This window comes from Schistocerca piceifrons, chromosome 4, assembly GCF_021461385.2.
Source record: "Schistocerca piceifrons isolate TAMUIC-IGC-003096 chromosome 4, iqSchPice1.1, whole genome shotgun sequence".
NCBI classification, from domain to species: Eukaryota; Metazoa; Arthropoda; class Insecta; order Orthoptera; family Acrididae; genus Schistocerca; species Schistocerca piceifrons.
In genome coordinates this window covers 123032990-123165160 of record NC_060141.1, presented here as the reverse complement: position 1 = coordinate 123165160, position 132171 = coordinate 123032990, and the positions used below count along the sequence as shown (strand labels likewise).

The following is a 132171-nucleotide window of genomic DNA, read 5'->3' as shown; positions in this document are numbered from 1 at the left end:
AGTGACAGTGCAAGGTTTGTTCGTTCGCATCTGCACGGTCGTACATTTCACATCGTTTGGCCTGAACTCAAGTCGACACCGATCGCTCGGCATAACATGTTGCACTTCCTGACGTTTCATGAGGCTTTCGCGGGATTTTGGTTGGTTGATTTAAGGAGGGGACCAAACAGCGATGCCATCGGTCCCATCGGGTTAGGGAAGTATAGGGAAGAGTGTCAGCCGTGTTCTTTCAAATGAACCATACCAGCATTTGCCTGAAGCGTTTTAGGGCAATCACGGAAAACCTAAATCCCGATGGCCGGACGCGAGTTTGAACCGTCGTCATCCCGAATGCGAGTCCATTGTGCTAACCACTGCGCCACTTCGCTCTATCACGTCTTTTTAATCGGGGAGTTTCCTCTTTCCTGCCTGATATTAATGCCGTTGGTCATCTAGTGGCTCCTCCGCCTTTAGGGGCAGTTTCCCACCCTAGGGGCATGATGATGCCCTATGCCTGTATCCGGTCACCCGCCCTTCGAAAAGGCCACTGACAGTTGTAGCGGACGGGTTACTCTACCGGTGGTCAATAATAAAATAACAAATCTCTTCCATATTTATACTGATATATTTTGTTATATTAATACTGACATACACTCCTGGAAATGGAAAAAAGAACACATTGACACCGGTGTGTCAGACCCACCATACTTGCTCCGGACACTGCGAGAGGGCTGTACAAGCAATGATCACACGCACGGCACAGCGGACACACCAGGAACCGCGGTGTTGGCCGTCGAATGGCGCTAGCTGCGCAGCATTTGTGCACCGCCGCCGTCAGTGTCAGCCAGTTTGCCGTGGCATACGGAGCTCCATCGCAGTCTTTAACACTGGTAGCATGCCGCGACAGCGTGGACGTGAACCGTATGTGCAGTTGACGGACTTTGAGCGAGGGCGTATAGTGGGCATGCGGGAGGCCGGGTGGACGTACCGCCGAATTACTCAACACGTGGGGCGTGAGGTCTCCACAGTACATCGATGTTGTCGCCAGTGGTCGGCGGAAGGTGCACGTGCCCGTCGACCTGGGACCGGACCGCAGCGACGCACGGATGCACGCCAAGACCGTAGGATCCTACGCAGTGCCGTAGGGGACCGCACCGCCACTTCCCAGCAAATTAGGGACACTGTTGCTCCTGGGGTATCGGCGAGGACCATTCGCAACCATCTCCATGAAGCTGGGCTACGGTCCCGCACACCATTAGGCCGTCTTCCGCTCACGCCCCAACATCGTGCAGCCCGCCTCCAATGGTGTCGCGACAGGCGTGAATGGAGGGACGAATGGAGACGTGTCGTCTTCAGCGATGAGAGTCGCTTCTGCCTTGGTGCCAATGATGGTCGTATGCGTGTTTGGAGCCGTGCAGGTGAGCGTCACAATCAGGACTGCATACGACCGAGGCACACAGGGCCAACACCCGGCATCATGGTGTGGGGAGCGATCTCCTTCACTGGCCGTACACCACTGGTGATCGTCGAGGGGACACTGAATAGTGCACGGTACATCCAAACCGTCATCGAACCCATCGTTCTACCATTCCTAGACCGGCAAGGGAACTTGCTGTTCCAACAGGACAATGCACGTCCGCATGTATCTCGTGCCACCCAACGTGCTCTAGAAGGTGTAAGTCAACTACCCTGGCCAGCAAGATCTCCGGATCTCTCCCCCATTGAGCATGTTTGGGACTGGATGAAGCGTCGTCTCACGCGGTCTGCACGTCCAGCACGAACGCTGGTCCACCTGAGGCGCCAGGTGGAAATGGCATGTCAAGCCGTTCCACAGGACTACATCCAGCATCTCTACGATCGTCTCCATGGGAGAATAGCAGCCTGCATTGCTGCGAAAGGTGGATATACACTGTACTAGTGCCGACATTGTGCATGCTCTGTTGCCTGTGTCTATGTGCCTGTGGGTCTGTCAGTGTGATCATGTGATGTATCTGACCCCAGGAATGTGTCAATAAAGTTTCCCCTTCCTGAGACAATGAATTCACGGTGTTCTTATATCAATTTCCAGGAGTGTATTTCTGCACACCTTGAATTAACAGCAAAAGTTACATTGGAATGTAATCAGGTGGAGAAGAACACAAAAAAGATCGAACGGTTTATATGATACACAACCCATAAATATTAAGATAACGGAACGGAAAATGTAGCTTGAAACATGTCGTTGATACCCTCACCCACCTCATACAGGAAAAATACGATGTGGAACTTCACGTAAAAATCGGTCATTTATAGAACAGTAATTATAACAGCAGCTTATGGTATAACAATATCAACTTTGTAAGGTTTACCAAAACTCTAGAGCCCAGCCAACACCAAAATTTTTCTAATATTTGAGATCTGCATTAGGTTTCTCTGTCCTCCCACCACCGACATTAGGAACAGTATGAAAGCAAAGTCTTTGGTTGATTACTCATCTCGATTACTGATACCACTCCACACAACGTATTCGGCAGTTGTCTGGGCAACCACATATTCACGATTCACTAAAAAAGTGTGATTTCCAATTGACTATGAGGATTAGTGCTTACTATAGGTGAATATCCTTTTCTTTACGTCCAGTCTCTAAGTAACGTTATGGTGTGAGCCTTTGTTTAATGCACGGAGTGTAGCCAGTGACTTTCAATAGATTGTCTGTATGCCAATTTTTTATGGTAATCACAACATGTGCTTTCCACTTTTCAGGTCCACGTATCTCGAGTCATCACCTCTCCTAAATACTACTAGAGACTCACTCAATGTACAAGTTCTCTTCCTTCGTCTTATTTGTGGGCTAGGACTATCTAGGGGCCACGTTTCAATCGCCTTTCGTTTTTCTTTAGTTTCTTCCAATATTCCTTCAGTGTATCTAGGAATTTCTTTTCCCTTTCTGTAGATAACTTCGTTCTTGTTTCCTTTGACTTTCTCAAACTGAAATTCCTCGACATTAAAAATATTGTGCTAAACATAGCTCTTCCAACTACTTGTTCTTCTCTTATGCCTATTTCTTTTTAAGTCTTTCTATAGCTATTGAATCCTCGTAGTTGTTGAAGAAGCTTTCGATTAGTCTGTTGCAGCTACTGAGTGAATACTCGTATGTCCCAAAAATAACCATCTCCACCTCCTCACTATTTATATGTTTCTAATGTTCTAATGAACTTAATTGTTACTTCTTCATGGCCTAAATACTGAATTTTTAGAGGATCTAATATTTTACTTACAATTTATCTTTCAAAAAACTTATGCTTTCCGAGCTTATGCTCTAAGCACTTGCAAGGATGTTGGCGTTCCACTGTCACTAATATGTTTTAGTGCTTTGTTTTAAGACTTCTAGATACGCATACTTTCTTGCATGTTTTCTTAGCTGAATCTTAATATCTTTCCATATCATGTATCCACTCCTCTATAGAAAATTCTACTACACGTCTTTCTTAAATTATTTTCCACAAATACACACATCAAAAAAGTTTTGCATCACCTCGGTTCGAGAGTTCCGGAACCTGTACAGAAAATTGGAATAGAGATCAACATAAACACCAATTCGCCCTTTTTATTGCTCATGAAAGCCACACAGAGAATGTTGTACCACCATACAGCGAGATCTTCAGAGGTACGTCCTCTTGAATTGATGCATGCATGATTGTGTCACTCCTAAACGGCGATTCGGCGTAGATCCCTCAGAGTGGTTGATGGGTCACGTCGTGCATAAACAGCCCTTTTCAATCTATCCCAGGCATGTCCGATAGGGTTCATGTCTGGATAACATGCTGGCCACTCTAGTCGAGCGATGTCGTTATCATAAAGGAAGTCATTCACAAGATCTGCACGATGGGGGTGCGAATTGCCGTCCATGAAGACGGATGCCTCGCCAATACGCTGCCGACTGGTTGCACTATCAGTCGGAGGATGGCATTCACGTATCGTACAGCCGTTACGGCGCCTTCCATGACCACCAGCGGCGTACGTCGGCCCCACCTTGCTGCACTCGCTGGACAGTATGTCTAAGGCGTTCAGTCTGACCGTGTTGCCTCCAAACACTTCTCCAACGATTGTCTGGTGGAAGGCATAAGCGACACTCGTCGGTGAAGAGAACGTGATGCCAATCCACAGCGGTCCATTCGGCACGTTGTTGGGCCCATATGTACCGCGCTGCATGGTGTCGTGATTGCGAAGATGGAAGTCGCCATGGACGTTTCGAGTGAAGTTGCGCATCATGCAGCATATTACGCACAGCTTGAGTCGCAACACGACGTCCTCTGGCTGCACGAAAAGCATTATTCAACATGGTGGCGTTGCTGCTGCGAGCCATAATCCGTAGGTAGCGGTCATCCACTGCAGTATCAGGCCTTGGGCTGCCTGAGCGAAGCATGTCATCGACAGTTCCTGTCTCCCTGTATCTCCTCCACGTTCGAACAACATCTCTTTGGTTCACTCCGAGACGCCTGAGGACTTCCCTTGTTGAGAGCCCTTCCTGGCATAAAGTAATAATGTGGGCGGCATCGAACCGTGGTATTGACCGTCTAGGCATGGTTGAACTACAGACAACACGAGCCGTGTACCTCCTTCCTGGTGGAATGATTGGAACTGATCGGCTGTCGGATCCCCTCCGTCTAATAGGCGCTGCTCGTGCATGGTTTGAGCGGGTTTAGTGACATCCCTGAACAGTCAAAGGGTCTGTGTTTGTGATACAACATCCAAGGTCAACGTCTGTCTTCAGGAGTTCTGGCAACTGGGGTGATGCAAAACTTTTTTTTTTATTTGTATATTTGGTTTACTTTGCTTTATTTGCTGGCCAGCTTTGATTGTTACAAAATTTCTAGCAGTTTTTACATTAATCATAAATTCTACGTTCTCTGAAGATATTAATGAGCCTAATCTATCGTTTATCTCTTCCAAGAGATAGTCTTACATTGCTAAACTTCACAGGAATTTATAAAACATTGAAAAATGACTTGTAAACCCTAGACACTGTACTGCAACACCTTTATTACTTCCTCTTAGCATGAGAGCTAACATTGCGTTTTCTTTTTATTCTGAAAGGCCAAAATGCATTTCTCATAAATTTTACTTTTTTTGTGTTTAAGAATTAGGTATGTCAGTGTAGATTTAACTCCCAATTAAAGAATAACTTTTCCCTCTTAAAAGAATTTATTACTTCTTTAAAATTTATAAATATTGTGACTATATGCGTAAAAAATTTATAAATATTATGACTATACGCGTAAAGTTCATTAAACGGTAACGAACCATCTCTTTGAGGTCGAAATCTGCTCAGGACAAGAGCTTCCTCTTTCGAACGCACCTTGACATTCAGCCCGTTGATTGTCAGACGTAGATTTCACCTTTTCCCGTAATACTGTTTACAATATTTTACTCTGTCCAGTCATATTAAAGTGACCACCTGTAAAAAGCCATCAACTGCAGCGCGGACCACTGTGTGACGTACAGCGAGAGAGCCAGTGAATTTCTGGAAGGTACCACCAGGGATGTGGAGCCGTGCCGGCTCCAGTGGCCGTGGCCAGCTGCGCTTTGTTCCTCGGTTGATGATCCGTGGCGTGTACAGCCCGATCGAGGTGATCCCACAGATTCGCGACTGGGTTTTAAAACCGGAAGTTTGGTAGCCAGGGGCGAACGATAACCTCATCCTGGTGTTCTTCTTACCAGGTTCGTACACTGCGAGCTGTGTAATACATTGCTTTGCCGTGACGAGAAAAAAATAAGCTGCATGTACGGGTGGACATGGTCACCAACAACAGATGCATACTTACGTCGGTCCCGTGTACCGTTTATAGTGACCAAATCACCCAGAAAATGCTACGAAATACATTCTTCACACCATAATACTCTCTGCTCCGGCCTGAACCGTTTCAACGACTGTTGCATGGTGTTTGCTTTCAGACATTTAACGCCGTACACGCCAACTGCCACCTATCCTATGGAGCATAAAACGTGATCCATCTGGAAAGGCCGCCTGTCGTCACTCACTCCAGTTACGCTAATAATACGCAAAGTCCAGCCTTCGTCGCCAATGAACAGCAGTCAGCATGGGTGAATGAACCAGGCGTCTACTGCGAAGGCCCGCGCGCAGCAACGTCCGCTGAATGGCCGTTGTGGAGACACTGCTGGTAGATCCTCGATTCATCTGGGCGGTTCAGTTCTTCCACTCTCGTTCCGAAAGGAAATGATAATGCCATTTTGGACGTCAGATAATCTCTCCGTTTCTGCATTATGGTAACGACTGCACCGTTTTCTGCATCCCTCCCAAACCGCTTTGTATACCCTCCACTGCTAGTGCTGCCATCAGCTGTCTTTCAATGGTTATAGCACGTTAATGTCGAACATAGGCGGTGGTCACATTAACATGACTGGACCGTGCACAAAAGTCAAAAACCTGCCTGCTACCCTTTTTGTGCGGTGGCTGTATTAGAGCTACGTACCATCCCCGGCACATCTTTCCTGTTTCCTGAATTATTTCAAGGATTATGTATAGATCTTAAATGAGTTTTGGTGCTGTTCCAAAAGCTCAACTGTTGGGGAGTCTTTCCCAATGACAGTGATATTTTTAGAGATTTTAATATTTCTCTTATTTCTTTAACAGTAAATGGTGAATCAACTTCTGGGTTTTACGTGTATTTCTAGGAATTCCAATCTATAGTTTGATTCAGGTCTGTTCGTAGGTCTTCGGAGAATGTTACAATTATTTCACAATTTTCGATGTTGTTAAGGCCACTTTTACCATTTACATATGCGAAACAAATAATCGAGGCCTGATAGCTCTTTTAGTTGTTCCTGAGGCTCTGGTAGAAATGATTTTACGAAATTATCCTTAATGTCTACTAGTTGAGATTTTTTCTACGTTACATTTTAACACTCATTATTCTTGTTGATCCTTATTGTCTTAGCGTAAATAATTCATAGTCTTCACTCCTTATTGACTGTTCACCATAACTTAAGTGTATTTTTAGATCAACAAAATATTTTTTTTACTAATTTTCGATGTGGAAACCAGGTCTGATAATTTTAAAGAATTACTTCATTTCTATCAAACCGACAGTTTAAATGAGTACTTAGTGTTGAGCAGTTCACTCATATGTGGCTGAAACGCAAACTTTCGTGTACGTGTGGTTTGTTGATACCCATTCCGAAATTGTGTTCATTGGTAACTATGTCATTCATAAATCTCCTACCATATGATTTATGTTATACACTATTTACTTGGATAATGTGCCCACATATCAGCAGTTGTCAGTGAGCACACACTCGATACTAGCTACTCATGCTTAATGAAGCATTCATTTAGATTCATTTTATTTGCTGCATTGCTAGTTAGTCTGATACTTCTTGCTACTTACCAACTTGACCTATTTTCATTTCTTCCTGGAGCTCCTCTATTGTATCTCGAATGATGTTGGACCCGTTTATGTTACACTTCATTACTGCCCTGTTTCTTTTGGGTTTTATTATGTAGAAGTCCAATTTAATTCACTAATTTAGAAACTGGCTTTGCTTTTTCTTGTGAGTTATCTGAATAAGCTGGTATTAATTTCAGATCAAATTATTTAGATATATTAGTCAGTCATATGTTTTTCTGTGTGTGAGAGAGATATTAACCGAAAATTTTTCTGGAAACTTCCTCTCAGAGTATACCCACATTAAAATCATCCAGTAGAAAGATGACATTTGTTCTTCAGACTCTTGAAATTTAATCGCCCTGGAGATCGCAGTGTTCTTCGGTTTTATTATCAGTCTTTTCATCTTCATTTGTTGGTGCATTACAATTATAAAATGTGTACTTTCGTGCTCACATTTGCTTGTTAGAAGTGATAGTCTTTTTGAAGTACATGTGAATTCTGTTACACTATCAACTATTGATTTATAGAAGACTGTACCTAGTAATGGCACTCATTTCACTGTTTACTGACTTGGCTCTTACGATGCGGTAGTCTCTTGTTTGTAACATTTTCGTCCATAACATTTTTGTCCTGAACTACTAAGATTTTGATTACGTATCTTCCTTACCAATTTGTCAGCTTTTACCAAGAATTTTACATTCTGAGGCCATGCAGAGCATTAGTTCTGGATTTTAAGCAGTGAAGATTTCTAAGGCTGTTACGGTCCCATTTTTACTATAGACGTAAGGCTTCTTAAAACCTTAGACCTGACGCACTTTTCTGTATTTATTTATTCCACCCATGGTAGAAGCACTTGGTTTCAGTAATGACCCATGTACAGTCAGTGATTGTTGAGCCATACACGAAGCTAGCTGGTAGTGCGGCAAAGGCAGTCCCAGTTGGACTATTTGAAACGATCTTTCCAATTTTGGCATTTTCCTTACAACCAATGAAAGTTATAGAAAACCTTGTCAAAAGTCGGAGATGACAACCATGTATGACATAATTTAGGACAGTCTGTCACAAAAAAAGTTGAGGCCTGTTCCATGTTAAAATCACTCCGGTAAATGACAATCAACGCCTCTCTTGGTGTAAGGTGGGTAAACGTTGGATGATTGAACAGTGGAAAAACTTTGTGTGGAATGACGAATCACGGCACACAATGTGGCGATCCTATGGCAGGGAGTGGGTAAGACGAATGCCCGATGAACGTCATCTGCCAGCGTGTGTAGTGCCAACAGTAAAATTCGGAGGCGTTGGTGTTATGGTATGGCCGGTTTTTCATGGAGGGGACTTGCACCCCTTGTTGTTTTGCATGGCACTATCACATCATAGGCCTATATTGATGTTTTAAGCACCTTCTTGCTTCCCTCTGTTGAAGAGCAACTCTGGGATGGCGACTGAGTCTTTCAACACGATCGACCACCTGTTCATAATGCACGGCCTCTGGCGGAGTGCTTACACGACAATAACATCCCTGAAATGGACTGGCCTGCACAGAGTCCTGACCTGAATCCTATAGAACACCTTTGGGATGTTTTGCAACGCCGACTTCGTGCCAGGCCTCACCGGCTGACATCGATACCTCTCCCCAGCGCAGCACTCCGTGAAGAATGGGCTGCCATTCCCCAAGAAACCTTCCAGCACCTCATTGAAGGTATCCCTGCGAGAGTGGAAGCTGTCAACAAGGTTAAGGGTGGGCCAATACCATATTAAGTTCCAGCATTACTGAGGAAGGGCGCCACGAACTTGTAAGTCATTTTAAGCCAGGTGTCCGGATGCTTTTGATCACATAGTGTGTATTGCAGTCGCTCATTTTCTGACTCAATGCGTATATCAAATTCACTATATTCAAACACAGAGTTATTTGGCCACGCACCATTAGTTTCTTTCGGCCATCAATACAGGAAATCGCAGTAAGCGTTATCATGACTATTCATATGTCTAGTTACACAATGTAAATTTTCTTTAATGAGTTCTCAGTTGTTAATTTTCTGATAAACGTCCTAGAAATCATAATGACTTCGTTCGTCAACTGTAGTCGATTCAGATCGACTATGCAAGTCAGCCGGCCGAAGTGGCCGTGCGGTTAAAGGCGCTGCAGTCTGGAACCGCAAGACCGCTACGGTCGCAGGTTCGAATCCTGCCTCGGGCATAGATGTTTGTGATGTCCTTATGTTAGTTAGGTTTAACTAGTTCTAAGTTCTAGGGGACTAATAACCTCAGCAGTTGAGTCCCATAGTGCTCAGAGCCATTTGAACCATTGGACTATGCAAGTCAGTTCATTTTATGAAGTTGTGAAAAGCATAGGCACTATTAAGCTTTTCTCTGGAAGCGCTAAAAATTGCGTTTCTCCTCTCCTATTGCTACACATTGGAATGTCTTCTGTGTTACGGAATACCTCAAGGATCCAGATATGTTTAACATTATGACTGTATCGGTAACGGTATGATGTAGTCAGCAGAAATAGATATTTCTTTTGTGTCGCAATGGGCACGACACCATTTAATTTGTGACACGAACGTTCAACTTCAATTTCACGGCGGTGTTGTTGAACGGGACCGCTGGGCGACATGGACGGCGCTGTTGCCCCCACCTTGGCCAAGGCTTACGGATACGCGCCGCCCTGGATAACAACCAGTAGGCCAGCGTAGAACACCGGACGTGACAGATTTTGTTGAGGGAAGGACCAACGTGATACATGAGCCCTGTGGCATACGTCACCCCATATGATACTACAGGTTTTACAAGTTGCTGCTACCGTCTCCAGCGGGGAGAGAGTTGCTACGTGGGAGCACTTTAATACTTCGCAGCCACCCTTTTAAATAGAGTCACACGCCTGATAACGTATTACAAAGCTAAATACTTTATTGTATTCATCGGACAGTGCAACCAGTGTGGCGTCACAGGTTCGTTGCTGGGTCTGTGTTTCCCATTATCCACATGCGAAGATCACTGATTTCACGATGTGGACTTCTGTGTACCATCGACGCTGCCATAGGATGTTCCCTGCGTTCATTACATGTATCGTAACTCGGTTGTTGTTCAGCGCAATCCAATTAAGTTATTTGTGTTGTGTCACCACAGTCACCAATTACACAGCACCTTTAACCATCGGTACCTTGTCTTAATATTATGTTGGTTAAATCTTGTCCATGTTTTTCCTTGAGACTTGTTATAATATCTTTAACGAAGTGTTGCCCTAGCTGATCTTATGCATAAGGATATTTTGCTGTCGTGGGACATTATTAATTAGAACCGCTAGTTAGTGGGGCATGATGTCTTCTTTAAGACAGTGGTATAATCTATGTTTCTAACCTTACAATATAACATTCCTAAATTTCAGAACGGTTTTAGTGTCATGGTTCATTATTTTTGAATTATTTGTGATCCTCTCATGCCTACATTGAACTTCCAATTTTGAGGAAACAAGGCCAACTGCGATAAATATTTTAATTACCTGTTATAATAGAACTTTCTGAATTACCGTAAGACGTATAGAGTCTGTATGAAAAGTATCGGGAACAACTTCTTCATGACGTCACTGTAGGCGGTTCATGCTTGATGGTGGCAGGGTGTAAAGTTGAAACCGCGCCAGTCACCTGCGGAAGTTCGTTCAGGCGAGATCGTGTTTTTAGTGGAACTCTGTCGAGCGCCTTGGTGCAAATGTAAAATGCAGCGAACAAGTGAACAGTAGTGCTCCATCAAATTTTGTTTTGGACTGAGAAAATCAGGTACATAGATTCGCTAAGTGTTCAGTGATGAAAGCATGTCACAAACAGCAGTTTTTTAAAGTGGTTCAAGCGCTTCAAAGATGACCAAGAGAGTGTGGGAGACGAGCCCAGCGCTGGAGCGGCACTGACGTCAAGAACCGACGACGATGTGCAATGTGTGCGTGAAGTGTTGAATTCATGCCATCGGTTAGGTGTGCCCATGGTCGCAGATGGAATTGGCGTTGATCAGATGACAGTGCACACCGTTATCACTGAAGATTCGGTGATGCGAAAGATCTGCGCTGAGCTCGTCCCGAAGGTCTTGAGTGACGACCAAAAGCAGACGCGACTGACTGTGAAGACCTTGTGCAATGCGTTGAAGAAGACCCGGTTTTTGAACAATGAAACCGCGCGAGAAGAAACTTGGATACACGAATACGACTAGGAAAGAAAGCGACAGAATTATAGCCGGCCGGAGTGGCCGAGCGGTTCTAGGCGCTTCAGTCTGGACCGTGCGACCGCTACTGTCGGAGGTTCGAATCCTACCTCGGGCATGGATGTGTGTGATGTCCTTCGGTTAGTTAAGTTTAAGTAGTTCTAAGTTCTAGGGGACTGATGACCTCCGCTGTTAAGTCCCATTGTGCTCAGAGCCATTTTTTTGACAAAGTTATGAATGGCACGCTGCAGAATCACCTAGTCCAAAAAGGCTCGAATGTGCAAATCTACCATGAACGTCATGCTCATCGTTTTCACGACACCAAGGCTGTGGTGCACTAAGAATTTGTACCTGAAGGGCAGACGTTAAATGATGTTAAAAAGACTGAAGAGAAGGACCAACCATGTTAGGCCATCCATCGCCGGAAATTATAAACTGCATCATGAAAATTCACACCACTACAATTGTTCCAAGGTCACCGACTATCTGACTGTAAACGGCATCGTGACGATTCTCCAATTCCTTAACAGTCCAAACTTGGCACTGGCAGACTGTTTGCTATTCATAAAAGTGAAATTTTCCTTCAACGGACATCATCACGGGACCCTCAGTGCCATCAAGAAACCTTCCACGCGTACTCTTAAAGACACGCCGGAATCTGTCTACCAGGGAACCTTCGAGTCTGAGAAAAGGGGCTGGTAAAAGTGTACCGACGCTCATGGGCTGTATTTTTAATTTTGCGGCACTGCAGCAATAACTCAGAGAAATCGGTTTTTCCCAAACTTTACTGATACTTCTGCAAGCCGAGTACTTCATGCAGTCACTCCAGTTCCACAACTTTCAACAGCATGAGTAGGTTATTTTGGTGTTGTGTTGCACTGATTGATACGATTTTCTTCGTCAAAGATCGAGTTTACTTAGTACCTCGTTTACTTAGGTTATATTCTGGAACGCAACTATTCCGTGTGTTTATATGACATCATTATGTATTTGTATAATATACAAACACTTCCAATTCATTGGACAGTAGGTATACTTATTTATCAAATGGCCTGTGAGAGCAGTAGTAAATAAGTATTCCTCATGGAGGTGAAATCATAGATTTGAGAACAGAACGTGACTGTATAGATACCTCCCAATTCATATCCTGAAAAGAATCAGGATTCAATCAATCGCAGCAGCAACAAGTACACAGTTCTGTCAAACCCAAGCGTCAGGCAGTGCCACAACCACGGCCAGCCCTGTGCGCCATGTCCATCGCCACAAGCTACGCGAAACCGACTGTGATATGTGGGCTGCGGTGCTACATAACGTCCATCATCTCTATCGATTAATAGACATCAGTATCTTCAGACCCTTTGAGTCTTAAACAGGTGCATGGATCCCAAAGAGCTCCAGATTTTGTCTGCTTTGGGGTTACAGTTTTAGCTAAACGAGACTGCTGGCCCCCATTGGGTAACGTCGGAAAGGCACCCATATTTGGTTTTATGCCTGTGTTTTAAAGTACGGCATTGCCTTGCCAACATATTCGGGCTTGAAATGGGGTTTTCCAGAGAGCCCATTGCCCGGCTTTGCTTGATCGCTGTCGGCTGTTTTGACATCTGTGATTTGTTCTCCAGTGTCGGCAAGTTTCGAACGAGTTTCGCTGTGCTTAATGATGCGCGCTTCTCAGGTGTTCTTCACGGATGTGATGGCGGAGGTGGTGTCATTTATTTTCCAGGCCACCACGGACGTAGCTAGCTGAAGTGTTTTCAAAAAGTGCTGTATTTAGGTGACCATTGTATATACAAGGTGTCCCAAAATTGTGTATACACTGTTTAAATCTAAATGTATCTTTAATTAAAGCAGTAACAAAGAAAAGTTTTTGATGTTGTATACATCATGGTGCAACGTGAAATACTGTATGTTCTAACTGAACATCTTCCACCACAATGCATCGTCGTCAACGACACTGAACAAAGTAACATACTAGTTGTATTCTTTATAATGGAATAGCATTCGCAGCCTTGTTCCATTTGCTCTCTTAAATCATCCAGTATGTGTGTTTTTGCGACGTACACAGTATTCTTGGCAGTATCCCAAAGACAGAAGTCTAAAGGATTAAATCCGGTGATGGAGCTGTGTACTTCAAACACTTCTCCTTCGTCCGGTTGGTCTCGAAGGGATTATGTGTCTGAACAACAGTGATGAGGCCCCTCATCGTGTTGAAAGTAATAACCTTCCATTCCAAAAATGTCGTGAAAACCGGGAGTTCCATACTCGTAACATTTATGAGTAGAAGTCGCCTCTGACAGACTTCAAAGAAATACCACCCCATGAAGTTTCCAGACGACTGGCCACACCAAACTGATAATCGTGGAAGATGCGTATGGCTTTTCGTTGGCACAGGACACGCATTTATGGTGGTTAATTATTCTGTTAAGCCTAAAAATCGCTTTATAACGACCATGGATCAGATCCTTCTTCTTCTTCCCAAATGTTGATAAACCACTCATAAAATGTAATCCGTCTACAGAGCATGGAAAAGTGTCGGAATAAAAGGCTTCTGTCCGCGAGTCCACAAAATTCTATGAACACTGGTTTTGCTGATCCCAGTCTCACGAGAGCCTTCTCTGACAGACTTCTCTTAAAGATTTCCTCGGGAACTGTGTGTACGCCTGAACCACTGCATCAATATTTATGTTGCATCCGTGTTCACATCATACACATTTACAAACTCTTCAAACTCATCTTATAACTGTTGACCGTAAAGGTTGCGGTGTTCCAAATTCAGCTCTCTAACGTCGTCGAACTTCACTCATATTCTCTGCTTACCAGTAACGTGATAACACCCACTTCCGTTCAACGAGCCACAAAGACATGTTTATTACCAGTACTGCTACAAACAGAAGTTTTCCGCTGATTTATGAATTATTACCAAAAAATGTTAGTTCTATATGATTTAATTGCAGAGAAATACAGTTTCGAAAAGTGTTAAGATCATTTTTGGATACCCTGTATTGTAGACTCCTGGCACAAAGCAGATCTGGAGACAGAAGAAACAGTTTCATCAGATAAAAATGCTGCAGACACCCTTCAGAGAGGTCTTGGAGGTATGAGGGACCACACCAACGATAATGTGCAATGCAACAACTAGTGTATGCACTGAAGAAGATTGACGATAAAAATTTTGAAATTAATATCACCGTCTTCTGCAGTCCTGTCGCCCTCAGGTGCTTGTAATATTTCCGTATGTTGATAATGTTTACTTCTGAACCATCTAATTACAACTGAATGAAACACAGTTTTCGTGCCATACGCGTTTCGCCTCTATTCTTTGAAATACGTCTTCAGTGGCAGGTTTCTTGCACGTTGTTCTACATGTTCTGTTTTTGTTCCGTTTTTGACACTGTTCTTCTTCTTATAATTGCCATTTTAAATCATTTGAAGTTTTATTTTCCAGACTTCACAGCACTAGGAACTGAACTCTTGTTTCGATGCTACCGAAAGTAGGTATCACACCGGCATGCTTTCAACGAAAAAATTAAAACAGAAAAAACGTATTTGGCAGATGTGTGTGTGGTTGGTTGGTTGGTTGGTTCGGGGAAGGAGACCAGACAGCGAGGTCATCGGTCTCATCAGATTAGGGAAGGACGGGGAAGGAAGTCGGCCATGCCCTTTGAAAGGAACCATCCCGGCATTTGCCTGGAGCGATTTAGGGAAATCACGGAAAACCTAAATCAGGATGGCCGGACGCGGGATTGAACCGTCGTCCTCCCGAACGCGAGTCCAGTGTCTAACCACTGCGCCACCTCGCTCGGTATGGGTGTGTGAAACGCCTGGTTAAATCCGCAGGACAGAACAGGTAGTTGGAATTGTGGAAAGGGCCCGAAAAGGAACATCTGTTAGTTACACTCGAACACATATAACTTTATTTAGTTGCCCAAACATTACAGCGCAAATTTCCGAGCTTAACTATCGACCGAATATGTCACACAATTTTATGGCTTAAGAGCACAACCTCTTTAATTTCTTAAAACGGCTGAAGGCCCATGATTTAAAACCCAACTAAAAGCATACAAATTCAAACCATCAGCTATGAGCCCCTAAAATACTCAATTAAACACCAATAATAAAAGGCAGTACAGCCAGCTGTGCTCAGAAGTTTCCGGGGATCGGTCTGCACTTGAAATATTAACATTCGCTTAGGGGACACAGGTAGTCGGCCCAACTATATCCGACCCGCCGGCAACCTAACCAAGAGACAGTCACGTACCCACAGACAAAACGACTTGCTTTCCACCCGACCAGTACACAAGGAACTCCAATGCCAAAACACAAAACGCGTAGCCGCCCATAACCAAGTATGCATAAGCTGTCAAAACTACACACTCGTGTTGGACAGCGACAACACGGTGAGGAAAGGACACTGCCTGAATTTTACGTCAGCAGCCAGGGCAGTTAACGAGACCGCTAACGGCCACAAGGCAGAAAATTCCGCTGGTGCACTTGGATTTTAAATAACCAAAATACAGTTAAACTCCACTAGATGGTGGCCGAACTTTCGCCAACTCGAACACTTGCTGTTGCTCACGGGAATACCCCGAACAGCCAAGCATGAAAACCAATGGCACAATATGAACAGACTGGCTTCAGTAATTAAATCACCACTCAGCTCTGATGTCCTGGGTCGGTGATCCACGAACCTCGTAGCAATCGGAACAGCTCCCACACACTCCGACACTGCGTAGAGACCGCCAGAGGACACGGCCCACTGCGCCGCGCGGAGATTTCCTGGCTGATCCACACAAACCGACCGATTCCTCGCAGCCAGTACCCCGACAACAATTAAAATAACATGTCAGTCAAAATCACACAAACTACACACTGTTTCACGAACCCTTGCACGAAGAACTAGACAATGCTAACGACAGTGACCGTTCAATAACAGTGACGAATCACGAGTCGGCACACACAGCCAACCCATTAGCGATTGCTGGATCGCCGGCCAAATACACGTCATCCGGCAAGACGACCGATCGACGACCAACCAAATCGTCCCCGCTCCAGTCACGTGTGTCGGCAACAGTCGGGCGAGACATGGCTGTCCGGACCTCACTGCTGTCACGCCACGACTGAACTTGTGCCGTGTGCCAACTCAAACACTGCCAGGTCCGAACTAACTGCTGACGCGTTCCAACTCACTGGTCGACACGCAAGGACTGGGAAGTCATAGCAGTCCAGCAAAGATGGTACAGCAGGGATTATATCGATAAACATTGCTGCTGCCGCTCACGGGCAGGCAAAGCAGCAACTCAGTGACACAAGTAATTGAAACGAACATAGCGAGGTGGCAGTACTGCAAAATAAATAAATAAATAAATAAAAATAAAAAAATAAAATAAAATAAAAAACCGGATGTTAAATAAGAGATGGCACGAACACGAGCCACGCACGGCTCAGGGTGCCTTTCAGATAAGTAAATGTATGTAAGAAAATTTAAATAAGAATATGACCACATCAAAGTTTACAAAGTAATGGGTAGAGATCTCCTATTGTGGGACAGTTTAACGCTAGAACTGAAGTCAAACGTGGTTCGCTCATGCTTTTGGCCTCTACGAAAGCGACGCCCTTTACCAAAACGTACGTGGGCCATTTGAACGTACTTGGCCACTTTAGCTTCATAGAGCTCTTATTACTCCAAGGCCTAACATGGAGAGCACACATTAGGTGACTCCACATTCAGACTGATCGCTGAGAAGTAATGGCATTCATTAAAGCTCCACAATAAAATGCACGTTTTCCAGTTATGTTGTCTTTCACTAACAACTGACGCACAAGAAAGTTGCCTTGAGATAGTAATTAATGGTACACTATTGGTGTCTTTTTAATTTTATGTGTGACGGACTAAATACTGTAAAATGTAGCCGCATTCTAGGCGCTACAGTCTGGAACCGCGCGACCGCAACGGTCGCAGGTTCGAATCCTGCCTCGGGCATGGATGTATGTGATGTTCTTTGGTTAGTTAGGTTTAAGTAGTTCTAAGTTCTATGGGACTGATAACCCCAGAAGTTGAGTCCCATAGTGCTCAGAGCCATTTGAACAATTCTTTTATAAAATGCAACCACAATAAATCTAGTGATCCAAGATAGATAATTTTCTGCAAACAGAAACAACAGCAAAGTATTTTATTTGCATTCCTACAGATGGTGAAAGTAATCCTTTTATTTGGTGCTAATGGTAAATTTCAAACTCAAGTGCATTTATTATGATTAATTAGCTTTTCTAGCTGCAGAGCATAATAAATCTATCACTGCTCACATTAGATACGCTACATATTGCTTAATAATAAAAGCACCTCTACTAAATGGCACCGCTACTTCTCCTGCTTTCATCCCTGTCATCAACCGAAATGCTACATGCTGATTACTCCAGAAAAACTGCTTAATAAAAGGCGTTTACAAATTGATAAATCTAAGTGTAATTAGTTCTGCATGTCTTCTAAAAATGCAACAATTGAAAGGCGGATGTTTACTGTTTACTGAACTAATGAATGATGATTTCGATTTTTATGATCTGATCATATTCTTCCAACTTAAATAAATTCGGTCGAGGAAATTCTTCAGTTACCATCTAAATTGGGTTTATCGCAATCTGCTTCCATTCCTTAATAATTCAGTGGGCTGGACAGTGCCTATTTAAAAACTTCTATTCCTTTTATACTCAACAATATTCATCAGTGGAATATATATATTTTTGTAGGTGGTTTCTAGAATGTACAGTATGATCCTAATTAACTGTTAATGAACGGCAATGTTTATAATTGTATACCCTTCTTAACTCAACAATTATTTTTCCATGTAAATTTCAATGCTCTTCATGTGCCACCACATTTACCAGTTTGTTAAAAACTTTTTAATTATTTATAGTCCTCTCTTTACCCTTCTCTAAATCCAGATAACATTGTTACACTATGCAGTTTTCGCAACGCTGAATTCTGAATTTACTCGTTGAAGTGGGATGGGCCCTTTCACAATAAGTGGTTTATGGCGAGGCTGTGTGATATAAATAGACTCAGGAAACGCATTGTTTATTCATTGAGGTTAAAATACGCATTATTCTTCTCAAACAGAGAATTGTACTTGTTTACCTTTACTGTGTCGCATTCTTCACATTCTATAAATCATGTAATATTCGTAAGGATATTGTACGATACTACAGTTCACCAAGGTGAGAAGAAGGCTTCGCAAAACCTATGTATATTAAAAATCTGAGGAATGTTAATCGTTTCTAACACTAGATTAAAACATAAATACATTTATTTGTAACAGACAACTATTTATACCATCTCAGCAACAAAATCTGATAGTGGTAATGACATATAATTCACTTTACAGTATTATGTATGCAGAACCTCTAAATATCTAAATTACATATTCAGTAAGTCTACTGAGCATCATTTTTGGTCCCTGGACGAGGTAGGAAGTAGTGGAGTCGAAGAGTTACTTGTCCACTTAAATTGTAATGAACCTGGGATTTGTATACTAATCTGCAGATTTTATTAGCTTAATATGCCATATTTAGACTTGTTTTACTGTTAATCGGCTTTTTTCTGTGTGAAGGTTTCTGTTCTAGTATTAATTATAAGAATATTCGTTTGGCTTATATATCTTTGGTTTCGTTAGCATGTTTTCTTTGGAGGTGCCGTCGAAAGTATCTGTATCGATATACTCAGTTCCTATGTTAAATGATGTATCATCATCACGACGAGCGTCTAACAGAGTCTCTTGCCTGTAATTTGTTCTCTTACTAAGGCACGTTCATTTTGTTGGTACTCAGCTTTAAGCACAGCGTCAAATATGAACGGAAGCAGTGCTACAAAGTAGACGATGATACAGATAGACGTATTCACCCGTTTCTTTCTAGTTAAATGAGTGACTTACACACAAAAACATGATATGAGTCCCAGACAGGGCAAATTTTGCTACAGCAGGAGAGTCTCTTTCGGTAAATTGCCCCTATAAATACTGTAACTACTTATCAGTTGTTTAAATTCTACATAATTTGATGCAGAGGAAACGTCTATCCGCTGAAACGAAAAGCTAGGTCCTGGAAATGTCAGCTTACATGTCCTGTATAAGTAACTCTATATTGTAATAGATCTCAAAATTTCATCAGTTATTTGTTCTTGAGGATATTGAGCTAGGTAAGAGGAATAGGGATAATATTTTTGAACACATGTACAGTAATATTTTTGAACACATGTAAAGTTCTAAATATATTTACTGTTATAGATTTACTAATGACCGTTAACATTTCACGAGAATTGGTTTTGGTACTCAATCTTAGCTGAATGCTCCAGGACGTTGACTAATTTGAATTCAGCTGATTCAGCAGTGCGAAGTAGGAGTATGACGCATTTATCAACTGTAACAGAAATGAAGAAGATCTATTTTAATTAAGCCCAAAGAGGAAAATATATCACGCATGAGCTACATTTATCCCCACAAAAATCCTTTGTTACAAACACCCACGCGTGCACACAAACACACACACACAAACACACACACGCACGCTCACTCACACAAGCACACACACATGTAAACAAACTTTCTCGCTAACGCTAACATAAATATACAGAAACACACTTGCACATGCACCTTTTCATGTAAATATGCGCAAACACAAGCAAGCGCACAAGTAAAAAGAAACAATATGAATATGAGGAATTAGATCAGCATATTAAGCTCTACAGGTGAAGACTATTGCCTGACTTCTAGGTGTTTTACCATCAAATTCTGTCAGCAGGATGCAGACAGTGGTTAATAAGGTATCAGTGGTATAATTTAAATGTAATAATTTGAACTACTGATAACCAGCGTGAATATAACAGTAACTGACTAATAAATTGAAAATAAGAATCTCTCCTTTTCTGGTCGAACTTTTCCCTTAAAATCTTTCAAAGTATACATTGTCTGGAGTTATAAAACAGCTTTTTATGACTCGTTGAGAACAACAGTCTTGGAAGTCTTGGTTTAGCTCATAAAGACTGCGTACCAAAACAGGAAAGAATTAGCTAAATGTGTTAAAAAGTGAAATATGTTTACGATTAATGATTCAGTGAAAAACAATATAAATTCCGAGCGCTAAATCATTTTTTGTCCACAGTAGGCTGTCATAAACTTTATTACGCAGATAAACCTTATTATATCACATATCGCATTACAGTACTGGCAAATTTCGGCTTTTGGTCATTTTCAGATGCAGTTGTGTTCGTGAAATGAGTGTCCTCGTATTTAATAAGTAATATGAATTTTATTCCAGCAAGAATAGCTATATGTGTGCCTGACGTGGTGGTATTTCCTGCTATACATTGAAGGACTATAAATGTCAAACCAGCCTGTTGTAGTAAAATCTCGGATGTGAGAGGGAGGTCAAATAACAATAGCATATTTTGAAAACGTTGCAGACCTTCCAGACAAATGTAAAGGATATTCAGAATATAGATTTACGTCACGTGATTTTGTACGTAGACAGCCCGAGTGGAAGGCGAGAGATCCTGATTTCAGATTACACACGCGACCGCAAGCGCCTTGGCGGGGTTTATGATTGAGGTCCGCGTGATTTGACACCTAAGATCGGTTTCACAGGAGTCAGTGGGGGCCAGTTCACACTTCTCTCCACAGATGGCAGTGTCTTTGACACGGGAAAAGCCCAGGCGGTGAAGGCGAATAATGGAGACCTTCTCATGGCTGCATTGCGCAACTACATGAAAAATAAACTTATTCAAAATTAATAACTATGGATTAATATGTGTCATTAAGGAGCTACTAGGCTTACCCTAGGAAGAAAAAAAGGCTATTACGGGAGTGAAGACACGCTCTCGATACCTGCATTAGTTTGAAAGTTTTTGCAAATTAAATATTTTGTGTAGTTTCTGAATCACAAAGGGAAATATCTCGGTAACACATTGTGCAATTGTAGAACGGAATACGTCTATGGATACGTCTCGTCGAGTTGTATCTGACAGTTTTAGAAGACTCATTGAAATTGTACACATTTTTAAATAACGAGGCCGAAATGTGTATTTCGCGCAATAAAAACAGTTTTTGCTAAATAACTATAAAAATTCTAAAACAGTGCCAGTGCTACAAACTTGAAATAAGTAGGAAATTATTGGAATGTATAATCTAAATTATTTATTAATATTTACTCTTAAAAACCTGAAAAACTAATGATAGCCACAGAAAAATGTTATTTATAAAGAACCTATGCCAAGTACAAGAAAACGAATGCACTATGTGATTTCTCGGAAAACTACCTTGTAAATTGCTATACTGATGTATAATATATATGTTAAATGTTTAAATTATGAATTTCAGCAATTGTCTTACTAAGTTGTTTGTTTGAATTCGGCTGTTGTAGATCGGGGGTTTATAAGGGCGGCAGCCATCTTTGAACGAGGAGTTCAGTATAGACGTGTCTTGTTGGCAGTTTCTGTAAGTCGTTGTGTTTGAAGAGTGGCAACACGGCCACTGTTTGTGAGCGCTGAATTATTCTAAGTCCCCAATTTTGGACCTAAAGAATTTCATGCTGGGTCGTTCCTAGGAGCTTGTGAGTTTCTTTTCTGTTTGCGTGATTGGCATTATTCTAGGTTCCCAGTCTGGACTTAAAGAATTTCGTGGTGCGTTGACTGCGAGCAGAACAAGCTGTTTCAGTGAGAAGCTAGAATGGGACATGTAGTTTGAACTAGTGCTTTGGGACTTTTTCTTTTCTTGGGGAAATCTCATGTCATTTATCGTAAATTAGGTGAGAGCATCCATTGCTACATAATCCCTCGATCGGACTGTGATTTTTTAAGGATAAACTGTGAATTACATTCTTTAATTTTGTTATTTTTCGTGTAAATAGGAAAAGCAATGAATTTCAGTTACAAAACACTTAATCAAACGTGAAACTGTACATAATTTCTAGTGTAGCAATTCCTGCCTGCATTTATTTAAAAAAATATTTCGGGTACATTGCCATAGGTGTGATATGGCTCCCTTGGCTACAAACCGCAGTTACATTATGAAGTCCAAAAATTTCCTACAGAGCCCGAGCCCCATTACTGCATTGTGTTGGGTTGTCTGTGGGTGATATTTTCGTGCACTACCGTGTGAGGGTTCCGAGCTGATTTTTAGAGGAAAGGTGAGCCGACTGACATTAATTTTGGCACCACCACAGCGCTAACAGAAGTCCATGTACGGTCGTAATGTGTACATCACAATGGGCTAAGATATTAGGAATAGTATACTAGAAACTGTAGTCATTAGCAAAGCTAAATATTTGCAAGACAGACAACAATCTGAATGCACAACACACTCAGTTGAAATAATAAACAGGAAGGTCAGGGTTTAAGGCCCCCCCCCCCCCCCCAGCAAGGAGGTCAAAAGTGAGTTCGGATTGAGGAAGGATGGGGAATAAAACGTGCAATGTCCTATTGAAGGAAATCATCACAGAGGCCGCCTAAGGCGATGTAAGGGGATCACAGAAAAATTAAGCCAAGATGGTCGGAGGGAGACACGAACCCTGCTCCTCCTGAAAGCAAATCCAGTTTCTTATCACTGCGCCATCTCATTCATTCTGATTTCTTATAATGTTGAGTGAAGAATACATATGAAGATAGCGAGTTTAATATAAGAAGCTGGAACACAGAAGTAAACGACTCATCAAACTCGTGACGGAAAAAAAGACGTTAAGATTTCCCTTGAAGACAGTCAGTGCATTGAAGTATTAGAAAGTAATAAAGTTCTTAAACTTAATACTGTTTATAATAAGATGATTCATTTCTGATATTACATTCAAATTTACAAGAAATATACTAGTGAAAGAGATTTATAAAGTAAATAAGTGGTGACAGTTTTCTTTTCTAGTCACAGGCAATTCAGACGATGAGCACAAGCATCGTCTCTCAGGTTGATAATCTGTTACGACGGGTTTGTGAGGTGTTCCCAGTAATTCCATAAGTATGCCCTGAAAATTTCAATGAATGTTATTTAAATTACGTCTGAGGGACCTAAACGTGATAAACCTCATCTTGACTTTGTGCTTCATAGCTTCAAAAAATTATATGAAAAACATTCTTATATCATCCAAACGTTTATATTAAATGTTATCGTATTCTATAACTAGTTTGTACACAGCAGTTTAATATTTTTAAGTATGTCACATGATTTGGGTTATAATTTAAAAACAACATTTCGATAAAGTAAGACCAACTTCCATATAAAAACATATATGGCATTCGTCTTTCACTTTTATGCGAGGCAGAACTATGTCAGTCGATATATTCGATACTTCATGAAACAGTAAGTAATCTTACAATTTGTAGATGACGCGACTAAATTTCGTAAATATAGTTACACTAATATCGACAGTCGTATTAACAAATATGCTCCAGTGTTGGTACTCTATTTGTAATGCAAACAAATGGACTTGAGGAACTACTTAATGTAGATGAGATTATAAAATTACCTGAAAAACTAAAATAATTTCTACGAATTCTAAAAATACAGACAGTTTATAATAACAAGATAATCTTAAAGCATTGAACTCCTTTAAGTAAATGATGTGGTTATTTCGAATTTTTTCGACAAATAACGTAACAGGGAAATGTAGTGTTTCGTGGAATCTAGTTCATTTCAAAATCCATAATTTCAAGATAAACGTATTTCTTTTCAAACAGCTCCATAAACAGAGAAGAGAGGTGCATTCGAATACATGTAAGAAAATTAAGAGTATGTTATGTAGACGAGAGGCTGCAAAATTGTACAGTATATGAAAGCACTCTCTTGATACGTTTGTACTCTCTACTAATAAAATCTCCAATGCAATCACTGATTAATAGAGGAAATAATTTTACTCGCAAAGAATTGTTATGTCATCTGCAGTACACCAAAGAATCCTGCTTAGGAGAATGAGTGAATATCATCAGAATCTCGTCATACAAGCTGTGGTACAACAAAGAATCCTGCTTAGGAGAACGAGTGAATATCATCAGAATCTCGTCAAACAAGGCCAAGAGATTTGCACCTCTGTCCGCTTAGCACTTCCATACGCTACCGGCCATTAAAACGGCTGCATCAAGAAGAAATGAAGATGATCAACGGGTATTCATTGGACAAATATACTAGAACTGACATGTGATTACATTTTCACGCAATTTGGGTGCATAGATCCTGAGAAATCAGGACCCAGAACAACCACCTCTGGCCGTAATAATGGGCTTGATACGCCTGGGCATTGAGTCAAACAGAGCTTTGATGGCGTGTACAGTACAGCTGCCCATGCAGCTTCAATACGATACCACAGTTCACCAACAGTAGTGACTGGTGCAATGTGACGAGCCAGTTGCTGGGTCACCATTGAACAGACGTTTTCAATTGGTGAGAGATCTGTAGAATGTGGTGGCCAGGGCAGCAGTCGAACACTTTCTGTATCCAGAAAGGCTCGTACAGGACCTGCAACACGTTGTCGCGCATTATCCTGCTAAAATGTAGGGTTTCGCAGAAATCGAATGAAGGGTGGAGCCACGGGTAGTAACACATCTGAAATGTAATGTCTACTGTTCAAAGTGCCGTCAATGCGAACAAGAGGTGACCGAGACGTGTAACCAATGGCATCCCATATCATCACGCCGGGCAATACGCCAGGATGGCGATGACGAATACACGCTTCCAACGTTCGTTCACCGCGATATCGCCAAACATGGATGCGACCATCATGATGCTGTGAACAGTACCTGGATTCATCCGAGAAAACGACGTTTTGCCATTCGTGCATCCAGGTTCGTCGCTGAGTACACCATCGCAGGCGCTCCTGTCTGTGATGCAGCGTCAAGGGTAACCGCAACCATGGTCTCCGAGCTGATAGTCCATGCTGCTGGAAACGTCGTCGAACTGTTCGAGCAGATGGTTGTTGTCTTGCACACGTCCCCATTTGTTGACTCAGGCATCGAGACATGGGTGCACGATCCGTTACAGCCATGCGGATAAGATGCCTGTCATCTCGACTGCTAGTGATACGAGGCCGTTGGGATCCAGCATGGCGTTCCGTATTACCCCCCTGAACCCACCGATTCCATATTCTGCTAACAGTCATTGGATCTCGACGTACGCGAGCAGCAATGTCGCTGTACGATAGACCGCAATCGCGATAGGCTACAATCCGACCTTTATCAAAGTCGGAAACGTGATGGTATGCATTTCTCCTCCTTACACGAGGTATCACAACAACGTTTCACCAGGCAATACCGGTCAACTGCTGTTTGTGTATGAGAAATCATTTGGAAACTTTCCTCATATCAGCACGTTGTAGGTGTCGCCACCGGCGCCAAACTTGTGTGAATGCTCTGCAAAGCTAATCATTTGCTTATCACAGCATCTTCTTCCTGTCGGTTAAATTTCGCGTCTGTAGCATGTCATCTTCGTGGTGTAGCAATTTTAATGGCCAGTAGTGTATATATCTAGACAGTAACTTAGGGGGTTCAATGGATGTAATCAGTTTGGTATCACCCAAACTTAGTACCAGTACATGATAGTTGGAGAAAGAAATTTACAAATGTAGAAATGGTTATGGTGAACACACTGTGTTGAAATGCATTTAAGAGGAAAATAAATGAAGTTTGCTGATAATGAGGCCCTGAATGCGATTATCTTGACATAATTAAGCAATTAAAATTTTATGTAGCATATCCTGACACAGAGAGCAAGTTCTTTTTTTTTCAGAAAATGAAAATTTGCTGTATGGCTCAGATTTGCTGATCGCTCACCAGTAGGAATGTCTCCCTGGTGATGGTGTAGAACTTGCTGGCGGTGAGCAGCAGGGGACGCCCTGTGCGGCACTGGAAAATGCGCAGCTCCCTGAGGAAGCGCGGGGATCCCCCGGTCCAGTCGCAGCTGTACACAGAGACCTGCAGGCGCTCGCTCTGAAAGCACAACGGAAGAAAAAAAAAAATATCTTGTGATGTTTCTGAATGAAAACATGTTTGCACAACTCCCCGAATTTGTAAACCTTCTTTGTGATAGGTCAACTTCAACAGCTGGGCTTACTCGTTATGTTACCAGAACAGTTTAAATAATTACAATACTATACAAAAGCTATATGAATACAGAAACTCACTCGAACTGAAGCAAGCTCCTTTCCACATAATTTTGTGCAAACTGTAGAGTGTCGAAATAAAATACCTAAAATTGTCTAATGTTAAATGATAACTATCACTGAACAGTAATGCTTGCGAGCGTTATCAACTTTAAAACTACCGTATTTGATTCTGAGAAATGGTGATGATTCAGAAGAATAGTAAAATTTGACAAATGCTATTCATATTTAACATCTGTCCATATTAGGAGTTTTATTTTTAAAGCTGAGAATTTGCACGAACCTATGTGTAGACATAACATACAGTTACATATATTTATTACCTAACATTCTAAATATTTAAACAATAGTATTATTCTGATAATTCCAGGTGTTTGAAAATGGGATATCAGGCGAAACTGGACAAACATATAGCTCACAAATTTTCTCGGTTGTGGGAGTTGGGTTGGGTTGTTTGGGGAAGGAGACCAGACAGCAAGGTCATCGGTCTCATCGTATTATGGAAGGACGAGGAAGAAATTTGGCCGTGCCCTTTCAAAGGAACCATCCCGGCATTTGCCTGGAGCGATTTAGGGAAATCACGGAAAACCTAAATCAGGATGGCCGGACGCGGGATTGAACCGTCGTCCTCCCGAATGAGAGTCCAGTGTCTAGCCACTGCGCCACCTAGCTCGGTCGGTTGTGGGACCATGCTTTTATTTGAAAACTGAAATTGCGTCGGGACCCGCGAGGCACGTAATTTATATTGTGGGTTGTATGGTGGAATCAGTTTTCTCGTTTCGAAACGCAAGACACTCCTTAGATTGTTTTATCAAGTGGATAAATAGTCAATAAAGTTTCCATACTAAGATACCATCTTAGTATGTATATAGTTAAGGCTCACCGGCCACTTGACCATCTTCTTCTTCTGTGCGAATGCACAAACAGTGCCCGAACTCTTACCGGAATCGGCAACGCGCCGCGAGTAATGAGTGTAGTGCGGGACAATACGTTGAGAATGTGGGTTTCGCGGGAGGCGTGCCAGAGATAAATCCCTACAGTCGCTCTGTCCTCTGTGTCCTCGGTGGCTCAGATGGATAGAGTGTCTGCCATGTAAGCAGGAGATCCCGGGTTCGAGTCCCGGTCGGGGCACACGTTTTCATCCGTCCCCGTTGACGTATGTCAACGCCTGTAAGCAGCTAATGGTATTCATTTAATTGTAATTTTCCATTTTCACTCTGAAATTTGTTCATTAGACTCGCAACTTTCACTGTTGAAATTATTTCGTGTGTTAATTACTCGCAGGTTCAATTCCAAGATGCACGTCTGTTCCTAGTTATCGGTTTCTACAAACGCAAGCGTCTTTGGGACATCAGTAAGGTTTGGTGGGCGGACTCACTCACTTATGGTTATACGAGTCATTGAGATTCGTACGCGCCATGTGACGTTGTCTGTGCCGCGGCATCACACAAAAACTTGGGAAGTCGTATGGAGGTGTCTGATCTGATCGGTGTGCTGGCGCTGTTCTCTGGATTGGGCACTGCCGTTTGGTAGGAGAAAGTCTGGTTTTGTAGGCGAAGAGTACATCTGTAATATGAATCTGTTAATCAAATGCTTTACATTGTGAGGTTGGCAATGGAGAATCGCGACGAATCTCTCATCACTGTAAAGAGCGTTCTCGATGTCTCTGTGTTTTCATGAAGAGCGACGACAAACGTTTGCTATTAATCCATCCTAATTGTAGAGCATTTACATTTGTCTCACACAGTGACTTTGCGAAGCAGTTCTGGTCTTAAAACCTTGTCCAGTGCAGATATAAACACGCCTGCGCCAATGTTCAATCCAAAAGGTAGAACACGGAATTCGTAACTTCTGCCACCACAAACAAGTTCTGTATATTTTCGACTTTCTTCGTGGAGCTTTATTCGCTAGTAGGACGCCTTGAGATCGGTTATACTGAAATATTTTGTATTGTAAAACTTTAGAAGCTGTTCGTCCAAGTTGTCTGATCTTATGCGTATTGGTACTAAAATTTTATTACCACCTCTAGCATCGAGAACTAATCTTACCGACCTGTCTGGTTTACTTACTGGTAATATAGGACAATAGGGTGAAAAATGAAGGTTGTATAGTTCCCCATTTAATCATATGATTGATGTCTTCCCTTACTGCCTCTCGTTTTGCCCATGGAATAGGATATGACGTTACACAAAATGTTTCATGTGAGTATACTTCAAATTTATAATCATAGCCTTTGATTGCTCCTGACTACTTACTAAAAACATTTGCGTACTTAAATAACAAGTTAGAAAGTTCTTGTCGTTGCATATCATTTAGTACCTGCGATTCACTTAGTTTCTGCTCTACAATTTCGTAACTAACGTCAGTGTTTGCTTCTTGTTCAGTGTCAAATTTGTTTGTGTAATATACAGTGGGAAACGAATATTGTACTACAACATCTGACTCTAGTTTTCTTTTGTTGCTTTCATCAGGTGTTTTGACTAAATCAATAGAAAATATATGATCCTTTACATAATAGAGGCATTTACCATTACCTGTGTCAATCTGTGTTTCGTATGTTCTAAACGTGCCCATGCGAATAAGACAATTATAGAAGTTTTTATCAATTATAAGAAAATTGTACTTTACTGTAAAATGTTCAATTTGTAATGGAATAAGTGTCTCATTTTTAACCATTTTAGTCTTACTGCTTGTAGCAGTTTGCATCTTGCAATTTTGGACGGGAAATGTTGGGAATTTGCCTCTCTTCTTCAATTCACAGAAAAATGTATTTGACATTAGGTTGGTAGTTGAATCTGTATCTAAAATTAACTGTGTGTCAATATTAAATATTTTCGCCTTAATGATGGCTTGTACTTGTTCTCCTGGATATTATTTGTTGTATCCAACTCATGCTGATATAGATCATCCTTGATGTCACCTTGTTTGTCAAATCTTATGAAACATGTTTGTAGTTTTGGTTTGCCCCCACTCCCAGAGAGATCAAGAGCCTGAGGCTTAACTACGACAGGTTGATGTTTTCCGACGGCGTGTATGACTTAACTCACTATCTGGAGAAATTTCAGTTAGTTGCACTGTGTGGGTGCTTCTCCAATTTGTGTCGTTGGCTGCTGTGGCGTTATTTTGCTGCCCGAAGGTCGTTTGCGGTACAGCGTAAGGAATGGCATTGTTCCCGCGCGTCGGCCACTGCTGCGGCTGACTGCTTCTGTTCATGTTCGGCATAGGGCCTTGTGATGGTGGATTGTAATTCGCTCGAGCACTGAAATTACTCCTGTTGTTTTGAAAATTTCTTTTAAATCGTTTGTTTTCTGCGTTCCCGTTACCGTACTCGTTATCTCTGGGTATGTAACTTTGCTGTTGTGTTTACCATCTTTGCTGCGTGTTTGGTTCACGTTTTACTGACTGATTTACGTAACTATGTTGTTGTGACTAATTTTATGTTGTTCTATTGGGTACAGGTCTTTCCTCATAGATTAAGTCGATAGACTCAAGCACTGAAAACATTCAGTGTCATGCTCTGGCGTTGTGACTAATTTTTCTCTTACGTGCTATGGTAAACAACTTTTCAAAATTTTTAACACGTCTACGTGTGATATTGGGTTCGTAGTGTGTCTTGTGCAGGTGTTTTTCAAAGTATCCACGTAAACTACCGTATTTGCCACTGAATGGTGCGGGGTTGAATATCTCGTGTCTGAGCCTTTCCTGCACTGCCTTGAACCAGAATCTGTCGAGGAAAGCTCGTTCAAATTGGATACAAGTGCTGCAACGTTCGGGCACTTCAGTTGCCCATAAAAGAACGTCACCTTGCGTATACAGGGTGAGTCAACTAACACTACCGCTGGATATATTTCGTAAACCACATCAAACACTGACGAACCGATTCCACAGACCGAACGTGAGGAGAGGGGCTAGTGTAATTGTTTGATACAAACCATACAAAAATGCACGGAAGTACGTTTTTTAACACAAACCTACGTTTTTTTAAATGGAACCCCGTTAGTTTTGTTAGCACATCTGAACATATAAACAAATACGTAATCAGTGCCGTTTGTTGCATTGTAAAATATTAATTACATGCGGAGATATTGTAACCTAAAGTTGACGCTTGAAACCTCCGACGTTCAGTTGCGTGTTGTAACAAACACGGGCCACGGTCGCCGAGCAGCATCTGCAGGGACATGTTTACGCTGACGACCGTGTTTACGAGTGTGGCTGTAGTGCACTGTTGTGGTTTGGTCTAGCTGTCGCAGTGTCCGCATGTAGCGCTTGCTGCTATTGTTATTCTGCATTCGTCTCCGCACGCAGACCAACTGTAGTACACCGTGTTACCTGTTACCTGTGTTACCTGTGATAGTGTAGTTCACAAATGGTTCAAATGGCTCTGAGCACTATGGGACTTAACTACTGTGGTCATCAGTCCCCTAGAACTTAGAACTACTTTCAACCTAACTAACATAAGGACATCACACACATCCATGCCCGAGGCATGAATCGAACCTGCGACCGTAGCGGTCACGCGGTTCCAAACTGAAGCGCTTAGAACCACACGGCCACACCGTCCGGCGATAGTGTAGTGCTGTAGGAACTGTGACCTTGGTTTATTCGAACTCTGAAAAGGCGGAGATGATACTCATCTATGGCGAGTGTCGACGAAATGCAGTTGAAGCCCGCAGGGTGTATGCAGAACGGTACCCGGACAGAGAGCATCCTACGTGCCGCACATTGCAAAATATCTACAGCCAACTGTATGCAACAGGTATGGTCGTAGCGCGCAAACGGGTCCGTAACAGGCCCGTCACAGGAGAAGCGGGTGCAGTTGGTGTGTTAGCTGCTGTTGCCATGAAGCCGCACATGAGTACACGGGACATTGCGAGAGCCGGTGGACTGAGTCAAAGTAGTGTCATTCGCATACTGCATCGTCACCGCTTTCACCCGTTTCATGTGTCGCTACATCAGCAATTAAATTGTGATGACTTTAATCATCGAGTGCAATTCTGTCAATGGGCATTAACTGAGAATGCGTTGCAGTTCTACCTGTTTACCGATGAAGCGGATTTCACAAACCACGGTTCAGTGAATCTACGGAATATGAATTACTGGTCCGTGGACAATCCTCGACGGCTCAGACAGGTAGAGCGATAGCGACCGTGGACTGTAAATGTATGGTGCGGAATCATTGGCGACCACCTCATTGGTCCTCACTTCATTGGCGGGGCCCAAACAGCTGCAACATACATTGCGTTTCTACAGAATGATCTGCCAACGTTGCCCGAAAATGTCCCACTGCAAACGCGTCGACGTATGTGGTATCAGCATGATGGTGCACCTGCACATTCCGCAATTAACATGAGGCTGACCCTTGACAGGATGTTCGACGGGCGTTTCGTAGGACGTGGAGGACGCATAAATCGGCCAGCCCATTCTCCTGGTCTTACACCTCTGGATACAGACTGTGGGGTACGTTAAAGGAGAATGTGTACCGCGATGTGCCTACAACCCCAGAGTATATAAAAAACGTAATGTGGCAGCCTGCGGCGACATTACACCAGATGTACTGCGGCGTGTGCGACATTCATTACGCCAGAGATTGCAATTGTGTGCAGCAAATGATGGCCACCACATTGAACCTCTATTGGCCTAACATGTCGGGACACTCTCTATTGCACTCCGTAATTGAAAACGGAAACCACGTGTGTACGTGTACCTCACCCCTCACGGTAATGTACATGTGCGTCAGTGAAAAAGACCAATAAAAAGGTGTTAGCATGTGGACGTAATGTGCTGTTCCAGTCTCTTCTGTACCTAAGGTCCAGCACCGTTCCCTTTGGATCCCTACGTATTTCGGTGCTCTCCGATACACACGATCGAACAGCGGAGGAGTGGTACTCAAGCGTCAACTTTAGGTTACAATATCTCCGGATGTAATTAACATTTTACAGTGCAACAAACGGCACTGATTACGTATGTTTATATGTTCAGATGTGCTAACAAAATTAACGGGGTTCCATTTAAAAAAACGTAGGTTTGTGTTAAAAAAACATACTTCCGTGCATTTTGTTATGGTTTGTATTAACCAATTACACTAGCCCCTCTCCTCACGTTCGGTCTGTGGAATCGATGTCTCAGCAGACCTTCGTCTGCGAAAATAGTTGATAGATACGTGGCATTTACGGTCGTTTTTATGTTGTTATTGTAGTTACCTGTAATTCCGACTGGTAATTGTTCAGGTAACGGAGTTATGGGTATGTTTATATTTTGCACTCTACAATTGTCACTGGTACCTGCTGTAGGACCCGCTACAATTTGTGGACAAATACCGACAGGTTGTGGTTTGTTCACTGTAGCCTGTGTATCATTTACGTGCATATTTCGAGATCTGCTAATATTTTCTTCTAAAAGACTGCGGATCCTATTTTGCGCGACTTGTAGCTTAATGTTTTTCATGTTCGCTATTTCATTTTCTTTTTTCTGAATAGCTTTTTCTACTACATCTGTGTGTAACTTACAATCTGTTACTAACTTCTCTGCAATGGTGTTACCCTTATCTAACGTACCTGCTTCAGCTTGATTAATATCACTCAGATTTTCATTGATCTTCTCTCTCTCTCTCTCTCTCTCTCCTTCTTAGCGTATGCTGTGTCATCTTCTAATATTGCTACCGTTAAAGTAAGCTCATCTACCGCTGGAGGTACACTTCATAGACTTCATTTAGTTTGTTAACGACAGTGGTTACCTTGTGGCTTCAATATTTGTATTTGCGTCTGTGATTTTCTTTATCTGTTGCTCTACTAGATCATGAGGGTCGTTAAAAGAATCTGCCTTCTGTTTTAACTCCGTAATGTTACTGATAACTTTAAAAAGTATTTCATGCTTAACTGTTTTTTCCTATCATTTAATTTTTCGTCGACTTCAGTGCAAAGTTTTTAGCTAAGCCATTGAATTTCTGTGAGACCGTGTCTTGAAAATCCTTGCATACTTGTTTTTGTCCTTGCTTTATTATATTTAGATCTTGTATAACAGTGTTTTGTTGTTGTTTTACCGTGTTCATATCTTGTTTGGCGGTGTTCAGATTCTATTTCAAATTGTCAATTTTGGTATTCATATCTTGTTTCATATCACTGAAACTGGTGTTCATATTATCTATTTTCGTGTTTATGTTAGATAATAACTGTCATAGCAGTGCGTCAATTACACTGGCTGTGGTTGCTGTCAGCAGTATTTTCCAAGTCAATGTTCGTGTTGTGACCAAGTGGTGTTCGTAACGTGTTGTCAAGATTCATACTTGAATCGCTCTTCAGTGTTTCATTCATGAGCGCTATTGTCTCACCAGTTGTAAACATTGTGTCGTCAAGGTCATTGTGTTGTGGAGCATCCCTATCATTTGTCACACCTGTGACACTCTGATCTACTTAAACTTTCTGTAGTAGGCATGCGTGGCGCCTGAACTTCAATTGCTCGAACGCGCAATTCTACGCCATATTGGCTGATGGCGTTTTCGCTGATGCTATCAACAACGGACATATATTTTTCGGCCACGTTGTATGAATATGCAAAAATAAAAATTTCATAAAAATGATAAAATTTCATTTTCTAATTATTATAGTTGATAATTGTAGTTTACGTGATGTCAAAGCCTGTTTTACGTCTATTATGATACACAAACTATTGTGCCGCAATTCTTTATGTTTTACTGACAACGCGTATCACACTGAAATTTTTTTGTAAATTTTCCACAATAAAATCCAAGGAAGGGAATAATGAGGAAACGGTTTCTATCTACATCAAAAGAGGCGCTACCAAGCGTAAGCATCGTAGCTGTCCTACCTTTGCTGTGCTGAACAAAGCAGCTTAATATGAATAATTTTACGTAACCTTTGTCCACTTCTTATTTCTTTCCAAAATTATCTCCTCAATTTTTGCCTTTTTGCTTTACATGCTCCCCGTTGCGATTCATGCAAACAGAAAATATAGACAATTATTTTTATGACTAATAACAATGTCACAGAAAAATACATATATACGAATGGAAAAAAATATAAAGGATAATACAATTGCATTATTAAAAATGTTCTGCTTGTACGAATTTAGGTTATTCGGACTTCCTCTCATACATTTCAATTGTAGATGCAGGCAGCCGACTTCAAGGAGACCAGTGCGTGTCAAAAAATAAAAAAACCTCCTTACTTGGCACCACTTCACTTCAATAAAAAATACTTAATACTGTTGTTAAGTCGCCTCTCTTATTCAGACAAACATATAATACATAACACTCGTAGTACTTCATGCTTTAAGCAATACATCTTAACCATCCTTCTATATACGAGAGAGTCAAAACAAAATCATATCTAAAGAAAAATGAATGTTTTTTTTTTCATTTGTCTGCGCCTTACCACGCGTTCATAATTAACGTCTTTGCCGACGCTTATGGTCGATCGCTGTTTAATTTTTTTTTTAAATAAAAGAAAGTAAACCTGGAGAACACATGTCCCATCCACGTACTATCTATCAGCGGCGATTCCTGGACCTATACTTCGACCTGAATTTTATGGGACACTTTTGTTTATCAATAGTTTAAAGAACTTAAATTTACAGTTGGACATTTTACAGTTGTACATTACAAGGACCGGTCTAGCAGCGAGCTCGTGCAGAACCACAGCTGACAAACGTTTCTTTCAACTTTAAGCTGCATATTAGTGGTATATGTGCTTGGTGTCCGCGAAAATCTAATCTGAAAAAACAAAAATTAGAGTTTAGTGCTCGGTAATTGACGAACATTAAGATGCAACACAAGCTTTTATCGGATCAGTGTGTTAAGCCATTTAGGCGAATCACAGAAAGATTAATTGATATGGTCGGATGGAAAGATGAACCCCACTCTCTCTGAAGGCAAATCGACTTTCAATTCACTGAGCCCCTCACCCTGTTATAGAATATATTACTTCTTGAGGAAACTTTACAACCCCTATGGCTCTATCAGCAGATTTGTGGCATCAGCCATGGCCCACGAACCGACGTTTTGTACCTTTGCTGATGGTCGCAAGCCGCCCAAGATTGGCACCTTTCATCGTCTATATAAGAAAGGAATTTTGTACAGATGCCAGATCACGAGGACTGAATTTCAAGTTCACCACTCTTTATGACATATCATTTTATTTCTAGTCAGTTTTACTCGATTTCCATACCTTTGACTGCAGATCGAGTTAGATTTCAGGGACGGTTGCTCGCATAATTCAAACGTCGCTGTAGTAATTTTCGTTCCTCTTGCTGACTATTAGAAAATAGAAAAGGCATAGCCGCCATTGCATGAATCCCACTTGTCCGTCAGATCTCAGTTCTATGAAAGCCCACTTCGGCACAGATTTTTCATAGGTCTTACTTCAGCATTAGAGTTTATTGGACTGATCAGATAATATACACATTTTGAGAATTATTTTTTGGCAAAAGTATAATTTATCTTTGCGATGTAGTTACGTGGAATTCATTCTAACATGATATACGTTTACTGTGAATAAAGCCATAGATAGTTGCTATTAATTATAATTGTGTTTTATTTACTTATCGCCATTGAATTAAAATCTGAGAAAGGGCGTCTAACTTAAATTTCATGTGCACTTCCGCAATGTTATCTGGAAGGCTTGAATTTGACAGTCGCTGTTCGTACAAGTATTTATTCTGACGATACATGAACCAACTAGACATGTCAAATATAATCGTTCAGATCATTAAAATTGAAGCTTCCGAAAACTAATAACCTTTTCCAATCCCAATTTGAAAGGTATATACACAGGGTAAAATTTTGTAAAAAAAGTATATATTGAACCAAAGATGATCAAATGTAGTATCGATTGTGTAGTAGCGTCGAGGCTCAACAGCGATCGGTGGTTCAAGGTATTATGGGTAACGTGTTACAGTAAATTTAGATAGAGATGTATGGAGGACTCTCAAGTGCAAAGACGTGGTTTATCCGATGTGTGCAATTACTAATGAAACTGGTACGTGACCATCAGCACTGGCCGTTTATGCAGTGACAGAGCGTTGCCCGGTCTGATAAATCCCGGTATCTTCTTCTGCACGCAGATGGGAGGGCGCTGGCCCCCAACTCGCCAGATCTGAACCCGATCTAACATATCTGGGTTGTGATTGAGCGTGGTGTCATAGCTCATCGCTCCCCTCCCTCGAATGTACGGAAATTTCATGACTTGGGTGCTTAGACGTGGTGCCAACTCCCCCCAGCTGCCTACCAAGGCCCCATTGCTTCTATGCCATGTTGCATCGCTGCTGTTATCCGTACCAAAGGTGGACACATGGGCAATGGATAGTGGGTCATAATATTCTGGCTCATTAGTGTATTAATGTTTTGAAAACGGTTAAGAAAAATTCATAATTTTTACTTATCTGACAACTGATTTTTATAGTTGTGAAAAGATCACGTACCACACGTGTTGAACAGCAGCTATGAATATACTATCAGTGTTTACACTGTTTTATATATATATATATATATATATATATATATATATATATATATATATATAAACACTGATAGTATAGTCAATGTATTCCGTACGTTCGGCCCAACGCCGTAATCTAACATTAAAAGATAATGCAGACTCATTTCAATTAGATATCGGCTGTGCATCTGACTTGGTAATATATATCAACGCATTCCTCCGACTTTTACATTTTTGTACATCAAATACACCGTTAATAGATCCAAACATAAATTCAAGACCGGTCCGTACTTCTGACAATAGTTTGCTTTCCGCTAATTTCAAATATCCATGTATGTGTGTATTGTTACCTTTAGCGAACAACTCTTCCGACACACAATACTCCACAACGTTCCAAATGGCCAACACTCGCCGGCAACATGTTTATATGCCATTCTGTTCCGAATTTGGATTTGGTGGTTATGATGGTCGTCTCCACCATGTTATTTTGTTTGAAGAATTTGAGTGGATTCGTTGGCGTCCTTATGCATCAATTTTAAAACGTATTGTTGAGGGTCGGCCTGTTACCGTAAATGTAAAGAATAAGCCTGGCATGACTATTAAACATAGAGGACTTGTCATATTTGTGTCCAATGAATTCAATATTGGAGATGAAGCTCTTATTTCGCGGTTGCATGTAGTTCACGCTGACTGTCATATTATACATTGTTTAAATGTTAAGGAGGAGGTGGCGTCGGACACGTCGGACGTTGAAGCCGAAGCGGAGACTATATGCATATCGTCGGATGAGGATGACCAATCGGTTTCGCCGTGCACGTCCGAGGCGATGGATTCGCCGCCGGAACACTTTGACTAGGCCTTACTTTGGTCGAATGTGTAAATGGCGAACACTGAGAAGGACTGTGTGATAAATATTGAGGCTCTAATATGTGTACCACAGAGGTCTGTATCTACCTTGCCGAAAGTCAAAGTACCGTTGAGCACATCTTATACCGTTAGGCATAAATGCGAACTCCCTATAAGCTTCCCTGAAGTCATTAATTAACTGCTCCAGATTCGGCTTGTAGAACCACAATTCTTCTAGAACAATGACAGCCGCTGAATAATTAATTTTATTCCCATAAAAGGTTAATGCAAGATCGTCGATACGTTGTTGAGTCGTTGGTACGAGGAAGGCGAGGCGCAGGTCATCAGGACAGTTTCGGATGTGCTCCCAATTGGCATAAAAAAATTCCAACGCAGACATGAGCTGTAACAATAATCTTTATTCAGAATGTAACCGTTCCTTTTCTTTTACAAAATGTCATGTAGACTCTATTACGTACAATAAATGTTACATATTTGACCTCACTCTGAACCGCTTTGGGATTCCGACGAGCAGTGTATGAAGATGCTACCCGTGGTCTACAACAAACCCAAACCAATGAACATCACACAACTACTAATTCAGAGGCAGACAGGTCTGAAGAAGAATCTACACAAGATGGATTTAAACACTGATAGTATATTCATAGCTGCTGTTCAACACGTGTGGTACGTGATCTTTGATATATATATATAAATATATCAGCCCCTAAATAACGTTTCTAAATGAGCTATGTCGTATTGACGAGCTAATTGTGAGAAAACTCTAAGATTGGACAGGCTGCCATTACGTAACTGGTCATAACTGCCAACTGCCACCTAGCAATGTGATCGTCCTTCATATTAGGGAACCTATGTAATGATCACCACTGGAAAAAGCCATCACTAGTAGCAATACTGATTATTTATGACTACATGTAAGGCTACAGTGAATTTATTAGAAATAAAACATTTTCTGCATCAGTCACTTGTTTATTTTGCCACTATGCGTTTCGATGGTTCACACCATCATCTTCAGGTAGAGAGTCATTTATTCACATGTTTGGTGTTAGTGAGGAGTACAGACGTCTTTTCACAGTAGCAGACCAAGGTCAGTGTAAGTTATTTTGCGTCTTTTGCTAATTATGCTGGCGTAAGCTGTCGCCTGCACACCGGTCGGCAAACATGAAGAGCAAAGATCGATTATTAGGCTTTGGATCAAGCGCGCCTATAACGAGAGAGACCAGAGACAGCCACAAGCAACACGCGGACAACGCCTCCTCGACATCATGCATTTAGCCCGCCGCCACTGACTGGAGGGCCTCACTCAATCATCCAGTTTGGTGTCTGTGCGTTTAATCGCAGAGCGGGTTTAGTTCATCACAGGCTACAACAGTACACAGCGTCAGGCTTAGCGACTATAGCGGCACTAGTTTACCTCAAGCAGAATTGTATTTTACTAGCAACGAGAAACTAAAGTTTGTAGTAGCAAGACTGCCAAGACTGACATTACATCAGTCTGCAAGAGGACTATCACTGCTGAGCATGAACCGCAGAACATGGACTCTATTCAAGTTAAGTAAACGTTCCCAGTTCATGTGTTGTAGAGAGAGGATATCGACCGCCCATAACAACATACTCTCCCTTGCTTTCTTGCGGTACAAGACTCTACAGTGGCGAACGATGATAATTCAGTGGCGATCGAAGATGAAAGGTAATCAACTTGGCTGAAGATTTTGGTTGCTTCTCTTGTCTTTTAGCTTGTAGGAGTGATTGCGTTCAAGTGTTTCTATTTGTTAATTTGTTGTTGTTGTATTCTTGCATGTGTACCAGGTTGGGAGCCGCAGAACTTACCAAATTTCTGTTTTCAGACGCTTTGCTTGCTTTTTGATGTAACGTATTTGACGGCACCATGAATTCCCCGCCTCCTTCACCCCTTGTCCCAGCGTCTCAGCCATAGACGGCCAATGTGATGGATCTGACACAAGCGTAACCAACAAATTGCTACCGTACTGACGACGGTACAATAACTACTGGCTGCACAAGATACGTCGACCGCACAACCACAACCGACAACCAAACAGCCCAACAGGTGCCGCCAACCAGTATACCACCGTTCCGCAATTTAAGAATACAGAAAAGGAGTGGCTCAAAAATGCATTGCTTAGTGACAGACGTTTAGTGCATTTTTACCCCGCCGAGGCAGTAGTTTCACAAGTCGACGCTTTTTCCTAAGGAATCGGCGCTGTTCTTTAGCACAGAATTGGTGCACAAGACAGACCCGCTGCTTTTGCCTCAAAATTGCTCGCTCAAACTCAGCGCAATTATTCTCAAACAGAAAAAGACATAACTGCTATTGTGTATTGTAGGACAAAATTCCATCACTATTTGTATGGTCGCAAGTTAGTGACAGATCACAAGTCTTTGCAGCCCTTATTTCATCCATCAAAGCCGGATCCTAGATACACTGCTCAAAAATTGCAACGTTGGGCTTTGTTGCTTTGGCACTATCTGTATGAAATTGTGTACGGCAAAGTTCGGCAATGCAGACGCCCTATCTCGCCTTCCGATTGGTCCAGACACTGATATTAATGCATCTACCGCGTCTTGTTGCCAAATCGATGCACAGGACTCTGAATTGCCTGAATCTTTTCCCTTGCACTACAAAAATGGTGCACAGGCCACAGAAGCAGATCCGGATTTCAAGATTTTGTTGCATTTCATTCGCACGTCTTGGCCTCGTTCGTTGAACAGTATCCAGAACTACACAATTTTACGTTGTCGCATTGTCGAACGCTTTTTCCAGGTCAGCACATCCTATGAACGTGTCTCGATTTTTCTTTAGCCTTACTTCCATCATCAATCGCAAGGTAAGAACTGCCTCAGTGGTGCTTTTACCTTTCCTAAGGCCAACCTGATCATCATCTAACACATCCTCACTTTTCTTTTTCCTTCTTCTGTGTGTTACCCTTGTAGGCAAATTGGATGCATAAACTGTTAAGCTGATTGTGTGATAATTCTTGCACTTGTCAGCTCTTGCAGTCTTGGAAATTGTGAGGATGGTATTTTTCCGAAAGTCAGGTGATATGTCGCCAGACTCATACGTTCTACATACCAACGTGAAAAGTCGTTTTGTTGCCACTTCCCCAATGATTTTAGGAATTCTGATGAAATGTTACCAATCCCTTCTGCTTTATTTGATCTTAACTCATCCAAAGCTTTCTTAAATTATGATTCTAATATTGGATCCCCTATCTCTTCTAAACCGACTCCTGTTTCTTCTCCTATCACACCAGACAAATCTTCCCCTCGTAGAGGCCTTCAGTGTACTCTTTTCACCTATCTGCTCTCTCCTCTGCATTTAACAGTGGAATTCCCGATACACTCTTTATGTTACCACCGTTACTTTTCTTGTTGCCGAAGGTTGTTTTGACTTTCCTGTATGCTGAGTCATTCCTTTTGACAACCATTTCTTTATCGATTTCTTCACATTTCTCATGCAGCTATTTCCTCTTAGCTTACCTTCACTTCTTATGTATTTTATTCCTCGGCGACTTGTATATCTGTATTCCTGAATTTTCCTCAACATTTCTGTTCTTCCTTCTTTCATCAATTAACTGAAGTATTTCTTCTATTACCCACGGTTTCTTCGCAGTTACTTTTTTTGTACCTACGTTTTTCTTTCTAGCTCCTGTGATTGCCCTTTTTTAATTTCCATTCCTACTAAACTTCACTGCCTACTGCCTACTGAACTATTCCTTATTACTGTGTCTATAGCATTAAAGAACTTCAAGCGTATCTCGTCACCCCTTAAAACTTCGGTATCCCACTTCCTTGCGTATTGATTCTTCCCGACTAACCGACTGTGTGTGTGTGTGTGTGTGTGTGTGTGTGTGTGTGTGTGTGTGTGTGTGTGTGTGCGCGTGTGTATTCTGGTGAGCGCGTTCATATATTTTAAAGAGGAGAAATATTTTTGTAGAAACCACTTAATCTTGTATCTCTGTATCCAAGGTAAAGAAACATATCTGTAGCATGTACAACTTCTTTGAAAACACAGTGTAAATGTAATGTGCAGTACAGGCGACATACATCAGGCAACAGTATGAAAGCCTTTTACAACTCTGTCATCACTGTAAGTACAATACCCTGCCAGGAATTAATGTTTTTCACCCCTAAAGTGTCTTTCCTAAATCAACAATTTGTATCATTAGCAAAAGACGCAGAATAACCTACACTAACTTTGGTCTGCGACTGTAAAAAGACGTCTGTACTCTTCACCAACACCAGCCACGTAAATAAATAATTCTCCACTCGAAGATGATGGTGTGAACCATTTAAACGCATAGTGGCAAAATAAACACGTGACTGACGCAGAAAGTGTTTCATTTGTATTGATCAACAGTCGCTGCCCTCGTAATGCCGTCCCTTATGGACGAAATATTCAATCTTCAGTGAATTTAGCATTAAAGGCAATCGTATGTTTAATTCCAAAGCGTAAGATGGATATGGAGTTCGGTAATTTTACCTGTCACACACACACATAAAATAAAGCGTTTCACTTCCTTCTTGCAGTATTGTTTTGATGCTAATAAATGTCTACCAACCAACAATGATTGATCAGCGGCGGGATGAAAGGCGCAACTAATTCTTGCAGTATTGTTTTGATGCTAATAAATGTCTACCAACCAACAATGATTGATCAGCGGCGGGATGAAAGGCGCAACTAATTTTCCGTTAGCAAATACTTCTGAAATAAGTACTGAATTAAATCAGTCGTCATTCCTGATGGGAAAAATTCTGAATATTCTTCCGTTGATGAAATGGATTACTTTAATAGAAGCTTTTTCTTATTCTTACAAAGAAACAAAGTAATCGACCCTTACTTATAAATCATACCAAAAGACTGGTAAGTTGCACAGTTCATAACACACAAGGAAGGAAATAGGAGTAATCCACTTATTTAAATCCGCATCTCACTCACGTCGATTTACAGTAGGATTATGGAACATATACTGTGTTCGAACATCATGAATTACCTTGAAGAAAACGGTCTATTGATATGTAGTCAGCACAGACTCAGAAAATATCGTTGTTGTGAACCCAATTAGCTCTGTTTCGCACGAAGTAGTGGGTGATATCGATACGGGACCACAAAGTGATTCCGTAATTTTACATTTCCAGAAGGCTTTTGACATTGTTCCTTACAAGAGACTTCTAATCAAATGTACTGATCTTATAAAAGTAATTCAGTTTCGTGACCGAAGCACAACTGAACCGGTTTTTTTTTTTTTACCCCTAAGAAAATTTCATTTTAGCCCTCAGGGGATAATTACCTCCATGGTGGAAAACATTGTTGCAGCAAATGTTACAAGACCAGGCACAACATTTTACGCCGCGAACAGATCCTTGACTGGTCTATCCAGTCTTTTCATTCGGCACTCATAGAACATGTCTGGGTGCGATGGCTAGACGTACAATTCCATACCATCCTGCAACCAGCAATCTTCGTGAGATGACACAGCATGTGTTACAGACATGGATACGAATTCCTCGACGAATACTAGAGTGTATTTCTGGGGGTCACACATCACGTCGATGTTGACCGTCAAGTCTGAATGGAATAAAAGTGTTATGATTTTGTACTTGTTACGTGATGAATGCCAACGGCCTTACTGCAATGGTAATACAGGTTCCCATCAACCTATATATTATCGTCTCAGTTGTGCCACGGGATTCGTGATGTCCTACAGCATTTAGTAATCGACGGAATATCATATAGTGAAACAGGAGTGATACGCGACTTTTCCAAGGAAGTGTTACAGGCCCTCTGCTGTTTCTAATGCATATAAACGATTTAGGGGACAAAATGAGTAGCCCTCTTAAATCGTTTGCAGGTTGTGCTGTCATTTACTTTATGGTAAGATCATCAAACGAACAAAACTAGTTGAAAAATAATTTACACAAAGTACCTGTATGGTTTGAAAAGTGGCAGTTGACTCCAAATAAGAAAACGTGTGAGGTCATCCGTATGAGTACTAAAAGAAATCCGTAAAATTTCCATAACACGATAAATCACACAAATTTAAGGCTGTCAATTCGATTAAGCAACCAGGAATTACAATTACGAACAACTTATATTGCAGCGATCACACAGATTATGTTGTGAGGAAGGCAAACCAAAGACTGCGTTTTATTGGCAGAGCATTTAGAAGAAGCAACAGGTCTACTACAGAGAGTATAGCTGTGTGATGGGATACTTAACAGACAGGATTGACGGAGGATATCGGAGAAGTACAAAGAAAGGCAGCTCGTTCTGTATATCGCAAAACGGGGAAGGGAGGTATAATTTGTGAGTTGGCGTGGCGGTCTTTGAAAAAAAGGAGTGTTTCGTTGCGCCGAGATCATATCGCGTAATTTCAGTATAATATTATATTGTCTCCAACCCACATGGCTGGAAATGATCATCGCAATAAAACAAGGGAAATCAGAGCTTGTACAAAAGATTTAATGTCCATTTTCCCCACGCGCTATTTGAGGGTGCCACGGTGGAACAATAACCTGAAGGTTGTTCTAAGAAGCCTCTGACGGGCACTTAAGGGAGAAGTACAGAGTAATCATGAATATTTAGACGTGAATGAGGTCGGACGCAAGCAGTTACTTTGAGGTTAAGTAGCATTCTGATTATAATTTTGAAATTTAATTTGATTCGACTATTGGAAATAATTAGAGCTAAATTTTGCTTTGATCAAAAGTGAATTCAAATGAAGCAAGTCAGAAAAAGGCGTACGGAAAGACGTAGGTGTTCGTTCTTTCCGCGCGCTATACGAGTTTGGAAAATAGAGAATTGTGAAAGTGGTTCGATGAACCCTCTGCCAGGCACTGAAATGTGATTTGCAGAGTATCCATATAGATGCAGATGTAGAAAGGCGACAAGTTCTATTGCAGTGATTTCATTAACAGCAGATTATATTAATTTAATGAGGAAATCCGTTGTTGTTTTAATTTGCACAAAAATTATCAATATTTTCTCCTTGGTTTCTGGGTGACACGTGAGGAAATTTTTCTCCATTGATAGGTACCACTAGTCTCAGTTGTTTGATGTCCACTGGAAATATATTTTTATAGCCTCTTCTTAAAGAGTACATATAATTTCCGTTTGTTCGGGGAATAATACTTCGCCAGTGCAACCGCATTGAGCCAGTAGTGTCCAAAACTGGATCAGAATCCTGATCTGCAGCCGCAGGTAAGATCACATCAAGCGTCGCATTGGAAAGGATTAAGTAAGGTTTCCCAACGCGAGTGATGTGCAACGCTGCACATGTATTAACCCAAATCCTACTGTGCGCAGAGTAACTACACGTAACTGCGATATAAGCTCACTCACACTAGGCAAAAGTTTTCCTCCGTCTATACAGTGAAGACTGACTGTGCATGACTGTCACAATATGCTGCACTGTTAGCCACATACCTCAGCTAGGATCTCATCTCCGAACCAGCAGTACAGGAACATCTGCTCCGCAATCCCAGAGAGGTAGGAGCCGTACTTGAAAAGCCATCCTGAATCCGCCTTCTGCAAAGGAATTCGTCGTTGTTTGTAAACTATTACATGTATCGATACTCAGCAGCACAATTTACGCTTCAGCAATTTACTATGGTTGCCGTTGCAGGAAAAATTCTTACAGAAATAAAAAAAATGGTTGCAGATTTTGTGTCGAGATATCGTCTTCATCAAAGGAAATCACGTAAATGGGTTATAGACAATGTTCAGAAGTATTTTATATTATGCGTATCCGTAGCTCTTTTAACTGTCACAGATCCAATACTTTATTCGCAGTAAAACTGCAAAAACAAAGACAACTGGATGATGTAGTTTAAACTCAATAATTCCATACACTTCTTATCTACGGTGGTTTATACTATTACTGGCTCCAGTGGTCTAGTGTTATGGCTGGTTTTTCATACTGCAGTGAAGTCTGTCTTGTTGTGAAACTTCCTAACTGATATTTCGCATACGGATGGAACTCGAACTTGAATCTTTGGGCTACGCAGACAGTGCTGTTACTAACTCAGGTCTCGTCACAGCTTCCATATGCCACAACTACTCCCTCTTCCACGCTTTTTCTAAATCGCAACAAGTGAATGGCCACATGGTGACTCAAAAGTCAAACCCTTTCCTTGTTCGAGATTAACCAACTGATTAACTAATTTGGCACACTGTTAAACACCTGGTGACCATGAAACATATTGCGAGAAACGTCTGTTGCAGTATCGCAATTGGTCAAATGGTTTCCAGAAGTCATTTGTCGGATGAACATTGTGGAGGAGCAGTAGCAGATACAGTGCCGAGAATTCTTCAGAGTTACCTGGCCATGGTCCATGGAACTCTTCTATCCCTGACGTTTCGTCCAGAGCTACGTTGGACATCATCTGAGGTGCTCCTGGTTGTGCTGAGTCTTGCCGACTGACGAGTCGGACGTCGAAGAACGGCCTAAATACTGTGGAAAGTGGTCGTGGTCTGAATTTCACGTGATAGCAGAGTAAACCTTGTCAAGGTAGATTTCCAATGCAGCTTTGGACGAAACGTCGGGGATAGAAGAGTTCCATGGACCACGGTCATACAAACTGGAAGAATTCTCGGCAGCTGAGACATCCGGTCGTGAAAGCCTTCATTGTATGAGCAGATACACTACCGGGGAAGAAAAATCGCAGCACCGAAAGATAATTAGTGTAAAGTAATTAAATTTCTGGAATACGTTTGCGCAGATATTTAAGTGATTACAATGCAAGGTCACAGGTTAATGTAAGCCCGAGATGAGGCACTGCAAATGGGAAAAGCTGGTACATTAATAAGCGATGTAGCCATCAGAACATTTGATCCAAGCATGCAAACGTGTGTTGTACAGGTACCGGATGTCATGTGGGATGGAGTTCCATGACTGTCGCACTTGGTCACTACAGGGACGATTAACACTGTTTGCGGACGACGCTGGAGTTGCTGACCTTTGATGTCATATACGTGCTCGATTGCGGGCAGGTCTGGTCATAGAGCAGACGAAGACAACATGTCGACACTGTGCAGAGCATGTTGGGTTGCAACAGCGGTATGTGGACGAGTGTTATCCTGTTGAGAAACAGTCTCTGGCATGCTATTAATGAATGGCAGCACAATGGGTTGTATCACCAAACTGACGTACAAATTGGCAGTCAGGTTGCGTGGGATAACCACTACAGCGCATATGCTGTCATACGAAATCGCACCGCAAGCGATAACTCCAGGTGTAGGTCTAGTGTGCTAGCACATAGGTTGGTTGCAGATTCTCAACTGGCCTACTTCTGGTCGACACACGGCCATCCCTGGCACCGAGGCAGAACAAGCTTTCATCAGTAAACACAACACTCATCCACCCTGCCCTTCATTGATCTCTCGTTTGACACCACTGAAGTCTGAAATGGCAGTGGGTTTGGGTCAATGGAATGCGCGCTACAGAGTGCGTGACTCGGAGCTGTCCTTAAAGTAACGGGTTTGTAATAGTTCGTTGTTGCCAACTGCAGCTCAAATTACTGCTGCAGTACGATGCGCCAGAGCCGTACGCTGAACACGATGGTCTTCCCTCTCGGTAGTGCCACTTGGCCGTCCGGAGTCCGGTCTTCTTGTGACAACGGTTGCCAACAATCATCGACAGTGGCTAGTGCCAAATCTTTCTGCAATATCGCAGAAACAACGTCTAGCTTTTCGTAGTCCTATTACACTACCCCAGCTCAGTGAGGTGTTGATAATGGCGTCTTTGCCGCCTTAAAGGTATTCTTGACTAACATCAGTTGACTACGTCCAGCCTGAGAAGTAAATAATGCTCACGACTGCTACAGCGTGTATTTAAAGCAAACCTCATTTGCATCCTGACAGTAGCGCTACTAGCACCACTCTTATGTAACTGGTGCGAACTCTGAATAAACATCATCTTTCAGATACAGAAACACGCCAACAACTTTCGTTTATGTCGCGTATTTCTTTCTTGGTGTAGCAGTTCCTTTTTCCGTCAGTGTAGGAGGCACTTGGTAGTCCTACCGTTATTCATTGGACGTTGTAGCAATTTGTAAGCAGTTTTTGTTGTGACTTGGCAAGACAGCCAAGCCACTAGGAGATGAAGCCGAAAGGCACGCGTTTAAGCTCACGCCGGCTGGCGTGAGGTCTGGAACAGTTAAAGTAATTATACTAGCAAAAAAGGTACGTAGCTTCTGGAATACTTAACTTTAATCCATAATTGGTGAACATCGGTCTGACGGTACATGCATCACAAGATAAATAGCAAATGATAATGGCGCCTTGCTAGGTCGTAGCAAATGACGTAGCTGAAGGCTATGCTAACTATCGTCTCGGCAAATGAGAGCGTAATTTGTCAGTGAACCATCGCTAGCAAAGTCGGCTGTACAACTGGGGCGAGTGCTAGGAAGTGTCTCTAGACCTGCCGTGTGGCGGCGCTTGGTCTGCAATCACTGATAGTGGCGACACGCGGGTCCGACGTATACTAACGGGCCGCGGCGATTTAAAGGCTACCACCTAGCAAGTGTGGTGTCTGGCGGTGACACCACAGTTTTGATTCTCAGGAGGTCCAGATAACGATAGCCAAGAACTAATACGCACTCCGCTGAAAGATATTTGCTATCGTGGAAGGATTGTGACAGCACAAATGCAATACCGTGCGCAGGTGGTTGCCAGTCACTTTCGTACCGTAACCGCTCGTCTGAGAGGGAACGACTGCATTCTGAACGTAAAAACGTACATCAAAATGCAGACGAGTTATGGTTCTTTAATAAAGAGAAAGAAGATCGGTTTTCATTTGGTGGAAAGCCACATCCCTCATTATCGTCCATTATCATCCAGTCTTGAAAAAGACGCCTTTGAGAATGAGTTTCCATGTATATTGATATGTCTTTAGGTGGACACAAAAAATCCTTTACTTCTTCCTAAGTGAAACTATCGCTGCGCAATACAGATGGTGTATGATGATCATGTGGGACCTTGTATCAGTGCGGTGATAAGTATAGTAAGAATAAGTAAGTAGGTACAAATATAAAATGACAAATATCGAACAGACATGGCTCATTTAGTAAACTAGTATCTTGTAAAGAAAACAATGGAGTTATTAGGTCTCCCAGTCTCAAACCTGTGGGGCATATTTATGCTCTCTGGACAGACATTACTGTTCAGTCCTCCTCTCGATTCTGTTGCCGTGTTGACGTCAAACTTGTAAGCTAAATTTCATTCATTTTTAAAGCAGAATCTGTAGTATCACACCTATAATACATGCTTTGTTACTGCTTTGATCTTCTGAGTGCAAAAATGAATTCCTTTTGGGGAACTGTGTTTTCAGATTTTCATTCTATTGTGGCACGTATTCATAATTTTGTCTTGATTTCAACATATTTGACGCCTATGCCCTTGAGTTATCGTTGTTTGTGAGTTGGCATTGATTTGTGGAAAATAATAAATATCATACTGACACACCAAGCAAAATCTAAACAACAGAGTAATGTATAGACAAGAAGTGTAATTGAATTCCTGGAGAGGCCTAACAGAGAATGTGCTAAACAGCTATTCTTTCCATCCATTCTATTCTTTCAATCAATCGAATTTTTTGTTTTTTATAAGCAGTGGTAACAGATTGTGAGCACCATTGTCAAACTATCCATGGGAAATACAGTTATACAGAAGGTACGAAGTTTAAAATTGTTAATTTCATGTGAAATAGAGATCCAGTGTCGCTAGAATGCAGCCTTCCTGTCGTCAGTGAATTGCTGCGTATCTTTTCCTTTAACTTAACGTCAAATTTCCTTTAAGCACACATGGCATAATTTGATAATTACAACAGTAAAACAAACTTTATTTCGGAAATTAAATTTTCATTGAAGGTAAATTTACAGTTTTACGTAGTGAGCCATATACAGGGTATTCAAAAAGGTACGGCCAAACTTTCAGGAAACATTCCTCACACACAAACAAAGAAAATATGTTATGTGGACATGTGTCCGGAAACGCTTACTTTCCATGTTAGAGCTCATTTTATTACTTCTCTTCAAATCACATTAATCATGGAATGGAAACACACAGCAACAGAACGTACCAGCGTGACTTCAAACACTTTGTTACAGGAAATGTTCAAAATGTCCTCCTTTAGCGAGGATACATGCATCCACCCTCCGTCTCAAGGAGTCCCTGATGCGCTGATGCAGCCCTGGAGAATGGCGTATTGTATCACAGCCGTCCACAATACGAGCACGAAGAGTCTCTACATTTGGTACCGGGGTTGCGTAGACAAGAGCTTTCAAATGCCCCCATAAATGAAAGTCAAGAGGGTTGAGGTCAGGAGAGCGTGGAGGCCATGGAATTAGTCCGCCTCTACCAATCCATCGGTCACCGAATCTGTTGTTGAGAACGTACGAACACTTCGACTGAAATGTGCAGGAGCTCCATCATGCATGAACCACATGTTGTGTCGTACCTGTAAAGGCACATGTTCTAGCAGCACAGGTAGAGTATCCCGTATGAAATCATGACAACGTGCTTCATTGAGCCTAGGTGGAAGAACATGGGGCCCAATCAAGACATCACCAACAATGCCTGCCCAAACGTTCACAGAAAATCTGTGTTGATGACGTGATTGCACAATTGCGTGCGGATTCTCGTCAGCCCACACATGTTGATTGTGAAAATTTACAATTTGATCACGTTGGAATGAAGCCTCATCCGTAAAGAGAACATTTGCACTGAAATGAGGATTGACACAGTGTTGGATGAACCATTCGCAGAAGTGTACCCGTGGAGGCCAATCAGCTGCTGATAGTGCCTGCACACGCTGTACATGGTACGGAAACAACTGGTTCTCCCGTAGTACTCTCCATTCAGTGACGTGGTCAACTTTACCTTGTACAGCAGCAACTTCTCTGACGCTGACATTAGGGTTATCGTCAACAGCACGAAGAATTGCCTCGTCCATTGCAGGTGTCCTCGAAGTTCTAGGTCTTCCCCAGTTGCGAGTCAGGCTGGAATGTTCCGTGCTCCCTAAGACGCCGATCAATTGCTTCGAACGTCTTCCTGTCGGGACACCTTCGTTCTGGAAATCTGTCTCGATACAAACGTACCGCGTCACGGCTATTTCCCCGTGCTAATCCATACATCAAATAGGCATCTGCAAACTCCGCATTTGTAAACATTGCACTGACTGCAAAACCACGTTCGTGATGAACGCTAACCTGTTGACGCTACGTACTGATGTGATTGATGCTAGTACTGTAGAGCAATGAATTGCATGTCAACACAAGCACCGAAGTCAACATTACCTTCCTTCAATTGAATCAACTGGAGGTGAATCGAGGAAGTACAGTACATACTGACGAAACTAAAATGAGCTCCAACATGGAAATTAAGCGTTTTCGTACACATGTCCAAATAAAATCTTTTCTTTATTTGTGTGTGAGGAAATTTTCCTGAAAGTTTGGCCGTACCTTTTGGTAACACCCTGTATACAATAACAAATGAGCGGGTACTGAAGCGAACTGCGAAAAAGTTGTGCCATAATTATGGCACAACTTGATGAGTTGATACACACATTCTGAGGCATCAAGGAACCGTCAGTTTGGTAATGGAGAGAAATGCGACGGATAAAAGTTGTAGAGGGATACCTAGGTATGAATCCAGCAAACAGGTTCAAATGGATGTGTTTGCAGTAGCTACACAGAGGTGAAGACGCTTGAGTAGGATAGACTAGCGTGGAGAGGTACATCAAGCCAGTCCTCGCACTCGAGAACGAAATAATATTAATAATGATAATAATAATTACTTCTGTGTTATCTGTCATGTCTGTCACTTTCATGGTTCTGTGGCTGTGAAAGGTAATTAAAACCAGATGATAAAATAAGAGGTTGAAAAACTGTCTGTAAAATAAATAAATATTGTGGAAGTTTTTTAATCAGACATTTATCTTCCTGCGATATCTATAACTAGCTTAACCTAATGAATTCGTCCGGCATGGAACTCCTTTGTGTCAAGTGTAGTTGTCCGTCTAACTACACTCCTGTAAATTGAAATAAGAACACCGTGAATTCATTGTCCCAGGAAGGGGAAACTTTATTGACACATTCCTGGGGTCAGATACATCACATGATCACACTGACAGAACCACAGGCACATAGACACAGGCAACAGAGCATGCACAATGTCGGCACTAGTACAGTGTATATCCACCTTTCGCAGCAATGCAGGCTGCTATTCTCCCATGGAGACGATCGTAGAGATGCTGGATGTAGTCCTGTGGAACGGTTTGCCATGCCATTTCCACCTGGCGCCTCAGTTGGACCAGCGTTCGTGCTGGACGTGCAGACCGCGTGAGACGACGCTTCATCCAGTCCCAAACATGCTCAATGGGGGACAGATCCGGAGATCTTGCTGGCCAGGGTAGTTGACTTACACCTTCTAGAGCACGTTTGGTGGCACGGGATACATGCGGACGTGCATTGTCCTGTTGGAACAGCAAGTTCCCTTGCCGGTCTAGGAATGGTAGAACGATGGGTTCGATGACGGTTTGGATGTACCGTGCACTATTCAGTGTCCCCTCGACGATCACCAGTGGTGTACGGCCAGTGTAGGAGATCGCTCCCCACACCATGATGCCGGGTGTTGGCCCTGTGTGCCTCGGTCGTATGCAGTCCTGATTCTGGCGCTCACCTGCACGGCGCCAAACACGCATACGACCATCATTGGCACCAAGGCAGAAGCGACTCTCATCGCTGAAGACGACACGTCTCCATTCGTCCCTCCATTCACGCCTGTCGCGACACCACTGGAGGCGGGCTGCACGATGTTGGGGCGTGAGCGGAAGACGGCCTAACGGTGTGCGGGACCATAGCCCAGCTTCATGGAGACGGTTGCGAATGGTCCTCGCCGATACCCCAGGAGCAACAGTGTCCCTAATTTGCTGGGAAGTGGCGGTGCGGTCCCCTACGGCACTGCGTAGGATCCTACGGTCTTGGCGTGCATCCGTGCGTCACTGTGGTCCGGTCCCAGGTCGACGGGCACGTGCACCTTCCGCCGACCACTGGCGACAACATCGATGTACTGTGGAGACCTCACGCCCCACGTGTTGAGCAATTCGGCGGTACGTCCACCCGGCCTCCCGCATGCCCACTATACGCCCTCGCTCAAAGTCCGTCAACTGCACATACGGTTCACGTCCACGCTGTCGCAGCATGCTACCAGTGTTAAAGACTGCGATGGAGCTCCGTATGCCACCGCAAACTGGCTGACACTGACGGCGGCGGTGCACAAATGCTGCGCAGCTAGCGCCATTCGACGGCCAACACCGCGGTTCCTGGTGTGTCCGCTGTGCCGTGCGTGTGATCATTGCTTGTACAGCCCTCTCGCAGTGTCCGGAGCAAGTATGGTGGGTCTGACACACCGGTGTCAATGTGTTCTTTTTTCCATTTCCAGGAGTGTATATTAATACTTAATGTCCATTGGTACCTTGTTAAAAGTTCTGATTTTCATATTACGTTTCAATACAAACAGCTCTACTGGAGAGGAAGATGGGTGAAAGGCGTCTATTGGGGCCCACTTGTACGTGGCACCAGAATAAGATAAGAATATTAATAAATTAAAATGAAACTAGTCGCTGTCTGTGAGGGAAAGACGATGCAGTAGGCAATTTCTGTGGTGTGCTGTTTGAAGCCACCAAGAGTTAGATTAATGTAGGTATGTCAATATTGTTGAACATGAAACAGAAATCTTCAGGCAAATAAGGTAAAGATGTTCAATAATTACGATTTGTCTTTTTCCCGACATGTTAGTATAGATGAGTTCGCTGATAATTCATAATTGTTGAGTAACCCAAGAATGTGCGTAAACGATTTTGATAAGGAGGCTAATTAAATATTCCATTTTTGTAATGCTTTTAAGATTTGTTAACAGAGCTATGTGTAATTTGATGCAGGCCGGTGTGGCCGTGCGGTTCTAGGCGCTTCAGTCTGGATACGCGAGACCGCTACGGCCGTAGGTTCGAATCCTGCCTCGGGCATGGATGTGTGTGATGTCCTTAGGTTAGGTTTCAGTAGTTCTAAGTTATAGGGGACTGATGACCTCAGATGTTAAGTCCCATAGTGCTCAGAGCCATTTTTTTGTAATTTGATAATTTTCATGTATGTTGGATTGATGCAGTTAGATAATACTTGCTGGTTAAATCTCATTGTTTGTGAATCGATTGTGAGTTATGTAACTTCAATTGTCAGATGTTTTTGAAAAGCCAAACATAACTTGGAATACAATTTTGCTAAAAAAAACTGAGTGTTAGTAATTCACCATGATCAGTACCGCCTCCCAGTCCCAGTCCTATATTTTTTTAAAGAATTTGTATTTTCTTAAATGTTCTTGTTTATCAGCCAAATGAATTTCATGTGCATTTCAAGTATTATGGCCATCATTGCACACTGCTGAGCCTGTAGCTAGCATTTACATTTCTTTTTTTTTATGAGAGACCAGAATATATCTCGTTACTCCGTTACTGCTTTAGAGGTAAGAAAACTTAATTTATTTGCTATGTGCAAAGGGACCAAAGTTCACAGTTGAACAGGGGCAGATGATTCAGTGCCTAAGGGGCTGAATGTATTTTGCAGTGACTGTATTTCATTATTGGAAGTGGGAGTTCCATTGCCCAATCAATTCGTGTAAAGTTTTGCTAACAGTAGCACAGAGTAAGCACACCAGTTGCAGTTACAACACGCAACACGACATTCCGAGTTCCGTATCCATTACACAAATCAGACTTTCATTCAAATAATCAGAAAACAAATATTTTTAAAAGAACGTTACATGGGAACTTAAGATAAGATAATTGTCCAGCAGATGACATGCGGTAAAATAAACATGAGTATCGTCTCTTGTTGTTCCTCAATGTATTTATGTCGCCTAATTTATTTGCTAGCATGATGATGAAATCGTGTCCACAGCTAAGCTTGCAATATATTGTTGCGCCCCTTACTCTCAGTTTGGGACTTTGTGACGCACTGAGTGGGTAGCAGATCTCACCAGAGTCGTGGTGACGAATGCGCTGACGCTGACAGTGATCATGTCAGCTAGAAACTGGCCCAGCATGATGGGACCCACCAGTGTACTCAGTCGCTGGATTAACCTGCAACCAAAAGATAGCTCGCATCACGAAGGCACGCGCATCGGTGCGTCTACCTGAGTGAATAAAAATGGTTATAATGTATGCTAATTGTTACACTGTAAGAAACATTAAGCATAACTGATTAAACTTAAAGCATCGAAATTGTAACTCCATTCCTTCCGAACTGACTATGCAAATGTAGACGAGATGTGGCTCAAATTCAAAGATATAGTAGCAACAGCAATTGAGAGATTCATACCTCATAAATTGGTAATAGATGGAACTGATCCCCCATGGTACAGAAAACAGGTCCGAACGCTGTTGCAGAGGCAACGGAAAAAGCATGCGAAGTTCAGAAGAACGTGAAAGCCCGAAGATTGGCTAAAATATACAGACGCGCGAAATTTGGCACGGACTTCAATGCGAGATGCCTTTAATAGGTTCCACAACGAAACATTGTCTCGAAATTTGGTAGAAAATCCGAAGAAATTCTGGTCGTATGTAAAGTACACAAGCGGCAAGACGCAGTCAATACCTTTGCTGCGCAGTGCCGATGGTACTGTTACCGACGACTGTGCCGCTAAAGCGGAGTTATTGAACGCAGTTTTCCGAAATTCCTTCACCAGGAAAGACGAATGGAATATTCCAGAATTAGAAACACGAACAGCTGCTAGCATGAGTTTCTTAGAAGTAGATACCTTAGGGGTTGCGAAGCAACTGAAATCGCTTGATACGGGCAAGTCTTCAGGTCCAGGTTGTATACCGATTAGGTTCCTTTCAGATTACGCTGATACAATAGCTCCCTACTTAGCAATCATATACAACCGCTCGCTCATCGATAGATCTGTACCTACAGATTGGAAAATTGCGCAGGTCGCACCAGTGTTTAAGAAGGGTAGTAGGAGTAATCCATCGAACTACAGACCTATATCATTGACGTCGGTTTGCAGTAGGGTTTTGGAGCATATACTGTATTCAAACATTATGAATCACCTCGAAGGGAACGATCTATTGATACGCAATCAGCATGGTTTCAGAAAACATCGTTCTTGTGCAACGCAGCTAGTTCTATTCGCACGAAGTAATGGCCGCTATCGACAGGGGATCTCAAGTTGATTCCGCATTTCTAGATTTCCGGAAAGCTTTTGACACCGTTCCTCACAAGCGACTTCTAATCAAGCTGCGGGCCTATGGGGTATCGTCTCAGTTGTGTGACTGGACTCATGATCTCCTGTCAGGAAGGTCACAGTTCGTAGTAATAGACGGCAAATCATCGAGTAAAACTGAAGTGATATCAGGTGTTCCCCAGGGAAGCGTCCTGGGACATCTGCTGTTCCTGATCTATATAAATGACCTGGGTGACAATCTGAGCAGTTCTCTTAGGTTGTTCGCAGATGATGCTGTAATTTACCGTCTAGTAAGGTCATCCGAAGACCAGCATCAGTTGCAAAGCGATTTAGGAAAGATTGCTGTATGGTGTGGCAGGTGGCAGTTGACGCTAAATAACGAAACATGTGAGGTGATCCACATGAGTTCCAAAAGAAATCCGTTGGAATTCGATTACTCGATAAATAGTACAATTCTCAGGGCTCTCAATTCAACTAAGTACCTGGGTGTTAAAATTACGAACAACTTCAGTTGGAAAGACCACATACATAATATTGTAGGGAAGGCGAGCCAAAGGTTGCGTTTCATTGGCAGGACACTTAGAAGATGCAACAAGTCCACTAAAGAGACAGCTTACACTACACTCGTTCGTCCTCTGTTAGAATATTGCTGCGCGGTGTGGAATCCTTACCAGGTGGGATTGACGGAGGACATCGAAAGGGCGCAAAAAAAGCGTAGCTCGTTTTGTATTATCACGTAATAGGGGAGAGAGTGTGGCAGATATGATACGCGAGTTGGGATGGAAGTCATTAAAGCAAAGACGTTTTTCGTCGCGGCGAGATCTATTTACGAAATTTCTGTCACCAACTTTCTCTTCCGAATGCGAAAATATTTTGTTGAGCCCACCATACATAGGTAGGAATGATCATAAAAAAAGAGAGAAATCAGAGCTCGAACAGTAAGGTTTAGGTGTTCGTTTTTCCCGCGCGCTGTTCGGGAGTGGAATGGTAGAGAGATAGTATGATTGTAGTTCGATGAACCCTCTGCCAAGCACTTAAATGTGAATTGCAGAGTAATCATGTAGATGTAGATGTAGATGGTATTATTTCTGCGAATCTGTATGATCTGTAATGCAGGTGAACTTACTAATTTTCAAATCACGTTTCGTTTTGGACACTTATTGATGCATTTAATCACAAATTACTAGTACTAAATAACTGTTTTCACAAGAGCATTGCATTATTTGGTGACTCAGAGCATCATTAACAAAGGAGAAGCTCTTAGGTATGAAAAGTGACTCTGGAAGAATTTTTTCTGCCTAAAAGAAATTTACAAGGAAGAATTTGATCTTTATTTGTTTCCATTTACTAGCCGTTGGTCTTTATTGCCCATACGACGTCCCGGTTTTACTAGACGCTATGGGCCTACGGGGCTGTGGTCACAACCTTACGGAATATTTCTCACTGTCGCGGTGCCTTAGGAGCGTGGGCAGAGTTCTGTCCCGGAAGATGCCGTTAGATAAGAGGATAAGGACTTCAAGCAGCTCTGTTAATGTGGATTAGTAGAACCTTAATAGATTTAGATGAAGTTATTCTCACGCAACTTGCAGCGTCGATTTCTGCCCACACTCGTAAGTAAAATATAGACATCGTGGCAGCGGGAAAAATTCTTGAGTTCGAAAGGAAGTGGATCTAGACCGGTTCTAGATCTAAAAAGACGAAAACTGCCCACGGTGTCTAGCGAAATTAGGATGACGTGTGGGCAACACAGATGACTGCAGCCTTTTTACATTTTTATTAAATCCACCTAATTCCTTTTAGAACATTATTTGAAAAGCATGCAGTTTGAAATATTCAAGCACATCAAAGCACAACTTTTCTCATACTAAAAATCGTGATCGTTTTAATTTATCATTATATATTGCATTTTATTACAACGCAATCATTTTTTATGATGTCATTGTGGCAAAAATTTAAATCCGCTTGAATTTTACTGTTTTTTATCACTGACGTTGCTTCTCCACAACGTAACATGGGCCATATATCTTTTGGCATTGATACTGTGCATATATAACCATTGTCTCTTCCCCTATTACATAATATATTTTTATATCCGTATTATGCAGAGAGAGTCACAAAAGAAGTAACACCTTTTTTATTTTGTGAACGGTTACATACATCGAAACGCGATTTTCTGGAAATGTAAGAGCGTCAAGGGGCACGTATATTTTTGTTTAGTTAATGTGTTTAGCGCTGGTATCAACGGGGATAGTGAAAGACGTACTATTTTTAAATCGGACCCTATACTTTTTATAACTGCATTCGATAGCTCTTGAGAAGAGAATTAAAGTGATATAGCGTCTGTTGATGTTGACATTGAAACCTGTCGTAAAATATTCGAGAAATGTCCTAGAATGTGAGAGCATCGCGGTAGGCCTGCGCTTCAGCTTTATTTCCCCTTTGAGCAATTTACGGCCTAAATGGTGGTCCACCTACGAATGTAGTGTTTGAAAATACGACATAGGCTAGAATCTAGCGTATCACAAAGGGCTTAAGAAAACTATTGCATATTTGTCTGTACTCCCAGATTTATGTGAGCTGAAATAGAGAAATCAACTGTTAATTCTTCAAAAATAACATCGTCTTAAAGCAACTACTGTATGAAAGATATAAATATTAGAAGAAAGACTTTACCTGTCTCTTCCTGTACGTAGCTGTGTGCTTCTTAGAGGTAAAATACATGCTGTCGGACACCTGTATCTACCTAAATTGCTCTAAATTATATCATGTATGGTACATTTGTTGAAGTACACATGTGGTATCGACAGCTACGATGCCACAACGTAGGTGCGCTCTGCTAGGTTGGCACTACGACACCGACATCGACGATGCGCCCTCTAGCCGGCGCTGTGCAGCTCTACGAGCGCCGCTTCCGATTCAGCCCATGTGATTCCGACGAGACGACCTAGCAACATTGTTTTTACTTCATAGGGAGCTAGTCATTACAGACTTTGTTACTTCAGTTACTTCAAGGATAGTTTGTCCAACTACTAGTGGCTATTAGCGTTGATGCCTACCCAGCTTCGCACCTACGTGCTCTTCAGTGCAAAGCTACATATGTCATTGACTACTATTCTCTATTAAATGTTCTGTAAAGTTAAACTTAGTATCGAAGCATTTCACCTTTTCCTGCTCCTACTCACTTCCTACATTCGGCCTACCCTTCAGTTTACAGGAGCAGACCCACGCGCCGCCTTCCAGGCGGGATACAAGCAAACATTTTATTCAGAATACTTTGGTGGTCACCTGTACACCACAAAATAAATATTCTTCTGAACGAAACGTCGTTTCATGCTGAACGTAAGCGCGTAATGACTGTGTTACCAGCTATGTGCAGTACACGCTGAAGAATTACTTGGTAATGCAGTGCAATTTGGTACACATACAAATGAAATAAACAATTTACAAGCAATGGTTTGGTAACCATCCAGATCATATAACACAAATTTTGTCCTCCAAAAAAACAACTTCACCTTTTATTTGAGCATGTGTTCAAGCTGTTTACCACGGACTGAAAGACACATTTGCAATCATCGTTGGAAAGAACGATGAACAGATGTGGTTACAGTGGATGATATGATAGAGAATGTACTGGCGATTCGACGACACATAGCGCCTGGGGTAATTGGAGCTTCGTCATAGACTGAATCAAATCGGGGGCCTCGCACGCTATTTGAAAACAGAATTCCATCCTATCCAACATCCAGGAAAGTTCATTCAGTATTTGTATTGCAACACGGGACGAGTGATCTGGACAACCGTCGTGTAGCAGCCACATACACTATCGAATATCAAGTGGTACCTCTTCTAGAAGAATATTCGTCAGAATGTGTACGTACGTATGTCCGTTTAGAGCCCCTGAGACTAAGTAAGGTCCCACAACGTAATTTCCAATGATGCCGCACAACACGTTTACGCTCCACGACAATTGATGTTGCACCTGACGAAAACAGTAGGGCACGGTAGTGCACGTTGTGCAAATTTACATTAGCGTGGTTAGTAAACGCTGCTACATCAGTAAAGAGCACTCGTTGGAAATACGTAGCCGCGCGGCTTTAGCCGAGCTGCCTCAGGTGCTGCAGTCATGGGCTGTGCGGCTGGTCCCGGCGGATGTTACAGTCCTCCCTCGGCCATGGGCGTGTGTGTTTGTCCTTAGGATAATTTACGTTAAGTAGTGTGTAAGCTTAGGGACTGATAACCTTAGCAGTTAAGTCCCACAGGATTTCACACACATTTGAACATTTTTGGAAATACGTAGGGTGGACTCTCAGCTGCTGAATGGCAAACCGGCAAAATTCTGTACGACGTTCGAAATCACGGTCGTCGAATGTCTCAGATAGAAACAGATGATAGAAATTGAAATTCTGTCTGTAACGCCGGAAATGCATATCCTGTTTCCATCTACTGCACTGCAAATTTTTTTCCTTATTTTGTTACCTGAAGATATAACATTTCTGTGTCTTTGTATATTGTAATTGTTTTACTATTTGTATATACATGCATTTATGTCGATGTATAATTGGTTTGTTTTGTGAATATTATTTGTATTTATACGCTGGGTCTGGCCTAGGGAAAACTATACTATCGAACGAACACATCGATAGGTCGTGTGGAGAACGAAAGTGTGTAGGATCTTTGGTAGTGTTAACTCTGCCGCGTGGAGCGCGGGCTGAGCAGAGAGGGCCTGGCTGGGGTGGTGCAGTGGAGCAGGTGTGTTGTATGAAGCTCCTGCGAGTTGCCGCACTTTCGGGGTTTGGCAGCATGTAATTGCGCTCGACTTGCGATGATAGTTTCTGACATGGTGTCGCGGACGGGAAGCATTAGCTGGCGCACATCAAGAGCCCGTTTCGTCTGGTGACCGTGTCGAGAAGAAGGCGCGCCAACATCCAGCTTCTGCAACAACGACGGCCGACAATGAGTGACTGTCGCCACCTCCTCGATCGACGGCTTCAAACCTTCAATCAACCAACAAGGAAGACTGGAAGCACGTAAAGTTTTAGAACTGTATGGCAGACCTCAGCTTTTCAAACTTTTAAAATTGTTGCATCACAAAATTACAGCAACTTAGCATGAACGTTTGTTGCTCATTGTCCCAATTGCATTACCAAGCAGGGTCCCTTCCTTTTCCAGAATGAACCCGAGTGTCGTTGAAATTCAAACGCCAGCATCATTCGATTTCACTGCTTTAATTTCAAAGTTCAGTTAAGGTATTCATAGCTGGCTACAATATTTAGATTACACAAGCACAAATTAAGAGTGCGAGTTTTGTTACCGTATTTTAGCTTACCTGTGACTGCAGCTCAGCTTGGTACGTACTAAATTTTACTACTGTTAATTGTTCAGAATCATTTAATTCAAGTTCAAAGTTAAATCCCTTATTTCTAAATTGCGTAGATTCAAGTAGCTTTTGAAATGATTGTTGAGGTAGTCCAAGACTAACCGTATTTTACTGAATTTCGACGTGCTTCAGAAAGAAAGCTCACTATTAACTTCAGTCACTAAATTAACTTTCGATTTTCCCGTTTTATTAATTCTTTTGCTAAATTAAGTCAGAGTGTTGCGAAATTTATTACTTCTGACAAACTTTCAGTTTTCACACTGCACGTGTCAACCTTCTGTTGCCACGCTTCTAGTGATAATTATATGTGTAATAACCTTTCTTTTTCAGTTACTATAGTAATTGTCCTTAGGAGTGGCGACCGTAATTTCCCCCAAATCTCAAATATCTAATTACCGCTAGTTAATTGTTAACGTAACGGCCGCACATTTACTTTCTTTATTAACTTTACCCCTTTTCAAAATTAATTTCCACTTGTTTCATTAGCATTTTTCCTTTCATTTAGATGTAAGGCTTTCCTCCCTCTTTACCGACAGATTAACTTCGGTGGTGATTGCTTTTCCCAAATTTCCATTAGGTACACGCGGTTTAATTTTTCACTGTCATCAAGGTCGATAAGTGAGGGGGAGGTTACATGTCGTTGCAGGATGCGACTGACCCTCGTCTAGCTGATTCCACACTGCTTGGCAATACGTCTCGTACGACTGTGCGGATTCATTAGCGTCGTAGCCAGAGCAGCTTCTTCGTGTTCTCTGTCAGTTGCAGTTTTCTTTCTTGTTCTCCTTTTGAAGTTCTAGCAGCATGTCTGCACCAGCGTCAAAATAAATCGTGTAAGTGCCTGGCGCTTCGGGCAGTGGCGATACGAATAGATAGCCCTATATCGCAATACAGTTTTTTACAGCAATTCTTTTACATTCACCGTATAAAAGTAGTATGTCCAACTTCTCCCCATTGGTGCACGCAGTGAATGCTACAGCAGAAATGAGCGGCCTGCAGTGCAGAAAAGAAACCAGGCAGATATGTTAGCGTTCGACACAGCGTAGCGTGAGAGCAGTCGAGAGCTTGGCGGTATTTGCACCGCTAATGCCGTTTCCGGCCGCACTCCTCTCAAATTCTAGGACATATCTAGAGTTTCTTACGACACGTTTCAATGTCGGCATTGTCTTCTAAAGAGTTGTCAAACACAGTTATAAAAAATATATGGTTACATTTTTAAAAAAGTACTTCCTCCAATATCTCTGCTGATACCAGCGCTAACTACATTAACCAAATAACAAAAATAATCGACCCTCTAACTTCCGTCGAAAACCGCGTTTCGATATGTGTAACCGTTCACTAAATGAAATGGGTGTTACGTCTTACGTGAAGATGATGTTTGGCTTGTGGGGCGCCCAACTGCGCGGTCATCAGCGCCCGTACAAATTCCCAATTTCTACACAGTCCGAGTGTTTTTACACAGTCTAGTCTGGCCGCTGTCACGAATGATGATGATGACAACACAAACACCCTGTCTCCGGGCAGAGAAAATCCCAACACGGCCGAGAATCGAACCCGGGACCCCGTGATGCAGAACAGCAACGCTAGCCAATAGACCACAAGCTGCAGACTACGTCATACGTGACTCATCCTGTCGAGTGACAGTTCCAGATACACTTCATAATGGCCTAATGAGAAGCCGGCCTGTGTGGCCGAGCGGTTCGAGGCGCTTCAGTCTGGAAACGCGCGACCGCTACGGTCGCAGGTTCGAATCTTGCCTCGGGCATGGATGTGTGTGCTCTCCTTAGGTTAGTTAGGTTTAAGTAGTTCTAAGTTCTAGGGGACTGATGACCTCAGATGTTAAGTCCCATAGTGCTCAGAGCCATTTTTTGAAGCCTAATGAGAAGACCGAAACCGGTCGTGTGGACCTAATAAAGTTCTTATTAATCGACTGGAGCAGCTTTTCATTAATAAACAATTTTGTCGTTCTGAGGAAGATAGGAGAAACGTCAACGATTCCTCGCTGAAGGAACTCCATCGGCATTTACATAATTCGGTAACTGACAGAGAAATGATGGAATACCAATACTACGGAAACCAAACTGTGTAAGTAGGCTGTTTATGTTTTCTCTATGTAAGTAGGCTGTTTATGTTTTCTCTATGTAAGTAGGCTGTTTATGTTTTCTTATTGGCAACGTTACGTAGCGCTCAATATGAAAATCACTGGCTGTGCTGTGTGCAGTCTGTGGCTAGTTTGCATTGTTGTCTGCCATTGTAGTGTTGGGCAGCGGCAGCTGGCTGTGAACAGCGCGTAGCGTTGCGCAGTTGGAGGTGAGCCGCCAGCAGTGGTGAATGTGGGGAGAGAGATGGCGGAGATTTGTAATTTGTCATGAACTGATATATATATTATGACTTGTGATGATATTAAGGTAAATACATTGTTTGTTCTCTATTAATATCTTTCATTTGCTAACTATCCCTATCAGTAGTTAGTGCCTTCAGTAGTTTGAATCTTTTATTTAGCTGGCAGTAGTGGCGCTTGCTGTATTGCAGTAGCTTGAGCAGCGAAGGTTTTTGTGAGGTAAGTGATTTGTGAAAGGTATAGTTTAATGTTAGTCAGGGCCATTCTTTTGTAGGGAATTTTGAAAGTCAGATTGCGTTGCGCTAACAAAGTATTGTGTGTCAGGTTAAGCACAGTCGTGTATAAATTGTTCAAAGGGGAAGTTTCATATGTCGACCCTTAGCCGAGGATACCTCACTGGAATCTTCTGATTTTTTCTTGTAGTTTGTGTATTTAGTGTAGCTTTTGTTTATTGCTAGCGCGTAATTGTAGAGAGAATTTCCTTTGTAGTTGCAGTCTTTCATTGTTGTACAGTAAAACAGTTGTGGCATGCATGTAGATTTGCACCAAGTATTTCGCAGCTGCGCTTGCAATTAACTAGATATTATTTTCAGTGCTATGTTAATGTGTTCTCTTATTTTTGATCTTCAAATTGTGTTTTTCTGTGTTGTCGTGTGAAATACTGTGACAATAATGGCGTGTGAAAAACGTAACACTAGGCTCCAAACTAAACTGAGAAATAATAGCGATGACGAGCGTAGCTTATCAGCGCCGCCGAGTAATGAATTTACTAATGTTCAAAGTAGTAATTTGGTAACTGTGCATAGGGAAATGGAGCAGGCGGCAAACAATGGCGTGGACAGTGAAACAATTAGTGAAGAGGGACGCATTATCGAACGATCGGTCGGCAACAGCTCGCCTCAGGAATCCGAAATGTCAGGACACAATTTTGCAAATACTGTAGATTCAGGTTTTGCGTCCTCACCGTTTTCTCAAATGAGTCAAGACACATTTTCCGCTTGTCAAAATGTGAATGTTGCCGGTGCAAATTCACTGCCGAAAAGCACTGAGGAACATGTTTCAGACACCAGTGCATTGTTATTACAGTTAATGCAACAAATGGAACAAAATCAGAGACAAACACAGCAAAAGCTTGAAAAGTTAGACACAATGGAACAAAATCAGAGACAAACACAGCAAAAGCTTCAAAAGTTAGACACAATGGAACAAAATCTTAAAAAGTTAGACTCATTGGAGCAAACTCTTGAACGAACACGTGAGGATTTAACGGCTGAGTTACATCACGTTGAATCGAAATGTCAAAAAGTCTGTAACGACGTAAAAACACAAATTTGTGAGCATTTCCAACCTATTTTTTCGCGTCATGAAAATGCATTACAGAATCACGAAGCAGCCATAAAAGAACTGCAAACTATTGTTCATGAAAATCACAACACCTTGCAAGTTAAAATTGACGCAGTTGCATCTACCGATTCGGTTACGCAACTTGCAAAAAGTCAAGAAAACTTAAAAGACACAGTAGACACGATTGCAACACAAATGGACACTCTGAAACTTGGTTCAGAAAAACATACAGAGGAAATGATTTCACTATCAGATAAAGTAGCCGAACTTTCAGATCAGTTCACTAACTTATCTACAAAGGTAGATGATGATCTGAATGACACAACACCTGTAGCCTTCACTGACACAGAAGAGTATGAACAAATTAGAAAATTCAAACAAAATCAAAATCAAATCAATACACAGTACAAAAGAGAAATCCGGGAAGTGCAAGATCAGTTGGCACAAGTAGTACAAGAATTACGTATTTCAGAGGACACTCGCGCCCCAATACGGGAAGAGGGACATACAAATACGGAACAGACACAAAATAACACAGGGCATTTCGGAAGTAATGAAAGAAATTGGGAATGTGCAGCGAATTTTGAGAGGGAACGGCCGACACGACCTAACAATGACCGATATGCGACTCGCCGACATGATGATTTTGACTATAAGCTGTTCATTACTACACGTAAATTCAAAACATTTAAGAATTCTGGCAACGACATTCATCCACAAGCATGGCTCCATCAGTTCTCTCATTGTTTTCCTCCCAACTGGTCGTTGGAACACAGATTAGAATTTATGTGTGGCTACTTAGAGAATGAACCAGCTGTAAGAATGCGATCGGTAATTCACGATTGCCACAGTGAAGGAGAGTTTTACCATGCCTTCCTCTCAGCATATTGGTCTCAAGCTACACAAGACCGTGTAAAACATAACATCATAATGATGAAACACTTCGAACAATCTGAATTTTCCAGTCTTGTGGAATATTTTGAAGACATGTTGCACAAGAATCAATACCTGTCAAACCCATACAGCCCCTCAGAACTCATCCGCATTTGCTTAATCAAACTGCCTGAACATTTACGACATATTATTTTGGCAGGACGTTGCAAAGACGACATTGAAGCATTTCAGGGACTTTTACAAGAATTAGAAATTGACACTGACAATCGCGGAACGCGAAAGCAGGAACACAACAATTACAGGTCACATCCGTCGCAATTCCGCGATGAAAGAAGTAATAACTTGACACGACAAGGCTATTCTCACAACGCAAATCGTGACCAAAACAGACACCACCCATATGACAACCATTGGCAGAGTAATAGTTACAGAGAAAGATCGCATTTCCGTAGTAATGAATATGACAGAGATAACCATAGAAACAGACAATATGGTGATCAGAACTATTATTATCAAGGGAGACAGAATAATTTCAGACGCAACGGACCAGCGCGCAGTTACGATTCAGGGAGAAATTCTCCACCACATGACCGACACGAAAGAAACTGTGTAAACTACCGACAAAACGACAGACCTGAATTCCATCCGAACTGGCGAGCTTTAAACAGAGCTGGGCCCTCTCGGCAAGGCGAATTTGTGGAAGTTAGGCCTCCTAATCCCAGTAACGACGCGCGGCAACAAAGAGACAGACAATGACTCGCACCGCAGGCATACACGTGCGCCGGCTGGCTCCGAGAAAAATAACATTATATCTGGTACTGCTAATGAGATTTTAATGCAACATTTTGGTTTACTTGAAAATACATTCCGGATTTAAAGTACTTTCTGTGAGATACCAGATGAGACAATAGTTAGTTTATGTGACAGCTACACGATTTTTATCACGACGCTACTAATGAGTGACAATTTACAATGTTGCTTTTGCGGTGTATCTGTTTTATATCTGCACAGTTTTCTGAATTCTTCTGGAAATCAAAACATGTTTTATTAGTAACTTTTGTGGTATAGCTACAAGGAGACAGCCTTTTCCATAGCACAACAATACGTTACAGCACAGTACTTTCATCATCACAACAATAAGCGTAATAACTAAGATATCTCTACGCAAAGCATTTCACTTTTGTTTATCATGAGGTAAGTACATTGGCTTCTGCAGAACTTAGCTTTTGGAGGAAAATAACTACGACACTTTCACAGAGATTAACTTACAACAATATGCACATTTAGCGCTACAGGACACGCATTTCAGTGATTAATTTTGTACTTAAAACATTTATTTTTAAAGATTTTTGAATTACAAAGAAAGTTTTCAGTGATACATTTCATTTCATTGCTGTAATATGTAACACCTGAGGGTATAATTACATTAATCCTCAGGGGGGTACACGCTTACTTTGTGTACCATGTGTGTGGCAACCACAAGGAACCCTAGCTAATATGGTATTTGCTTATACAACTTTACACATCGGTACCATATTTCTCCAACACATAATTACACAGCTATCTGATCATTTAACTGAGAGATAAACATGTTTTTTACTACGTCAGTGACACATGTTTACGTAATTACACTGTTGGATAACTTCACACTTACGAAATTGTATTTTGTCTGTACTGTGTGAACTCTTCATATTTTTTCGGAACCATTGTGATACTATGAGAGCTTTGAATGATGTATTTGGTAAAGGGATTATGATTTTTAAAGTACGTTTGAGGCAGATGACACTTTTGACATGAGCAGAGAATTTTTTTTAATTATTGGAGGAAGCTACGACGATTTTGAGATTTGACTGAGGTGTTATGATGTTATTTTTATGACGACGATGTGTATTATGCTGCTGAGGTATGTTTACGATTAATAGGCTGAGGCTACTATATGAGTTATTTGATTATGCTTCATATTTATAATGACGAAATATTGACGAGTGTCGATGGGTACGTATATGTGTAATAAGGTAAGGAGTAATGAATAGTGGGTAGGGACTCTTGACTTGTGAAAAAGGATGTTGGAAACCAAGAATCGTACTTTAAGAGTTATGACATGTGTGAATCATGTGTGAATGTATCACAATGCCACTGAACATTTTTTGGACACTGTTATATTCATAGGATTTTGTTTCTACAGATTTGCAACGCTAATTCTTCACCTGTGAAGTATTTTTATGTGAGACTGTCACTTTAGCGAAAATTGCTGTCGTAAATATTTCCGTACGAAAGTTAAGTGACCACCTGCACGTAATGCGTCGCGGGCACCCAGCTGTGTCAGACGCCTGGAGAAAAAGTCATTAGCGCGTGCCTTTCAGAGCAAAGGAAGAAAAAAAAAAAAAGGAAAGGGAAGGCCATTATCCTGGCCATTGTCATTCCTTTAGAGAAAGCATCGCAAAAAACGACATGGTCGAACTTGAAAACATATGATTACACTAGCTCTTAATTTACGATATTTACTGAAATGCCTAATAAAATGACAAGAAATATTTTTACATCTGCACACCTGATTATGACAAGCGTCTTTCTATGAGAGTTGAGAGAATTTCTACTAACTTACGAAATGCCACATGACTATTGAATGATATTTTTATGCTTTGCTTTTCATAGTTGCTTATTTCATTTGACATCTGTTTTCCAGCTGTGTTGCAGCATTGCTTTTATAAAATAAAATGCATTCGCTAATGTGAACACTTTCTGTCAACAGATCTATTAAATAATTATTTTATGATCCACATTCATTATAAAAGGAGCACTTGGAAAGGAAAGAACAATAAGAAGGAACTAGTAACTGCATTCATAATTTTCATTTCAAGTAATTGGTAACTTTTTGGTAGAATAACTTCTTGTGGTGCACCACTTTAATTACATAGACATTAAGATGTGAATATACATTTCCCTTATCTGCATTGTTGTTTAGTGTAATATTTTTTCTGCTTGCGCTATGTCATGTTTAGGTATAAGTTGCTGCTGTTTGCCAGGCATAGTGTTATTGAATTTGACTTTTGCTCATTTATGCTGCTAGCTTTGCCAATTTGCATTTTTTTGCATTGCTGTTTGTGTTGATTTGTTATGTGATGCTGCATTGCCTCGTCCCTTAGTTTAGCATCTGAGCTCAGTAGATTTAAGTTAGCTTAAGAGGGGGTAGACTATAAGAGAATGAGTTGCGATGAATTGGAAGAAATGCATTGAGAATTAATACGAAAAAAGTACATAAAACAGGTTTAGGTAGGATTTTCTTGGAAATAAATGTTGAGGTAAGAAATGTGTGAACATATAAATACAGAAAGCATGCTTAGATAGAATTTTTTTTTGTGGAAACAGAGGATGAAATAAGAGGAAAGATATATGAAGTTTTGGGTTGGACTGCAGTACCAAATGTTACACTGAAAACGAACCCTGTCCTTTCCTATTGGTGTTATCCCACTATGTGTTTGTGTACCCTTGAGTATTTGTTTTCTTCCTGTCTCTGTGTACAGTTTCATAGAATTTTTCTCTCTTTTAATATTAAGCTACATTCACTATGATGAGGAATACTGTTATCCTCGAATATAATTGGCATTAATAATATGTTATTTACTTTGTAAAGATGTTAGATATTGTTAATTCCGTTCTGTTTAATGCTCATGTGTGAAGTTGATGTTTCGAAAGTTATTGTGATCCTTTATGTATGTACTCATGTCATAATTCCACTGATGTATATGTTTATTTCTATTCTTTTGTAAAGCCTGTACTACAAATGTTATCTGTATTATTATGTTCTTTAATGATGTATTTTGTACCTTTGTAATTGTATTTTCATGTTGTAAATTTATAAAATTGTAATTGACACCAGATCATCTTATTATTAACTTGTAAGTTACATTTCACTGCACACGTTTCTGTTGGTCATAGTATATGGACAATATGTGAGAAGTTGGGACTGTTAGTGTTGGCACGTGTGTTTATAATTCAGCAAGGGACTGGATAACAGCATTGCTGGTTCTAAGGACAATTCCAGAAACTTTGTGAGTGCACAAGTGGTGGTTTATGGACTTGCTATATTATCCGCAAGACTCTTCAATGGTGATTGTGCACCTGCACAGTCACAACAGATGGCTGCTGGCTATTTCTACAAGGACTGCAGTGGGTCTGCACCTCTGGTGGCCCACCAATACCATTATCTCTACAAGGACTGCAGTGGGTCTGCACCTCTGGTGGCCCACCAATATCGTAATCTCTACCAGGACTACAGTGGGTCTGCTCTGTGATGACCTACCTACCAATATTCTTCAAAACTTCGAATGACTCTGCTGTGGGTTTGCTCCATTGTGGCCCATTACCTGTCAGCATGTCAAGAGTCAGCACTGTCTTTCCATTGGAAGGACAACACTACTTCTTCAAGACTGCATGGAAATCCACTACTTCTGTGTGCATTGTCTTTTACTGCTCAGACTTTGAGAAAAGAAACGGCAGTTTCACTGTGATGAACAATGTGGACTGTCTTTATGGACTGTGAGAAATTTTTAGCTTTTGACCAACAATGTATCAATAAGTGTGTGCCTTTGATTTCTTTGTTATTGTAATTATGAAAAATTTTTTTCAAATCTGTATTGGCCACTGCCCAACCCAATTTGTAAAAATTTTTGTGGGGAGCATGGGGGCTATGTAAGTAGGCTGTTTATGTTTTCTCTATGTAAGTAGGCTGTTTATGTTTTCTCTATGTAAGTAGGCTGTTTATGTTTTCTTATTGGCAACGTTACGTAGCGCTCAATATGAAAATCACTGGCTGTGCTGTGTGCAGTCTGTGGCTAGTTTGCATTGTTGTCTGCCATTGTAGTGTTGGGCAGCGGCAGCTGGCTGTGAACAGCGCGTAGCGTTGCGCAGTTGGAGGTGAGCCGCCAGCAGTGGTGAATGTGGGGAGAGAGATGGCGGAGATTTGTAATTTGTCATGAACTGATATATATATTATGACTTGTGATGATATTAAGGTAAATACATTGTTTGTTCTCTATTAATATCTTTCATTTGCTAACTATCCCTATCAGTAGTTAGTGCCTTCAGTAGTTTGAATCTTTTATTTAGCTGGCAGTAGTGGCGCTTGCTGTATTGCAGTAGCTTGAGCAGCGAAGGTTTTTGTGAGGTAAGTGATTTGTGAAAGGTATAGTTTAATGTTAGTCAGGGCCATTCTTTTGTAGGGAATTTTGAAAGTCAGATTGCGTTGCGCTAACAAAGTATTGTGTGTCAGGTTAAGCACAGTCGTGTAAGAATTGTTCAAAGGGTACGTTTCAACTGTAATTAGAGCCAGTCACCCTGATCGCACTAATCGGTATTTCGGAGAGAGGCTATTGGGCATATTGGGCTATGTCTCTGAGGCTACATATCCTGGTATTCAAAGTTTCACCGCGATTTCAGGACGATTTTCTTTGGTCAATTTCAAATAAATAAGACACGTGACTATATTCGGGGAGATAATTATGCTGGAACATGCATAAATAAGAAGCTGCTCTATTGAACAAACCTTCGTTCCTACCTGATGTTGCGAAAAGCTACTGGAGTGTCAGCTACACCAACGTATGATAATTCACTAGAACAATAGACTTCCATGTCTAGCAAATATTGCAGTATAACCATTATCCGTTTCTCTCGCTTCTAGAACACGTAGAAAAACATTGTACATAGTTCAGAAAACATTAATTAATAACTTACTAGCGAAAGAAAGTATTGTATTTCAATTCGTCCTTGAATTTTAAACACATAATTATGTTCAGATATTCATGTTTTCTGGACTTTACATCTTTATTCATTGCTGACTTCCATTCCACTGTTACGAAGGCGACTGGTATTGCAAACGATTCGTAACTTAAGAAATGGATTCTTGTTCAGACTATCTTTTCTGTGCACATCACCAGACGTCGTTCACAAAACACGGAAAACCACACGTGCACGCAACAGTTACCGTACCAGCAAGTACTCCTTTTCCCGATAACGTCCGATAGCTTTCTCACGCCCAGCTGAAGCCGAATTTACGATATACGCAGCAGCTAAATTAAGATTCACAAAACCGGCGGATAAATCAGACACCATGAGAAAATGAAAAATGAGAGAAACGGTGTTTTGGGATGAAAATAGTGTGTTTTTAGTACATGTGAGAAATCAGAAAACAGTAATAATGTCTTCACGTGTGGTATAGATGGAGGTTTTGCAGTAGACAGATCTACGTAGCAAATTACAGCGCTTTGGTTGCAGAACAAGGGACTGATTGGAGCATCTATGACTTTAAAAAAAAGTTGGAGGAATTTTCACGAGAGTATTGGCGGTTCCTTTGTTCTTTACGCGTTTCCGGATAACCTTATTTAACCTGCTTGTTTAATTTAGTTATAGGATTGTAAGTATGCGACGCGAAATGACGTTAATGTGTCAAAATATTTTGGAATGAACAACTGTCAAACAAACTCTAAATTTCAACGAAGTTCAATTTTCTTTCATTATTGTTAGTATTGGCCCTACGATACCCTTTCTGAAGCAACCATGCCTTAATGAATTTGTTGTCCATTCCCTTAGACGATGGAAACTTTAGTCTACAGAGTTTAAATATTCACATTTTATGAGTGATTGTAAAGTAGGAAAAAGTGTGCTTTTTAGCGACCCTGAAGATACAAGTAGCGCAGTTTTAAGTTGCAATGTCAAACCTTATGGTGTGCCATTTACGTAGAAACTGTTCAGCTAGTACTGAATGCGCATATTTTTAACCAGTTACGCTACCTCTACAAGGTACGTGCGAACACTTGGAAATCTAAGAGCGAAGTTTTTGACTGAGCTTAAAAATTGTGAAGGGGTGCAGTGAAGTTTCCGACAGACCTCTCAATATCATTGTGATAGCGAACGCACTCTCGAAGGCGACTCCTCATTTGCTCTTCGGGATCTGTGGCGGGAGTCACACGGCGACCAGGTGGAGTCCTGTTCCTGCTTCCATTCTGCTCGCCGCTGCACATGTTCCTTGCCATGAAGTTGAGGAATCGTAGGTGGCCAGCCACATAGATCATGAGTGAGCAGAAGGCGCCGTCCAGCGAGACGGAGATGAAACAGCCGTAGAACAGGCCTGTCGACACCACAGCGAATACCACCTGCGAACAGTGTGTCACGCAAGGTAACTGTAAATACTTCTTCGCATTTTCAGGACAACGCAGAAAAACGGTTAAACAACATTCTGTCACGGTCGGAAACAAAAGATCTAACTTGACCTCGAGCTTGCTCGACAGAAAAGCACATTGGACATTAACTGGGTGAAGCACCTATTTACGAAGGGCGTTTGAAAAGTCCGTGCAAAAATAAAAACTTTTTTATTTTTCGACATAGTCTCCTTTTAGACTGATACACTTCGTCCAACGCTGTTCTAATTTGTTGATACCTTCCGAATAACAGCAATTGTCCAAGTCTGCAGAATAGCTTTTAGTTGCTGCAATCACCTCCTCATTTGAATAAAATCTTTGTCTCGCCAGCCATCTCTTCAAAACGAGAAACAAACAATAGTCTGCGGGAGCCAAGCCTGGAGAACAGGGGGCATGTGAAACGAGTTGGAATCTTATTTCCATTAATTTTGCGATCACAACTGCTGAGGCGTGTGCTGGCGCATTGTCGTGATGGAAAAGGATACTTTGCGTTCCAATCGCCGGCGTTTTTCTTGCATCTCGGTTTTCAAACGGTACAATAACATGAACAATATACACTTGCAATAGTTTTACCCTTTTCCAGGTAGTCGATGAGGATTATCCCTTGCGAATCCCAAAAGAGTCGCCATAACCTTTCCGGCCGAAGGAATGGTCTTCGCCTTTTTTGCTGCAGATTCTCCCTTGTTAACCCATTGTTTAGATTGTTGTTTGGTCTCAGGAGTATAGTTATGTATCCATGTTTCATCCACAGTGACGAAACGACGCTTAAAGTCCTGCGGATTCTTCCTGAGCAGCTGCAAACCATCCTTGCAACACTTCACACAATTCCGTTTTTGGTCAAGCATAAGCAGTCGCGGAACCCGTCTTGCGGATAGCTTTCTCATGTCCAAATGTTTATGCAGAGTATTATATACCCGTTCATTCGAGATGCCCACAGCACTAGCAGTCTCACGCAACTTAACTCTTCTGTCATCCATAACTATATCATGGTTTTATCAATGATATCTGGAGTCGTAACCTCCACAGGGCGTTCAGAACGTTCAGCATCACTTGTGCCTATATGGCCGCTCCGAAAATTTTGAAACCACTTATGAACTGTTCTAATCGAAGGTGCAGTCACCGTAATGTTTATCAAGCTTCTCTTTAGTCTCCTGAGGAGCTTTGCCTTTCATAAAGTAATGTTTAATCACGACACTAAATTCTTCTTCGTCCATTTTTTGATAATCACTCGACTTCCTTCATTCACACGAATGCCAAAAACAAATAAATAGACCAATATGGCTGAAAATTGGTGTACCTTCTTTCCCAAGATGCTACTAACTAAACATGACCTCGATACGCGCCGGTGGTGCCATCTCTCGGTCTTTGCCCGGACTTTTCAAACTCCCTCGTATATGTGTATATAACTTAGAGAACGTTGTTTAATACAGTTACAGACAGAACAGTGCCACACCCTGAAGTGTCAGTCGGATATTTATCGAACTTTGTAGATGTATTCATCACATACAAAACTAAATTAAACTCCGCTCGAACAGGTCACGGAGGACACTAACGCTACAGACCGACCACCATGTCGTCCTTGGCCTATACGCGTCACTAGATGTGAAGATTGCTAGCTGCAGAATGGTATGGAAATGTACGTCTTGCCATCGCACCCAGACGTGCTCTACGAGTGACGAACGAGGAGACTGAATAGGCCCGTCAAGGGTCTGTTCGTGACGTAAACTGTTGTGCCTGGTGTTGTGATATTCACTGCAACAGTGTTTCCCACCATGGAAGTAATTACCCCCCGAGGGCTAAAATGGAATTTCCTTAGGGGTAAAAACAAAAGGATTCAGTTGTGCTTCGGTCACGAAACTAAATTTTTTTATAAGATCAGTATCACTGCTTCATAAGATTATAAAACTGATTACATTTTTTTTCGAATACTAACAATTAACGCCTGGCGCAGTGGTGATGGGTGTTAAACCTTGTGAAACGAATGCATGAAAAACACATTCCTCACACAGTCCACGCCGAGCGAGGTGACGCAGTGGTTAGCACACTGGTCTCGCATTCGGGAGCACGACGGTTCAAACCCGCGACCGGCCATCCTGACAGGCTTTCCGTGATTTCCCTAAATCGCTTCAGGCAAATGCCTGAAGGGCTCCTTTGAAAGGGCACGGCAGACTTCCTTCCCTATTCCGATGGACTGATGACCCCTCCCCGAAGTTAACCAACCAACAAACACAGTTCACGCGCTACACACATATGTTGTGTTTGATGCCACATATCTATGGAAGTAAACTGGAGAGATACGTCACAAGTGCATAAATATCTAAAGAAATTCTTTCTCTGACTTGCAGGTAGTTCTCGCAGTGCACCAGAAATTGCTTCATTATTCACTTCACAACAAATAAACGACCTAATTGACAGCAAAAACCAACAGTTGCTGTGTAATGCCTATTACGCATTGCATTACTATTGTTATTTTTATTACTACTGACATGGACAGCATAAAGCATCGGAAAACTGAAGTCTTCCGATTTCTGAAAGTTCAGAAGTAATGAATCCAGCAATCAAGTGATTTATCAATTGTACTGCACACATTTTTAGTTGGCTGATTTTAAATGGGGGTGCAGGGTGTGAGTAAAGCAAGTATCGCTTGAGAACGGAGTGGTTGCAGAGGTAGCATGTTACGTAACAGGTGTCGGCCCTCAATGTGAATCATCAGCTTTCTTTTCTGAGAAGTTGTAGGTAGCACTCGCAATTGACTGCGAATTTCCTCACCATTATTTAAAAAAAGGTTGTTAGAAATAAACAGTAGCCGTTGTCTCATTAGTTCACGTTTTAATGAAACACATACAAAAACTAAATATCATTTATATTTCGTCATTTTAAAAACTTAAGTGCTCTCTCTCTCTCTCTCTCTCTCTCTCTCTCTCTCTCTCTATTCTCTCTCTCTCTCTCTCTCTCTTTCTAAAATTTATCTGGCGATAAGACTGTTGATGGTGGGGGAAGGGATGGATCGGGGCTGGATGCGGGGCAAGCACTAAGTAATCTCCGATTGCATTCCAGAGTAAAGACCTCAGAAGGATTGAGAAACACTAAACTAGAATAAGCCACTTGGTACTTTGGTCATGAAGGGTAGACATCAGGGTTTACCGTTCTCACTGCATACTAGTGAGCATTCAGCTAAATTCCAGCAGTTACCAAATAAATACGGTTGTTACATTCAGTAGCCCACGACTCCGTGAGTCCAGACAAGGAAACTTCTACTTCTAGCGAATCATACGCATAAGACCATTTGACAGGATTTGTTTTAAGTCTTGAAAACTGGTTTGTTGTTATATTGCCCTTCATTTTTTTTAATTCGTCACTCTTTTGACTCTCCTGATGTGGCCCGCCACGAAATCCTCTCCTGTTTCAACCTCTTCAGATCAGAGTAACAATTGCACCCATCTTATCAGTTATTTGTTGAATGTATTCGCTTATAGCTCTTAGCCTCTAAAGCTGTATCAAGTATCACAAAACTTATATCATGATATCTAAACCCATGTCTTATAATCCCAGCTTCTCTTCTAGCCAGTGTTTACCACATACCCTCTCGTCGCTGTTTCTGTGCAGATCTTCCGCATTACTTACACTATCAGTCTATTTAATTTTCACCATCCTTCTACACCACCATATCTCCAACACACTTCGATTCTCTTCTTTTACAATTTTCCCACAGTCCATGATTTTCTGTGATACAATACCGTTCCCCTTGCTTACAGACTCAAAAATTTCTTCCTAAAATATTATGCTTGATACCTGATACCAGCAGAGTTCTTTTGGTGAGGATTGCCTTCTTGGCCTATGCTAGTCTGCTTTTTCTGTCGTCGTTGCTTCGTCCGTCACGTACCATTTTGCTCCCCAGATAACAAAAATCCTTCAAATCGCTTACTTCAAGGTTTCCAATACTGATGTTAAGTTCATTGCAGATCACATTTCTACTGCTGCTCATTACTTTCATCTTTCTTAAGTTAATTGTCACTCCATAGTCAAGATAGCAATAAATTCAAGAATATTAACTTTTATATCCTTTCACTCTGAATATAAATCATCCCTGGATCTTTCTTCTATTTCTGACATTCTTCCTTTGATGTATAGATTCAACAATACACCTACATCGATATGTACATACACACTCCACAAGCCACAAGATGGTGCATCGCGAAGGGTACCTGAATTTTCGTTGGTTCCGTTATCAAGTGTATCAACAGAACTACCTCTCTGGTGTCTTTCCCTTTCCTAAAGGTGAAATGATCGTCATCTAACTGTTCCTTAGTTTCTTATTTCATTCTTCTGTATATCATTCTTTTCATCAACTTGGAAGCATCTGCTACTAAGTTGATTGTCCAATCTTTGTCACACGTATATTCACTTGCCATTTGGAGAGTGTGCAGAAGATATTGTTGCGAAAGGCTGATGGAATGTCTCCAGACCCTGTGAAACAATTCTAATAATAGTTTGATTGCTACTTCCCTCAATGGTTTTAGAAGGTCCAAAGGAGGCTCGTCTAAGCATTCCACATTATTACAAGTTTTGCAAACCTCTTTTAACCCTTCAAACACAATGGGGTCTCTATTGACCCAATAAGTTAATTTTCTCGAAACTAAATCTTGTACTCCATACTTCAAAATTACGGAAAGTTGGACATTACCAGTTATAAGTAATAGTTTCACACCGCATTACATAACTGTTGAATATATCTAGTTTTGTAGAAAGTCACCACTGGACACTACTGGGGTCATATGCAACCCCACTTCTCTCTTTGAGTTCTAAAATACATTAATGTTGTTTTACAATCTATAATTGTTGCTGTACTTGCTTTGTTACATTATTGGAAATATTGTTGGCAAGTACGATCGTTGACAGGACTTCATTTACCGAATTTATTCTTTACATGCTTGTGGAGACTACTTCTGTGTCCGCTGCGTTTAGTTGAACATGTCATCTTTCCGGAAAGAAAGTCCTCGATGCATTACATCAAGATAATCCTCTCTGGAGAATCAAATAGTGATATTAGCGATATAGATTCTGATGACTAATGTAATAATGGTGAAATAGACGTCTTAGAAGAGAATATTCCTCAATCAGACTGAAATTAGCAAGAAGATTTGGGCAGTGCAAACATCCAGCCTGCAAAGGGAGTGACACATACTTTGACAGGTAAATTTGTATTGTGCTATAAGATACTATATTCATGCAGTAATTTTTAATGTCACAATATACTTTTCTATCTATTTCCTGTAGATTAAAAAACAAAGAATAAATGTGGCACAAACAGGAGTTGACAAAAAATTGTGAAAGATAGGAAAGATAAAACATAAAGCGAGCAAAACCAAGCCCAACAAAATTCCCAGTAAAACATGTGGGCAACATAGAATTAGTGTTTCATTTCTTACCCCTAGTGCACTAACAAAGAGGAATTTATAGTAGTAGAAGTAGACTAATAACTGCCGCTGTACTGACATACTTTGATGATAGCAGCTGCGTCTAACGTTCACAATGAAGCAATTAAACACCTTTGAAACACAAAAAGATGGTACACTCATATTTTGTGGTGCAATGGCTACAAATCGCTTTACCCGAATTGAGATATGCATTGGATTTGAAGACTCAGATGCAAGACGTCGCAACTGTGCTGATGAAAGGCTGGTACCCATCAGAGAAATAAGTGAAATGTGAGTCGACATTGCAAGACACTCATGTTTCTAGCAGCAACGTAGCAGGCGACGAACAACTTGCGAAATTTGGGGGTGGATAGCAATATATTCCATCAAAACTAGAAAAATGCGGGTTGAAGTTATGGGCTGTATGTGTTAGTGCAACGTATTACATTCTCAAACACTGGTCGACAAGAAAATGAATCACGTGAAATTGGTCAAGGAAGAGGTAAAAGGCATAGAAAACAATTACAGAAAAAAAAAGTTGAAAATTTTTTCACAAGTCCTAATTTGGCGATAGAATTTTTGCAAATCGATAACAGACTTTTAAGAACAGTTAGAAAGCAACAAGGGAGGACTACCTGAAAATTTCACTCAGAACCAATGTTGAGTCAAATATTCATCCATATTTGGGTTTCAAGAGCATGCATCAATTGTTTCGTATTGTCTAAAAACTGATAAAGTTGTAACATTGCTAAGTACATTGCATTCAAGGAAGGAAGGAAGGAGAAGATCATAAAGAATACAAGACAATAATGACACTGGATTATAATGAAACAAAGTCAGGAAGAGACACAATGGACAAGCTAGTTAGAACGTACGCTGGGCAGAAAATACTAACTGCTGGAGACTGGGTTTCCTCGTACAACTAGAAAACCACCTCGTTGTAAAAAGCTAGACAATATTAGTTCCGCAGTACTTTTATCAACACCACATATAAGAAAGATTTGTGGTCAGAAAATGCACTGAAAAGCGTTTAAATGTGAAGATCCTCTACGTAAAAATCACCTGGAATTTTTTTTGCCTTAAATGCAATGTCTCATAATCGTCACTTTCAAATTTAATCAAAAATATTTGTAGTTTCACAAGAGTCGTTAATTCCTGTTACTGAAATAGATAATTAAAGATAATTACATTTTCATTTATGCTCATGCAACTGTCGTCAAGTTTTAGAATAGGGAAAAATATAAGAAAATTGACTGTATTCAACACTTATGAAAATTATCCTTAATAAAAGTTTGATTCTATTGGGGTCATTAGAGCCTCCAGTGGTATTGAGTAACAAATAATATTCGGTATTTGGAGGGATAAACTCTGACACTAATACAAGACAACCTTCCACTTCAACACAAGCGCCTACCTCTATCACATGATTTGTCCCTTCCCCTCGTACACGCGTTCAATGTGCTACTTCCACCAATCCGCGCTCTCCTTTACGTTCAATATAGGAACTCCTATTTCTCTCTTAATGTTGATGCCTATACTTTTCGTCTCATCGAAGGTTGTTTTTATTTTTCTGTACACTGAATCAGTCCTATTGATGCCCTTTCTTTATTCGATTTCTTTCCAGCACCCACTTCGCCATTTATTACATTCCTAGCTGACATACCGTCGCATTCCTGTTTTTGTTGAATTTTTTTGAAGTTCTTTCATCAATCAACCGAAGTATTTGTTGTGTAACACAAGGCCTCTTCGCAGTTACTTTTCTTTGAATTATGTTTGCCATCCGACGTCTGTGCTCTTTTTAGATATTTGCATTCCACTTCAAATGAAATACCTATTGCGGTATTCATTGCCGCAGTATCTAAACCCACTTCTTTCCACTTGATCTCCAGCACGAAATGTCTCAACTAATCGACATGGAACAAAGAAAATCAACTACTGCATACACTGTGTAGTTGATACACTCGTGATTTTTGAAGATACAGACATTTGAATAGAAGCGTCAGACCTCAACAAACTACTTAAAAATCTTATGTTAAGATTTGGGCCTAAAGGAATAAAAGCATAAAGTTCCTTGATCTAAGGAAACTCTAAACATCAATTTATATTTAGAAAACCTACGACAACAATTGTCAGCATTGACAGTTGACCATGTCGACCCACCCAACACAATATGACGTATTTCAGATCCTTGCTACACTAATAGGCAAAAGTTTCCTGTGACTTCCCCAGATCAACAAATTGAAAACATAATAATAAAATATTTCTCTATAACAATGGCTATGATCCTGCACTAACTGACAGACTCTATCACAGAATAAGAAAAAAACCACTATTGTTTCATGTACTGCCCTAATGTTCCCAGAACGACAATGAGTGCAAGGAAAAAAACATATGTGCCACCATATGTGCATCCTACATCAGTACAGAAAGTGGTGCCAATGGAAGCTGTGCAGTTTATATCTTCGCAGTTCTATTACGGTTTCTTGCGATTATTGCTTACCAACGGCTATTCTTGCGATTATTGCTTACCAACGGCTAATCTGTGAGGACAATGAGTGTATCCAAAATTGTGCTCTAAACTAGGGTAAACTGCAGAGGAAATGGAAAAAATGTTTCTATAAGTTGTTCTAGTCGTTTATATACCAGCGTTAATAAAATGGACGAATTTCGACTCATGAGGACGATGTTTGAAGACCTACGGCTCATGGCATCACACCTCAAAACGTTGTTCAAATGACGGATCTGTCTCTACTGGACTGTAAGTAGACAAATCTGGTCGTTTGTTCCCGTGGAGCGCAGTTCCACACAAGGTCGAGCGCAGTACGCTTAGTGAAGGGAGCGGTAGTTTGGGGTATTTTGGAACAGCTTTTGGACTTGATACAGAACCTGCGGATATAACTTAAAACGTCCTCCTTAATGGGGAGAAATCATATGTAACAGTGATTTCGCGAGTATGCCGAAGTCCTCATGGTGATTCCGTGATGGTGGAATAAATTTTCAGAGGAGATAGAGAAGGGTAAATGTGTCAATCTGAGGTAAAGGACCCTGGTGTGGAAACGACCGAATCGAAATTTGTAAGCGAAAATCGTTTGATACTGCTCTCTGACAGTGGAATACTTGTACAGCTACCATTGTTGCTAAGACTGGAAGGTAGAAAATACGGATGACCACTTAGTTGTACATGTTGAATTAATAACTTGACGAGTCCAATGCAAATGGCGTACTGTGGACGGACATGACCAATCATGGAATACAATGTCTGAACTGTAGTAGACTGTAGTCTGTGTTTATAAGTTCAGGTACTAACATCAAAAAATGGTTCAAATGGCTCTGAGCACTATGGGACTTAACATCTGAGGTCATCAGTCCCCTAGAACTTAGAACTACTTAAACCTAACTAACCTAAGGACATCACACACATCCATGCCCGAGGCAGGGTTCGAACCTGCGACCGTAGCAGTCACGCGGTTCCGGACTGAAGCGCCTAGAACCGCTCGGCCACCGCGGCCGGCGTGCTAACATGATTTTCGTGTATGGGCAAGCAAATGGAACCAGCAGAAAAGCGGAAAGGTTGTACAGGACCAAATATCAGCGTAGAACCATGTTTCCAAGACGGTTCTAACCATTAAGTGAAAGAGGGCAATATGTATTACAAATCAGTGAATGTGGCGGACAACGAACTACGTGGACTAGCTACTTAGAAGATGCAGTGCTTGTTGGAGTAGATGAGGTGCCTGCAATTAGCACCTGATCAGTTGCACATGAAATGAAAGTTTCGCAGGGTACTGTGTGGCGAGTATAACGGGAAATGTTGCTACACCCGCATCATCCACAGAAAATGTATTCTTTGACTCCTGCTGGCTCCGGATGTTGTGTCATGTTCAGCCAGTGGTTCTTTCAGTACCTTATGGTCGAGCCGTACTTTTTTGCGTATGTACTTTTCACGGATAAAGCCTCTTTCGACAGAGACAGAATACCGATTAGTCGCAATAGTTACATATGGGATGAGATTCCCCACACTATAGTTGTAAGGAGCCGTTATCACACATTACCAATCAATGTGGGAGTATGTAATCATTGACTGAATTTTTCTGACGTGCCTCACTGTTGTTGGCATATTAAACTCTTAAAAAATATGGTTTTAGGATATGTGTTTAACAAGCGGTCCATGTTACAGCATTATTAGATTGATCAAAACTGGAAAACAAAAAAATTAAAATAATTTCACCTGTACTCGGAATCGAACTCTCAAACTCGAGTATTTTAAACCAGAACTCTAGCCCCTGCACTGATTGGGAAGCACAACTGTTGAATATTGGATGATAATCTTAGTTCACCTTGTATACGAGGTGATTCAGCTACACCTACTCATAGGTTTTATACATTCCGCAACACCTTCAAATACCATACACAGGATTTTCATATTCTCTGACTTGCTATGTGCAAACTACAGGGTGTTTCAAAAATGACCGGTATATTTGAAACGGCAATAAAAACTAAACGAGCTGCGATAGAAATACACCGTTTGTTGCAATATGCTTGGGGCAACAGTACATTTTCAGGCGGACAAACTTTCGAAATTACAGTAGTTACAATTTTCAACAACAGATGCGCTGCAAGTGATGTGAAAGTTATAGAAGACAACGCAGTCTGTGGGTGCGCCATTCTGTACGTCGTCTTTCTGCTGTAAGCGTGTGCTGTTCACAACGTACAAGTGTGCTGTAGACAACATGGTTTATTCCTTAGAACAGAGGATTTTTCTGGTGTTGGAATTCCACCGCCTAGAACACAGTGTTGTTCCAACAAGACGAAGTTTTCAACGGAGGTTTAATGTAACCAAAGGACCGAAAAGCGATACAATAAAGGGTCTGTTTGAAAAATTTCAACGGACTGGGAACATGACGGATGAACGTGCTGGAAAGGTAGGGCGACCGCGTACGGCAACCACAGAGGGCAACGCGCAGCTAGTGCAGCAGGTGATCCAACAGCGGCCTCGGGTTTCCGTTCGCCGTGTTGCAGCTGCGGTCCAAATGACGCCAACGTCCACGTATCGTCTCATGCGCCAGAGTTTACACCTCGATCCATACAAAATTCAAACGCGGCAACCCCTCAGCGCCGCTACCATTGCTGCACGAGAGACATTCGCTAACGATATAGTGCACAGGATTGATGACGGCGATATGCATGTGGGCAGCATTTGGTTTACTGACGAAGCTTATTTTTACCTGGACGGCTTCGTCAATAAACAGAACTGGCACATATGGGGAACCGAAAAGCCCCATGTTGCAGTCCCATCGTCCCTGCATCCTCAAAAAGTACTGGTCTGGGCCGCCATTTCTTCCAAAGGGATCATTGGCCCATTTTTCCGATCCGAAACGATTACTGCATCACGCTATCTGGACATTCTTTGTGAATTTGTGGCGGTACAAACTGCTTTAGACGACACTGCGAACACCTCGTGGTTTATGTAAGATGGTGCCCGGCCACATCGCACGGCCGACGTCTTTAATTTCCTGAATGAATATTTCGATGATCGTGTGATTGCTTTGGGCAATCCGAAACATACAGGAGGCGGCGTGAATTGGCCTCCCTATTCGCCAGACATGAACCCCTGTGACTTCTTTCTGTGGGGACACTTGAAAGACCAGGTGTACCGCCAGAATCCAGAAACAATTGAACAGCTGAAGCAGTACATCCCATCTGCATGTGAAGCCATTCCGCCAGACACGTTGTCAAAGGTTTCGGGTAATTTCATTCAGAGACTACGCCATATTATTGCTACGCGTGGTGGATATGTGGAAAATATCGTACTATAGAGTTTCCCAGACCGCAGCGCCATCTGTTGTTGAAAATTGTAACTAATGTAATTTCGAAAGTTTGTCTGCCTGAAAATGTACTGTTGTCCCAAGCATATTGCAACAAACGGTGTATTTCTATCGCTGCTCGTTTAGTTTTTATTGCCGTTTCAAATATACCGGTCATTTTTGAAACACCCTGTAATAGTACTACGGAAAATACGAACTGGAACTTTTTGTAGGAAATTTAAATTTTGTACCGGGATAAGGTTTCGCTAGAGGCAGCAGTTTTCGAATTTCTCAAGAGAAACATGTACAAGTGACACTGAAACGCGCTTTCCTTAAATATGTTGAAAACCGTGGCCTCTAGCGAAAACGTACCTCAGTAAACAATTTAACTGCATTATGTTTCCTATAGAAGGTTCAAATGGTTCAAATGGCTCTGAGCATTATGGGACTTAACTTCTGAGGTCATCAGTCCCCTAGAACTTAGAACAACTTAAACCTAACTAACCTAAGGACATCACACACACCCATGCCCAAGGCAGGACTCGAACCTGCGACCGTAGCGGTTGCGCGGTTCCAGACTGTAGCGCCTAGAACCGCTCGGCCACCCCGGCCGGCGCTATAGAAGGGTCCTGTTCAATGTCTCCTATAGAAAGGTCCTATTCATTGTGTCTGTAGTTTGCGAGTAGCGAGAGAGAGAAAATGAATATTACATGATTTATGAAAATGTGGCAGGTTGCATCAAAGTTATCGGTAGGGGCAGCTGAATTACACACAAGGGGAGGCCATGACGTTTCGAACGCAGATTTACTGCGAAGTTCGTACACACGTAGTACTCCATGAGGACAAGAAAATGTGTAAGCAGTAGCGCGTACTTCTCAAGTGTTATTGAGAAAATCGCAAGATAATTTCGGTCGTCAAATATATATCTGTGCGTGGCCGTTACTATCACAAAGTGGCGGCTGTTGGTAACGCGAAGCGGCGGCGGCTGAGTGGTTAGTGTCCAAGCCCCGCAATAATAGGTTATTTGGCAGTCTACAAAGTTTTATTATCACAAATAGTATAATATTCATAACTACCGACTAGTAAACGACCAACGAGGGGAGGGCCAGGCTCGAACCGGGGTAGAATGGGTATAATTCGACGGTTAACTCGCACAGCGGTGAGACCTTGCTTATGTAGCAGAAAGAAATAACGTACGTACGAATTGTTCGTGAAGTATAAAACCTTACATCGTGACCAGAAAAATGGAAGTGACACCCGTTTCGTCGAGAACTGCGGACGAGGAATGTCATGAATATTCAATCCATAGTGCAGCTGCGAAACGTCGTTTGAAAGATGCGTTAGTATATTGTGAGAGTCTTCTTCAAGAAGCGGACGTCATTGATACAGAAGCATCAGCAACGATTTCTGCCGATGCAGTGGTGATTGGAGAAGAACAGTATCGGGCTACCATGGAAATACTAGGAGAAGAAATACTCATCATTGACGAGGACCTTATACATTTTGATGAAGTAGACAAAGAAGATCAATTCCGTGAAGTCGAAGAAAGTTCGTCCGACGATGAAAATTATGAGACAGCAGAAAAGGCGTCAAAAGGCGATTATGTTCCGTTGGGGACCAAAATAAAAATTGTTAAAGTGGCGAAAGAACACCGCAAATGGAGTCTTCGAACTCTCCAGATGAAAGAGTCTAGAAGATTGAGAAGAAAAGACGAATTGAAGAGTTTGGAAGAAAACATAAAATCTGGAGTATCAACGATCGATAGATATTCGATAATTGATTCGTGGACCTATGACCGTTTAGTGGAGCCTCGCCAAACTTACCAGCAAGTAAGTGTTCATTTTTATCACTCTGCATCTAATTTTCTATATCTTCAACAACCTAATTCGAAGAAATAATTATACTAATAAAATGAAACTTTGATTTTACTTTTCAGGTAACAACCTGAAACCTACAGCAGTGGGCTCTGGCTGCTGCAGGCCAATTCCAATCGGAGCACTTCATCTTCAAAGCATCGCTTTCATGGATAAAATAATTCAGATTACGGCAGAGGAAGATCACGCAGTATGTGAGATTGAGGGAATGTGTGTCTGCGGAAGAAACGCTGGAAGCCGCGAGAAAGTTTCAATTGCAGACGAGGACAGTCATCCGGAATTTCGAAAAAAATTTTTTTATCAGTACAGACCAGACAGGTTGCCACTACCAGTCCACATACAACAGAACTCTCGCCGAAAGAAATTCGATGACCGTGTTTGTCAGAAGGCTCGACATGAATAAGGTGACACACTCGCACACGGCACAACATGCGATAACATTTGGGTGACGAATTATTGCCACACGTGTTTCTTTGTTTGCGAGAAGCCGCGGGGAACTTTGGACCAAAGGTTCAGAACACCGTTGACAAATTAATGAAAGATCTTCCGAATGTCGTCGTAACGAGTTCGAAATCCGGGTAACTTACCACGCAATTATATTGTTCATTTTTGTCTAGTGTCATGCTTCCCTACGCGAAGAAAGAAAAATTCTTATTAATAATAGATTCTTGGGAGGTCAGACGAATCCTGGTTTGTACGACGAAATTTTCTCCGATGACGAAGGACTTGGAACATTTACGGTGAAAGTCGTACCTCCGAAATGCACGCCAATTTGCCAATCGTGCGATGTTTATTTCTACAGGCAAGTTAAACATTTCATTGAAATGGAAATGAAATGAAGTCCCATGCTTCTTTACAGAGCGTAGGGGAACATCTTCAAAATTGTTTTTATTTAATCGAAAGAGAACGAGAAATTGCTTCTCGTGAAGACGCTATTAAAATGCACTCGATACTATATGGGACCGATGACCTCTGCAGTTTGGTCCCTTTAATCCTTAAACCAACCAACCAACCTATATGGTTGGTTAGGGGAAGAGACCAAACAGCGAGGCAGCGAGGTCATCGGTCTCATCGGATTACGGAAGGACAGGGAAGGAAGTCGGCCGTGCCCTTTCACATGAACCATCCCGGCATTTACCTGGAGCGATTTAGGGAAATCACGGAAAACCTAAATCAGGATGGCCGGACGCGGGATTGAACCGTCGTCCTCGCGAATGCGAGTCCAGTGTGCGAACCACTGCGCCACCTCGCTCGGTATATATGACCAATTATCAGCTCCGATATTTAAGGAAATGCTGTGTTATGCAAGGTTTGCTTCCAAATTATCGGATGAAAGAGAGGTTTTTAAAAATGTTTGCGAGGTTTGTTTTTCCATGGAAAACCTCAAAAGACCTTGCGTACGTGGAAACATAGCATTTATTCAATGCAGCTGGTGCCGTTTAACTTTATGTTTTCCATGTTTTTACGAAAAATACCATCCTGCAGCTTGTACTCGAAATGTTGAAAGCGACGATTAGTTGTACGCCTTTCGACAGCTGTCTGTGGCAGTCAAAACTTGCAGGTAACAAGTAGTTTCGGGCTGCTTCCAGGTATAAGGAATTTCTCAAATCACGGACAAGCAAACATTTTCAGTATCACTTTATGCGTTTATGTGGTTTATATGGTGCGAAGACCTGGACATTGAGGAAGGAAGGTGAAAGAAGATTGGAGGCTCTAGAGATGTGGATATGGAGAAGACTGGAAAAAGTGAAATGGGAAGACGGAGTAAGGAATGAAGAAGTATTAAGAAGAGTTGGAGAAGAAATAAACATGCTGAAAGTTATCAGAAAGAGAAAACAGTACTGGATTGGACATTGTTTGAGGAGGGACTGTTTATTGAAGGAAGGAATAGGAGGAATGGTGGAGGGAAAAAGGGGAAGAGGAAGAAGAAGATATCAAATGCTGGACAATATCAAAGGAGACAAATATTCGGAAATGAAAAGACTGGCTTCGGACAGACAAAAGTGGAAGAGGCTTAACCCATGACAAGACCTACCGTAAGGCAGAATACCATACTACTACTACTTACGCGTTTGGTCGTTTACTAGTCGGTAGTTATGAATATTATATTATTTTTGATAATAAAAATTTGTAGACTGTGTTGTAAAAAAAAAAGGAAGGTAACCAATGAGACTCGATCCAGCTACCAACTACGTACGATTACGGGGCTTGGACGCTAAACACATTTTTTTTAATCTCATTTTGTTCGATATTGTTCGTTGAATTTGTTCGCGGCGGACGTCCGATGACACCAGTTCAGGTCTTTTGTAAATCATTCACACAGTTTGTTACTACAGAGGGTAGCTAAAGCCTCTGGCCGAACACGCTGAGCTACCGTGCCGGCACCACCCAGCTGCCGCCGCTTCGTGTTACTAACGGCCGCCGCTTTGTAATAATAACGGCCAAGCACAGGCACATATTTGACGACAGAAATTATCTTGCGATTTTCTCAATAACGCTTGAGAAGAACGCGCTGCTGTTTACACATTTTGTTGTCCTCATGGAGTACTACGAGTGTACGGAGTTTACAGTAAATCCGCAATCCAAACGTTGTGGCCTCCCGTTGTCAGTATATAGGCAATGTCTCAAAATATTACTGCGCCTTAGAGACTGTACAAGGCGGTGTTGGATATGTTCTGTAGACATATCCAAGCATCTTGGAGTCGCAACTGCAGTTCTTGTTGAACAGTTTGTTGTGCATTCAGTAAATGCGTATGGGCAGCAAAACATAAATTCTAGAATATGTTTGGGTTTTCCCTGGGGTGAAACTATGCCCATAATCTGATTTTGTCCATTATAAATGGTTTTTGAAAGCCTGCGACTGTAGATACAATAGGTTTGTTTATAAATAAATAATTCTTCTGCTACCAGTCACGATTTTCTTTATTTTACTATTTGCACGACGCGTTTCGAGAAATAATTCCCATTTTCAATGGACCATTAGAAAATTGTAAGTACAAATTGTTCTCAAACCTTAGCCACTAACCTCACAGAAAATACTGATACCCAACTAAAAAATCGCGTTTCTTATGTATTACAGTAAAAGTCAACAAAACGAAGCAGACTCACACACACTGACAACATCAAAAGAAATGGCTTAACACACATCATAAAAACGCACTTGAAAATGGGAATTATTTCTCGAAACGCGTCGTGCAAATAGTAAAATAAAGAAAATCGTGACTGGTAGCAGAAGAATTATTTATTTATAAACAAACCTATTATCCCCATAACTTTACTGAAGTGTTCATCAGGCCAACTGCGTGCGACGAAAGATTTCTGAAATGTCAGGTTGTCCTGTTGAAATTTGGCGTCTCCTTCGGGGTACTCCAATGCCAAAAAGATTTGCAGACTGTCTGCAAGAATGTCCACACACTGCGCATCTGCCGTTCGGTTAAGCAGTCAGGCAATGAGGCTTGAAGGTGATCATTAGAAATCGCAGAGCACTACTAAGCCACCACCTGCTACGAGACAGCCTTGTTGACACACAGAATCCTTAACACTGAGCATAAGCATTATTCTCAATTATTCAGGAGTTCGACACAGCTGAAACTTGGAATCGTTGGACCATCCTACACAGCATAACTGTTTGATGTTACAGTGATTATGTTCGTGGATCTAAACGAGTCGTTGGGCTGTGTGTCTAAGTGCTATCCGAGGTCCACAAATCCATCCTCCACTGCTGAGGCTTAGCTAGGCGCGAATTGAGACGCGTATAGCACGTTGACGTGACACGACACTACAGCGCGACACGCGCGTTACGCACAGGTCGCGCGGGTGCAGTGCGTATTGCGATGCGTACACCACACTTCGCACTCTCCGGCTGACGACGCTCCGCGCTGACAGAACCGAAGCGCGCCCAACTTGTTATCTTTCTCTAACGATTTTACAGAAACTATTCACTGAAAATATATGATTTTTGCCTTACTTGTAGCGTTATATGTCAGGTTCGTGACGAAGTGCTCATCAACTCGCTAATGACCGTTCTTATTGTGATGTACACATTTTAGTAAGACACTACGCAAAACTCAAAAAGGTTGCAACGACAATTAGAGGTCGCTGTGATTTTGCGTTTGGTGCGTATTATACCATATGTTGCTGCGTATGAAATTTAGCTAACATGCTGAATTTTTGTTTAGATTTGGGAGGAGGTCTCTATGTGCATCGGATCTCGAGAAAATGGATCCCATGTAGCGCGCTCACTTCGGATCTCACGACCGCGAGAATGAAATACTCGTATCTCCTAAACCGCTCGAGACATCGAAACGAAAGTTTGGCTAATGATAGCACACAAGGAGGAGAGTGTTTTGTCAATTCTGAAACACACGGAACTTTCTTACCTATGGCGATATATCAGTACTTATACTTCCCTTTTTATTTATTTCACTCCAGTGACTGTAATTTTTTAAGAGTTATCGACAGCTAGCGAAACAAGAGCTTCCTAGTATAAAAATAAACATGAAATTTCTTCTTTTATGTTACTGCAAACCGACACTATGAGGTTTTTCGTAAGCTATTGAGCTCTGTGATTGCCAATTACTTGTTTAATGAGACACTCCGTTTCGGAATTCTGTCTCAATAGCTGCTGTGAGATGAGTTTGGCAAATTATACTGTGACAAAGGAAGTACAATTAAACCATTCACCAAGAGAAATGTGGCCGTTACTCACAAACGGTGATGCTTCTTCGAATGAGAAAAGATTAACAACTCACACAAAAATAGACTGCCAATTCCGTTGGAATTTTGGCGGAATCCACGTAACCCATCGTATTTTTAACACCGAGCAACTGGAGTGGAAACTTACCCAAGGATTTTATTCCTTCTCTTGATCTGAGCAGTATTAAAATAATGACGAGCGTTCCTTCAGGCGGAATGATAGGCACATGCCAGATACTGGTTACTCACCTACGGCTTGGTTCAAATGGCTCTGAGCACTATGGGACTTAACATCTAAGGTCATCAGTCCCCTAGAACTTAGAACTACTTAAACCTAACTAACCTAAGGACAACACACACACATCCATGCCCGAGGCAGGATTCGAACCTGCGACCGTAGCGGTCGTGCGGTTCCAAACTGAAGCGCATAGAACCGCTCGGCCACACGGGCCGGCCCTACGGCTTGCCAAACTGACAATGTGTGATCGCGAATAAAATAGTTATTATTGAGAAAAATAAACAATTGATCTGTCGCACAACACAATGGTCAGTGTATTGTCAGCAGCGGAGGATATTGCGTGCGACAGCCATGCACAAGCTAGTCATGTGCGCCTTGTGAGTTGGAGTTCGAATGCCCGCATCTCGTGGTCGTGCGGTTGCGTTCTCGCTTCCCACGCCCGGGTTCCCGGGTTCGATTCCCGGCGGGGTCAGGGATTTTCTCTGCCTCGTGATGGCTGGGTGTTGTGTGCTGTCCTTAGGTTAGTTAGGTTTAAGTAGTTCTAAGTTCTAGGGGACTGATGACCATAGATGTTAAGTCCCATAGTGCTCAGAGCCATTTTTTGGAGTTCGAAAAACATTGGCATGAAAGTAGATCTGCCTTTGTCAGCAGTACATTTCAACAAATTAAATATGTCTAATTATAACACTCTTTTAGGATATTCCTACTTTCGTAATAATACCGACCATTGTCTTCATTTGTATAGCCTGTTGTATAATTAGTTTATTAATGCTGATAATGTGCATGCACCAATTGAAATGCTTTTTCTCATCACAGCGAACCAATTAAAACATCGTTATTTGTGACTGCTTTTCGAATGTTTGTAGCCTGCAGTGGATATGTGATGTTCACATGCATGTAGTACAGTGTGTCGTATTACATCCATATCAGAGTAATGACAGTGAGACTTCTATACTTCAGATCTTGGACGCTTTTTACCAGGAGCACAAAGGTATCACACCTGTGGAGATTATCCCTTTCTAAGTTTTTGTAACAGATCGTACAGATACGCCAGCATACTAGGCAGCGAGAAGATAACCTTGTTTTACTTTCCTACCTTGATTCTCAATCATATGAATTTATAATTTTCCTTGCTTCCTTATTCACTACCCTCTGTCCCTTCTTACGATCTGAAAACATCGTGGAGGCATATGATACAATTCCAGCGGCCAATGGCTCATCAGTTACTGAAGTATGCAGTTTTCTTGACAGAAGAAAACCAAAACAAAACCATACCTATATAAATAACATAAAAGTATAATGTACTAACGACGAAAAATGGAGCGCTTAAATGGCGAAAAACGAAACACTACCCAAAGGCAATGAAATTTAGTACATAGTAAGGCAAAATTTATCGTATGGGCTGCTCATATGCGCCGTTCCGATGTGAGCACATGGCCGGGCTACTTTTCCGCTCCCCGCCTCAAATTTCCCACGGCGCCAGCGAGGCACGCGCGACGCGCAGCTTGAGAAACTGTGTCCCAACCACAACGCTGCGCGACCTGGCGCAGACGTGTGTCGCGTCCCAGTCGCGTCGCGTCGCAATTTGCGCGCTCCCATTTAAACCAGTGATGTTACAAAAACGCGCGCGCGCTGTGCTGCGTCGCGCCGCACGCGCTATACGCGTCTCAATTTGCGCCTAGCCTAAGGGTGCACCTGTCTCGTTATAATCCTAGTAGAAAAGGGGTCCCTGAGATCTGACTCATCGCCGATCGCCCTATATGACTCTGCAGAGGTGACGTGACATTCGTTTCTCAAACACGTGTGATCGTGCTGTGTTGTGGTTAACGGGTGTGAAAACATTGTCTTTGCGTTACTGAAGATCCATCCTCGACATTGTTGTTCCCGAAAACCCGATTTGTGCAATAATCTGCGATATACTGTGACCCAAGCCTCTTGCTCTGATTTTTACGCCACGTTCAAAGTCGCTTAACTAGCAACGTTATTCACTAGACACCTGTCTGTAACAGACTGGCCGGCCGCGGTGGTCTCGCGGTTCTAGGCGCGCAGTCCGGAACCGCGCGACTGCTACGGTCGCAGGTTCGAATCCTGCCTCGGGCATGGATGTGTGTGATGTCCTTAGGTTAGTTAGGTTTACGTAGTTCTAAGTTCTAGGGGACTGATGACCACAGTAGTTAAGTCCCATAGTGCTCAGAGCCATTTTTGTAACAGACTGGTCAGATGCTATGTCCATGTGCGTATATACAGGGTGATTACAATTAAAGTTACACTTTCAAACCGATGTAGAAATAACACCACTCGTCAGAATGACGTCAAATTGAAACAGAATATTATCGGGGAGGGGGGAAAACGTATGGCAGAAGAAAAGTGAGTAATTACAAAATGTAGCAATACATGGCGCTGTAAGCATCATAATTTGATAGTGGTCGACTACAAATGACAAATGAATCATACAACAATGCCTAAGGTGTACGTTTGACGTTAAACAAATTGTGCTACTCAATCTGCATGGGCGTACAGATGTGATACTGTTAGTGACGTAAGCGCATCCACCAAGGCACATCGGATGGAAAAAATCTGTTTTTAACTTCCTGAGGCAAAAAACCGCATTAAAAGGATCAATCAGAATCAAATCGGATTATTAATTTCCTTGTGACTGGTGCAAAACGAGTTCAATATGCTATCCACCGTTTTTGCAACATGTTGAAATTAAGAAACAGCACGTTCCACAACTGATCGAAGTGTTTCCAGGTTCACGTTCAGAAAGTGTTGCGCAATGCGTGCCTTCAATGCAGCCAAGTTTGCAGCCGGAACACTGAACACAACATCTTTCAGATAGCCCCACAGCCAGAAGTCACACAGATTAAGATCAGGTGTTCGGGACGGTCGGGCTGTAGGGAAATGGCGGCTGATAGTTCTAGTATTTCCGAAATGGCGCTTCAGCAGCTGCTTAACTGGATGTGCAATGTGAGGAGGTGCGCCATCTTCCATTAAAATGATCCCATCCACTCATGCACGCTGTTGGACAGATGGACTGACACTCATAGCGCTTACCAGTGACGGTACAGGTAACAGGACTGGAAGCACCTGTTTCTTCGAAAAAATGTGGTCCTACGATAAATGATGCCGTAAACCCGTGCCACACAGTGACCTTTTCAGGATGAAGTGGTATTGGTTGATTTGCGTGTGGATTTTTCCGTTGTCCATATTTGACAATTCTGTGTATTGACATGTCGTGTCAGATGGAAGTGGGCTTCGTCTATCCACAAAATCTTCCACGGCCAGTCATTGTCCACTTCCATGCGAAGAAGAAATTCTAAAGCAAAGGTCTCCCTTGCTGGCAGGTCAACAGGAAGCAACTCGTGCACATGGGTAATTTTGAATGGATAGTAAAGAAGGACGTTTCGTAGGATTTTACACACGTGCTCACGGGTACGTCCAATGTTCTAACAACTCTCCGTGCACTGCACGTTTGCACACCACCACTCCTCTCCTCCTGCACTGCTGCGGCCACTGCTTCCACTGACGTCGAGCCAATTCGTTTCCTCCCTCTACCAGGTTGCACACCAAAAGAACCCGTCTTTTCGAATTTCCGAATCATTTTCTCCAGACCCAGGGCAGTCATCGGATGAACGCCTTTCTTAAACCCTTCAGTGTCCGGAACTTCTGCAAAGCGACGTGTGCACGGTCATCATTCTTGTAATACATCTTTACAAGCGGAGCGCGACCCTCCATTGAGACAGTCATGGCGAACGTCGTAGACGCGAAAGGAGGAAAAGCCGTGTACCCGGCGTGTGTATACCAACTTCAGTGGGTCGTGAGCATGACAGGTGTTTTCATTTACGTACTCTGACACACACAGCACCATCTATTTATCAATTTTCGGACACTTTTTTTTCTTCTGCTATCCTTTTTCTCCCTTCTCCCATAATATTCCGTTTCAATTTGACGTCATTGTGACCAGTGATGTTATTTATACAGCGTTTTGAAAGTCTGACTTTGCCTGCCGCTGTGGCCTTGCGTTTCTAGGCGCTTGACTCTGGAACCGCGTGACCGCTACGGTCGCACGTTCGAATCCTGCCTCGGGCATGGATGTTTGTGATGTCCTAAGGTTAGTTAGGTTTAAGTAGTTCTAAGTTATAGGGGACTAATGACCATAGATGTTAAGTCCCATAGTGCTCAGAGTCTGACTTTAATTATAATCACCCTGTATTATACAGAATGTTTCATGAACGACGCAAGTTTTGTGATCAGCGACACACGACACCAACAACGCCGGCTGCAGTTACCGCATACGCTCGACCCAGTGCTCGAATTCTGGCAGGTGCCGCATCGTTTCAGCTGAAGCAAGGTGAGTTAGGAGCAACCTTACAGAGAACGAGCAAATCGTTACGCCGTTTGGCACTTATGACTGACGAGTCATTAGCCTCTGCTTACAGATCTGTACCCTACTTCAAAATGAAAGCTGACAAAGTGACGGCAGCGCATTGAGTGACCAAGTAAGATATGTTGCTGGACGTCATTCGTGTCAGAAATACACCAACAATGCTTCAGAGCCAATTTTAGGCGTGGGTTATGTTCTAACTGACACAGGGCTGTATTTTAAAAAGTTCTAATAAATTATTTGATGATGGTAGTAGATGAAAAGTCGTAATAACTAAAAACACGAGAAGCGGTCTAATGACGACGCCTCATTCTAGGACAAATTCAGTGCGTAGCAATAAGCTGAGAACTGTAGTCATAAGCCACATGTTACGCACGTCCTGCAATTTAGCCAGATTTATCATCTTCTGGAAATTAAAATGGCATCATTCTGCGTGGTCTTTTTCAGGCTGGTGAAGAAATATAGATACGCATAGAATTTAGCTTGTGTGGCTCTGCTTTTTTGATATTGTTCTCATAAATATCATATTGTATCGACTGCCAATAAAAATATTCTAGCGAGATTTTCTTGAGAATTTATGGGCAGAGTCGAACGTAACGTGGCCATATTATTTGACCATGATCAAGAGAATAATCCAACATCACAACGCACAATGTCGTATGGAACACGATTTATAATGATTGATGCCGCTTCCAAATGTACCTATCCGGTGGAAAGCCGTATCACGCAAGGGGAACGTATCCAGCACTTCTAATTTTGGTGAGAAAAGATACTAATTTCTCTCCTCGCGTTATATTTGCATTTCTGTCGTTGGTTTTCAATATCTCGTACAACGTATTAATGATTATTTCAATGTGAATCTGGGTTGAGAGATGATGTGAGATGATTGAAATAGTGTATTGTGACTATCAGTTGAACAAGTCATTTCATTTTTACACATTTATATATTTGATAGTGTCATAGTAGTGAAGTATGGTCCCTTCCTGAGGAAGAAATGTTTTATTATATTCAAAAGAGTGTTATTCTGCCAACGAAACTGGGAAGCTACTAGCCTGTGAACTGACAAGCTTTTTCCCTGTTCTTTTTCGTTTCTGGAAGTCTTGTCTTTCGAACGACGAGTACTGCAAACAGATTGCACTCTTCAAGAATTTAATATTGTCTGCTAATAACTGCATATTGTGGAGGAAAATGATAGTCTTTGGCAGTAATTAGTCGTCTCATGTAAATAATAGACGTTGCTGCAAGATATTTGCAGGCAAAATTATGGTGCTGCGACAACTGCACTACTTTGCTTCGGGAATGATTCCAAAAGGTGGACAATATGATGTGTCTGGTCTGTTTAAATAGTATAACAAATGAAGAAACTATGGAAGTAATTTCACACAACGTTCTCTGTACTACACTGCTTCTCACAGGGTAAACTACCGACAGTTTATTTCGTAATTATTAACGTAACAGTAGTCCCAGACCTTTGTTAACAGAAATTGTGGTGTCTGTGATTTTGGATTTATACTGCAGTAGTTAATTCAAAAGTGTGTCACCTTTTTATATCTCATACCTTATATTTATTCTGCTTAAATCCTATCTTAAAGTAACTGCATTTAACGCTATGTTTGTGGGGTTCACTTATGTAATAAAATAGAGAAACGCATCTTTGATAGGTCGAACTGGAATAGCAATCGATTAAATTCTTTTGCTTATTTTTCCAAGACTAAAGCAAAAGCAGTCAGAAAAGGATAACTAACTTTATTTTTATTTGAAAAGCTTCGGAAAGTGACTGTTAAAAACGTCGTTAAAAATCCTGTGAGCTTCATTTTAGTACTAAAAGCTAAAACTGATTTATTCAAAAATAAATTCACTAACTATTTCAAATTTTATGAACACTATTATTTGCAAAATTTGTCCCTTCAGGACTGACGATCGGTATTAGAACGTGGAATTATTTATCTTTAGAAGCAAAGTTCTCAGTGTGAGTTGGTATTTGTTCTGAGCCCAGTAGTAAACTCTGGCACTGTGTTTTAGTGGCAAACATTAATTGTCGCAAAGATAATCAAAGGTAAGGAGTGAAGTAAAGTGTTAAACTTGATTTCTGGTTAAAATAACAACGATAGCGTAAATAATATTCAAACAGACACACGCATTTAACAATATTCTCAAAATGTAAATTTTATTATTCTTTCCAAGTCCAAAGTTAGACTCTACGAAAGCCACTCAAGATCGAGCAAGGTCACGCAGTTTTGCAGGCGCGATCAGCCAGAGGTAATAAAAGATGATAAAAGTACATTACATTTACGAATGGCTAAGAGGTGTGCAGGGTCGTTAAAACAAGAATGTGCAATCATAAACACAGCCTCGGACAATAGATCCTTAAAAGAATTTAACGACTTGTTTTGAAGAAAGTCCTTTAGCTCTTGGTATTGCAAACACTGAAGGGACATGTGGCGTGCGAGTGAAAAAAGAAAAGCATGCGTCACTTCCAATATGAAAAGCTACAAAAAATCCCAAACCGCGAAATACTGGAACTGAAGTACAAAAAAAAAAAAGAAACATTTGGAGGGATAGAAGGGCCAATTCACTGGCATGAAAATTACTGCTATTAGTCACATGTAGGTGTCATGCTCCTCGGCTGCTTCGCGAGACTTTCTGAAGTGAAACTTATATCGTGCATTAACAGAAAGAATACCATGCTCCTTGGGTACCTGGTAGAGTGGCGTCTCTGTGAAGGAGAACGGGTACCAGACGAGCGCAGGGAAGCCGCTCTGGATGCGACACTCTGTGCTGGAGCAGCTCTGAACGCGCAGGAGGGGGACCACTTCCCAGACCACGTATATGGACACCCCAACGAACAGCTGCATCTGGGAAACGCGCCGACTTCTGAGAGCGCACGTGCCGAATATGGACGCCTTCTGATGTGCGTAATTCTGCCCGTAGCACTGCAAAGACACTGTCTGCTTACCAACCGCTCTGGTTTTCATAAATTGAGCAAAAAATCTTAATAACAAATGATAACTCAGATATATAAGTGAAACGCGTGGTTAAATCCGCAGGACAGAACAGGTAGTTGTAATTGTGGAAAGGGGCTAATAATGAGCGGCTGTCAGTTACACTCGACACATACATTAGTTGCCCAAATATTACAGCGCAAATTTCTGATCTTAACTATCGAATAAATACGTCACACAATCTTATGGCTTAAGGGCACAACCTCTTTAATTCTTGAAACCGCTGAAGGCCCATGATTTAAAACACAACTACAATAAATTTTCAAAACGCAGGAAGCGCAAGGTATTATCCTTAAATAGTATTTCAAATGAGGCTGAAGTCCCAAACAATCTAAGACTTAGCAAGTAAGGAATTTTAATTTTAAGACGGCTGAAGGCCTCTGATTCAAAACCACAGCTACAATGAATTTTCAAAAGGCAGAAGGCCCAAAGCTTCATCCAAAAATATTTTAAATGAGGCTGAAGGCCCAAACAATCTCATACTTAACAAGTAAGTAACTTTCAATTTTAAAACGGCTGAAGCTCATTATTTAAAACCCAACTAAAAACATACAAATTCAAACCATCGGCTATGAGTCATTAAAAAAACACAATCAAACACCAATAAGAAAACGCAATACAGCCAGCGGCGCTTAGAAGTTTCCGGCGGTCGGTCTGCACTTGAAATATTAACGTTCACTTAGGGGAGACAGGTAGACGGCCCAACCATATCCGATCCGCCGGCAACCCAACCAAGAGACAGTCAACGGACCCACCGACGAGACGACTTGCTTTCCACCCGACCAGTACGCAAGGAACTCCAATCCCAAAACGTAAAAGGCGTAGCCGCCCACAACCAAGTATGCATAAGCTGTCACAAGTACACACACGTGTTGGACAGCGACAACTCGGCGAGGAAAGGACACTGCCCGAATTTTACGTCAGCGGCCAGGGCAGGCAACCGCAACGCCAGCGGCCACAAGGCATAAAATTCCGCTGGTGCGCTTGGACTTCAAATAACCAAAATACAGTTAAACTCCACCGGATGGTGGCCAAATTTTCGCCAACTCGGACATTCGCCGTTGCTCACGGGAGTACTCAAACAGCCAATCATGAAAACCAACGGCACAATGTGAACAGACAAGCTTCGGTAATTAAATCACCACTGAACTTTGATGTCCTGGGTCGGCGAGTCACGAACCTCGTAGCAATCGAAACATCTCCCACACACTCCTACACTGCGTAGAGACCACCAGCGGGCCCGGCCAGCTGCGCCACCGGAGATTTCCTAGCTCATCCACACCAACCGACCTACTGCCACACATCAGCACGGATACAGCACTAAAATAACTGAGCAGTCGACATCACAAGCTACACACAGTTTCACGAACACTTGCACGAAGGACTAGACAATACTAACGGCAGCGATTGTGCAATAATGAGGACAATGAGTCGGCACACGCAGGCAACCCATAAGCGATCGCCTGCCAACATATACGTCGTCCGACAAGACGACCGACCGACGACCAACCAAGGTGGTCCGCACTCAAGTGATATGTATCGGCAAGCATCGGGCGAGTCATGGCTGTCCGGATTTCACTGCAGCCGCGCCCCGACTGAACTTCTGCCGCGTCCTAAGTCAAACACCGTCAGGTCCGAACTGCACTGCTAGCGCCTCCCAACTCACTGGCAGATCCGAACTAACCCCGAATACACGACAACCGGGATGTAATAGCAGTCAGCAAAGATAATACGCCAGGGATTATGCCGATAGCGAGGTGGTGCAGTGGTTAAACACTGGACTCGTATTCGGGAGGACGACGGTTCAATCCCGCGTCCGGCCATCCTGATTTAGGTTTTCCGTGATTTCCCTAAATCGCTCCAGGCAAATGCCGGGATGGTTCCTTTCAAAGGGCACGGCTGACTTCCTTCCCCGTCCTTCCCTAATCCGATGAGACCGATGACCTCGCTGTCTGGTCTCCTTCCCCAAAACAACCCAACCCGATTATGCCGATAAGCGCCGCTGCTGCCGCTCACGGGCAGGCAAGGCGGCAACTCAGTGACACCAGTAATTGAAATTAACATAACGAGGTGGTAGTACAGTAAAAACAGGATGTCTAATGAGATATGGCACGAACACGAGCCACGCACGTCTCAATAAGTGACGAATATAACAATGCGAATTATTTGTGGTGTGCACTCAAGAACGGCCTGCGAAGGCCTATTTAAGCAACTGAGGCTACTGAATACTGCTACTCAATATATTTTATCTATAGTCTGAAATATGTTATAAGTACACTCCAAGATAAAAAGAAAAGACGCAACACGTAGGATTAATCCGAATTTTACGGAAATCGTGAGATGTGATATACTTGTACAGGCAACAAGTATTGGCAATTTCTGAAAAACTGAATGATTTATTCAAGAGAAGGAGCTTCACAAATTGAGCAAGTCAATACCGTGTTATTCCACCTCTGTCCCTCATCCAAGCAGTTATTCGGCTTGGCATTGTTTGACGGAATTGTCGGATGCTCTCCTGAGGGATAACTTGCCAGACTTTGTCTAACTGGTGCGTAGGATCGCCAAAAGCTGGAGCTGATCGGAAGGCCCTGTCCATAATGCTCCAAAAGTTCTCCACTGGGGAGAGATCTGGCGACCTTGCCGACCAGGATAGGGTTTGGCAAGCATGAAGACAAGCAGTAGAAACTCTCGCCGTGTGCAGGGGGATTTTATGTTGCTGAAATGTATGCCCAGAGTTGCTTGCAAAGAAGGCCGACAAAACGGGGGGTAGAATATCGTCGACGTACCGCTGTCTTGTAATGGCGCTGCATATGGCAACCAAAGGTGTCCTGCTACGAAATGATATGACACCACAGCCCATAACTCCTGGTTGTCGGGCCTTGTGTCGGGCGGCACTCACGTTGATATACCACCTCTGTCCTGGGCGTCTACAGAAACGGCATCGACCTGGAATCTCATTGGCTGGAGTAGAAATCTCTTCAGTGTCGTGTCCCGCTTCGAACTCAGTCAATGACGAGCGAAGACATGGCTGGAGACGCCCCCGACAGCGGTGGGATACCAAACCGACTGTCACCCACCTGGTGGCCCAGGAACCAGTAGTGATAGTCTGATACGCCATTTATTTTCATAGCAGAACCGCCTGGGTGGTCATCAGCGGTCTCCTTACGGCACAGCAGTGCATCGACGATATTCTAGTCCCCGTTTTGTTGCATTCATGAAAAGCCGTCCTGGTCTTACCTTTCAGCAAGATAATGCCCAACCACACAAGGCGAGAGTTTCTACTGCTTGTCTGCGTACCATAGGTCCACTCAAATACGACTTAAAAGACCAAAATGTACCACCACAGGCCCTTAAATGATAGCCTGCGATGAGATACACAAATGAGCCAAAATATTACGACCACTTGCTTAATACTTTGTTGGTACGTCTTTCGAACCAACTACATCACTGATTCTGCCTATCAGGGATCCGACAGCTTGTTGATAAGTTTGTGGAGGTATGTCACATTAGATGTCTATACACAGGTCACGTAATCTGCGTAAGTAGAAGGCCATTGATTTAAGTACGAGGTGGTGGCAGCCTGTAGCGACCCAGATGGGTTCCATAGACTTTACATGAGGCGAACTGGTCGCCGAGACAGCGTGAACTCACTATAACGCACCTCAAATCACTGTAGTACTGTTGAAAGAAGACATCCACATCGCGGAAGACATCAAGCATGAAGGGATGCATGTGGTTCGCTGCTTTCAGCAGGTCTTCGGTTACTACCACTGGTCCCATGCAAGGGCAGGAAAACGCCTCTCATAGTAAAATAACGTTCCCACCAGCCTGCGTCAGTGGTGCGCTGCACGTTTCCGGCGATGACGGCGTTTATGGAGCGTCCACCTATCTAGTGTAGCGAACAAGTGATTCATCCAGAGAGCCGACAAGTTTCCATTGACCGACAGCTGAATCCTGATGGTCCTGTGCCCATTGAAATCGTAACCGACGATTTCGTTGGGTCAACATGTGAACACGTAGGATTCGCCTACAGCGGATCTCCATGTTCATCAATCTATGCTGAACGGTGTGCTCCGTAACACTTGTCCGTGCACCAACATTGTGCTTTTTCGCCAGAGAAGCCATACTTTACAGAGCAGACAAGCCTCCGAACCATACGATCTGTGGAGAGTCGCGGACGTCCAGCCACTTAGAGGCTAGTGGAGTTTCATTATCCTTCTACCTGTTCCCGTAGATGCTCACGACCATAGCAGGTGAAAATTCGACCAGCCTCGCCGTTTTTGAGGCACTCATTGACAGGCTCCGCGTAATAACAATCTTCCCTTTGTCAAAGTCACTTATTCAATGGCTTTCCCCTTTTCTAGTCTATATCTTCGCTAGGGTGATGACCGGTCCGTATCTACGCCGCTTGCATACTTTTGTTACCGCGTCACGTGCCCACAACGCCACAAGGTGGCATCCAACGTCGCGGTGGGCAGATGTCACGATGTTTTGGCTTATCAGTACATGTTAACAGACCAGTCTCGTGTACTGTTTCACTGTCGTCCTAACTGATGAAATGATCACCTACTGCATTTACAATGTTATGTAGACGCATCCACTTAAAACTGCTGAAATGACATGGTCTACTGAAATATTTACAAGCCAAGAGACAGACGCGGCTTTGCCCGAGGTCATTCGTTTAACAGTCGTTTCTTGGAACAGGTGTTCAGCTCAGAACGATCTCTTATTTGTCTTTTTTATCTTGACAGTCCCTACGTGATCGATACTTAAGGTCAGAAATATTTGTAGATTCCGTCCTGAATGTCTGGTTTTTTTTTTGTTTTTTTTTTGTTTTTTTTTCCGTCTCATCTGGACAGGACCTCGAGAAGTATCTGACGTCTTCATGCAGATCTACCTATCATCCGAAATGGTTGTACCGACTGCAAACCTTGGCGCTGACACCCGTTCCTCTCCGCCTGTATTCTTTGTTAGATATTTTCTCTCACATCGTACATCGCTTAATATTTGTGTAAGTTAAATAACAGGCCCAATGGTCATTTGTGTTTAGCACCCTCAGGCAGAAGTATTTTCTGTTGACTTTCCATATCAATTAGCACTATTTCACTTCTTCTTTTGATAACGGCCATCTCCGGACGATGTTATTTCAACTCCACTTTTCCTTTCCCTTGGGCTTGGGCTTTAATTTTAGCCCAATATTCGTGCTTTTGATTGCTGTGCTGCTTCTTCGTCGCTTCAGTCGATGTTTTGCGATTTTTTTTCAGTCTTGGCTTTTCTTGGTGTTTATTCTTGAGCGAAATGTGCTTATGAATATCCTCCAATGTAATCACTTCCTACAGTTTTCCTACCTCGTTGGACCACGTCTGCTTGGTTTTCGTGTTGAGAAAGTAACGGAAGATCCAGGTGTCAAGTACAGTACTTTCCCTTCATTCCTCTCATGATTTCAGACATCTTGTTCTACGAGGGCAGTTCAATAAGTAATGCAACACATTTTTTTTCTCGGCCAATTTTGGTTGAAAAAACCGGAAATTTCTTGTGGAATATTTTCAAACATTCCCGCTTCGTCTCGTATAGTTTCATTGACTTCCCACAGGTGGCAGCGCTGTACGGAGCTGTTAAAATGGCGTCTGTAACGGATGTGCGTTGAAAACAACGGGCAGTGATCGAGTTTCTTTTGGCGGAAAACCAGGGCATCTCAGATATTCATAGGCGCTTGCAGAATGTCTACGGTGATCTGGCAGTGGACAAAAGCACGGTGAGTCGTTGGGCAAAGCGTGTGTCATCATCGCCGCAAGGTCAAGCAAGACTGTCCGATCTCCCGCGTGCGGGCCGGCCGTGCACAGCTGTGACTCCTGCAATGGCGAGATGATCGACGGATCACCATCAAACAACTCAGTGCTCAACTTGACATCTCTGTTGGTAGTGCTGTCACAATTGTTCACCAGTTGGGATATTCAAAGGTTTGTTCCCGCTTGGTCCCTCGTTGTCTAACCGAACACCATAAAGAGCAAAGGAGAACCATCTGTGCGGAATTGCTTGCTCGTCATGTGGCTGAGGGTGACAATTTCTTGTTAAAGATTGTTACAGGCGATGAAACATGGGTTCATCACTTCGAACCTGAAACAAAACGGCAATCAATGGAGTGGCGCCACACCCACTCCCCTACCAAGAAAACGTTTAAAGCCATACCCTCAGCCGGTAAAGTCATGGTTACAGTCTTCTGGGACGCTGAAGGGGTTATTCTGTTCGATGTCCTTCCCAATGGTCAAACGATCAACTCTGAAGTGTATTGTGCTACTCTTCAGAAATTGAAGAAACGACTTCAGCGTGTTCGTAGGCACAAAAATCGGAACGAACTTCTCCTTCTTCATGACAACGCAAGACCTCACACATGTGTTCGCACCCGAGAGGAGCTCACAAAACTTCAGTGGACTGTTCTTCCTCATGCACCCTACAGCCCCGATCTCGCACCGTCGGATTTCCATATGTTTGGCCCAATGAAGGACGCAATCCGTGGGACACACTACGCGGATGATGAAGACGTTATTGATGCAGTACGACGTTGGCTCCGACATCGACCAGTGGAATGGTACCGTGCAGGCATACAGGCCCTCATTTCAAGGTGGCGTAAGGCCGTAGCATTGAATGGAGATTACGTTGAAAAATAGTGTTGTGTAGCTAAAAGATTGGGGAATAACCTGGTGTATTTCAATGCTGATTAAAACAACCACTGTTTCAGAAAAAAAATGTGTTGCATTACTTATTGAACTGCCCTCGTACACTGCACTGCCGAAAACCTTTTCAATTTGCAAACGTACAAAACTCTAATCCCTTTCATTCTTGTTCTGATTGTTAAGGAGAGATCAGATTATTTATCTTGCACAGTAACTTATTTTGTCCACAGGCTTTCTGTTCCTGCCACCAATAAGAAGGAGTAGCAATGATAAGACTACTTCGTCGAGTGACTGCCAACTTTTTATCTAACGGTTCGAAAAGCACGCGCCGGCTGAAGTGGCCGTGCGGTTAACGGCGCTGCAGTCTGGAACCGCAAGACCGCTACGGTCGCAGGTTCGAATCCTGCCTCGGGCATGGATGTTTGTGATGTCCTTAGGTTAGTTATGTTTAACTAGTTCTAAGTTCTAGGGGACTAATGACCTCAGCAGTTGAGTCCCATAGTGCTCAGAGCCATTAGAACCATTTTTGAAAAGCACGCAATGGTCTCAGTGCCGTGAAAGATTGCAGTCTCTTACAGGGAAGTAGATGACACCTTAGTCGTGTAGAGTCTTTGTGAGGAACGGCTGTGTGACTTCCTGAATCCTCCGAATAACTAGCATCTCGTTTACCATGGAAGTAGAGAAGTATAAGCAGCATCACTTCCTTGAAGTTCTAATCACGAGAAGTGGTTTACACTTTGGCAACAGAGGTTCCAAATGATTGGAAAAGTGCACAGGTAGTCCCAGTCTTCAAGAAGGGTCGTCGAGCAGATGCGCTAAACTATAGACCTATATCTCTGACGTCGATCTGTTGTAGAATATTAGAACATGTTTTTCGCTCGCGTCTCATGTCGTTTCTGGAAACCCAGAATCTACTCTGTAGGAATCAACATGGATTCCGGAAACAGCGCTCGTATGAGACCCAACTCGCTTTATTTGTTCCTGAGACCCAGAAAATAGTAGATACGGGCTCCCAGGTAGATGCTATTTTCCTTGACTTCCGGAAGGCGTTCGATACAGTTCCGCACTGTCGCGTGAAAAACAAAGTAAGAGCGTACGGAATATCAGACCAGCTGTGTGGCTGGATTGAAGAGTTTTTAACAAACAGAACACAGCATGTTATTCTCAATGGAGAGACGTCTACAGACGTTAAAGTAACCTCTGGCGTGCCACGGGGGAGTATTATGGGACCATTGCTTTTCACAATATATGTAAATGACCTAGTAGATAGTGTCGGAAATTCCATGCGGCTTTTCGCGGATGATGCTGTAGCATACAGAGAAGTTGCAGCATTAGAAAATTGTAGCGAAATGTAGGAAAATCTGCAGCGGATAGGCACTTGGTGCAGGGAGTGGCAACTGACCCTTAACATAGACAAATGTAATGTATTGCGGATACATAGGAAGAAGGATCCTTTATGTATGATTATATAATAGCGGAACAAACACTAGTAGCAGTTACTTCTGTAAAATATCTGGGAGTATGCTTGCGGAACGATTTGAAGTGGAATGATCATATAAAATTAATTGTTGGTAAGGCGGGTACCAGGTGGAGGTTCATTGGGAGAGTGCTTAGAAAATGTAGTCCATCAACAAAGGAGGTGGCTTACAAAACACTCGTTCGACCTATAATTGAGTATTGCTCATCAGTGTGGGATCCGTACCAGATCGGGTTGACGGAGGAGATAGAGAAGATTCAAAGAAGAGCGACGCGTTTCGACACAGGGTTATCTGGTAAGCGTGATAGAGTTACGGAGATGTTTAGCAAACTCAAATGGCAGACTCGGCAAGAGAGGCGCTCTGCACCGCGGTGTAGCTTGCTGTCCAGGTTTCGAGAGGGTGCGTTTCTGGATGAGGTATCGATATATTGCTTCCCCCTACTTATACCTCCCGAGGAGATCACTAATGTAGAATCAGAGAGATTCGAGTTCGCACGGAGGCTTTCAGGCAGTCGTTCTTCCCGCGAACCAAACGCGACTGGAACAGAAAAGGGAGGTAATAACAGTGGCACGCCACACACCGATGGGTGGCTTGCGGAGTATAAATGTAGATGTAGATGTAGTCTATGTTAATCCTATGTACACGGACTGTTGTTTCGATAAGCTCTCGAATCATCTTTCAAGACAAAAGACGTGCACGACATTTTTAAAATATCGTAGAAAATTCACATATTAGGACAGTGTAGTCTTATGAACTTGTAGACAATGCTACACAGACGGCAGTCCATAGTACTTACCTCCATGCAGCGGTCAAGCTCCTCGATGAGTTTGTTGGTTAATGGGCGCATCTTGAGCAAGACAATAAACTTGAAGGTGGACATGGCGTAGGTGAAAGTGACGCAGGCGTTGGTGGTGACGCTGAGGATGTCTCCCCAGAAGTGCAGCATGGCGGACAGCTGGCTGGCCAGAAACGTCACCACCGAGAGCACCACGAGGCCAGAGTAGACGCCGTAGCTGTACACCAGCGACGCCTTCCCTCCGGTCGGCGCCCACACGCCGGCCACGCGGAGCGCCTTCTGCTGCAGCCGCAGGTCTGTCACAGCAGGCCGCCCTGCGGAGGAACACAAACGGCAACTCAGGAAAAAAGTGCTTTACGGATAAACTACTTTCCAGCTAGTAATAGTGTTTTGATTGAACACCCAAAGATTTGAAGATAATTTTAGTTCCCCTCACGTACAAAAACCACTGCTATTAAATTTTGCGACTGATCGCTAAGTGCGGGGTACGGTGCTTATATATATATATATATATATATATATATATATATATATATATATATATATATATATATATATATATACAGGGTGAGTCACCTAACATTACCGCTGGATGTATTTCGTAAACCACATCAAATACTGACGAATCGATTCCACAGACCGAACGTGAGGAGACGGGCTAGTGTAATTGGTTAATACAAACCATAAAAAAATGCACAGAAGTATGTTTTTGACGCAAACCTACGTTTTTTTTTAAATGGAACCCCGTTAGTTTTGTTAGCACATCTGAACATATAAACAAATACGTAATCAGTGCCGTTTCTTGGATTGTAAAATGTTAATTACATCCGGAGATATTGTAACCTAAAGTTGACGCTTGAGCACCACTCCTCCGCTGTTCAATCGTGTGTTTCGGAGAGCACCGAATTACGTAGGGATTCCAAAGGGAACGGTGATGGACCTTAGGTACAGAAGACACTGGAACAGTACATTACGTCCACATGCTAACACCTTTTTATTGGTCTTTCTCACTGACGCACATGTACATTACCATGACGGGTGAGGTGCACGTACACACGTGGTTTCCGTTTTCAATTGCGGAGTGGAATAGAGTATGCCCCGACATGTCAGGCCAATAGACGTTCAATGTGGTGGCCATCATTTGCTGCACACAATTGCAATCTCTGGCGTAATGAATGTCGTACACGCCGCAGTACATCTACTGTAATGTCGCCCCAGGCTGCCACAATACGTTGTTTCATATCCTCTGGGGTTGTAGGCACATCACGGAACACATTCTCCTTTAACGTACCCCACAGAAAGAAGTCCAGAGGTGTAAGATCAGGAGAACGGGCTGGCCAATTTATGCGCCCTCCACGTCCTATGAAACGCCCGTCGAACGTATACCTCACCCCTCACGGTAATGTACATGTGCGTCAGTGAAAAGGACCAATAAAAAGGTGTTAGCATGTGGACGTAATCTGCTGTTCCAGTCTCTTCTGTACCTAAGGTCCATCACCGTTCCCTTTGGAATCCCTACGTAATTCGGTGCTCTCCGATACACACGATCGAACAGCGGAGGAGTGGTGCTCAAGCGTCAACTTTAGGTTACAATATCTCCGGATGTAATTAACATTTTACAATCCAAGAAACGGCACTGATTACGTATTTGTTTATATGTTCAGATGTGCTAACAAACCTAAGGGGGTTCCATTTAAAAAAAAAACGTAGGTTTGTGTTAAAAAACATACTTCCGTGCATTTTTTTTGTGGTTTGTATTGACCAATTACACTAGCCCCTCTCCTCACGTTCGGTCTGTGGAATCGATTCGTCAGTATTTGATGTGGTTTACGAAATATATCCAGCGGTAATGTTAGGTGACTCACCCTGTATATATATATATATATATATATATATATATATATATATATATCAATTTCCCGCCATGTCGTTGTTCCGCCGGAAGTCGCGATTGGCGTTCTTGAAAGCCTAGGCATCCTGGAAATAGTCAGGACCTCAAAAATGGCCGAGATGTTGAGGGCAAGTGCGGAGTACACGTGGAGAGCCGCGATTATCGAAAGTCTTCGTGCTGGGCGTTCGCCCATTGAAATAGTTCGCTTCTTCGAGTACCCGAGATCGACTGTTTACGATATTGTGACCAAGTATAATGCTTCGGAGAAGTCTGGGGTTTACGTCCTCGTTGTTGTGTCCACTGAGGGCGATATCATGCCGCTACATTTCTTTGAAAAGGGACAAATTGTCACAACAGAAGTTTATCTACAAGTTTTGACGAATTTCCTGAAACCGTGGATGGTAACTCGGGGAGACAATATGTATTTCAACAGTACGGTGCACCGGCTCATAAGAGCCATTTAGTTCAAAACTGGCTCTCGGATAATGTTGGCATGTTCTGGTCAAAGGAGCTCTGGCCCCCGAATAGCCCCGAATAGAACCATCATAACGTCGTATCACTACGCACGGCTATCGAAGCAGCATTCGCGAATATGGACAGCGCTGTTTTAAAGAGTGCTTGCGATCGCTTCAGGACAAGATTGGAGACGGTCACTGCGGCTGAAGGGGATTACATCGAGTAATCTTACTCTTGACAGACACCTTTACTTATACACAAAAGGATTTTCAACTTCATTTCTATTTTGCTTTTAAAAAGGGTTCCATTTGTCCGGATTTAAGAACCGCACCCTGCACACAATAGCGAAAAAGTCCATACGATCCAATAATGGAAATCGTTAACAAAGCTGTGAATATCAGTTATATGTTAAACTGCTTAATCTACATGTAATCAGCACAATTATTCTTTTTTTTCTGAAGCTACTGTTTCTAGATATATTTGTCGTTGATTACTAAGGAATATTCAAAGATATCCAGTTTATAATTTACACTAACCAAGTAACGCAAAAAATATACAAATCCTTGCCCGGATTCGACTTATCAAGCCGCTCCTGGCGTTACGACTCATTACGGGAGTACACACTGCAATACGGGCTTATCTCCGTGTGATCTCTCTCAAGCTTCCATTTTTTTGGTGCCTTGCTTTTTATATATATTTATTACCATTCAACACTAACGTTTCAATTATTTTTCCTACATAGTACCATCATTGTAATAACGATACATATAGTTCATAAAGAGTTGTTAATGAATTTTTTGTGGATTTTACGAGACGTTTTAAACGCATGGCAGTGTCCGTAAAGTATAGAAATCTGCCCTGTCTGCTAATCAGAACTCGTAATAGAGTCCCAACAGCGACTTGAACTAACTTTAACGTCCCATAATTTATTGACAATAAATTCGCTTGGAACAAGAATGCTACAAAACTGCTGAAGCACTTAGATACATTTTACACTATACCTTGCATTAGTGAGAACTATACCTTGCATAAGTAACATTAAAAATAAATAACGCTGCTCTACTTTGATTACTTCCATACTGCAACATCACGCAGTATCAGGTTCTTAAAAGACTCCTCAAAGGAGTCTCAAGTTTTTCCATTTAAAACAGATTCGTGCAAATGCTACTTGATCTGCATTCAGGAACGACCTGCGGAAACCACTCAAAAGAATTTTGTACAGAATCATACGCTTTGTGATCAAAAGTATCCGAACATCTGGCTGAAAACGACCTACAAGTTCGAGGTGCCCTCCACCGGTAATGCTGGAATTCAATTGATGTTGGCTCACCCTCAGCCTTGATGACAGAATCCACTCTCGCAGTCATACGTTCAATCAGGTGTTGGAAGGTTTGTTGGGGAGTGGCAGCCCATTCTTCACGGAGGCACGCAGCAAGGAGAGGTATCGATGTCGGTCGGTAAGGCATGTCACGAAGTCGGTGTTCCAAAACATCCCGAAAGTGTTGTATAGGATTCAGGTCAGGACTCTGTGGAGGCCAGTCCATTACAGGGATGTTATTGACGTGCAACCATTCCGCCATAGTTCGTGCATTATCAACAGGTGCTCGATCGAGCTGAACGATGCAATCGCCATCCCCGAATTTTTCTTCAACAGTGGGAAGCAAAAAGGTGCTTACTGCATCAATGTAGGCCTGTGCTGTGATAGTGCAGCGCAATACAACAAGGGGTGCAAGCCCCCTCCATGAAAAACACGACCACACCGTAACACCACCGCCTCCGAATTTTACTGTTGACTCTACACACGCTGGCAGATGATGTTCAGCAGGCATCCGCCATACTCACACTGTGCTATCGGATCGCCACATTGTGTGCCGTGATTCGTCACTCCACACAATGTTTTTCCACTGCTCAATCGTCACTCCTTACACCAAGCGAGACGTCGTTTGGCATTTACCAGCGTGATGTGTGGCTTATGAGCAGCCGTTCGACCGCGAAATCCAACTTTTTTCACCTCCCACCTAATTGTCAAAGTACAGTGGATCCTGATACAGTTTCGAATTCCTGTGTGATGATCTGGCTTAGATGTCTCCCTATTACACATTACGATTCTCTTCAACTGTCGGCGGTCTCTGTCAGTCAACAGACGAGATCGACCTGTAGGCTTTTGTGCTGTACGTGTCCCTTCACGTTTCCACTTCTCTATCACATCGGAAACAGTGGACGTAGGGATGTTTACGAGTGTGGAAATCTCGCGAACAGACGTATGACACAAGTGACACCCAATCACCTGACCACGTTCGAAGACCGTGAGTTCAGCGGAGCGCCCCATTCTGCTCTCTCAAGATGTCTAATGACTACTGAGGTCGCTGATGAGTACCTGGCAGTAGGTGGCAGCACAATGCACCTAATATGAAAAACGTATGTTTTTGGTGGTGTCTGGATAATTTTGATAACATAGTGTATGTCCCTATCACCAATTACCAGATCACTCCAAAGAGTCAATATGAACAACAACAGGAATGAACATCTGGGTAGATGTCTCCCTATTACACATTACGATCCTCTTTCTGTGCTACTCAAAGGGTCAGTCGCAGAGAAAAATGTATTTTCAATTACTTATGAATGAGCATAAAAACTGAAGATACAACAGAAGAACCGTACTAAACAGATTGTGAGGATTTATTGGTAATTAATCCCTTCCACGTCAATAATGAATTTCTTACGAAACTAATTTACCTACATATTACTTGACGTTTAACAAAATCTGTTCAGAGTTTTTATGCTGATACTATCAAAATACTGGTCAGCCCAATCACCGCCCATATTATTTTACGAATATATAAATGACATTTCCACCAAATGGCAAAAGAAAATCGAAGATTCCTACTAACCAAGATGTACTATTATTAACTTAGCCCTTTTTGCAGAGGAGCAGGTTATACTCATGGACACTGAAGACAGCCTTCAACGGGCTGTGTGGTCCTCACATTTAATGGCAAATATTATCTACCCATATCAGAAAGAAAGTAAAAGTTATGCCATTTTGTGAAAAATAACATATTGGAGCTGATATGTTAACAGAGAAAAACTTAGACTGGAAAGAAAACATAGTAAATGTTGTTGGGAAGACGAACCAAAGACTCCGATTAATTGGCAACACACTCAGAAGATGCAAAAAATCTATTAAAGAGACTGTCTACACTACGTCTGTCCGTCCTCTTTTGCAGTACTGCTGAGCGATGTGGGATCCTTAGCAGACAGGATTAGCGGAGTACATCAAAAAAGTTACAGTAAGAGCAGCACGTTTTGTATTATCGAGAAATAAGGGAGAGGGCGTCACGGACATGATACAGGATTTGGGGTGGATATCATTAAAACAAAGACTTTTATCGTTGCGGCGGGATCTTTTCACGAAATTTCAATCACCAATTGTTTCCTCTGAGCGCGAATATATTCTGTTGACGCCGATCTACGTAGAGAGAAACTACCATTTTAATAAAATAAGGAAATCAGACTCGCACGTAAAGATATAGGTTTTCAATTCTTCCGCGTGCTGTTCAAGAGTGGAATAATAGGGAATTATTGTAAAGTGTGATCTGCAGAGTATCCATGTTGATTTTGATTTAGATGTGGATGTAGATGTAGAGAGTAATATTTTGGAACAAGTGCATGTTTTCAACTACCTGGGCTGTGATATCTTTAGTGCTTACGTTAATGATCCCGAAAAAAATACACGTGTTAGGTACGATTAACAGAATCCTCTTTAACTCTGCTGGAGAGTTAAACTGACGTGAACTGAACATCTTCAATTCGCAAGAAGTATTGTATATTTCGAGAATAACTGTCTTATTTTCTGTTTTCGATTCCGTGTCGGATTCCAACATCTTAAGTGCGCCAGTACTGTTCGGGTTAGCAAACTGAACTTCATAAATTAAATAGCTGGCGGGTCCTGAATAAGTGCTACAATTCGAAGCAATCTCAGTGAGATAGACGCAATATCGGCCGAGCAAACTTCGTTCAGGCCCGTTATTACCGCTCGTGTTGTATTGCCCACCCGCATTTCGTTACAAAACCTGTTAATAACATATAAAAAGTATGTCATTAGCATGAAATAATAAAATATTACACAATGTGGGAAATAAATGTGGTGGATGCTGTTGTTGAAACGCACTTACATAAACATACACGTCTTAGCCGTACAAGGCCAGGTGGAGGAGGATGAAGAGGAAACTAACAGGTGAATTTTGTTAGACAAAAGACGAATATTAATTTTACAAAGATGATCCTCTCACTCACTCTTCCGAAGTTAAACTGATACCATTTCTTTTCTTATTATTCTACAATCAGATTATTATATCTGTTCAAACAAGAAATAAATTTCCTTTAAACAAGAAAAATAAGACTAAACGTTATTTTGTCTATATAGCTCCTGAGTAAAACCAGAGTAGAGAGAGTACTTCAGTTTTGCAACAACATGACTGTATCTTTACTGCCCTCTGAATCCGAAATGTGGACATTTACAAAGAAACATTTCCAGAGAATCGAAGCGGTAGCAATGAAACTTCTATGATCTTCCGTAGAATACAAATTAGAAAATTGTTACAAGAACAGTGAGATAAGAGAAGAGCTGCATGTTCTAGGAATAGTTTGAAACATACAACGAGACAGAAGGAAAGCTATGATCATCTGCTACGCGCAGATCGAAGCATGATACCAAGGAAAACCTGTGAGTTCAGTCTGAGTGGCAGAAGAAGAATACGAAGATCACGAAGAAGATAATGCGATCAGCTTAAAATTGCTTGGTTCCGGGACAGGCAAACACGTCTGACCCGGAAATGTACGTAATGATGATGACGATGATCTTTATTAATAACATCAGTGCTGCATTTGTCTTCACTACATCTGAAACAATATCATACAATCAGTAAGAGAGGCTGATGAAATCCCTTTTCTATTGACATAACCCAGGTACAACCATTTACGAATTATCCATTTAAATACATTTATACCTTTATAATTGGACAGTAGTGATTCGGTTGCTAAATGAAATACTTTTCTGAGTGATCATTAACACATACTTGCGCAAACGTCACCTAAGCTCTGTGAAATCTACATTAAGTTTAACGATATTAATTTTAAATTCTGTTCTTATAGCGTTTTACAGATCCATGAGGTTTTTCACATTGGTGTGTGGAGTTATCTATGTACATACTCTAATATAACGTTGCAGATAAAATTATTTAAATACTTTTATTTCTCTGATAACCTACAGAATGTTGGTGTTTGTATAACACATTACAGGCAATGTCCAACATAGCTTCTATAAATGTCTCTTTTAAAAAGTTCATCAGTTTTAAGCTGATTTTTGAAAAGTCTCACTACCACTAATTAACAGTTGAGTTAAAAATAACGTGTATCGAAGTGAGAGACAATTACAGCTTCATCTCATTCTGTCCGATTTTTTTAATATGCCACGTGATTGTTCTTTTTATTTATTCTCTTCCATTTCAGACAGTTAGCTATCAGATGTGAGTCGCTGTTCGCCCCGGGGTTTCAATGCGGCGTAGAATTTTCTTTTTAAATGTTCGTTGAACTTTCGGTTACGCTTGTGAGATTCAACTCACTAAACCATGACAGCAATGTTATAATGGAATAATAGTTTCCGAATAGTCTTCCTGAACCTGGTGGAGTGATCATGCAACACTGTAATATCAGCTCAGTGTGCCTCATCGGCCGAATACAAGTCAGTCTATTGGATGCCACTTTGGCGATTTGTGTCTCTTTAACCGTTAGCTGTTATCCTCCAGGAGAAGGGGGACCTACGGATCAACGTGGAATCTGACCCAAGCGTCGCACCTGGTGACTCCCCATATCGTTGAGTGGTGGAGGCCGGAATAAAGGCGGAGTGAAAATTTCCGTGGTCCTACAAGAATGCGATCAATCTCGGTTTGCGGGCGCATAGTTTACCACTAGACTATCACGCCCGACTTTCCCAACACCGAATCACTGTTGAAGGATTTGCCTAATTCATGGACTAGAATACAGAAATATTTCTCACAGTCGCCTTATGAAATAGACAATGAACGTATAAATTTTTGTAATTATTACAACATTTTCTGATCACGAATGTTTGTTTATCCAATTATCGGTTTCAGTCACTGTGATCATCTTCAGATTGATCTGTCTTAACAAAATAAGCAAATAAAATACGAGTATATAGCCATAAGGGGCATTGGCACATAGAATAAAAACAAAATAAGACATGTAATGTCAGGTCGTTGTGTCGCTGGCGGTGATCGGACATTACGGGTCATTAGTGTTTGCCACCTTATTCTGCTGAACCTGAACCTCTTGGTCGAGTGGTGTAACACGTGGAAAGTTCAAGTAGATCCACAGAAAAGCGAAGCCACCATCTCTGATGGCACCACTCGCCGTATCCGTGGTCCAGACTTCCACCTCTCCGTCTGCAAGACTGGCACTCCGCCTCGCCTTCCTCATCTGTCTGGCCGAGCGGTTCTAGGCGCTTCAGTCCGGAACCGCGCGACTGCTACGGTCGCAGGTTCGAATCCTGCCTCGGGCATGGATGTGTGTGATGTTCTTAGGTTACTTAGGTTTATGTAGTTCTATGTTCTAGGGGACTGATGACCTCAGATGTTAAGTCCCATAGTGCTCAGAGCCATTTGAACCTCATCTGTCTACCCTTCCGAACTTGCATCCTGTACCAAGTATTCCACTCCCCTCACCTTCCTACCCACTAATCACCAGGCCAGGTACGCCGCTGCATTGCTAGATCCTTATTCCGCCTTCCATGCAGCTTCATGCCCTACTCATCCTCTACCGCCAGAATTTCAACCAGCTCCCTCTCCCCAACAATGAAATCCGTCCCGACATATACCTCTCTTTCCACCCAGCACCACACAATCCCTCCATTTTGATATTCTTCCATCCTCTACCTTCCTGACTTTCAATCGTTACCTGTGGTTCTATAGGGCTCCATAGCCACATTCATCATTGCACCTTCATCATGGCAATTATTTTCATTACCAGCACCACTAATGCACGATGACATCATTCACATTCATCAGTGACTGCATTTAACTGTAATATAAAAAGAAATCGTCAAGCAAGTTTTAAAAACCATCACTATCTTCCATCCACGTGTTTTTTGCAAAACGTTGTTTATTGTCATCTATCTGTAGGTAAAAATTGCAGATATCGTCCACCAATGTGTTTTTTACAAAAATCATCTGCTATTGTTATATTTCTTACATACTTTTAATCATATTTTTAATATATGTAACTTTTACTGAAGAGCGGTTTTCATCCACTGACAGTTCGCTTCCATTGTGAGGAATTAAAGTAACAATAAAGAAAAAAAGAGTAAAGCGTTTAGCTCTAGCCCTCGACGGAAAATTAAGACGGAATTCACACCTCTTCCACCCACCCCCCACCCCCCCATTAAATAGCGGCTAATGAAGGAATAAATCATCCGTACGAGACAGCGACCATTGTGAATACTTTGTAAACAAAGATGTCAAGATAGCTAATATATTTTTTTGTTTATTACGCCGGTTCGGCTACTGCCATCATCCAAACAAAATCTTGGCACTTGCAAAACTGTTGACGTCACGATTTCTCATTAGTTTTTGATGCTGACGCTGATCCTTGTTTCGGAAATTCCAAGTTTTCACCCGATGATGGCAACAGCCGAAACGGCGTGTTAAGGAAAGACACATAGTAAGCGATCTAGACAGTTTTATTCACAAAATACAACACAAAGCCCGAAGCTGACTAAAATGCCAACTGCCTGTATCTGGGGTCTACATTCTTCTACTGTTATCATCTATAAATCCTTCATCCGCCCCAGCCTACGCCAACACTGCCTGGCTCTGCCTCTCCTAAAGGCTACAAATCCGTTGACATCCTGGAAAGACGTGGACTCCGCTTCGCCTTTGCAACCAACAGCCTTCCCCGTTTCGCATTCTACACCAATTCATGAATTTCCCACCCCTTCTTCTCTTCTTGAAATACAATCGGATTCGATAGGTTTGTCCGCAGCTCGTGGTCGTGCGGTAGCGTTCTCGCTTCCCGCGCCCGGGTTCCCGGGTTCGATTCCCGGCGGGGTCAGGGATTTTCTTTGCCTCGTGATGACTGGGTGTTGTGTGATGTCCTTAGGTTAGTTAGGTTTAAGTAGTTCTAAGTTCTAGGGGACTGATGAGAATAGATTTTAAGTCCCTTAGTGCTCAGAGCCATTCAATAGGTTGATGCAAAAGTCAGTTCCAGCGCCAAAAATCCGATCACTAACCCGCAGTCCAGGTACCTTGCTGCGTCTCTATATCCATATCCCACATTCCATGCACCTTCATGACTTATCCATCCTCCCCCAATGGAACTTCAACCAACTCCCACAACCCACTTCATACAATTCTTCCACTTATCTCCCTCCCCCGTTCTCTCTCTCCTCCCCCCCCCCCCCCCCCCCCCGAGTGACTTTTGGTCGCTACTTGCAGTTTCACAAGCCCCTATAGTTTTACGCACTATTCCACCTCCACCATGGCCATCGTCATTTTCATGCCCGACGAGCATCACCATCATACAATAGTAGCATTAGTTTCCTAAGCGATTATATTTTAACTATAACATAAAATCATCTAAAAAAATTAAAAACTGTTAAAAAACGTCCACCTAAGTGTATTTTACGCATCATTTATTTACACCTGCTCGTTGTCTATTTTACAACTTCTATTAAAAATGTAAAACCCTTGTCTGAACGATTTCAGCAACTGCCATCCCGCCCCTGCGTACAGAACAGAAATAACATTAAAAAAAGATATGTCGGCACTTCGCTAGGATATGTAAACAGAGAGAGGGTAGCGTTTCCGAAGCGTCTCGCTCATGCTGCGATCTTATGCGGCAAGGTAATCACGTAGACTTTATTGTACCCTGTGATAATGTTACTTCTCGCCAAGGTAAAATAACACTAACTAATTAAGGAGCCGAAGAGGAGGGAGGAAGGTAGTAATGTTAATCCATTGATAATACTTAGGTTTCGTTGAACGTTTATTTAATCATTCGCAGGTACGAGGTGCGCCACGGAAGCTAATTTGATACTCTGGCACCATTACATTTACATCTACATCTGTATTCTGTGAATTGTTGTGTTGTGTGAAGCAGAACTATTTTTTATTTTTCCGTGCAATAGGACTCAATCGCGCTCCATTCACAGATTGTGTGCTCCTGTGTGAGTCGGTGCGTGCCTTCATTTACTTGCATGATATTTGCTTAATGGCCATGTATGATGTTGCTCCTGCCCTGAAAGAAGGCTCTTGAAGTTTCACGAACTGTATCTCTAGATAAAATTTTTGAACATTCCTGTTACGTTGTCTCACTAGTCAAAAAAACCTTCATTCGATAAGCATTCTTTGTATGCGCTAGACGTCCCTTGTATGAAGACCTGATATGGTTTCATACACTTCAGTAGTATTCAAGGATTTGCTGTACAAGTAATTTGCCTACAGTCCCTTCTGTAGGTAAACTGCTATAACCCAGTCCCTAGCAATGAACTGTAGCTTATAATTTTCCTTAGCGACAAGTTAGCGTATGCGGTCTTTTCGCTTCATACACATATACGCTGCTATTCTCAAATTCAAATGGCTCTGAGCACTATGGGACTTAACATCTTAGGTCATCAGTCCCCTAGAACTTCGAACTTCTTAAACCTAACTAACCAAATGACATCACACATATCCATGCCCGAGACAGGATTCGTGCCTGCGACCGTAGCAGTCGCGCGGTTCCGTACTGAAGTGCCCAGAACCACTCAGCCAACGCGACCGGCCGCTATTCTCAGATATACTATGTGATCAGAAGTATTCGGACCCCTGCCTGAAAATGACTTACAAGTTCTTGGTGCCCTCCATCGGCAATGCTGGAATTCAGTATGATGTTGGCTCACCCGTAGCCTTGATGACAGCTTCTACTCTCGCAGTCATACGTTCAGTCAGGTGCTGGAAGGTTTGTTGGGGAGTGTCAGCCCATTCTTCACGGAGTGCTGAGGAGAGGTATCGATGTCGGTCGGTGAGGCCTGGCATGAAGTCGGTGTTCCAAAACATCCCAAAGGTTTTCTGTGGGATTCAGGTCAGGACGCTGTGCAGGCCAGACCATTACAGGGATGTTATTGTCGTGTAACCACTCTGCCACAGGCCGTGCATTATGAACAGGTGCTCGATCGGTTTCAAAAATATAATCGCCCTCCCCGAATTGCTCTTCAACAGTGGGAAGCAAAAAGGTGCTTAAAACATCAATGTAGGCCTGTGCTGTGATAAAGCCAGGCAAAAAACGAGGGGTGCAATCCCCCTCCATGAAAAACGCGACCACACCATAACACTACCGCCTCCGAATTTTACTCTTGGAACCGCACACGCTGGAAGACGACGTTCACCAGGCATTCGCCATACCGACACCCTGCAATCAGATCTGCACATTGTGTACCGTGATTCATCACTCCACACAACGTTTTCCCATTATTCAATCGTCCAATGTTTACTCTCCTTACACCAAGGGAGGTATCATTTGGCATCTACCGGGGTAATGTGTGGCTCATCAGTAGCCGCTCGACCACGAAATCAAAGCTTTCTCACCTCCCGAGTAACTGTCTTAGTACTTGCAGTGGATCCTAATGCATTTTGGAATTCCTGTGTGATGGTCTAGATAGATGTCTACTTATTACACATTACGACCCTCTTCAACTGTCGGCGTACTCTGTCTGTCAACAGACGAGGTCGGCCTGTACGCTTTAGTATTGTACGTGTCCCTTCACATTTCCACTTCTCTATCACATCGGAAACAGTGGACCTAGGGATGTTTAGGAGTGTGGAAATCTCGCGTACAAACGTACGTCACAAGTGACATCCAATCACCAGACCACGTTCGAAGTCCGTGAGTTCCGCGGAGCGCCCCATTCTGCTCTCTCAAGATGTCTAATAACTACTGAGGTCGCTGAAACGGAGTACCTGACAGTAGGTGGCAGCGCAATTTATTTAATATGAAAAACGTATGTTTTTTATGGTGTCCGGATACTTTTGATCACATAGTGTAGTTGAATGATTGACTTGTGACTCAATAATGCCACACGCAAAGCGTAATACACTTTTACATGTTGCAAAGTACACTACACTAAGGGCTAGTTGCCTTTGTTTCCACCAGGTCGAGGCTTACTGGATATTGCTGGGCATTTTAATGAATATTATTTCCTCTCAGACTACTGCATTATTTGCGAAGCCTCTGAAATTGTAACTAACAAAATGTGATATACACTCCGCGGAGAATATGTATTTGAAACATACACTTATTTTAGCTTTATTTCTTCTAGTCAGTCTTCAATTCTGAAGCCCAGGAAGAAGATCAGGGAAGAATATTTACAAGCAAGTAGTTATGACGTAATGATATTTGCATAACTATAGTTTGCCCAGCTTGAGGTTGGAAGAATATTAGTCAAATGTATTACAGAATAATAGTCCAGATTCATAACATAATAACTTAACAAGATACGTAACTAAAAATTGGCAACTAAAGAGGCTTTCTCATTCCCCTTTCAAACTTTAATGCAATTTTGGCCTTTTCGATCATTGGGCAACGTACTACCGACAAGCACCTGCATTACTAGACTACGAAAACATTCAGTCTCTAGGGATGTACCTGCTGAAGATACAAAAACTCCTCTTCTTCACCTTGGATATGTGCAGGAAACCGTATAGACTGTTTTTGCTTTACTATCTTCTTGAAGAGCCTTACGAAAGTTGTGATTCTGTTGCTGTACAAATAATATGATTCTAGGACATTTCAAATCTCAGAGAAACAACAAACTTCTCCTCTTCAAAAGACGGTGAATGATCCACGTCTAATCTCAAAAGAAATCCATTCTATAAATTTAACTGTCGCCTATTCCCCTCTGACTATATCCGCGTGCCTTTCCTTCGTAATTATTTCTTGGTAAACAATATTTCTTACACTGTGGTCCATCATGTGCAAATGCCGAATGTACTGAAGTTCTTTACTACTGATATTATCTTTTATTTTAATATGTTACCTTTACCATTATCAGACTATCCGTTTACATGATTGCTTTCATAATGATAACACATCATAGAAAATGTTTTCAGTGAAGTCTGGAACCGCGCGACCGCTTCGGTCGCAGGTTCGAATGCTGCCTCGGGCATGGATGTGTGTGATGTCCTTAGGTTAGTTAGGTTTAAATAGTTCTAAGTTTTAGGGGACTAATGACCTCAGATGCTATGTCCCATAGTGCTCAGAGCCATTTGAGCCATTTGTTTTCAGTGAGTTTTCCTTATTTCTTTTCTAGCTGTGCTGGTTATTCTGCAAATTTCGAAAACTGTTATTATTAATATATTTGTAGCTATTCTGATAATTCCTGGTTTTCAATAACTAGTATGGGCAAGAAACGACGAGCTCTAAAAACCATATTCTGTGCGTCAAGTTCCTCGTTGTGTTTAAGAATGATTCTGAAAGCGCTATACCGATCAAGCTGAATATAAAATATACTAATACAGGTAGATTATTGTAAGGAAATGATTGATCTCTTCCCACGAAAGTTAATGACTCGTATTAAATATCTGTATGAACGAAAATAAGACGCTCTTAAAAATTACTACAAAAAGACGAGGGTATACTGTTGTGCAGAGGTTGTTGGATGTTCAACTGAAAAGCTATTTTATTTGTGTATTCGGCAGTAAACATATTTCAGGAAAAGTCTTGGGTCTTCTTGAGGGATTCCAGAAACTTAATGAGATAAGGTGGAGCAGTAAAGACACACATCTCTCAAATTTAAATCCTCTGACGCACAATAAAATATGAACTTGTTTCTTTCGTTAAGTTTCGCTGTTCTTTAAAGAGCGACCTTCCAAATACAGAAATTGTTTTCATCTTGTCTCACAAATTTCCGTTAAATTATACTATGAAAGGCTATTGCAGCTACGATTTCTTTTTTCTTTTCTGATGCGCAGAAATGTAACAAATAACTACGCACATTATATGAATATATGAAATCTACAGTACTTACATTGTCATCCCATTCGGTTTACGTAGATTAACTCTCCCCTTATGTAATCTTATATACGCATTAATTTAAGGTATTTAACTTCCAAAACAATGCTCCGTCACACCTGGAGTTCCGAATTGAAAATTTCTTTTAAAGTTTTGAGATTACCTAAAACTTAAAATTTTACCTGCTCCTGGGAGCTTCGACATGACGAAGTTCACTGTTCGCGCTCCCCTGTAGCAATGACAACTCCTTAGAAAATGCTCCTAAAAATCCCAGAAGCCGAACCATTTATCATTCCCTTTGCTGTCGTGACCTCTAGCCGATACGTCAGTATTAACGCGCTTTTGGCTTCCTGTGTTTCGTACTCAGCTATAATGAAAAATTAACCCTAGTGCACACGAAATCTGTTCCAGATTTTCGTCTGACCGAAGAAGGAATTTTCTTGTAGGTCAGCTCAAGTTGTTACTTCCTATTCCTTTTGCTGGAAAAACTTACCACCTGAAAGAGCAAGAAGAGAGATTCTGCATTTTTTATTTTGATCTTGAGTAATTAGAAACTCCGCGCCCTGACCCTTAGAGATGTACTTCCTGGTTGAAACAGAACGAATTCAGAAGTTACTTGGCGACTGATACTTTCTCTAAGCACGAAAACGATATTGTATTGTTGTTACTTAACACTTTTAAAATAGGGAGTAATTGATTTACAAAAGAATAATGTTCTAAGCTTGAACAGCCATTACTCTATTGAAGCACGTGTGTGACTACATAATTTTAAGATTAATAATTAAAGTAATCCATAACACTACTTTTTTCTCTAGCGCAGTTTCAAACATTAACAATTGTTAACCCCCTTCACTGAGAAGTAAACACCCCCGTGACTCACAAACAAATCCTTACTTTATTTCTTCACAGTGCTTTTCATACCTCATGATTTCGCTTTCTCTAGTGGGTAGCGTTTAAACATAGCTATGCCAAAAGCTGATAATGACGTTAATTTTTAAATCGCACTTCAATCTGAATGTGGTTCACGTGGCTCACACAGGTTTATTCCTGAAAATATTTTTCTTAGGAGGGCGTTCTTTTACCACTACACTGTCTGATATGTGAAGTCTCGTAAACGTTTACTCCCTGAACAAAATGAACAAAGAAAGTGACAGATAACGCTGGTCAACTTAAAAGTAGAATTTTCTGTTAAGCAGGAAGACTATAGCTAAATTTAGTTATCTAAATGGCTACCTTCAAACTTTCAAACAGATTCACAGTGTACTTATTTTATTCAGAGGTTAAAATGTATCCACAATTCGTCTGAAGAAACAAATTGACGCCAGATTGCCTTCAACTGAAGATTCATTTTCCAAACACGATTCTGAATTGTTTTTTGTCGAAGTAGTATAGCATCAAATCTGCGGGTAACGTACACTCCTTTTCATACGCTGAGCGTCATTCAAGTTGTGAAATTTTATTGTAAATTCTCATAAGTAACCTTAATCAGTCGCCCGGAAATTCCCAAACGATCTTGTTTAAAAATATTTACCAAATAATAAGAAAAGCTGCGTACTGGTACAGATACTGCACGAATTTGCTTTAATTTAATTTTTAGTTGGGCTGTAGTTATCGTTTTCGGATGAAAAAATGTTTTATGTCAGTCCACACATGTTTTAATCTATAAAAGTTCTACAAACTCAATGACCTGGACAAATTCAGTTAAATACCACCAAAAATTCCTGGTTTGAACAAGTTAATAAATTTGGACAAAACCATTACATAACTCACGGTCGCCAACAACTGAGACGATAAACAAAATAATAAAGAAACTTTGTCATTTTTCATCATCCAATTATTGTAACCTGTTAGAGCTTGTGATATCGAAACTGCAAGTCTCGGAACGGGATGTACAGTAATAATAAACGCCGGGGATGCTGCTGTCTGCTTACAACTACAAGCACAGTTCAAACATCTTTCCAGTACACAGCAAATTTGTATATTGAAAATACTGAATGCGTGACATTTAAGCGTAGTAAATTGAAGCTGTCAGCCATATCAAGCCACATCAATTTATGAAATCATTACCAAATCAGTTTTTCTAAGTTTATGTAGTAATTGCCAATTGTAACAACAGCGAGTGAGAGAAACTGATTTGGTATTGTTTTCGCTAATTAATATGTTGTTTGACGATACAGAAAGCTTTGGTTTACTGCATGACAATATATCTCTTTCACTATATATTGTAGAGCATTACATAAGTCTCGTGTGTTTTTTCATTCACAATGTAGAAAATACTCGGTCAAAAATGAATGGAAAAGTGAACCATTGCTATATTTGTAGGTCGTATTTACTTGTTATAGAGCAATTATTGTAGTTTCAATTCTACTGTTTTGTACCTTTTTATAGTACAAGGACAGACAGGTTTTTCTAGTATGGTTCTTAGAATGTGTATTTACGACCGTTAGTAATTTAGGTATATACCGCCTCTAGCGTTGTAACTGTGGACGCTACAATTCTTCTGTAATCTCGATATTTATGACGAATGTTAACAAGCGAACACAGATATTATTAAGATGTACAATTATAATGCGCAACTAATTAAAAAAGCTTAAAAATATGTTTTAGTCTATAATTGCAATTTACCGGTTTCGGTACACAGTAGCCTCTTCAGGCCAATACATGCTCAAAAACTTCTATTACATAGTCTGTAGAGCAGAGCAAAAGAAATATTCAAAAACATTATACTCTCTGACAGCAACTGTATGGTATATAGTGAACATTAAAATGCGTAGTTGTTTTACCCCTGGCACGCAGTCGTCACACTCGCTTCCGAAACAGACGTGTCAAATACTAAAAGAGTTATCAATGTTGAGTTTTAAAGATGTAAACTGCTGTCAGCAGTGATAAGAGTGTCAATATATACAGAGTTTATTTTAGTTTATTAATTCCCTATTTCACCTTTTAAAAAAGTCGCAATATAAATTATATCTAAAAATAGCATAACATTTGAAATTACGAATTTATATAACAAAATAGTTCCCAGTGTAATAAAACATTAAAAACAAAATGGCAAACGTGTTTAGCCGAGTTTAAAATTACCTTTATATACAGTTTATACCACTGTACAACATCGATGTCACCATGAGTCACACATATCGGGAATATGTACTTACAGAAGCACTTTCCTCGTAAGTGATGAGATCCTCCCCTCTCCCGTCACACCTTTCTTTCTTCATAAGTACTAAGTGTTACCCGGCATATTGACATTCGTTTCCCTCTCCCGTCACCCCTTTCTTTCTGCATAAGTATTAAGTGTTACCCGGCGTATTGACATTCGTTTCCGGACCTCGGTTTTGTTCTGCATTGTTTTTTTCTCCAGCCGGTCATATTCCAAATCAATTTTTATTCAGTCGAATTTAGTGACATTCGCTGAAACCAACAAGTAGGAATTACGCTGTATATGTATGAGGGCCACATAGTGTCAGAAAGAGTGAAATCCAAGTTACTACAATGAGTCACTACCCAAGAAGTGTCAACAGTAAGGTGCAGATGGTCGTATATTAAGGATGCCCGTTAATTCATCTGTTGCCTAAACTCTTCCTTAATGTCCTCGGTTCTTTTAACTGATATATATAGTCTCTTTCTATTTATAGTCAAATTCTCCGTAGCATACAATCCTTCTGGTTTTCAAGTTGTACCGTAGTGTCTTGATTCCAATGCTCAATGACTTCTTATTACACAAGATTTTTTTATTTATTTATGAAAAATATATTTTTAAATAAATTAAATTTCACTTTGAGTAATTACATCAAAACCCTCTCAGAGCCATAACATTTTAATGATACAATATTCATGTTCATTTCAAATTTCATCATAATATTATTTATACTCGCTCCTATTTGGAGCGTCTAAGATTATAAGCCAATCTTCTGGTAGGTATCTAAATTTTTTCTCACAATTAATCTTCTGTTGGTTTACAGTCATCCATTCTCGTCCATCGCTGATGTTTGTCACGTGTTTTTCCTTCTCAAAGAAGGCCTAGACTTTCTCTGTCAATTGCTGAATCTTTATGGTTCCTGTATTAATACTGTTGACAAAAATAACTAGGTCGTCCGCAAAGTCAAGCAGTCAACATGGATTCCTTCCAGTTTGGATCCTGGTCTGAACCATTCTTCATTCTTTTCTTCTTGGATCAGTTTTTTACCCCATTCTCGACTGACCTTTTTGGGACACAATTAAAAAGGAGTGTAGGAAGTCCGCCAACTTACATGGCGCCAGCTTAGAGACTGTTCTGTCATATTTCTGGGTGCATCATCCACTGCAGAATTATTCCACAACGTCCAATAGTAGCTCACGATCAACTGGGTAATACGTTTCTTCAGGATCAATGACCGCAACAGCAAAGTAGTACCTACCGGATGATGTTCTTAACTTTGAAAATGTACTCTGAGCAAGAACGTCCGTTGCTGAAGGTGGCCTGGTACTCACCAGTTTGTTTATCATAATCTTCATTTCTAATTTGGAGAGCTTAAGAGAGGAACTTGTATGGAACACGTGCTAATGATGTATCACTGTAACCATTAACGTCCATTTTATGAAGTGTGTGGATTAATGTTCACTGCTGCTCAGAGGGTATCTTATCAGCTCTCCATAACTTTTCACGTTTTGAAATAGAACTTATTTTGTAAAAGGAGTCATGTGTGGCGCTGGTGGCGATGTGTTACGACGCGGCGTGTAGCAGTGTTTATTTTATGAATAATTTTATGCGTTATGAAATTTCTCACCAGCTTTGTTGGAAGGCGAGACTCATGACGCTAGTGGGTAATGTGTGACACATAACTCAATCCGTGATGTTTGTTGCTGTTGGTTTTCATGCTTGTGATCAAAATATTTGTTATAATTGTTCACATTTATATGAAATTTACAAAGTCGCTTACACTGAAATACAACACTTAAGACGAAAGTAACTTTCGCATGATATGTCACTGCCAAGTAACATAACTGGATGAAACTTGGACCGTACAAAAGTAGGGACATGGTTTTCCTAGGGTGTGTGATCACCATGAACAGCAATACATGCTCTGCGATGTGCTTTCCCCGATGTGCATGCGCGGGTGGCGATTGGCGGATGGTCGTTGGTGCATGTGGATGTCCTGCAATACGTCTCCCAATGAATCCCTCACGTGCTCGATGGGATTTAAGGCGGGGGCTAAGGACAGGCCAGTCTATCCACCGGATATCCTCTCGTTCCAAGAGCTAGTCCATCTGCATCACATCCATAAGAATGAAACCAGGACAGCATGCACTCCTGAAAGGAGGCACATGAGGGGAAGAGTACGATGTCACAATGACGTTGACCAGTGAGTGTACCTTGATCAAAGATTTGGCGTCAGTCTGCCCATGCAACATTATGCCAACCACATTACGGCGAGAGATCGGAACACGTAAGGTGCCCAGTGCCACTGCCGAACGCGATCGCTTTGCTGGTGCAGTTTTTCTGGTGTGCAGGGCTAAAACGCTGCATATCTTCCAAATCAACAACAATCACATCACATTGCAGTTATCATCTTGATCTTAGCATTGACTGTATATTTAAAGCTGCATGATGCCATACGAAGTGCTGAAGGCAGACTGAGTTTATGGTGGCCATAGCTGTATGACTAAATTGTTGAGTGGTTGATCCAAAATTTTGTCTGATGGAGGAATTGGATATGTGTATAAATGCATATACGTCCACTAATTCCAGGTCCGTTAAATTTGTTTCTATAAGAAGAAATTCAATACAGTATGAATCTACAGATGGTATTCTCAAATGTATCGTTCCTCCAGGAGGCCTGATGCAATGCTGATTGAATGTAAAACTTACAGAAACAGCTATTCGCTAACGATTATAGTCATTTCTTGGTTGATCACATTGCGTAAAAACAACGATTATGTTTTAACAAATTTAACAAAAGAAAATAATATTTCTTACAAAATTGTAATACATCTTATTTCCATCCATCCTATCAATTTTTACTTTCTGATTCTAAAAGTTTATAAATACGTGTCGTCTTGCAGCTCAGGCAGTAAGGTAATTCCAGAAAAAACAGAATACTGGCTAAACAATAACGATACGATCGCCCATTTTCATAAGGATATTACTTGCATGGAAAAACCTACCTCATATAAAAAGAGTGTCCGTTGTTTAGGGAAAAAAATAGTAACCTGCAGCCAAATTACGGCACTCGTTTGTATAACTAATAAGCATTACTGAGACTGTTGTATTTCCAAGTGTGGGGTGTTTTCGGAAGAATTGTAATTAATAGTGTTTCCACGACCAAACAAGACTGAAATTTTGGTAACGCCAAATTGAAACATAAAGCGTATAGTGCTGTAGTCATCAAACGCTTTTGCTCAAGAGCCAATATTGATATTGTGGAGCGGCACCTGGGGTCGTCTAGGTACCGCTGGTGTCAGAATTAATTTTTCACTCTGCAGGGGTGTGTGGCTGGTGTGGAACGTTCTGCAGATTAAAACTCTGTGTTGGACTGAGACTCGAACTCGGGATCTTTGCCTTCAGCGGGAAAGTTCTCTAGCGACTGAACTATCCAAATCACTAATCACGACCCGCCTTCTCAGCTTTACTTCCACCAGTACTTCATCTCTTATCTTGTTTCCAGAATGAATTTTTCATTCTCCAGCAATGCACTGACATGAGAGTTCCTGGTAGATTTAAAGGCAGGATATGAGGTACTGGTGGAAGTAAAGGAGTGAGGAGAGGCCGCGAGCCGTGCTTAGGATAGCTCAGTCGGTAGAGAACTTTCTCACGAAAGGCAGATGTCCCGAGTTGGAGTTTCGGTTCGGAACACAGTTGTAATTTACCAGAAATTTTCATGTACAAATGTTATTATTAATTAGTAACCTGCGTAAATTGGTGTGTTATGAGTACCCAATAAAATAGCTATAGTAAGTGTGTGATAAGTTGGCCTGTGGTTTCCAAGTACTGAACGTTAAAATTCAGCACCGCTTGGAACACTTCGTATCGACTGTTCCCCGCTTCACACTGTTGCCACCCTCTGCGACCCCATAATAATTACTTGACTAAGTGTTGTGATGTTTTCGTAAGCATATGATCGGCTAATTAACAACAGTTATTGTACTTACATTTTTATGTATTATTTGATATGAGAGAAGTTCAAAAATGTGTACTAAATGTTTTGAATTTCATTTTCCGTCCACTCATTGCGTTGCGCTAGTGCAGCCTAAATTTAATGTTCCTTGTTACAAGTACGTAGCATATTTTAAGCTGATCGTCTCTGTAGTGTGCATTCAAGAATCCATATAAGTCCGATGCCAAAATTTGTACCATAGCAGCTGCAAAACATCCCGCCCACACATCCTCTAACCCCGCAGTGCCGTCTACTTACCCATCCGGCGTGAGGTAAGCGGCCAACTTTACTTAGCTCACGGCTGAATTCACCAACTTCATTTAAACTAAGCTCACCTCAAAATGATACTCTCACGTTAAGTATTTTTTCTTGTTACTGAGCAGGAAAACTACACTCTCTAAAGAAGATCTTAACATTATTTGACATTTTTGGATTCTTATGTTAGTTATTAGATGCATATTGTTATAAAATACGGCCGGGAAAGGCTGGTTGCGCGAATACTCGTATTTGGCAGCATGCACCCCGAGGGCCTTGGTTTGACGACCACTGCTTTAAAGGAACCTCGAGAATTTTATCAGTGCATTCGTTCAGTTGATTTTAGTTATATTAATACACCCAAAATGGTATTAATATTATTTATTGGAAGGCTTGAAGGACTGTATTAAGATGTGAAGGCACTATCTGCCGTAAAGAGATTGCATGGCAGCCAGAATAGTGTAGCTTCATTATCTTATTAGTGAATTACCGTGTTAGATTATAGCACGAGTGTAGCTTCCTAATCTTATTAGCGAATTACGGTGTTAGAATACCTGTTAATGAACAACACTATCTCAAACAGGTTATTACAAAGAACTGGGTTGACGCAGTAACGCAGGGAACCTAAAAGCTTTACACTATGTACATACACAATGTCTGATGTTATAACAATGCTGTCTAGATCTGGCAGTGAAGTAATGACGGCAGCGACTCCGCAAGGGCGCTAACCACAGCAGAGAACGCCAACGCACAACACAGACTAATGGCATGCAGAGCCGTGCGGAATCACATCACAGACGCAGAGTTGAGATGACTCATAGTACCAGCAGTTTCTGCGCTCATGAGCAGATGCAGGCACAATTGAGTTTGCATGCACGGATGATGGCAGCTGAGCGGCTGCACAGCCCAGGCCCATAAGGGAGACCACAATGATAGGAGGCCACCAACAATGGAGGTAGGTCCACAGGTGGCCCACCAATAGGAAGACCCTAGATCCACATCACTTAAGTGTACAGCAGAGCCTATAATAGGAGCAGCAGAATCCACAGATGGTGGCTTGTTGATCCATATAGATTCATAGACTGCCATACGGCCACCCTTGGTGCTTGTGGCTGACAGGTCTGTCTGACCAGAAGTGACCACTATTTATGAGGATTTTGGTCTGTCTTAGTTTCGCTAAAGCATTGGTTTCTATCACATAAGCTCAGATGTGAAGCAATGCCACAGCGGCTTTCCCTCTCTGCTGCGTTAGTGCTATTACACTTCTGATGCCTCTGTTTGGCTGCAGCAAGCGCGAAACATCTTGACATCTTGGAGACAGTACTTGACATATCAGCATGTAACTGCATTTGGTTGGCTTTGGTCTGAATTGCCTCCATGGCCTTTTGAAGTAGCTGTGGCAACGTCCTTATTTTATTCATTCAGGCCAAAAAACAGTGGCAGCACTACACACTTCGCGTCTCTGGTAGATGCAGCCTTCAGATCTCAGCTCATGCTAATTCGGCATAGGCTCGACATACATCCTACAAATTCACAGTTATTTGTAGTACATTTATATTTTCCTTTACAGTACACAACTTAATCCACGAAGTTCATTGGCTGTATCCTTAA

General features: G+C 41.8%; 1 protein-coding gene and 1 non-coding gene across 2 annotated transcripts; one reads left to right on the top strand and one right to left on the bottom strand.

The window, feature by feature from the left end:
- Positions 1-26325: 26325 nt before the first annotated feature.
- On the bottom strand, positions 26326-123376 carry LOC124795653 (odorant receptor 2a-like). The gene is made up of 7 exons (XM_047259727.1): positions 123355-123376; positions 107764-108077; positions 98513-98746; positions 73091-73356; positions 55044-55146; positions 45438-45539; positions 26326-26502 (listed from the first exon to the last, which is right to left on the bottom strand). The coding sequence occupies exons 1-7, from the start codon at positions 123374-123376 to the stop codon at positions 26326-26328; spliced, it is 1218 nt and encodes a 405-aa protein (XP_047115683.1).
- On the top strand, positions 27733-27806 carry Trnat-ugu. The gene has a single exon. It is a non-coding gene; the product is annotated as a tRNA-Thr (tRNA).
- Positions 123377-132171: the final 8795 nt, after the last annotated feature.

Coding starts and splice junctions, on each gene's coding strand:
- LOC124795653 (XM_047259727.1), bottom strand. CDS start 123,376: ATGTCGAAGCTCCCAGGAGCAG. Junction 98,747..107,763: donor AGCTTGACCGCTGCATGGAG/GTAAGTACTATG, acceptor GTGTCTTTGCAG/TGCTACGGGCAGAATTACGC. Junction 26,503..45,437: donor GAGATGAGATCCTAGCTGAG/GTATGTGGCTAA, acceptor TTGTGCTTTCAG/AGCGAGCGCCTGCAGGTCTC.